This window comes from Thalassophryne amazonica, chromosome 2 (genome assembly GCF_902500255.1).
Source record: "Thalassophryne amazonica chromosome 2, fThaAma1.1, whole genome shotgun sequence".
Taxonomy (NCBI): Eukaryota; Metazoa; Chordata; class Actinopteri; order Batrachoidiformes; family Batrachoididae; genus Thalassophryne; species Thalassophryne amazonica.
The window spans coordinates 139,266,359-139,410,537 of NC_047104.1; the positions used below are offsets into that span (position 1 = coordinate 139,266,359).

The 144,179-nt window shown below is 41.5% G+C and overlaps 3 protein-coding genes across 4 annotated transcripts; 1 reads left to right on the forward strand and 2 right to left on the reverse strand.

The window, feature by feature from the left end:
• Positions 1 to 209: 209 nt before the first annotated feature.
• zgc:113276 (uncharacterized protein LOC553748 homolog) lies at positions 210 to 35,928 on the reverse strand. The gene is made up of 10 exons (XM_034163746.1): positions 35,898 to 35,928; positions 32,556 to 32,751; positions 26,076 to 26,266; positions 25,776 to 25,988; positions 18,849 to 19,212; positions 6,798 to 6,919; positions 6,458 to 6,697; positions 2,288 to 2,449; positions 599 to 688; positions 210 to 495 (listed from the first exon to the last, which is right to left on the reverse strand). Exons 1-10 carry the CDS (start codon positions 35,901 to 35,903, stop codon positions 325 to 327), a joined length of 1,755 nt encoding a protein of 584 aa, XP_034019637.1. The 5' UTR covers positions 35,904 to 35,928; the 3' UTR covers positions 210 to 324.
• Positions 35,929 to 44,633: 8,705 nt separating this feature from the next.
• On the forward strand, positions 44,634 to 75,366 carry il1fma (interleukin-1 family member A). The gene is made up of 7 exons (XM_034194593.1): positions 44,634 to 44,758; positions 44,863 to 44,981; positions 47,403 to 47,499; positions 60,584 to 60,926; positions 68,304 to 68,429; positions 68,635 to 68,771; positions 74,549 to 75,366. Exons 1-7 carry the CDS (start codon positions 44,747 to 44,749, stop codon positions 74,774 to 74,776), a joined length of 1,062 nt encoding a protein of 353 aa, XP_034050484.1. The 5' UTR covers positions 44,634 to 44,746; the 3' UTR covers positions 74,777 to 75,366.
• A 5,392-nt stretch (positions 75,367 to 80,758) lies between these two features.
• Positions 80,759 to 129,073, reverse strand: ace2 (angiotensin I converting enzyme 2). 2 transcript variants are annotated; one of them, XM_034194602.1, is made up of 19 exons: positions 128,615 to 129,073; positions 128,377 to 128,535; positions 128,086 to 128,170; positions 123,791 to 123,934; positions 120,601 to 120,716; positions 120,365 to 120,470; positions 118,452 to 118,549; positions 117,275 to 117,447; positions 110,922 to 111,148; positions 101,434 to 101,578; positions 101,173 to 101,271; positions 100,551 to 100,673; positions 99,780 to 99,953; positions 99,332 to 99,336; positions 94,453 to 94,511; positions 94,262 to 94,359; positions 94,040 to 94,156; positions 81,293 to 81,487; positions 80,759 to 81,180 (listed from the first exon to the last, which is right to left on the reverse strand). In XM_034194602.1, the coding sequence occupies exons 1-19, from the start codon at positions 128,801 to 128,803 to the stop codon at positions 81,078 to 81,080; spliced, it is 2,415 nt and encodes an 804-aa protein (XP_034050493.1). In that variant the 5' UTR covers positions 128,804 to 129,073; the 3' UTR covers positions 80,759 to 81,077. The 2 variants fall into 2 exon arrangements, with proteins under 2 accessions (XP_034050493.1, XP_034050500.1); XM_034194609.1 differs by lacking the exon at positions 99,332 to 99,336 and having other exon boundaries at positions 99,775 to 99,953; positions 128,615 to 128,803.
• Positions 129,074 to 144,179: the final 15,106 nt, after the last annotated feature.

Sequence of the window (144,179 nt, forward strand, 5' to 3'; positions counted from 1 at the left end):
ACCATCAAAATGGATAGAAGAATAACCAGAATGGCAAAGGCTCACCCATTGATCAGCTCCGGGATGATCAAAGACAGTCTGGAATTACCTGTAAGTGCTGTAACAGTTAGAAGATGCCTGTGTGAAGTTAATTTATTTGCAAGAATCCCCCACAAACTCCCTCTGTTACAACTGGTACCTTGTTTCCCATGTAACAATAAGAAATATACTCAAAACCTGGATTAATCTTTTTAGTCACATAGCACTACTATTATTCTGAACACTACTGTATGTTATAGTTTCGATATATGAAGCAGGTCTTTACGTGTTCATTTATTGATCCACTCATAGCCACAACAGGCCTTTCATCTGCTGAATGTACTCTTCAGTTTTACGTCTCTTGATGCACAGCGCAGTCGCATCATTATTTTGCTGTTTGTGCCAGCGAATGATGTCTTGTGCAATTCGCACGCTTGCTGCCTGTCCACCAGCCAGGTTCACTGCGTGAGGTCCAACCTGAGTTTGTGAAAGTGGGAGAACACAAGATACCAGTGGAGTGAACGTGTTTCTGCAGAATCTTGTTAAAACCAAAACTCGAAAATTTTATAGAGCAACTTACCCGAAGAGCCGTATACTGCCCCATCAGATACAGGGGGCACCCTGGTGCCCACTGTAGACTTTCTGATATGCATGGCCAACCATCTATCACCTTCGTAAAGAACAAGGAGTCAGACCATAAGCATTAGACATTGTCTTATTTACAGCAGTGTTCAGAATAATAGTAGTGCTATGTGACTAAAAAGATTAATCCAGGTTTTGAGTATATTTCGTATGGTTACATGGGGAACAAGGTACCAGTAGATTCAGTAGATTCTCACAAATCCAACAAGACCAAGCATTCATGATATGCACACTCTTAAGGCTATGAAACTGGGCTATTAGTAAAAAAAATAAGTAGAAAAGGGGGTGTTCACAATAATAGTAGTGTGGCATTCAGTCAGTGAGTTCATCAATTTTGTGGAACAAACAGGTGTGAATCAGGTGTCCCCTATTTAAGGATGAAGCCAGCACCTGTTGAACATGCTTTTCTCTTTGAAAGCCTGAGGAAAATGGGACGTTCAAGACATTGTTCAGAAGAACAGCGTAGTTTGGTTAAAAAGTTGATTGGAGAGGGGAAAACTTATAAGCAGGTGCAAAAAATTATAGGCTGTTCATCTACAATGATCTCCAATGCTTTAAAATGGACAAAAAACCCAGAGACGTGTGGAAGAAAACAGGAAACAACCATCAAAATGGATAGAAGAATAACCAGAATGGCAAAGGCTCACCCACTGATCAGCTCCAGGATGATCAAAGACAGTCTGGAGTTACCTGTAAGTGCTGTGACAGTTAGAAGACGCCTGTGTGAAGCTAATTTATTTGCAAGAATCCCCCGCAAAGTCCCTCTGTTAAATAAAAGACATGTGCAGAAGAGGTTACAATTTGCCAAAGAACACATCAACTGGCCTAAAGAGAAATGGAGGAATACTTTGTGGACTGATGAGAGTAAAATTGTTCTTTTTGGGTCCAAGGGCCACAGACAGTTTGTGAGACAACCCCCAAACTCTGAATTCAAGCCACAGTTCACAGTGAAGACAGTGAAGCATGGTGGTGCAAGCATCATGATATGGGCATGTTTCTCCTACTATGGTGTTGGACCTATATATCACATACCAGGTATCATGGATCAGTTTCGATATGTCAAAATACTTGAAGAGGTCATGTTACCTTATGCTGAAGAGGACATGCCCTTTAAATGGGTGTTTCAACAAGACAATAACCTCAAGCACACTAGTAAATGAGCAAAATCTTGGTTCCAAACCAACAAAATCAATGCCTTGCAGATGTGAAGAAATCATGAAAAACTGTGGTTATACAACTAAATACTAGTTTAGTGATTCACAGGATTGCTAAAAAAGCAGTTTGAACATAATAGTTTTGAGTTTGTAGCGTCAACAGCAGATGCTACTATTATTGTGAACACCCCCTTTTCTACTTTTTTTTTACTAATAGCCCAATTTCATAGCCTTAAGAGTGTGCATATCATGAATGCTTGGTCTTGTTGGATTTGCGAGAATCTACTGAATCTACTGGTACCTTGTTTCCCATGTAACAATAAGAAATATACTCAAAACCTGGATTAATCTTTTTAGTCACATAGCACTAGTATTATTCTGAACACTACTGTATGTTCTTGTGAAGTGAAAACTCAGGACTTTAAATTGTAGGCAGTAGACTTCACAAATATTATATTTCTACTCCAGCTGACCTGAATTGGGAACTTTTTCATTACACCAGAAAGCAGTGGGTCTTGAATGGCATCTAGTTTGCACCCAGTTGCCAGCCAGATCATATCCCCAATCCAGTGGTCCCCATTGCTGAGAGAAAGCTTCCAGAGCTGAGTCCTGTAGCACCAAGTAGCTTCATTCACCTAACAGGTACACAAAAACTAATTAGAATTCAATTACTTGCTTCACATTGAATTACATGTCATATTACGGCGCAAGCTCCCAAACAGGAAGTGCCAAATTTTGAGTTCACAGTGAAACAGGAAATGTCAAATGCTGAATACTTCCTGATTTGACAATAGAAGATATCTTGTGGGATCTCACAGGAATTCAGTGGTAAGTTGACACTTACCACTGCCAAAGGAAGTGCCAAATTTTGAGCCCACAGCGAAACAGGAAATGTCGTTGTTTTTGCGCTGTTTATGTTTATCCTCTGTAAGGTTTTTGTGCAACTTTTTTGTTTGTCTCAAATTTAAAAAAAAAAAAATTTAAAAAGAGAACGAGGAGGTCTCGCATGAATAGAGATCTCGTGGGAGTTCAGTGCACAGTGGACACTGAAGCAGGAAATGCTAAATGTTGAGGTGACATTGAATCTGGGAACACTAAAATAAGAGGCACATTGACAGCACGTGAGTTTTATAGCCATGCTAATGCTGCCCAGACACATTTATTGAAAATAAAGTGTGAAGGACCTAAATGAGATGGTGAGGACTTTCCAGGTATCAATCAGTCAATCAAGTTTTATTTCTAAAGTGCATTACAGCAACCAAAGTTGATCAAAGTGCTGCACACAGTTAAAAACAACCATAAGATAAAACATATACATCTAAGGGCCCTGTCCCACTGGCGTTTAGGAGGATTTGCGTATGGATTGTGCACAAAATTGGCCCATATTCACCAAACATCCACAATATCTGTGAAACATGCCTGTATGAGTCGGCTGTCATCTGCAGAGGCACGCATGTCCACAGCCAGGATTTTTGAGCTGTTCAAAAATCTGGATGCGGACAACATCCGCCTTACATACTCCATACATACTCAATTCATACACAATACATACTCACTCTGTGTGCTGTATATCTACTGTTAACCGCTGATATCCACAACTGACGGGGATTTGCGGCTTGACAGCGGACCGGGACAGTGTGTAAAACGGATATATTGCGTGCCCATCATGTCCACATCACAAACTAAAATATGTTGTAGCGAATGCATACAGATTGGCCACGAATAAAGCGTTTTTATTACATCTGTGAATGCACAACAAACACGTCACGTAAACCCAAAGTGTAGCAGAAAGCGACATACCTGCCAGTCAGCAGTGATGTCGGTAACGCATTACTTAGTAACGCGTTACTCTAATCTGACCACTTTTTTTAGTAACGAGTAATCTAACGCGTTAATCTTTCCAAATCAGTAATCAGATTAAAGTTACTTCTCCATGTCACTGTGCGTTACTATTATTTTTCATTGTGGGTCCATAGCAGCATTAAACTTGGTCCGTGGGCAGGAGGTCGGGGTTCGACTGAACTGCCCACTTTCAGCGAGTTGTGAGCTTTTCATCCACGGTTTTTTGCAGCTGCTCGACTCGTCCTCACCTCTTAAAGCGTGGTGATCAGCACACCTGCACTAAGCTTTACAAAGACATGTTTATACTTTTTTTCCTCCTTTATTTAGAATTCTGAGCTGAGCCGCTCTGTATCTGGTCGTTAAAAACAGCTGATCCTCCGCGACACGTCAACAACTAACACTATTTTCCACTCAAATGCAACTAAACTCTTTCTGAGGACCTCATGATGTCTAGGACCTGCCACGGCAAAGGCATGATCACCCCATTGTCTCTACCTCGACCTTGGAACCACCAGCAGGTGTTGGTCTGAAGAGCGCAAGGCTCTGCTGGGCTGGTGAGGGGTCAAAATGTCACTGAGGTAAGTCAGTGCAAGGTAATGGATTGAACTAAAGATGAACAACAAGAGTTTAAATTGTATTCGGAACTGAACCTGGAGCCAATGGAGGGAGTAAAGAACTGGTGTGATATGGTTGTATTTGCGAGTGCTGGTGAGGAGGCGAGCAGCCGCATTCTGCACCAGTTGCAGACGGTAAAGAGAGGCTTGACTAAGTCCAGTGTATAGAGCATTACAGTAATCCAAACGTGAGCTGATAAAAGCATGGATGGTTTTCTCAAAATCTCTGCAGTTTAGTAAAGGTTTGACCATGGCTAAGTGTCTGAGTTGGAGAAAGCTTGCTCTAACCACGGAGTCAATTTGTTTATTAAATCTGAGTCAAAAATCACACCCAGATTCCTGACAGTGTGGTTGGGCTGTGAGCCAAAATAAGTGATGTTTTTAACTGAATTTACATGGCTGGAAGATCCAAAGAGGAGACACAAATAAAGAAAAACACTCAAAATGGTGGGGGGTTAAGAGGGCCATAGTTGGGGGGGGGGGGGGGGGGGGGGTCTGCTGAAGGTTTTTAGCCATGCTAATGCTCCCCAGAAACAAAGAGCCTACATGACATGGTGAGATGGTGGAGAGCTTTGCTCGTTCATGTCCGCGACATATACATATTATTTCACTGTAAATTATCACAGGGCTCACTTTTCCACTTCTCTCCTCACTTTTAGCTCATATTACATCACCAGCTATTCAACCACTGCAACATGTTATCACATTTTTATGTCAAAACACAACTTATTGATCTACGGAAAAATACATCAGGCCAGTTTGTGTTGCTGTCACATTGTTTTGATCACTTCGTTCCATATGTTTCTCAAGTTCTGTTTTGACCACTTTATTTTGCATCAATCATGTTGTGTTTTTATCCTAATCCAGATCACCCATGGCTTTGAACGGGGGCGTTCTTGTTCTGAGGCGGGAGCACTACCAGCATGCAACGGTGCTCTTACTGAAAACAAAGGCAGGCTTTAAAATAAGTGTATATTACCTTAAAAATATTTTGTGTAGGTAGTCAAACTTACCAGTTTTCCCTTAGTTCTCTGTCCATTTTTGTTAATTCTCACTCAGGTGTTGCTTAGATTCACTTTAGCTCACCACCTGTGTTTGCACTCCCTGATGTTTTTTGCAGTTGTTCTTGTCACTTCCCAGTTGTGTCATATTCACGACATCTCTTATCACTGTGTTTCATCATTGTGTACACTATATTAGTTCCTAATTTCCATTGGTTTTGTTTGTTTGTTTGTTTCAGTTCTACTATGTTCCTGAAATTTGCCCTAGCCTCTAAAACTTCCATTCCTTCATGACATTTTACCAGTTTTTCAACTACATTGGGTAAAATAAATTGCTGAATTTACTGAGTTGTTTCTTGAGGTTTTTATGCCTGAATATTTGGGTTCTAGTTCCACAGCCATTAACACACCCACAGTGTAATCACATTGTTTTGAAGGAGCATGTCAACAGTGAGAGCCTCCTAGTTGTGAGAGGGCATAAAGGTCATTTCACCCTCATGTGGTCGTCTTGCAGTTCTTTTCTCTTGGCAAAGTGATGTACTGAAACATATGTATACGGTAAACTTTCAATGAGCAAACGCAATCAGTTGCCTGTTCTCTTAGTTGCTTGAATTTCATCAGTAATTACTGTTCTTGGCCTCACACTTTCCAATCCTCCACCTTCTCTTTGTCTCTTTGCATCATCTCTTACACACACTTATTCTCTGTATCTCACTTTGCGCTTCATTCACAAACAACACGTACACACACGAGCTTAAATCGTGCATAGGAATGTTTGATGCACAGAGTTTTGAGTTGTTGTTGTGCTGTGGTTATCATTACGGCGCACAAGTGTGTTACAGCGCAAAAAAATAATTTATTTCAAGTTTTGCATCAAGAGTCTACAAGATTTGAAAATTTTATATCACTGTGAAAAATGTTTGTATCTTTGCCAAATGAGCAAACAATTAAAAAAAATATATATACATATATATATATGTGCAACTCACTTAGAAACATGTTAAAAAACTGTGGAATGTATTTAGATTAGATTAGATAGAACATTATTAATCCCTTGGGAAGACAGGGAAATTGAGGTTCCAGCAGCATTGTATAGCAGCATACAGGGTAAGAAGCACACAGAGGATTAAAAAGTGTAATTAAAAAAAAATATATTTGTACATTTGTACATGTATTTGTACTTTACCTGAGAGCATGTCTTAATGTCCACGTGTCCACTCAGTATAAATGGTTGGAGTTGAGTGTAGGCCTCTGGGGTGACTGCCCCTCCTTTCCTTGCTTGGCGAACCATAGCCAGTCGTTTATGAAGACTCCTTTCATTGTAGAACTGTCGCAGGTAGGCTTGGCCATCCATCTTTATACCATGCTCCAAATGGGCGTACCGACCCACTAGGCTCTCCACATCACCCATATCAAACTGTTTTAGCTACAGAAGAAGCAAAGAAGACGGATACATGTGTTGGAGAGAAATCAGGTCCAGTGTGTATCTGGTATTGCTTGCATGTACTTAAAAATGGTCAATGTACCTGGAGATGCTTTCGCATGACCCATGTCACATGACTGGCACCTTGCTGCAGGGCAATTGAGATGACATGAGCGCTGGTCAGACCCCCACCAACTACCATGACACGTTGCCCTGAATTACATACTACACACAATGGGCACACAGAACAAATACAGCACAAAATTAATCCAGTTGTGGAAAGTGAATGAATTAAGTCTGTTTATGAGGGGATGGCAAAACATGTTCATTAACAGTTATAATTCCAGTGAAGGATCGCGGAGAGACTGCAGCCAACGCCGGGGGGCCTTTTATGGATATTTTAGTGTTTGGTACCATACACCTGTTGATCACTGTCAATGTGCTCGTGTGGCACAGTGACCTAAATTTTAAAATTTAAATGAAAAGATAATATTCATTATCTGATTTTACTGCTCTTCAAAAATAAAAATATTACATTTTTTACATTATAATACTTATAATGATGTCATATCTGCAGTTTATGACTTCCTTGAGCTCCAGGATAAGACGTTGTGTGACAGCGTTATTAAGATCACCAACGCTGTGCAAAATGCGAACATTGTCGTTCATTATTGGTGATGGAGGAAAAGATGGCGCCAGCGTGTACTGGCAGTCGTCTACCTGCTCTGCGTTTTCTGTTGGTTATTGCTGTATTGTTATCTATTCCAGGGCCGTATATAGGAATGTGAAAGGGGGGGGTTCAAATCCTTGAGTTGGGGGTCCAGTGGGCTGCAGGGCCCCTGGTGGGGTCAAGGGACAACGCCCTTGTGGGGGGCTCAGGGGGGCGAAGCCCCCCGAAGCAGAAGCTTTTTGAGGATTTCGAGGGGTAAAAAGCTACATAAATTTCATTTGAAACCCAAATGTATCATTTTAGTAAATACATTTTTATATACAAATAGTCCTTGCTTGGGATTGGCCTTAAGAACCACTCAGGAAGAACCAAGATAACATTAATGCAAACTTCATACCTGCCTGTCGGTTGCGAATGACACAACCGACAGGCATGAAAAAACTCACGCATGTGCACGAAGGTTCAAGCTTGGCTGATGCAAGCGCACATGATTCAAATCCATATAGTTTTTGCAAAAAATAAAAAGGTCAGATAGTTTTCTAACAGACCTCGTATTTAGCGGTATTAATATTCGCATTTACATTATGAATATGTACGTATATGTACGTTATGTATTAAAATAGTGGTATTTAATTTGGCGACCTAGTTTAACTCGCGAAATTCGCATAATAAATCCCACGCGAATATTTGCACCTTTACAGTATTTGCAACAGGAAGGAGAAGCTCCCTTTATTTCTCAGCTTATACATACAAACATGTTTTTACAAACCAGACAAATGTAATTGTGTGTCTACATGGGTATTTACAAGCCTACTAATCTGTTTGATATCAGAGGAGGTGTTGTGTGGCTGGGGGGGCCTGGCTGCCTTTTGTTTCTGTTTTCTGTCCTGTCTTTTGTTTTTCCTTCCAGGTGGCTTGCATTTGGGACTGAGTGGCTGTGTAGCTGAGTTTATCAGGACCTCACCCTGATCACCTGAGGCTGATCACCTGCGGCTCATCAGGACTCACAGCTGTGGTGCATCTACATGGATTGGAACATGGTGGCATTTAAGACTGGAGTACACAGTGTGTATTTGCCAGAGACTCGACCTTGTGACCAGACGGGTGAGATCGTCGTCTCGGGAGCCATCTCATCATCAGTGGATGCAGAGAATGTCCAGGTTTGATGCACGGTCTGTGAAAGAGGAGGGGGTGAGGTCTCACACTCGTCAGCACACTTCCTGAGGTACGTTAGATTTTGTGACTAACATTTATACAGTCAGTAAATGTGGTGTCCCTCACACCTTAGTATATTGAGCTGTATGTTGGTCGTGTAATCAGCTTCCACTGCAGTGGAGTTTTGTGAACTGGATGTTCCATGCCTGCAGGGTGGGAAGCTGATTAGTAATTAAGCCAGGAAGTGTTTGCTGTTTGTGCACCTTTGAGCGTTCTCTCTGTGTGTTGAGTGTGGACTCACATAATGATTCCTTCTTTCACAGACTCGGTTTGTTGCGGCCACCTGGGGGGTGTCGGCGGGGTCCTTGGGTCCGAATTGGTTCTGGCTCCGGACCGTTGGCGCTGCTGGGAGCGCACCGCAAAACCACCACGCCAGACCGCGCACTTTTATATTTTTTCACAGCACTGTTATGTTCATTAAACTCTGTTATCCTTTGTACCGTGCTCTGCTTATTTTATACTGGGTCCTTCAAACGCTGGTCGGTTCTCCGGGCTGCGTCCGACACATAACAGGAGGATAGGGACCAGGGAGCAAAAATTCTCAACCCCCATGGGAAAAGTTTATCTAGCAGTTTCCCCTTTCATCACTTAAGGGATTACTCTGGCAGAGGAAATTGAAACTTGAGGGTGTGTGATAATAGCTGTGTAACAGTTAGTGCTTGTTGCTTATTATCAATGAAAAGAAAATACATAACGTTGATATCCAGATCAGAAAAAAATCAGCAGAAAAAAGTCAGCAGAATTCTCGGGGGGGGGGGGGGTCGGTTGAACCCCCTGAACCCCCTCTATATACGGGCATGTATTCTGTGTGAAAGCATCACTGGATTGCTAGTGTATGATCACCAGGCACTCATTGATCTCAAACTTTGTCACGAGCTGGTTTTAAATAACAGTTTTGGGGACCAAACATCCAGACTCCCTCCTCCTTTGAGCTCTGTACCTGCTTACCTGCTGCGCTCACCTGTCTTCACGCAGAGGAAGCGACCCAGCACCTCCGTGTTGATAACCATTTGTAAAATCCAGGTGGCTTTTGATGGCTTTCAGTGGAGTGAGTATATGAGAAATTGTTTAACAGCTGGACATGTTCAAACTTGTCCTTAAGGCTTCCAACAGAGGTGTTTTTCCTGTGGCGGAGCGTCGCAGCGGCTGCGAGCCAACGCTGCAATCCGTCCGCACATCTTTCATTAAAAAAATCTCCTTTAACAGTGGAATATCCGGATAAAATGCTGAAACCGACTTCTTCTGAAACTACTCTGTTCTCTCACGACGTCCTGATCAATAGAGCCTGAAATGTGGAGGTTTTCAGCTTGAAACAGGCTGACGATGGCGCCTGAGAGCGCTGCGCGACGTCTCGCACCGTGGGAAGTCCTTAAAGCGACAGTATCACCTCAAAATCTCTCATCAGCCGTTAAAATTTTCACCGAAAACCAGCTTAATTTTTTGAACCGTGTCCACTTCGAAGTGCCTCACAGGTTTAGAAAAAATTTTGATCAAACAAAGCGCCAGTCTCTCAGCAACTTCTCAGACAAAGGAATTTCGACGAGGGGCTGGACGACTCCTCCCACAAGGAGTGCTCACAGGCGAATGACGTCACCGACAGGTGTGGAAAAACTCACGCATGCGCACGAGGGTTCAAGCATGTCTGACGTAAAAACATATGAATGAAATCCATATAGTTTTTGAAAAAAATAAAAAGGACCTATACTTTATTGACAGACCTCGTAGGCAGAACGCCAGCTCACAAAAGAGTGATATTTCAGTCAATATTGGACGAACACAAAGTTAAAATTTGGGTGACTGCGTGAAAGTGGATGTGTGTTTAAAGCCATGGAAGATAATAACTCCAGTGGAGCAGCTAAGAGCAGGAGCTGTGCGGCAAAACAGGTGGAAAGTGCGCAAAAGACCAATTTTGAAGACATAACACAAGTTAAAAGTTGTATCATGGTGACTTGTAAGCTGCGGAAGAAATAAAGAAATATATATATCTTGAAAATGATCCACAGGTGTATATAATAAAACGGCCACCTCATTCTGTATGCAGAATGGCACCACGCGCAAAAGAGCGCTTTTGCAGAAATAAACGGACGAACACAAAGTCAGAAGTGGATTCACTTGTAAAAATGATTGTGTTTAAAGCCAGGGAAAAAATAAAGCCAGCAAGCCACGGATGGAAAGGAAGCCACTTAGAAAGAGCAGAGAGACGGCTGTCCATGAAAGGACAACAGCAGCGCGCGCGCAAAAGAGCGCTTTTGCAGAAATAAACGGACGAACACAAAGTTGAAGTGGATTCACGTTGTAAAAATGATAGTGCTTAAAGCCAGGGAAAAAATAAAGCCAGGAAGCCACGGGTGGAAAGGAAGCCACTTAGAAAGAGCAGAGAGACGGCTGTCCATGAAAGGACAACAGCAGCGCGCGCGCAAAAGAGCGCTTTTGCAGAAATAAATGGACAAACTTAAAGTTTTGTGTGTTTAAAGCTGCCAAAAAAAAAAAAAAAAAGCCAGAGAGCCGCGGAGCCAGCGAGGAGCACAGAGGCGGCTCTCCAGGAACCCGTGGTTCGGGTCTAGCTGGTCTGGTGCATTATCAATCAATCAATCAATTTTATTTATATAGCGCCAAATCACAACAAACAGTTGCCCCAAGGCGCTTTATATTGTAAGGCAAGGCCATACAATAATTACGTAAAAACCCCAACAGTCAAAACGACCCTCTGTGAGCAAGCACTTGGCGACAGTGGGAAGGAAAAACTCCCTTTTAACAGGAAGAAACCTCCAGCAGAACCAGGCTCAGGGAGGGGCAGTCTTCTGCTGGGACTGGTTGGGGCTGAGGGAGAGAACCAGGAAAAAGACATGCTGTGGAGGGGAGCAGAGATCAATCACTAATGATTAAATGCAGAGTGGTGCATACAGAGCAAAAAGAGAAAGAAACACTCAGTGCATCATGGGAACCCCCCAGCAGTCTAAGTCTATAGCAGCATAACTAAGGGATGGTTCAGGGTCACCTGATCCAGCCCTAACTATAAGCTTTAGCAAAAAGGAAAGAAAGGAGCTGGTTCCACAGGAGAGGAGCCTGAAAGCTGAAGGCTCTGCCTCCCATTCTACTCTTACAAACCCTAGGAACTACAAGTAAGCCTGCAGTCTGAGAGCGAAGCGCTCTATTGGGGTCAAATGGTACTATGAGGTCCCTAAGATAAGATGGGACCTGATTATTCAAAACCTTATAAGTAAGAAGAAGAATTTTAAATTCTATTCTAGAATTAACAGGAAGCCAATGAAGAGAGGACAATATGGGTGAGATATGCTCTCTCCTTCTAGTCCCCGTTAGTACTGTAGCTGCAGCATTTTGAATTAACTGAAGGCTTTTCAGGGAACTTTTAGGACAACCTGATAATAATGAATTACAATAGTCCAGCCTAGAGGAAATAAATGCATGAATTAGTTTTTCAGCATCACTCTGAGACAAGACATTTCTAATTTTAAAGATATTGCGTAAATGCAAAAAAGCAGTCCTACATATTTGTTTAATATGCGCATTGAATGACATATCCTGATCAAAAATGACTCCAAGATTTCTCACAGTATTACTAGAGGTCAGGGTAATGCCATCCAGAGTAAGGATCTGGTTAGACACCATGTTTCTAAGATTTGTGGGGCCAAGTACAATAACTTCAGTTTTATCTGAGTTTAAAAGCAGGAAATTAGAGGTCATCCATGTCTTTATGTCTGTAAGACAATCCTGCAGTTTAGCTAATTGGTGTGTGTCCTCTGGCTTCATGGATAGATAAAGCTGGGTATCATCTGCGTAACAATGAAAATTTAAGCAATGCCGTCTAATAATACTGCCTAAGGGAAGCATGTATAAAGTGAATAAAATTGGTCCTACCACAGACCCTTGTGGAACTCCATAATTAACCTTAATCTGTGAAGAACATTCCCCATTTACATGAACAAATTGTAATCTATTAGATAAATATGATTCAAACCACCGTAGCGCAGTGCCTTTAATCCCTATGGCATGCTATAATCTCTGTAATAAAATTTTATGGTCAACAGCATCAAAAGCAGCACTGAGGTCTAACAGAACAAGCACAGAGATGAGTCCACTGTCTGAGGCCATAAGAAGATCATTTGTAACCTTCACTAATGCTGTTTCTGTACTATGATGAATTCTAAAACCTGACTGAAACTCTTCAAATAGACCATTCCTCTGCAGATGATCAGTTAGCTGTTTTACAGCTACCCTTTCAAGAATTTTTGAGAGAAAAGGAAGGTTGGAGATTGGCCTATAATTAGCTAAGATAGCTGGGTCAAGTGATGGCTTTTTAAGTAATGGTTTAATTACTGCCACCTTAAAAGCCTGTGGTACATAGCCAAGTAATAAAGATAGATTGATCATATTTAAGATCGAAGTATTAAATAATGGTAGGGCTTCCTTGAGCAGCCTGGTAGGAATGGGGTCTAATAGACATGTTGATGGTTTGGATGAAGTAACTAATGAAAATAACTCAGACAGAACAATCGGAGAGAAAGAGTCTAACCAAATACCGGCATCACTGAAAGCAGCCAAAGATAACGATATGTCTTTGGGATGGTTATGAGTAATTTTTTCTCTAATAGTTAAAATTTTATTAGCAAAGAAAGTCATGAAGTCACTACTAGTTAAAGTTAAAGGAATACTCAGCTCAATAGAGCTCTGACTCTTTGTCAGCCTGGCTACAGTGCTGAAAAGAAACCTGGGGTTGTTCTTATTTTCTTCAATTAGTGATGAGTAGTAAGATGTCCTAGCTTTATGGAGGGCTTTTTTATAGAGCAACAGACTCTTTTTCCAGGCTAAGTGAAGATCTTCTAAATTACTGAGACGTCATTTCCTCTCCAACTTACGGGTTATCTGCATTAAGCTGCAAGTTTGTGAGTTATACCACGGAGTCAGGCACTTCTGATTTAAAGCTCTCTTTTTCTGAGGAGCTACAGCATCCAAAGTTGTCTTCAATGAGGATGTAAAACTACTGACGAGATACTCTATCTCACTTACAGAGTTTAGGTAGCTACTCTGCACTGTGTTGTATATGGCATTAGAAGGAATCATATGCTTAAACCTAGTTGCAGTGCTTTCTGAAAGACTTCTAGTGTAATGAAACTTATTCCCCACTGCTGGGTAGTCCATCAGAGTAAATGTAAATGTTATTAAGAAATGATCAGACAGAAGGGAGTTTTCAGGGAATACTGTTAAGTCTTCAATTTCCATACCATAAGTCAGAACAAGATCTAAGATATGATTAAAGTGGTGGGTGGACTCATTTACATTTTGAGCAAAGCCAATTGAGTCTAATAATAGATTAAATGCAGTGTTGAGGCTGTCATTCTCAGCATCTGTGCGGATGTTAAAATCGCCCACTATAATTATCTTATCTGAGCTAAGCACTAAGTCAGACAAAAGGTCTGAAAATTCACAGAGAAACTCACAGTAATGACCAGGTGGACGATAGATAATAACAAATAAAACTGGTTTTTGGAACTTCCAATTTGGATGGACAAGACTAAGAGTCAAGCTTTCAAATGAATTAAAGCTCTGTCTGGGTTTTTGATTAATTAATAAGCTGGAATGAAAGATTGCTGCTAATCCTCCACCTCGGCCCCTGCTACGAGCATTCTGGCAGTTAGTGTGACTCGGGGGTGTTGACTCATTTAAACTAACATATTCATCCTGCTGTAACCAGGTTTCTGTAAGGCAGAATAAATCAATATGTTGATCAATTATTATATCATTTACTAACAGGGACTTAGAAGAGAGAGACCTAATGTTTAATAGACCACATTTAACTGTTTTAGTCTGTGGTGCAGTTGAAGGTGCTATATTATTTTTTCTTTTAGAATTTTTATGCTTAAATAGATTTTTGCTGGTTGTTGGTGGTCTGGGAGCAGGCACCGTCTCTACGGGGATGGGGTAATGAGGGGATGGCAGGGGAGAGAAGCTGCAGAGAGGTGTGTAAGACTACAACTCTGCTTCCTGGTCCCAACCCTGGATAGGCACGGTTTGGAGGATTTAAGAAAATTGGCCAGATTTCTAGAAATGAGAGCTGCTCCATCCAAAGTGGGATGGATGCCGTCTCTCATAACAAGACCAGGTTTTCCCCAGAAGCTTTGCCAATTATCTATGAAGCTCACCTCATTTTTTGGACACCACTCAGACAGCCAGCAATTCAAGGAGAACATGCAGCTAAACATGTCACTCCCAGAGAAAACTACAGAGTCCGACATTGTTTTTGCAAAGTTACACACCGATTCAATGTTAATTTTAGTGACCTCCGATTGGCGTAACCGGGTGTCATTACTGCCGACGTGAATTACAATCTTACCAAATTTACGCTTGGCCTTAGCCAGCAGTTTCAAATTTCCTTCAGTGTCGCCTGCTCTGGCCCCTGGAAGACAATTGACTATGGTTGCTGGTGTCGCTAACTTCACATTTCTCAAAACAGAGTCACCAATAACCAGAGTTTGATCCTCGGCGGGTGTGTCGTCGAGTGCGGAAAAACGGTTAGAAATGTGAACTGGTTGGCGGTGTACACGGGGCTTCTGTTTAGAACTACGCTTCCTCCTCACAGTCACCCAGTCGGCCTGCTTTCCCGGCTGCTCGGGATCTGCCAGAGGGAAACTAACGGCGGCTAAGCTGCCTTGGTCTGCACCGACTACAGGGGCCTGGCTAGCTGTAGAATTTTCCACGGTGCGGAGCCGAGTCTCCAATTCGCCCAGCCTGGCCTCCAAAGGTACGAATAAGCTACACTTATTACAAGTACCATTACTGCTAAAGGAGGCCGAGGAATAACTAAACATTTCACACCCAGAGCAGAAAGGATTTTGGCGCCCTCCGGCCGCTGTGCTGCTGCTCCTCGCGGGTCTGTGAAAGTGTGTCATTACGCCTTGGCTTGTTGAATGCTAGATCGCTAGCTAACAAAACGTTTTATTGAAGACTTCTTTACATCGCGTAAACTGGATATAATGCTGCTCACAGAGACCTGGCTCCAAGTCGGTGAGTCTCCACCTTTCTCCTAGCTTTTACCCCCCTGCATGTGTTTTCTGATGCTTTTCATGAAATGTATAGAAACGACTCAGATAACGCAACTCCCGATGAACTCCTTTCTTATTTTAATGGTGCGTGCACAAAGGCTTGGGACTCTGTGGCTCCTTTGCGGCTGAAGCACCTAAAGCCCACGGCACAGCCTTGGTTAAACGAGCGCACTCGTGAACTCAGGCGCTCTTAGGCGTGCTGAGCGACAAAAGATAATCTTCACGTTTCCTTGCAAATACTGAGGGACAGACTGTCTGAGTATCAGAGAGCAGTTAAAGCTGCTAAAACTAGATTCATGTCAGATCTTGTGTCCTCAAACTGTCATAAACCTCAGGTGCTTTTTAACACTGAATTCGCTCATTAATCCTCGTGCGAGCAATATTGCTGTGCCCTTTTTGAGCCGAGGTGCTGCAAGCGGCAGATGACACAGGCCGGTGTCAGCCTTTGTGAAGATTTTCTCTCTTATTTCAGAGATAAAATCTCTGATCTTAGATCATCTCCTGTATCTGAGGTGGAGTCAGCAGATCCATCCGTGTGTCATGCTGTTTTTGATTGTTTTAATCTTGTATTTATTTGTGAGCTGACTAAAATTGTTAATCATCTTAAGTCTTCTTCCTGTACTTTGGACATTGTTCCAGGTCATTTGTTTAAAGATGATTGTCAGTGTATTGGTCCATACATTGCTGAACTTGTGAACGCTTCTCTATCAAGTGGCTGTTTTCCGTCAGCTCTTAAACATGCTGTAGTCCAGCCGCTCATCAAAAAGAACAATCTTGACCCAAATGTGTTGTCCAACTATAGACCGATCTCTAAATTGCCATTTGTGTCTAAAGTCTTAGAGAAAGCTGTCTATGACCAGTTGGCTTTTCTGGATCTTAATGAAATAGGGGAGAAGTTTCAATCTGGTTTTAAATTAAGACACAGCACTGAAACAGCCCTTTTAAAAGTTTTTAATGACCTTCTTTTAACTGTTGATGCAGGGAATTCTGCTGTTCTTCTGCTTTTAGATTTATCTGCAGCCTTTGACACAGTGGACCACAGTGTCCTTGTGACTCGCCTCGAGACGCACATAGCTATTAAGGGTTCAGCACTACATTGGTTTCGGTCCTATCTTTCCAACAGAAGTTTTTCTGTTAATGTAGGATAGTACTCTTCCTCTGTGTCTCCTCTTAAATATGGCGTGCCCCAGGGCTCAATTTTAGTACCGCTTCTCTTTGCTTTGTACATGATCCCTCTTGGGTCTGTTTTTAAATAGCACAAAGTTTGTTTTCATTGTTTTGCAGACGACATTCAGATTTACCTTCCTGTAATTTCCTGTGATACCCAGGATGCTGTAAAAATACTACAGGACTGTCTGAATGATGTACAAGTCTGGATGAGAGCTGATTTTCTGAATCTTAATAAAAATAAAACTGAGATTTTAGTGTTCGGGCAAAGTAACCCTCTACAAGGACAAGACTGTTGGGAAAGTGTAGTGACACGGACCCACAACAGGGGGCGTAAATGACCGGACAATGGAAGGAGTCAAATTATAACACTTTACTGTTGTGAATGTCACAACCAAACACAGCAGATTCAGAATGTGCAACAGTCAATTAATAAAGGTGTCGTGTGGGCAAGCTCGACGATAGGAGACGCCGTCTGGAAACGAACCGGAACCACACGATTTCCACCGCCACCTGAACCCGAGGAATACTGGAGCCGCCAAGTCCCGGAGTCCCCAGGTGGCCACCTTCCCGGCGTGTCGGATCTGGTACTGCTGGCAGAAAGCAAAAGACAGTCAAAGGGTGGGTGTGTGAACACCCAGTAACAATGGTGGGAATGCCACCTCCACCTCTCACTAAACACGTTGCAGCGGTCTCAGATGAAAAGGAGCGCCGTCTTGCACAGCCTCCGCAAAAACGACTGGTTCTCCTGCAAACACTCACAATAACAGATTTATAAATCACAAAAGGCTGAGAGTATTACCTCCAGATGAAGATGATATCTCGGCAGTTTGGTGGAGGTGTCTTCCTGCTTTTATACCAGATGTGATGATTAGTGACAGCTGTCACGGATGATGGGTGACAGCTGTCACCATGGCTTGTTCCTGAGGCGGCAGCGCCCTCTCGTGCCTGAAGCCCACACTTCAGGCAGGGCGCCTTCTGGTGGTGGGCCAGCAGTACCTCCTCTTCAGCGGCCCACACAACAAAGACAGTGTTATTGGTCCTCTGTCCACTTTTTGCCGCCCTTTTGTAAAAAATCTAGGGGTGATAGTTGACCCAGTGTTCAGATTTGATAAGCACATCAGCTCTGTTATCAGGGCCAGCTTTTTTCAGCTGAGGACTCTTTCCAAGATTAAATCTTATTTTACTCTAGCTGATTTTGAAAGAGCTATCCATGCATTTATAACATCATGTCTGGATTATTGTAATGCTCTCTACATGGGCTGGACCAGCGCTCCCTGCAGCGCCTGCAGAGTGTACAGAATGCTGCAGCCCACCTTTTAACTAAAATAAAGAAGCATGAGCACATCACCCCTGTGCTCTGCACCTTACACTGGCTCCCTGTCAGTTTTCGTGTTAAATATAAAGTTTTGCTGATTGTTTTAAGTATCTGCACTGTATAGGCCCAATGTATCTGAGTGAGCTCTTGCAGCCGTACACTCCACATAGGGCTCTGAAGTCAGCTGACCAACTTCTCCTGGCTGTTCCTAAAGCCAGGCTTAAATCTAGAGGTGATAGAGCCTTTTCTGTCGCAGCACCACGACTCTGGAACGATCTTCTGCTGACTGTCAGGTCCTCAGAGTAAGTGGGACAGTTTAAATCCAGACTGAAAACCCATCTCTTCTCCCTGGCTTTCAACACTGGCTAAGTGGTATATGCTTTGCTCTGTATTTTTAGATTTTTTATTTATTTTTATTCTTTTCCTTTGTTAATATTTTACACTTTTGTATTACTATTATTGTGAAGCACTTTGGTCAGCTGCAGCTCTGTTTTAAATGTGCTATATAAATAAATTTGAATTGAATTGAATTGAAGAAACTGCAGCGACACAGGAAAAAGTGGGTGGACTTAAAATGGGGATTATGTTGAAAATAAAGCATTACATGAATTCAGTTGTGGTTTCTTCTTGGTTGGGCTCAAAATCTTTCAAGATGTGGACCTGTAAAGGGTGTCTCTCTAACATTTATTATTTTTGAAAGGATTCATAAGAAATGTGACTTACCATGTGCAGGGGAAGTCTCTTTCTGCTTCTGGCAAGCTTTTTCTGCAAGAATTCTCTGAGCAGTTGGCAGATGGTGCATGAGGTGCACAGTGTGCTGGAGTCGCTCTTCTGGGTAACTCTCTCCAATGTTTGTCACCCAGGTGGGGATGTTTGCCATTTGAGCACGAGTCGGACCTGTCGCCAGTATAACCTGGCGAGCTTTTAGGATGGTTCCTTCCTGAAGTTGGACTTGAAAATGTTCCACTTTGGTGCTCACTCCATTCTCCTCTGTCTCTCTTACAGCCTGATCCTCTGCTTCAGTCACAGGAATGATGTTCTCCACAGTCCCCTTTATGATTACTTTGTCCAAGCTGTATCTGTTCACCTGCATGTTCAGATTCATCAACTCAAACAAGTTGGTGAGCGCGATACAATCAGTACATCATGCTGTTAGTGAAGTTCACCAGTCATCAGATTTGGAGCTCTCTGATTTGACCTGCAGCATTTGTTAAAAGATCATGCAGATTTTCCAAAGGCTGTACACGTTAGAGGTGGGCGATATCGGGAATTTTGGTATTGATCCGATACCAAGTAAATACAGGCCCAGTATCGTCGCTATCGATACTGATTCCAATACTTTTTCATATTTAAGCTTCATACGTAGATTCAAAGGATCCAAAAGACCTAGGATAGAATTTTGCTAAACATCGTACGTGACAGCAAAATACTTTATTATCACAATCAACATTTTTGTTGGGCGGGCCAGGCTGAGCCTACCTGCATGGCTGTTGGCTGGCGCCGCTGAGCCACGTGACGGTGCAACAACAAAAGACTGGGGGGGGTGCGCTGCTCCGTGTTGTGTGACACAGCGCAGCGCTGCTCTTACAGACAGAGAGTAGACTTTGATGAATCTGCGTCCGCAGCAATCAGTGCGTGCGGGAAAGAAAAAAAGCTTGAGTATTGATCTTTTTACATGAGGATCGTTCAATATCAATACCAGTGTTGGTATCGATATTATCAATATTAGGATCAATCCGCCCACCTCTAGTACACGTGTTTGTTAGTTCCTCAGTGTCAGTGTGGAAGCAAAGCAGCACCAATTCCAAAAGCATTCATTGATAATGGAACACTGTCTATTTCCAGCCGCAAAAAAATGCCACCAAATCATCATAGTCCCAAAGACCATATCATAAATGGTGAAGGAGTCCTGGCACAAAGTCCAGCCAAACCTAAACCGCTACATAATATGGACATTTAGACAGAAGAATAGTAGGCATATCTTCAACTTTCTACACTATTTGTAGCCCCAAATAAAAACAAAAATAAATTGACTTCTATATTAGACTTTTCTTTGACTAAATTTTATTTTAAATAAAACTGCAATAGACTGGTGTCCTGTCCTGGGTGTATACTGGGTGTCCAATGACAGCTCAGATAGGCTCCAGATTCCCCTATGATGATGTTAAAACAATAATAAAAAAAAATTATTGAGTTTTGTTAATTTAGCTGAAATCAATATCTATTTGTGGCACATACTTAAAATATTTAAGTTCCAATAAAATGTTGCTTTCAAGTACATAAACTTAAAAACATTAAGGTTCACAGTTATTTTTTTTTTTTATTTTTTTTTTTAGTTCTGCCAACTTTTGCCAAGTTTACAGTGTAGCTGGGACATAATTCTGCACCACATTATGACACAATACAATATCGCCCTCCAGAGTTGGTGCTCTTCATGAACCCAATAAATAAATAGAAATCAGGTAGTACTGTGTTTTGATATTACTGTGTACAATATGACCAGTCCAGTGTAGAACACAGAACTTTAACAATGACATCATATTCCTACATTTTATACAAAACTGCCAAACAACTTCCTGAGAGTAGAACGCAAAATCCATTCATCTAGGTACAGGAACGGACCATAATCAGTGTCTCAGGAATAAAATGCCAACTACCTACATCAGACGTCACAAACTGATTCCACAAAGGGCCAAGACAGTGCAGGTTTTCTTTGCAACCACCCACTCCACCAGATGATTTCACTGATTAACTGATTCCAGCTACTCAGCGTGATGTTGATCAGTTGGTGGGAAACTTGCCTTGTGTGTAAAATGTAGTTTTGGCTGAGTGTCTCACCCCACTTCCATCCTCAGCATTGGACATTCAGACGCCGCTCGATGTGGCCGCAATCTGTGTCTGTTGTTTTGAGCATTTTATTCCAAATACCTGGAATAATAGGGCTTGTTGTGTCCTCATTAATGTCCTCATTAGGGATGTCCCGATCAGGTTTTTTTGGCTCCGATCTGATTCCGAGTCATCTGATTTTGAGCATCTGCCGATAACGAGTCCCGATCCGATACTTAAAAAACTGAATGAACAATGAACAAATGCTAAATATATAATATTTTCATTTTAATCACCTTATTTTATTATTTATCACTTAAACAGTGCACTTCTCCTTGAGGTAGCTTGAACAATCAAGTAATAATCTACAGACTTAAAAAATTTACAAATTTCCATGTTATTTTATTTGTCTAAAAATAAATGTCCGAGGTTCCTCATGTTAAACAAGATATTATCTAATCTGAAATAACAGGTGAGTTTAATTTACAGATGAAAGGTTTCTAAAGAACCATTTATTGATTTAGCTATTTTAATTCCAAGTGTTCTAAACTTTTTTTAACAGTAATCAGAAATTTTGAGGTAAAAAAACAACAACAAACATTTCCAAGGATTTTTCTTCAGAAAACTGCTGTATAAATGAGCAGTCCTGTGACACGTTTCTGTTTTGTACAGATCAGTGGTTTCTGCCACTAGTCTTCCATGTTTTGGACCGACACGTCGTTCCTATTGGACAGCGCGAAGCTACGTCACAGCTCAGAGTGTCGAAAGTTGGATTGGGTTGAACTTATGATTTTTCTTTTGTTCAATTAAAAAAAAAAAGATTGGGTTGAACTTCAGCCTGCCGATAAGCGGCAATGCGCGCTCCCGTCAGAAGCGTCGCTTTTGACACGACGCTTCTGACACCTCTAAAAAGCAACACGTCTCATTGAAAATAATGTTTTTTAGACCAATTCCTGCAAGGCCATACAATAATTATGTAAAACCCCAACGGTCAAAACGACCCCCTGTGAGCAAGCACTTGGCTACAGTGGGAAGGAAAAACTCCCTTTTAACAGGAAGAAACCTCCAGCAGAACCAGGCTCAGGGAGGGGCAGTCTTCTGCTGGGACTGGTTGAGGCTGAGGGAGAGAACCAGGAAAAAGACATGCTGTGGAGGGGAGCAGAGATCGATCACTAATGATTAAATGCAGAGTGGTGCATACAGAGCAAAAAGAGAAAGAAACAGTGCATCATGGGAGTTTGTGAGTTATACCACGGAGTCAGACACTTCTGATTTAAAGCTCTCTTTTTCAGAGGAGCTACAGCATCCAAAGTTCTTCTTCTGAAAGTTCTCTGTTCTCTGACGACTTACTGCGTCAACAGAGCCTGAAATGTGGAAGTTTTCAACTTGAAACGGCGAGACGCTGCCGCCTCGAAGCGCAGATCGCCGTCAGGCGCCGTGGACTGTCCTTAAAGCGACACTACCAGACCAAAATCTCTCATCAGCCGTTAAAATTTTTACCGAAAACCAGCTGAATTTATTGAATGGTGTCCACTCAGTTGTGCCTTACAGTTTTGAAAAAATTTTTATCAAACAAAGCAACAGTCTCTGAGCCATTCCTAAACAATGAAAAAAATCGACGAGCGGGTGGACGACTCCTCACTCAAAGACTGCCCACAGGCGAATGACGTAACCGACAGGCGTGAAAAAACTCTCGCATGCCCACGAGGGTTCAAGCATGTCTGATGTAATCACACGTGATTCAAATCCATATGGTTTTTGAAAAAAATAATAAGGTCGGATACTTTTCTAATAGACCTCGTATATCAAATTCCTGATCGGGATGCAACGTGAGATTTCAAGCAAGTCTGAAACCACATGATCAGCCCGATTTCCGATCACGTGATCGGATCGGGACATCCCTAGTCCTAATGCATCATCTGAGACATCCCTCATGCAATGTTTACGCAGAGTGAAATTCTTGTCTTGTTTAATGTTGTATGCTAATGACGGTAGCACTTTTAGTGGCTGTCCACAGCTTGATCCATTAGGTCCCGTTAATGCACAATTACTGAGAAAATAAGCGGCTCATAACTTTTAGTGACCACACCAAAGCAAATGAGAACTACCACACAGTCCACAAAAATATGATTTTACAAACACAATGACCAAGGTCAACCTTTTAGCTCAGCTGGTTTGGACCATAGATTGAATGGCTGGCCAAACCCTGCACAACATCACTCATAGGTTTTCTATAGAGACCCAGAACAGCCAATATGAAGCCCATATCTGGGCATCGCCACCTTGGCAGCAGTGGCAGAGCTCATCCTGCCTACCTCGGAGCAGCCCAGTGTTATTGTGATCTAGGAGAATGTTAATTTCTACAGAGCCACTCTGATCTGGGACTGCTCCACCAACCACAATAACTTAATTGATGACCCTAGGTGTGAGCCAAAGAGTCTGTCTATACCAGAGGTCTCAAACCGGTTCCAGAAAGGGCCGAGAGGGTGCAGGTTTTCTGTGAAACCACCCACTCCAGCAGGTCATTTCACTGATTAACTGATTTCCCCTGCTCAAAGTGATGTTAATCAGTGAAATGACCTGCTGGAGTGGGTGGTTTCACAGAAAACCTGCACCCTCTCGGCCCTTTCTGGAACCGGTTTGAGACCTCTGGTCTATACTGTATGTGTCGGCCCAGTGATAGACTAGCGACCTGTCCAGAGTGTACCCCACTTTTTGCTCAATGACTGCTGTGATAGGTTCCAGCCCTCCACCCCCTTAATTGGAATAAATGGGTTTGGAAAATGAGTGAATGAATTCATTTGCCTAGAACACATTACAAGCACATTAAAGTCAACTCAGTAGACATGCTTGACAATTTAACAGCTCTGCCATGCATAAAAAACACCTTCAAGCCACCCGGCCTGGAGGAAGCCCGGGGCCCTCATCTGGAGCCAGGCCCGGATGTAGGGCCTGTCAGCGAGCGCATGGTGGCTGGGCTTGCCATGGAGCCCAGTCGGTCACAGCCTGAAAAAGCAACATGGACCTTACATCTCCACCCTGTGGGCTAACCACCCGCAGGTGGAATCGCTGGTGTTGGATGTGCTGTCCTTTGGGTGGCAGTGAAAGTCGAGGGCCTCAACTGACCAGACCCATGCGGCAGGGGCGAGCGCTGGGGGTGTGGAACGTCACCTTGCTGTGGGGGAAGGAGTTGGAGCTTGTGCGGGAGGCAGAGGCGTCAAATCCGGCTTCAGAAAGTAAAAACCCTCCCATGTGTTGCTTCTACCTGTGCACCTAAAACAGGTGATCTCAATAAATAGCTCATCCACCTGCCTAAAGAGCTGAACTAATTACAATCAGCTGGTTTATTGGGAAGATGGAACAAATATGCGGCTGGACTTTTACTTTCTGAAGCTCATGGACAGGATATCGAGGCATAGTTGGGGGGAGGAGGGTTTCTGGTTTGGTGGGCTCAGGGTCTCATCACTGCTTTTTGCAGATGATGTGGTCCTGTTGGCTTCATCGGCCGGTGACCTTCAACACTCACTGGATCTGTTCACAGCCGAGTGTGAAGCGGCTGGGATGAGGATCAGCACAATAAATCTGAGGCCATGGTTCTCAGCAGGAAACGGATGGATTGCCTACTCTGGGTAGGGAATACGGCCCCAAGTGAAGGAGTTCAAGTACCTTGGGGTCTTGTTCACGAGTGAGGGGACAATAGAGCGTGAGAATGGCCAGAGAATCAGTGCTGCAGGGGCGGTATTGCATTCGCTCTTCCGTACTGTTGTGACAAAAAGGGAGCTGAGCCAAAAGGTGAAGCTCTCGATCTATGGGTCAATCTTCGTTCCTACTCTCACCTATGGTCATGAGTGTTGGGTCATGACCGAAAGAACTAGATCACAGGCACAAGTGGTCCAAATGGGCTTCCTTAGGAGGGTGGCTGGTGTCTCCCTTAGAGATAGGGTGAGATGTTCGGTCATCCGTGTGGAGCTTGGAGTAGAGTCGCTGCTCCTTCACGTTGAAAGGAGCCAGTTGAGGTGGTTCGGGCATCTGGTAAGGACGCCTCCTGGGCGCCTCCCAAGGGAGGTGTTCTAGGCACGTCCATCTGGGAGGAGACCTCGGGGAAGACCCAGGACTAGGTGGAGAGATTATATCTCCACACTTGCCTGGGAATACCTCGGGATCCCCCAGTAAGAGGTGGTCAATGTGGCACGGGAAAGGGAAGTCTGGGGTCCCCTGCTGGAGCTGTTGCCCCCGCGACCCAGACCCGGAAAAGCGGTTGAAGATGAGTGATGAGTGAGTAAGCACTGCAGGTGTGCTTGCTGCTGGATCAGCACTGCGTGATTGGAAACAGAAAAACTGACAAGCACGATTGATGATCTGTGCACGATACAGATCAGGACATTACTAGAAATTAAACCATTATTTTCTGATTGTTTCAAAGCTGTTAGATTCTAAATCTCATAACACGGTCATATAGCCACAAAACCCAGCAGAAAGAATATGAATTTGGCAAAGAAAGAAAAAGACAGCAAGGGAGAAGTTTGAGTGACGTACACGCAGTAAAATTATTCATGACTGTGACGCGAGTGCAAAACGTTAAGGCAGCCCCAATGCTAACTTCTGAAAGTTAAAACAAAAAAATATTTTTTTACAGTATCAACCATGAAAGTCTCAAAAAAAAAAAAAAATCACATTTAAACAAACCAAGATGCTTTTTAAAAAGGATTGGTAATGCACAATTACCCAAACTTGTGTCCTGTAATTTGTTGATAGAACACATTATGCAGCACTGACGCCATGATGCAGAACACTGAAATCCACAGCAGGGAGTGTATGTCCAACCTGATCCTTAAAGAAATCCACGCTTAGTTTTGTTCCTGGCAGACTGAAGGATGAGTTCTTCTTCAGAGTTGAAGTGTTTAGACGTTTTCGTTCTTTCTTGCCAAGCCTCATGTCATTAAAAAATGCGTTGTCGTCCAGAATATAAACCTGGTCTGAAAGGCTGTGAAGCTCTGCCGAGCGATTGTACTTCCGTACAAACTCCTGCAGCGCATTCTGTCAGGAAACATGACAAAAATATGAGTGACAGCTTTTACTCTCCAAGCTTCAGTTTGCATTTCTGATGCAACAGTTTGCGTTCACCTGGTTGTGAGGGTCTGTGTGCACAAGGGTGTGTGAGCGGAGATGAGGGATGTGGAGAGCGGTGAACTGGCTCTCCCACAGAGCGATCCACTCCCCGTACGAATCAACCACTCTGAGAACCAGTGGTGGGCAAAGGTCCTGTTGTCTTGGCCCTGATACATGGACCAAAAAAAAATAAAAAATACAAATCCCTGTTGAATGCTGTTTCTGAACCCTCTATTCAGCAACAAGTGACTCAACTTGATAACATTTGTACCAGACCATGATTCATCGAGGTGGAGCAAAGCTGATTACTTTTTTTAGCCACAGATATTTCAAATGTTCTGTGTTGCTTGTCATCATAATATCAGAGCACCACATTCAAGACTAATACAATAACATGCTTTTGGAGGGCAGTATGCATTTTTCTGAGTCCCTCCGTCCATGCCCAGTCACCCAAAATGACAGCCCTGGGCGAATAGCTGTTGCATTGGAATAGCTTCCGTATTGGAAGTCTCACAGGACATGTTGTGGCATGTCCAGCTGTTACACAATTTCTCGGATACTCACTCGACTGAAAAGCCATCGAAAGCCGTCTGAATCTTCCGAATGGTTTCCAACACAGAGGTGTTTGTTTTGTTGCGCGCGATGAGCAGCTCCGTGCCGACACGCGAAATACTCCGCATGTCTTTCATTACAAAATCTCCTGTAACAGTGGAATGTGCCGTAAAAGTGCTATGTCCAGCTCTCTTGCCATTTCTATGGTAGTCACACGATGTCCTGGATCAACACAGCGTTTAGTTTGGAAATGATCTGGTCGTTCCAGCCTGTCAGTGGCCGCTCAGTGCGCCGCGCGCCCTTCACCGCTGTGGGCCATCTTTAAAAAGGTTTTAACACTCCTTAATCCATGTGACGCCGACAGAATCTTCACTGAAATCCATCTGAATCTTTCGAATGGTTTCCAACTGGCTGTCTCTAACAGTTTCTGAAAAAAAATTTCATGGAGCAAAGCGGCAGCCTCTCACCCATTTCACTGACAATAAAAATCCGACGAGGGGGGTGGACCAGTGCCCACTCAAAGCCTGCCCACAGGCGAATGACGCAACCGACAGGCGTGAAAAAACTCACGCATGCGCACGAAGGTTCAAGCTTGGCTGATGCAAGCGCACATGATTCAAATCCATATAGTTTTTGAAAAAAATAAAAAGGTCCGTTACTTTTCGGACAGACCTCGTATAATGTGTGAAATTCCAAGTGTTCCGATACTTTTGGAGGGCACAGTATCCTAACCTTATGATGAGTGCAAAATGAGTGTGGTGTTATTACTGTTTTGTTTAAGAATGTTTAATTTTCACTGTTGCTGCACTTTGTGTGAAATTATAGTCATATCGTATATCATATTGATATGAAAATATTGTGATTTGGCCATATTGTACAGCCCTACTATCAACTAGGTGAAAACTTTGAATATTAAATTACATCAACATTAAAAAAAATGCTTAAAGTGGCAGGGGGTTAAGAGGGTGGCTCTAATGGGGGGGGGGGGGGTCTGGGGGAGGAGCTCCCCCCCCAGAAGCTGAAAGGTTTTAGCCATGATCATACTCAAGTGAAGCATTTACTCAAAATAAAAGTGTGAAGGACCTAAATGACACGGTGAGATGCTGAAGAGCTTTACTCATCATGTCCATGACATATATATATTATTATTATAATACATGAAACCAGTTGGCATGTGTGGTGTGGTGCTACATGCATGTGCAAAGGCGAGCAGCCACCAAACACCATAACCGAGTCATTTCAGTACCAAATTAAAGAGGTTGACCTCTCTGTCAATGAGTTAATGATTAACCAATTTCACAGTTTAGAAGAAGAAGAAGTGCCTTTATCATCATTTATCATACATACATTTGTCTTCTGCTTTTGACCCACAATTCAGCTGTAAAAATAAGCGATGCCCTCACGCTTCCTTCAGCTTAACGATGAACAACTTAAATAAGGACTCAAGAGCAGGCATAACATGGAGCAGACAATATCTATATAGAGGTTGGCAACAGAATTTTCAAACAAACAATAGGGATACCTATGGGAACAGATTGTGCTCCACTTTTAGTTAACCTTTTCCTTTTTTATTATGAATACAAATGTATGAAAGATAAACTTACAAACTAATAGCAAGTCAGCAAAAACCATTAATAATACCTTCCGTTACATTGATGACCTACTTACTTTAAATAACCCTAATTTTGAGAATGATATTAAAAATATTTATCCATCAGAATTAGAACTAAAAAAGACTACAGAAAACAATAAAAAAAAACTCTCATACTTAGATATAGAGTTGAGCATTATAGATAGACAGTTTAGAACAGCTGTTTTTGACAAATGGGATGATTTTAACTTTCATATTGTTAAATTTCCTTGTATGAGTAGTAACATACACTGTAAAAAAACATTTTTTTGCTTTTAGTTCCTTTAACTTATTTTTTTGATTCAGGTCAACTAAATTTTGCCAAAAAGTTGAAACAACTAAAAATGTTAAGTTTTGATCCATTCAACGAGTGAAATAGTACAGTCAACTCAGAAATATGTGATTGGCCAACTTGTCCAATAAGTTGGCAGGTTTCGCACATGCTCAGAACACTGCCCCTGCACAGTCCCCTTTGTCAACCCGTGCCTGCATCCACTCCATGCGTCCGCTGCCGTAAACCAGCATTGCAAATTTTCTTTGCCTCATGGTGGATTAAAGGAGAGAATTTTATCTCTTCACTCTGCAGAACTACACCATCAACAAATGGAATCCTTTTGAACGCATAATACAACATACACATTGTGTTCTGCTACACTTCAGACCACTGACTCCATGGAGGCACCAGCAGTGATAAAAGGAGTGGATGTTGGCCTACTGATCATCACAGAGCAAAATGCGGACAGCCCAGAACATTGTGGATGTTGCAGTAATCCTGGAGGAGCGCATTGTTTTCAATCAATCAATTCAATCAATTTTATTTATATAGCACCAAATCACAACAAACAGTTGCCCCAAGGCGCTTTATATTATAAGGCAAGGCCATATAATAATTACGTAAAAACCCCAACGGTCAAAACGACCCCCTGTGAGCAAGCACTTGGCGACAGTGGGAAGGAAAAACTCCCTTTTAACAGGAAGAAACCTCCAGCAGAACCAGGCTCAGGGAGGGGCAGTCTTCTGCTGGGACTGGTTGGGGCTGAGGGAGAGAACCAGGAAAAACACATGCTGTGTAGGGGAGCAGAGATCAATCACTAATGATTAAATGCAGAGTGGTGCATACAGAGCAAAAAGAGAAAGAAACACTCAGTGCATCATGGGAACCCCCCAGCAGTCTAAATCTATAGCAGCATAACTAAGGGATGGTTCAGGGTCACCTGATCCAGCCCTAACTATAAGCTTTAGCAAAAAGGAAAGTTTTAAGCCTAATCTTAAAAGTAGAGAGGGTGTCTGTCTCCCTGATCTGAATTGGGAGCTGGTTCCAGAGGAGAGGAGCCTGAAAGCTGAAGGCTCTGCCTCCCATTCTACTCTTACAAACCCTAGGAACTACAAGTAAGCCTGCAGTCTGAGAGCGAAGCGGTCTATTGGGGTGATATGGTACTATGAGGTCCCTAAGATAAGATGGGACCTGATTATTCAAAACCTTATAAGTAAGAAGAAGAATTTTAAATTCTATTCTATAATTAACAGGAAGCCAGTGAAGAGAGGCCAATATGGGTGAGATATGCTCTCTCCTTCTAGTCCCCGTTAGTACTCTAGCTGCTGCATTTTGAATTAACTGAAGGCTTTTCAGGGAACTTTTAGGACAACCTGATAATAATGAATTACAATAGTCCAGCCTAGAGGAAATAAATGCATGAATTAGTTTTTCAGCATCACTCTGAGACAAGACCTTTCTGATTTTAAAGATATTGCATAAATGCAAAAAAGCAGTCCTAAATATTTGTTTAATATGCGCTTTGAATGACATATCCTGATCAAAAATGACTCCAAGATTTCTCACAGTATTACTAGAGGTCAGGGTAATGCCATCCAGAGTAAGGATCTGGTTAGACACCATGTTTCTAAGATTTGTGGGGCCAAGTACAATAACTTCAGTTTTATCTGAGTTTAAAAGCAGGAAATTAGAGGTCATCCATGTCTTTATGTCTGTAAGATGTTCCTGCAGTTTAGCTAATTGGTGTGTGTCCTCTGGCTTCATGGATAGATAAAGCTGGGTATCATCTGCGTAACAATGAAAATTTAAGCAATGCCGTCTAATAATACTGCCTAAGGGAAGCATGTATAAAGTGAATAAAATTGGTCCTAGCACAGAACCTTGTTGAACTCCATAATTAACCTTAGTCTGTGAAGAAGATTCCCCATTTACATGAACAAATTGTAATCTATTAGATAAATATGATTCAAACCACCGCAGCGCAATGCCTTTAATACTATGGCATGCTATAATCTCTGTAATAAAATTTTATGGTCAACAGTATCAAAAGCAGCACTGAGGTCTAACAGAACAAGCACAGAGATGAGTCCACTGTCTGAGGCCATATTAGCGGGTAAGTGGGTTTTGCGCGAGTTGCGAGATGTACCAAACGGCTTTACGATGCTGATTGGACTACTTTACTGTGTCAACATTGATTATCCTAAGGGACTGAAGTACACCTTCGAGGTCATTCAGAAGGTAATCATGGACATTGGGGGAAGCACCTGCTCTGCTCGGGCTCATGGACTGCACAACAAATTGCTTCAGCACACATTGTAGAGATGTTCTGCCCTGTCATTTGTATTCTAACACTATTTGTTGAATGTTTTCAGTGTCCTGTTTACACATATGACACACACAGATGTTCTGCACAACAAAGTAGCCACCTATTTCCATATTAGTTAAGCCATACCTGTTTCCAGTACATTTTCAAAGAATTACAAGGAATGTGAAAGAAAACTTTTAGTTTTGTGCAAAGTTTTGTTTTATGCTGGAGTTACAGGCACACACACAGCCTCAGTAACTGTACATGCAGACAGGGTTCGTAATGAGCAGCAAGAGCAGTTGGCTGCCATTCATTCTCAATGGACGATGACATCATAGGGCGTCGGGCACCAAGGTGCGCTATAATGCCAGTGTCCATTTAGAATGAATGGCAGTCAAGTGCTCTTACTGCTTGTGATGGTCCTTCTCTGTGTATCCCCAACCCACACACTGACACGTGGTAAGAGACAGTCTGTCGTTTTGTTCTGTTTTAGTTATGTTAATGATTTAAAAAGATGTTTTAAGAATAACTTGAAATGAATGTTTACTGAATAAATTGTTTCAGAAATTGATTGGTTTTACTTTATGCTCTACTTGGTAGCCTATTGTTTTCAAACAAAGTAGTTGAAGATGGCCTTTCTCAACACAGGATTTGTGTCAGATTCGAACCCTGACAGCTGCAGTTAAGAGTAAGCCTTTGATACATGCTGTAAAAAAAAAACAAAAAGAAAAAATCCCAAGTTGACTTAAAATAATTTGTAACCTCGCTGCCTTAAAATTTGGATTAAGGCTAGCAAATTATTTCAGGTAATTTCAACTCACAACTAAATTGAAATTACTTGATATACCTTGTGAGCCTGATTTAAAAGTGAGCTGAGATTACCTGAGTATCGCTGCTGATGGAACATAAGTACACTCAACAAAAATATAAACGCAACACTTTTGGTTTTGCTCCCATTTTGTATGAGATGAACTCAAAGATCTAAAACTTTTTCCACATACACAATATCACCATTTCCCTCAAATATTGTTCACAAACCAGTCTAAATCTGTGATAGTGAGCACTTCTCCTTTGCTGAGATAATCCATCCCACCTCACAGGTGTGCCATATCAAGATGCTGATTAGACACCATGATTAGTGCACAGGTGTGCCTTAGACTGAAGATTTTTTAATAGACATCAAGAAATAATATCTAAGTTTGGGTTCCCATCAAAAAACATGTAGAAGATGGAATTTCTTCTACCTAGATTATCTAACCATAACCTAACAAATAGGGTAAACCTTAGATAAAACCTATAACATATTATATCTGAGCCATTGTTTATATAGTTATACTGCTACAATTATAACTTAGCCTATTAGCTATTAATTATCTAATAGGCTGCCTCATCCTCATTCACCACATATTATATATATATATATATATATATATATATATATATATATATATATATATATATATATATATATATATATATATATATATATATATATATGTTCTTTTCATGTCACACAGACATGAAAAGAACATGCAAAGTCCAAACAGAAAGGAACTGGGCATGACTGGAATCAAACCCTTGACATTCGTGCTGTGAGGCAACTAACCATGGATCCATCATGCCATAGCTTTGCTAAACTGTACATCACAGTAGTGACTGGCTGTTCATGAGTAGTGCATGACAGCATGGATAAAGTGAACCAATGAGTTGTGCGTGTGTATGTGTGTAGCTTACCAGTTATTGGTCTTCTGTCCTTCTTAGTGCTGCAGGGTATCTTGTTGAATGTTTCAGGGGTTTGCTGAGGCTTTAGAGGGAGCATGTCCGGACAGGATGGGGACTGGCCGGACTCATGGTCAGGATTGGACAGTAAGCTAGCAAGGGTCAAGGCATGAGGCCCTCCTCCTATTATTAAGACATCAAACATTTCTGTCTGAAACACAGAGAAATGTGATATTTTACTTCAAACAAGAAACACTGTCCTTAAAGGCCACCTGGACACTGTGGTGATTATAGTGTGGGCACAGTTCAACTGATCATTCATTCTCTATTCCTCCTTACTCCAGTGACGGGTCACAGGGGGGCTGGAACCTACCCCAACAGTCATAGGGCATGAGGTGGGGTACATCCTGGACAGGAGGACACATATAGAGAGTGGTCTAGGACATAGCTGAGACATGTTTGCACATCATTGAGGAGGATAACTCAAAATGTTCTCGACTAATATGTGTTATGTGTCGACGCGGGTTGAGGAGCGGACCTGCATCTGATGGAACCCAGCGCTAAAATAACCAGAAAGCGGTTCCAATAACAAAACAATTTATTTTTCCACCCTTTGGTGCATAACAACGTGTACAAACAAAAGCTGCGTCAGTCTGGCGGAGTGAAGGATGGCACGCTCTCCAGCGCCCAAAAGGATCGAAGCCCGGCGCTTCTGGACCCACGTTTACCGCCAAACACCCCCCAGGTGGACACGACGAACCGACTCTCTGCGAAGGATAGAAAAGGTGAGGTAAGTCAGCAGCTACAACTGATATCCTTCAAAAGGCACACACTATCAGCAACACATTCAGGTCTGTATTTAAGCTTTATGTAAATGAGCAGCTTCTCACAGCAGGTGGAGGATCATCAGTCCGCATGCCACGGCAGTGAGAAGCGAGCTGCACAATTCTCATCAAAGTTCAAATATACTGCGTAACAAAATACCAAGTTACTATTAACAATTAGTCAAACAATGAATCACCTCTGATGTGTGCTGACAGCATGTGTCCCTCACCCTTCCTCCTTCACAGGCACGATGTGTCAAACCCAGGCGCGGTCCTCAGCGTCTCACAAACGAACATCACAAGGTCGAGTTCCCGGCAATTCTGCTTGAATCACACATGACTTAAATGCAGAACGCCATCTCATTATCTGCTTCAGCTGAAAGTCTTTAAGCTTGCACGTGAGCACCATCCACAGGTGCTGCACATCATGTTGATGAGGGTGAAGGACTCTTCTGCCAGCACCTTCTCCACAGACAATAAATCAGTTTGCATACCACCTGGAGAGAAAAGAAAAGAACACCAAAACGTCCAGCCACACCCCCCCAACACACAACAAATATGACCCCAATGAACAACTTGGGATATGTGCCAAAATCTTCCCCCCCGGAGGTAAGATATCCAGAGGGGAAGCTATACTGTTACACGGGGACAAACAGCCCAAAAATGACCACACCCTTTAAAATGACCACGACCTTTTTCATTCTGCATGTTACTTCAAATACAGCTGTATTTTCTAAACTGCAGCAGCTACTGTTGTGTGGGCCGCTGAAGAGGAGGTACTGCTGGCCCACTACCACCAGAGGGCGCCCTGCTTGGAGTGCGGGCTCCAAGCACGAGAGGGCGCCAGACCCAGAGGAAGTGACAGCTGTCACTCATTACTCCAGCTGTCACTCATCTACACCACCATATAAGCCGGACTGCAACTCCACCTCCCCGCCGAGAAATCGACTACCAGAACCAAGGTAATTTCTCTGCTGACTTTAAACTGTGACTTACGTCTGTTTGCAGCCGTATTCCTGTGAAGACCCAGAAGAGGGACAAACAGGAGCTGCACGAGTGTGTGTGATTTGGAGGTGGAGGTGCTCCCACCTAACGGTATCTGGACTATGTATTACTGAGTGTGCGGACTCACACTCACACATCATATTTCTGCTTTCTGCCAGCAGTACCAGGGTCGACAGTCGAAGACAGAGGCCACCTGGGGACTCGGGACTTGGCGGCTCCGGTGTTCTTCAGGCCGTTGGTGGTGGAAGCCGTGTGGGACGCGGCTTCTCTCTCGTCGGGCGTCTTCTATCTTCGAGCCTGCCCACACTTCACCTGGTGTTTATTGACTGTGAGATTAAGACACGTTTCGTTGTGTAATATCACAACATTAAATTGTTACCTTTTGGCTTACTCTTTGTCCGTTCATTTGCGCCCCCTGTTGTGGGTCCGTGCTACGACACCTTCACAACAGCTACTATAGATTTTCCAGTGTACTCAATATGTTCAGAATGACCAGTACATGTTTGGGAGGCTCATAGAAGAGTGCAAAATTTCCATTTTGATATTTTAAGAGAAAATGGATAAAATAAGTGGGTGAATTTATTACCGTATCGAAAGAAAATGAACTTTTGCCAAATATAATGAAATTTTATTTTCAGTCACACTGTTACCAATGGAATATTGATTTAAATTGAAAAATACAAAACACAATTTGTTTCTTTAGCAGACAGCAGTATCAAGAGATCTTAAATGTTGTAAAGATTATCAGGGAAATTTCCCAACAACCAACAGCCAGGAAAGTTTAAGTTACTAAATATGTGACAATTCCGGACTCCATGTAGGTCCATGAGGCCCTCCCTCAGCCCCCCCAATAATTCTGCCAATAATGTGAATAGCAATTGACATATTTGTGGATCTCAACTGCAGTTTTGCGCTGAGAATGTCTCAATATTGCGTAACTGAGCAAAGTGATGAATGTGTGTGTTCGGTGATCCACCAATGCTGAATTACCCTTCACAAATATAATTTTCAGTTTTGCAAATAAACATTTATTTGTAAAAACCCACACACAAGTTACAAATCAGAAATTTGTGTTTGTGGATCACAAAGCAGGTGTACAAATCAAAGGATATTTGTAAATCACCCTCTGTGCATTTGTAAGTATTAATGAGACAACTTTAACTCCATTTAACTTCATGCATTCATTTTCTATACCTGCTTACTCCACTGAAGTGTCATGGGGGGAGCTGGAGCCCATCCCGAGTCGTAGTAACAATAATAATATAATAATAATTTATTTATACAGCACTTTGAAGTCCAGAAATTTTCAAAGTGCTTTGCATAATAAAATATCCATCCAATCATTTTCAAAACTCACTTACTCCAATTAAGGGTCACGGGGTGGGGGGTGGCTGAAGTCTATCCCAGCAGTCATAGGGCATGAGGCAGGGTACATCCTGGACAGCACACCAGTCCATCACAGGACCACACATAGACAAACAAACACATTTACACCCATCGTTAATTTAAAATTTCCAATCCACCTAACCTGCATGTTGTGGATGTGGGAGGAAGTCGGAGCATCCGAAGGGAACCCACGCAAACACGGGGAGAGCACACAAACTCCACACAGAAAGGCTCCAAGTCAGAATCGAACCCACGACCTTCTTTCTGTGAGGCAACAGTGCTAACCACTAATCCACCATGCTGTAAAAAATATCAAAACAGAATAATAAGAGTATAGATTATAATTCTGCACACAAAAACAAGCTGATGATGCTTCGAAAGCTGATGAAAGGTTTCTGTTACAGCAAAAGATTATTCACACCACTTTTCTTAGCAGTCAAACATCATAATGTGCATCAAACATGCTGATACAAATACACACAAAATGTATGGCAGTACCGGAGTGTCAGCGGTCCCCTTAGTGCAGCCTGTGTGTCACTGTGAAAGCCTCGTCTGTACGGCAACAGATCTGAACTTTTGACATGAGCCTCTCATGTAACTGAATCCACAGATATATCTGGACTTTACTGGCACACAAGGGGAAGCTTGAAATAGCGTTTGGTCTGTGTTTCAGGGGAGACTGTGTGCACTTTTACACAGTGACGACGAGGCACATCCTATAAACAAATACCAAAGGCATTGTGTTTCCACAGTCATTCAATCATAGTTACCATTCAAACTATATATATATACTGAGCTTTTATGCAGGTACCCTCTAGTATGGAGTAAGTGAACATAAATCCCCTCCAGGTTTTTAACACAATAACTCAAAAATAATAAATGCTATCAGTTTGTAAATCATCAAAATAAAATGGCATTAAAATCATTCAAATTTAGTGAACTTTGACGTACCAGACCAATTTCTTAAAATGCGTTTATTTTTTGTTGTCGATGTATATGTAATATCCCATTGACATTTCTGCCATCTGCTGGACGGTTAGTGAATGTGAGATCAATCAAGGATCGTGAACAGATGTAGTTTTCAGTGAGAGGTGGTTCCCACACAAAAAATGTAGTAAATCAGCTAAATAAATTAAAATAAAACTCAAATAAGTCATAATGCCCCAGAACCCAGTGGAAAGGATGTTGAATGCATTTAATGCCCCCCCCCCCCCCCCCCACACACACACAGACACACACAATGAAAACAGAGATGATCAAACAAGGAGTGCAGCCCTCAATATTAACACAGACAACACAGATCCCCTATAACGTTGCCCGAATTGGACACGTTCAATTTTTATTTGTAAAGTGATCAAACTATGTATTTTTTCATGTTTTTGTGTAGGCTCTCAGTTGTCCAGGTGGTTTCCATAGTAGAGAAGCTTGAATCTTCGACTGGACTGGGTTGCTTGACGCGAGGACGTTTCACTTCAAATCGCAGAAGCTTCCTCAGCTAAAATTCTTGCTCTGGTGGTCTGACTTCTGTCTTTACTCTTGCAGAGAAGAATAATCAAGAAGTCACGAAAGCTGGAGTTTTAAACCTAGCCAGACCCCTCCTACCGAGAGGCAGACTGCTATAGGCTAGTGACTAAACAACAGCTCTAATTAGCACCCTCCTAATGACAGGGCAGCTGTCCCTCCTAATGATGGGATGGACCCTCTCATGATGGCTCCCTTGACGAGGGAAAACTCCAGCTTTTGTGACTTCTTGATCATTCTTCTCTACAAGAGTCAAGACAGAAATCAGACCACCAGAGCAAGAATTTTAGCTGAGGAAGCTTCTGCGATTTGAAGCGAAACGTCCTAATGTCAAGCAACTGTTGTGTGGGCCGCCAGAAGAGGATGTACTGCTGGCCCACCACCAAAGGGCGCCCTGCCTGAAGTGCGGGCTTCAGGCACGAGAGGGCGCTGCCGCCACGGACACAGCCGGGAGTGACAGCTGTCACTCATTAATTCCTGACAGCTGTCACACATTCTTCATCATCGCACTCCATAAAAACCAGACGTCATCTCCACCTCATCGCCGAGTTATCATACTTCATTGGAGGTAATACTCTCAGCCTTTTTGTGAGATTTATAAATCTGTTATTGTGAGTGTTTGCAGGAGAACCGGTCGTTTTTGCGGAGGCTGTGCAAGACGGCGCTCCTTTTCATCTGAGACCGCTGCAACATATTGAGTGAGAGGTGGAGGTGGCATTCCCACCGCTGTTGTTACTGGGTGTACACACACCCACACTTGACTGTCTTTGTTCTTCGCCAGCAGTACCAGATCCGACAGTCGGGGACGGTGATCACCTGGGAATTCGGGACTTGGCGGCTCCAGTATTCACCAGGTTCTGTGGGGACGGAAATCGTGTGGTTCCGGCTCTTCTCAGGACAGACGTCTTCTATCCTCGAGCCTGCCCACACGTCACCTTTGTAATTTGACTGTAATTATATTCTGAGATTGTCTGTATGTTCGTTGTGCACGTTTCACAACATTAAATTGTTACCTTTTGGCTCATCTATTGACCGTTCATTTGCGCCCCCTGTTGTGGGTCCGTGTCACTACACTTTCTCAACAGCAACCCAGTCCAGTCGAAGATTCAAGCTTCTCTACTATTTTTTTTGTGTTGTTAAGAATTTCGGAGGTTTCCTGGCTGATCAACATCCGCATGGTCTGCCTTCTACTTATTGATAAACCATGCAGGTGAGCCACATATTATTTGCAAAGTTTTCGTACGCATGATTTTTATGTAACTTTGACTTATTTTTCAAATAACTGCATTCATTTTGATGCAGTCACAGTGAAATTGTCAGTCAGTGGAGGGGCAGCACGTTACCCTCTTGATGAATAGATGAAAAATGTGATCAAATCCGATAAAAATCAGCCCGATAAAGCTGTTTATTGTTAAGACACTTAATTCACTTAAAAAAAAAGTGCGTGTCCTATCGCTCCAGGGGATCAACACACTGTGTTGTGTATTTAAAAAAAAAATACACAAACACACTGCTTCACTTTAAATACACAATAAAGCCCCCGTCACACATAACAAGAATTTGTTGGAGCCATGCCCGACACGTCAAATATTGCCATAATCCGACTCAGTTGGGAGAAAAAGAGGCGTGGCCAGCAGTGTCAGAGCGCAAGCAGACTGCCTCATCCACACCTGTCAGATTGCATCCAGAGTGTATGTAGAAGACACAGACTGCTGTCAGATGACCATAAAAGGTGCTGCAGACTGCCCGATCTCCAAATGTCTAGATGGCAAACACATACCAGAGCACTGTGTTCCTCACATGCACGTGCGCCTGTGTGTGTAGTGTGTGTGAGCAGAGCGCACACGCATGGCGTAAAATTATCACTCAGCCCCATGTGTGTATGTGTGTGGGTGTGTGTGTGGTGGGGGGGGGGAAGTATGCATAACACTGCATGGGTCACTAAGTGTGCATGGGGGGCACATGCACGCGTGTACCACTAGACAGCTTTGCTCAAAGTTTGTTTGGGCTATGCAGTCCCCTACTTCAGACAGAGCCTTCCAGGGAACTTTCTTTTTTTTTTTGCCCACTTCAGCAGCACACCACAAGTCTGGGTACCGCAATGGTTGGATTATCACATGGGATTAATATTTTTCTTTTGGGTGAGAGGATTCACTGCAGGCTGCTGTCCGGCTTCATGAATGAATGAATGAATGAATGAGTTTATTTGGCACACAATTCAACAGCAAAAACAAAAAAACTCATAACAAAGCAACTTTACAAAAGTCCTGCATGGCCGAAAGGCTGAGGGCAGAAGCAGAGCTTATAAATACCCGCCCCTTATACTAAAAAATAAACATATACACACAAACAAAATTTCATAAATACATATCTACACAATCTCACACACACACACACACACACACACACACACACACACACACACACACACACACACACACACACACATACATACACATGTATGTATGTGTATGCACATATATACATACACATACATACATACGCAGATATATACACGTATACATACCTGCATGTACATACATACATACGCACACACGATGACAATACCAAAAAGAAAAAATGAGCAAACTTTGTCAATGAACTCAAATTTACAAAATATAATCAGACAATACTGGCACACAACACACAAACCCGAAACAAACAAACAAAATTACAAAACAAAATTAAATAAAACAAAATTAATATGCCTTTTCCAGCTCAGTTTATCATCAATAACAACACCCAGAAATTTTGTATCAGTTACCATTTAAATTTCGATATCATTTAATAATAAATTTCTGCAGGAAATCCTGGACTTGTTTCCAAATATAATACACTTTGTCTTACCAAAGTGGAGCGATAATTTGTTTGAATCAAACCATTGTTTAAAATTCTGTAGTTCCTTCTCCATCATGTCCAAGATCTGTCCCAAATGATCCCCACTACAAAACACAGTCGTATCATCAGCAAACAAAATAAACTGACAGACTTGGAAACCAAACATATGTCATTAATATACAGAAGATATATACAAGTAATTTTCATGAGTTCAGATTTTGCCCCACCAATATGTACACACTGATATCTATTGTATAAATAGCTAACTATCCAATCATATGCCAATCCCCTGATACCATACCTCTGTAGTTTGTCCAGTAGCACAGTGTGGTCTATAGTATCAAATGCTTTCGGTAAATCAAAAAAATTCCAATAGTATATTGCTTATTTTCAATTGCATTTGTAATCTGTTCAACAAAATCAATTACAGCCAGTGAAGTAGTGCGATTTTTTTCTAAAACCATATTGCTGTTCAATAAGTATGTGATGTTTAGTTATGAAATCATATAACCTCTTTAAAAATACCTTTTCCAAAATTTTGGAAAATTGTGGCAGGAGTGAGATTGGTCTATAATTTGAGAAGACATGTTTGTCTCCAGATTTAAACAGCAGTATCACTTTAGCCAATTTCATTCTGAAAGGAAATTTCCCAGTCATTAGTGACAGGTTACAAGTATACATAAAAGGGTCTAACAATACAATAATAATATTTTTAATCAAAGACATATCAAAACTATCACTATCAATTGATCTTTTCCCCTTGAGGTTATGAACAATGTCAATTATTTCCTATTCATCAGTTTCTTTAATGAACATTGAATCCTGAATTTTATTAATTGTTTTACAGTAATCCAAAGAACACAGTCCAGAAGACAATCGAATCACCTAAATTTTTACCCACATTTACAAAGCAGTCATTAAAATTATCTGCTTTAGCTTTATTTTCCTTAACAACTGTACCAGTACTTGTGTAAAAAAGGGCAGGATATTCTTTAACACCTTTTCTCTTATTTATGACTTCATTTAAAATGTTCCAAGTACCCTTAATGTTTGTTTTATTTTTTCCAATAAATCACTATAATATTGTCTTTTACAAGATTGCATAATATTAGTTAGCTTATTTTTATATGTCTTATATTTTTTCTCAGCATCAAATGTTCTTAGTTTTAAGAATTGCTTGTACAGAAAATTTTTCTTTTTACATGCATTTTGCAGTCCCTTAGTAATCCACGGTTTGTCAACATTTTGCTTATTTCCAACATTTGATACCAAAGGGCAATGTTTATCATATAAATTAGAGATAATAGAAATGAATGACTCATAGGATTGATCAATATCCTCAATGTAAATGTCACTCCAGTTGTGATCCCTTAAGTCCATTCTAAGATTTTCCAAAGTCTCCTCTGTTATTTTCCTCTTGAAATTTTTACTTTCAGTATGGTCAATTTTGTCAATTAAAGAATTCAAAACTACAAAAACCGGCAAATGATTACGGATATCACTAATAAGTAATCCCCATCTAAATTCCCCACGGTAGCATTTGTAAGTATATTGTCAATAAGTGTCGCTGTGTTCGCAGTTATCCCAGTTGGATGAGTAATTACTGGATACATTCCCAAACAAAACACAGAATTTAGAAATTCAGTTATATGCATTTGACCATGAGGATTTAAAAAGTCAATGTTGAAGTCTCCACAAACAAATACAGACTTATTTTTAATACTGTTGTACATCTCAATCAACTTTCCCACAAAAATCTTTATGTTTGATCCTGGTGCTCTGTAAACACAACTTACAATTATGCAAACATGGGGAGAACATGCAAACTCCACACAGAAAGGCCACGGGAATTGAACCCACCACCTTCTCGCTGTGAGGCAACAGTGCTAACCACTAAGCCACTGTGCTGCCCCCTACCAAGTATTATTTACTTTAATTTTTTTGCATCCACAACATCCCCTAGGACCTGTCTTTTAGGTGATCCAAACTTTTGCATTTTTGACCTTGTACAACTGAGAAATAAATCATAATGTATGGGTATGTGATTTTGGTGAAATAGGCTCTAGGGCTTAACTGTTTTTGTAACCTAATAGCACCTCTGGAGTGACTTATAAGACATTTAGCGGACTTTAGTGTGGTGACATTATAGGTTGGTAGATAGCTGCAAACCATTAAATTTGTGTGTAAATTTAACCTCTTTGTCATCTATTATGTAAAAGCTAGCGAGAAATAAACACTGATAATACTGTTGTAACTTGCTAACACCTCTGGAGTAATTTACAAGAGATTTCGTGCACGTCAGTGTGCATGCTAACTTCCGCTAAATCAAAGCTAACTCCCGCTGTTGTCAAAAGCTCAGAAACGTAAATTTGTTTGTATTGTTTATGACTGATTGACTGACTGATAGACAGAGGGGCATTATTAAGACAATAGGGGCTTAATAATTAATGAAAATACCAATAAATGTAAGACACACACATACATGCACACACACACACACACACACACACACACACACATATATATATATATATATACATCTAGAGTAGTGTTCAGAATAATAGTAGTGCTATGTGACTAAAAAGATTAATCCAGGTTTTGAGTATATTTCTTTTTGTTACATGGGAAACAAGGTACCAGTAGATTCAGTAGATTCTCACAAATCCAACAAGACCAAGCATTCATGATATGCACACTCTTAAGGCTATGAAATTAAGCTATTAGTAAAAAAGTTTGTAAAAAAAGTAGAAAAGGGGGTGTTCACAATAATAATAGCATCTGCTGTTGACGCTACAAACTCAAAACTATTATGTTCAAACTGCTTTTTTAGCAATCCTGTGAATCACTAAACTAGTATTTAGTTGTATAACCACAGTTTTTCATGATTTCTTCACATCTGCGAGGCATTAATTTTGTTGGTTTGGAACCAAGATTTTGCTCATTTACTAGTGTGCTTGGGGTCATTGTCTTGTTGAAACACCCATTTCAAGGGCATGTCCTCTTCAGCATAAGGCAACACGACCTCTTCAAGTATTTTGACATATCTAAACTGATCCATGATACCTGGTATGCGATATATAGGTCCAACACCATAGTAGGAGAAACATGCCCATATCATGATGCTTGCACCACCATGCTTCACTGTCTTCACTGTGAACTGTGGCTTGAATTCAGAGTTTGGTCGTCTCACAAACTGTCTGCCCTTGGACCCAAAAAGAACAATTTTACTCTCATCAGTCCACAAAATATTCCTCCATTTCTCTTTAGGCCAGTTGATGTGTTCTTTGGCAAATTGTAACCTCTTCTGCACATGTCTTTTATTTAACAGAGGGACTTTGCGGGGGATTCTTGCAAATAAATTAGCTTCACACAGGCGTCTCTAACTGTCACAGCACTTACAGGTAACTCCAGACTGTCTTTGATCATCCTGGAGCTGATCAATGGGTGAGCCTTTGCCATTCTGGTTATTCTTCTATCCATTTTGATGATTGTTTTCCATTTTCTTCCACGCGTCTGTTTTTTTTTTTTTTTTTTGTCCATTTTAAAGCATTGGAGATCATAGATGAACAGCCTATAATGTTTTGCACCTGCTTATAGGTTTTCCCCTCTCCAATCAACTTTTTAATCAAACTACGCTGTTCTTCTGAACAATGTCTTGAACGTCCCATTTTCCTCAGGCTTTCAAAGAGAAAAGCATGTTCAACAGGTGCTGGCTTCATCCTTAAATAGGGGACACCTGATTCACACCTGTTTGTTCCACAAAATTGACGAACTCACTGACTGAATGCCACACTACTATTAATGTGAACACCCCCTTTTCTACTTTTTTTACTAATGGCCCAATAGTTTTGAGTTTGTAGCGTCAACAGCAGATGCTATTATTATTGTGAACACCCCCTTTTCTACTTTTTTTACTAACTTTTTTACTAATAGCTTAATTTCATAGCCTTAAGAGTGTGCATATCATGAATGCTTGGTCTTGTTGGATTTGTGAGAATCTACTGAATCTACTGGTACCTTGTTTCCCATGTAACAATAAGAAATATACTCAAAACCTGGATTCATCTTTTTAGTCACATAGCACTACTATTATTCTGAACACTACTGTATATATAAAATGAACTATCTTTTTTGTTTTGTTTTCAGGACAAAACTGTCGTAGGCCCTGTCATGAACTGACTTCCTGTGCAGGGTGTACCCCTGTCTCGCCCATTGACTGCTGTGCTGGGCTCCAACCCCCGTGACTCTTAATTGGAATAAATGAGTGTAGAAAAATGAATGAATGAATGAATGCCTTTTGGGTAAAAAGATAGCAGAAGTTTGCACATTTGTTAGTTTCTTACAGCAACAGAGGAGCTGTATTCACAGGGAAGAGAAACTTTTTTACACACACACACACACACACACACACACACACACACACACACACACACACACACACACACACACACACACCTTCAAATTTACTTGTTTTATTCAGTTCCTCTTCTGATATTAGTTCCTCATCCATTGTCCTCAGTCTTAGTTCCTCGTGTGGATGTGAAAGAGAAGCACAGAAACTCTGGAAGCTTAAAAGACCGCCACTCGCAGATATCGCCTGCAGTCAGAGGGATCGTGGATGCTGACATCACCATGGAGCTAAAGGTGAGCAGCTCAGGCGTTCTTCAATACTCCGCGTGCTTCCTGTGAGATAACTCTGTCTTGACTAATGATGACAGAAAATGTCTTGATTCTTTCCCCGATGGCAGGATTCCGTGATCAGGGGGAGTGTGATAATCGCTCACCGAATCCATGATGGAAAGCATAAGTATGAAGTGGAAAATGTTATCAAATTCCAAAAACGAAAGGGGGAAAAACTATTTGTCAGGTAGGAACAGACTGATACATTGTCATACTTTGGGTTTTGTTTCCCCTGTAAATCAGTAACGTCTGTAACGTGATTTAATACAGCTTGATGTTCTTACAAATTGTAGAAGACCTCCTGAAAATATTGATTTGTAAAGATGAATTTCACTATGTATTGTACATTGACAATAAAGGCTCTTCTTACACTGTGAATATAAAATCCAAAAGTTCCATATATATATATCAGAAGTGAACAATTGGTAGTCATTATGACTTGAGAGTGGTGACTTCGTCCCACCTCTGATTGATTATATATATATATATATATATATATATATATATATATATATATATATATATATATATATATATATATATATATATATATATATATGAATGTAAACATATGAATAAAGTACAGTTTGTAAACATTATGGGCAGTGATTGTGAACACTGGGGGCACAGAAGCCAGTGCTGTTAAGGTGCTAAAGGCAGGTTAACGTCGGTGAACTTTGAACGGAGGTTTTGACACGGTCACGGTGCGTGCATATTGATAATGCTGATTTGACATATACTGATGTTTCCAGGAATCTTGCTGGTGTATTTTCGAATCCCCTTCTCCAAAAACTCAAGAGCACCCAATGACCACTGATGTTAATATTTTCATCGCCCCATTTCCATTTTCTTTTTCTAGATCTTTATCGTTGGGGAGTTTTTCAAAGAGGTGTTTCTTTCTGTGGGGACAAACATGCCATTGAACACACAGGTTCTCTCCTCCTTGTCTTTCACTATATCTGGTCTTTTGGCCTTGATGTCTTTGTGAGTTTGGACTGGCAGAGTGTAGTGGTGCCTTTGTTTTTGGTAACTGTCGACGGCATGTGTTTCTTAGGGCCCTGTCCCACTGGGGAGAGAATTAATTGCGCATGAATTGAGTATACAAATTGCGGGCGTTCGTTGTCGTCCGCAACAAAATGGCCAAAAATGACAAATGTCCCAGTATGAATTACGGATATATTAACAATATATAGTGAATGTATGATGAACAATCACGGTTGTATAATGCATGTAGTGAGGAAACTGATCCAACACATTCAGATTATCACGGCAGTATTACGGGTGTATTATGAATGCATCGCGTACGTGTTGCGCGTGCATGGCATCTGCATTGTGGTCATAAAATAAGCGCACTCGGGCCGTCTGGCATCACTGTTCACACCAACAATACAGGCTCTGGAGCATTTACTGGACTTGGACAAGTTGATCACAGAGTGTTGTCATGCTAGGGTTAACTGTTCATGAGTTTGGGGATGTAATAAAAACGCTTTATTCGTGGCCAATTTGTATGCATTCGCTACAACTTATTTTAGTTTGTGATGTGGACATGATGGGCACGATATATATCTGTTTTACACACTGTCCCGGTCCGCTGCCAAGCCGCAAATCCCCGTCAGTTGCAGATATCAGCGGTTAACGGCAGATATACAGCGCATAGAGTGAGTATGTATTGTGTACGAATTGAGTATGTATGGAGTATGTAAGGCGGATGTTGTCTGCATCCAGATTTTTGAACAGCTCAAAAATCCTGGCTGCGGACATGCGTGCCTCTGTGGATGATCACGGACGTGTTCGGATGACGGCCGACTCATACAGGCATGTTACATGGATATTGCGGATGTTTGGCGAATATGGGCCAATTTTGTGCGCAATCCATACGCAGATCCTTCTAAACGCCAGTGGGACAGGGTCCTTAATGTTTGTCTTGCAGTTTGAGGTCATAGTGCTTTACACAGTGTAGATATGCTGCTGCCTTGTTGTGCCTTTGTATATACTCTATTTGGGCAGGTTTTGGGCATCCTGACACAAGGTGCTCAACTGTCTCTTTTATGATGATTGCAATTTTTTTTTACAGGAAATATTTAACTAAAACAGGTACATTTTCAATTTTCGTGGTCTCAGGAAGACTCAGGACATAATGTTGACCATCAATTACAGGAAATGTAATTTCACCATGGGCTCATAAAATATAAAATGACTGAATGTGTTACTGCTTAAAGCATTTAATCTCTTTAAACTTAAATCAGATATCATACAGTGAAAGAGACTTCTCTGTGTAAAATAAGCTTTCGAGGGTTAGCTATGACTGTCACTCTCATGAATAATTAATGAGGCTGATGGGAAGACTGGTTTCCTCAAACCTTCATAAAATAGCAATTAACTCATTTTTGAATAATTCATGAACACCATGCAATGATTCACCACACACAATATCTCAATTTTCTGGAATAACACATAAATGAGAACAAAAAATTTTGGAAAGAAAATTCTTAATTAAAACCCATTCATTCATCATCCGCTCCTTTTCTTTGTGTGTATATATTTGTGTGTTTTTTGTTTCTGCCATCAAGCTTAGCATGATATATTTTGTGTCTTTTTTTGGGCACAGGAAAGGTGACAAATTGGTGGAGATCAATAATGTTGATCTGAAAGATGTGCCACCAGAGGATTTGGTGCAAAGGCTGGCTGATGGCAACCCCAAACTGGTGAGGTCCCCCCCCCACCCACACACACAGTCATCTGCATTACAACACTTTCATTCACAATGTTTTGACGTCTGGGACATGTCTTAAGTGTATGAAGTGAAAAACACTTCAGCAGAATTTTAATTTAATTTAATTCAGTTCAGTTTATTTTCATTTATATAGTCCAAAGTTGCCTCAAGGTGCTTCACACTAGTAAGGTCTATCCTTACCAACCCCAAAAGTAAGGACACAGGTGACAGTGGTAAGGAAAAACTCCCTCTGAGGAAGAAACCTCAAGCAGACCAGACTCAAAGGGGTGACCCTCTGCTTGGGCCATGCTACAGACACAATTGACAAAATAATTTACAGAATGAATATACAGGAAAATTTTGCCATGCACAGGATGGGAGAGTTGCAGAAGAAGACACCACACTCATCTCTGGATGGAGCTGCACCTCAAACAAAAAGAAAAAACAGAATCAGGCATCAGAAAGACAACAAATACACTATAACTTATTAGCATTAGGCAACAAGAAAAACAGAAGAAATACTAAAGACATCACCGGCCACTAGCCCTAAGCTTCACTAAAGGACCCAGATTTTAGATAAAGTTGAGGCCGTGGCACGCTCCGTGTCCTAATAAAATGAATTTAAAGGGTAAAAAGCATAGAAACATACTATGCCAGCACACTCTAAAACATTGCTGCTGCGTTTAGTTATGTCCACTTGCTACCTCTCTTTAACATAAAGAGCTCTTACAAAATATTGTATGTTGAACTCAACTTTACAACTCAAGTCAACTTGTAACAGTGCCTGATTCTTGGGCCAACTGTGAAGGAAATTATTAATCTGTCATTAACTTCTGGATCTGTTCCTAAATGTTTCAAATCTGCAGTGATTAAACCATTATTTAGGAAGTCTAGTCTCGACCTGAGTGTATTGAAAAATTATAGGCCAATATCAAATCTGTCAAATCTGTCATTTTGCTCTAAAATTCTGGAAAAAGTGGCTTCACTGCAGCTTGTGGACCACCTGAGAATAATCTCTTTGAGCCATTGCAGTCTGTTTTTAGGAAATATCATTCCACAGAGACAGCGCTCACTGAAGTAGTCAATGACCTTCTGCAAGCAATGAACTTGGACATCACTATGGTTTTGGTCTTATTAGATCTTAGTGCTGCGTTTGATACCATGGATCATCATATTTTACCCGACAGGCTGGAGAATTATTTTGGGATTATTGGAAATGTTCTTGCATGATTGACGTCATACTTGTTCAGTCGATCTCAATATGTCTGGCACAATAACACTACCCCTAACCTTAGGACATGAAATTGAGGGTTCCACAGATATCCATACAAGGTCCCCTGCTTTTCTCCCTACATCTTGCACCCCTTGGGCATATTCTGTGGCGTTTTTGGATTGCCTGTCATTGCTATGCTGATGACACTCAATTGTACATGCCGATAAATGTTGGTAATCTCATTCATATAAAATCCCTAAAGGATTGCCTTACATCAGTGAGAAGCTGGATGTCTAGTAATTTCCTGCTTTTGAACTCTGAAAAGATTGAAATGATGGTTCTTGGTCCAGAGAGATATCGGCATTGGTTTGACCAGCTAGCGCTTAGTTTAGGTTTGTGTGTTATGCGTCATATGGTCAAAGTGAGGAACCTTGGGGAAATTTTTGATCCTACGCTGTCCGTTGACCTCCACATTAAAGACATCATGAGGACTGCTTTCTTCCACCTGCGAAATATAGTGAAGATTCGTTCTATCCTGTCTATGCCTGATGCTGAGACTCTGATACATGCATTTGTTTTTTATAGATTGGATTATTGCAATATTTTATTTTCTGGGTTGCCATAGTCTAAAATCAGGGGTCTCCAAATGGTTCTGCTAGAATCTTGACACGAAGCAGAAGGTTTAACCACATTACTCCCATTTTTGTGTCTCTTCACTGGCTTCCTGTCTCTGCAAGATCAGATTTTAAGGTGCTGCTACTGGCCTATAAAATTGTTCATGGACTGGCACCGCCCTACTTTCCTGATCTACTTAAGCCCTATGTACCGGACTGGGCTTTGCATTCACAGGAAGCAGGATTGCTTTGTGTCCCTCGGGTGAACAAAAAGTCTGCGGGAAATAGCGCCTTCTCCTATTGTGCCTCGGTCCTCTGGAATGATCTCCCTGCATTAGTGAGGCAGTTGGACTCTGTTGAGACTTTTAAATCGTGACAGAAGATGCATTTTTTTTTCTATTTTATATGACTGACATATTGTTTACTATGCTTTTTTCCCCGTCCGCATATATAGTAATTGGTAAGTGCCACACTGGCAGAACCATTTATGAATATTAATACACATATATGCAATTTATTCTTGCAAGACAGAAGGTATGTAGTGCATGAGTGAACGTGGTGTGTGTGTGTGTGTGTGTGTGTGTGTGTGTGTGTGTGTGTGTGTGTGTGTGTGTGTGTGTGTGTGTGTGTGTGTGTGTGTGTGTGTGTGACTCCCATCCACCCTTCCCATGCAGCCTTCAACATCCTACTCAAAGCCAACCGACAACTTCTATCAGGAAGGGCCAACCACCAAAACAACACTAAGACAGACAAGAATGAACAAGTGGTGAAAGCAATAACTGTGAAGTGAGACACCGAGGAGACAGGGCCTCAACCATACAACCTACCAGGACAAACAATCACACATGAACAAACAATGACAGCAACAGTCTGTTGTCTAATTAGTGAGCATCCATACCCTAATTTAGGACACCAGAGTGTTAGTCCGCTTGAAAGCACCCAAAACCATATTGTGGTGACGGCCACAAACATGCAACCATCCACACACAGAGACCCAGATGACAGCTAAATATTTGCTCACTACTTTGGCTGGTGTGTTGGGCCAAGCCTAAAGTACAGAACCTTACCATATCACATGGACCACTCCAGCACGTCAAAGCCATACGGCCGGCTGTGAGCGACAATGGCAATGGGCCCAGGACACGGGGCCCCAGGAGAAACCAGGAGAAAAGGGCAGCGGAACGGCATAGGGGCCAGGAAGGGCAGCCCCCAGAACCACCAGGGCAGACGATGAACCAACACGGGAGCAGCCATGCGGTGCCGGAACGCACCCCTGACACCACCCAACACGTAGGTATGGGGAGCAGCCTCATAACCAAGTGAAGCACACAGGGCACCGGCAGAGCCCACCAATTAGGGGGACCCCAGAACCACACCATCAGGGCCAGGGCCCCCGAAGGCAGGAGCGAGCAGTGGCAAGGACGGGGGGCAAAGGAGCCACTGCAACTGAATTCAAAACAGGGGCAAGGACCACCAAGCCATACGAGGGCGGGGCCTGGCACCCAGACAAGAGGCAAGGCCCAACCCCCGGGGCCAGGAAGCACAAGGCCCCCACGACACCCAAGCTCCCCCCAGCGCAGCCAGCAGGACCCTTCCAAACTCCCTCCAGCCCCAACCCACCCCCCACCCCTGGCCCCACCACAAAAACCAACGCCCAAGACTAGGAGACCGCCCAAGCGAGAGCGGGGCACCATCCCACGGAGACCACGACCCCCAACCACCCAGCAGCCATCGCCCCCTAGCGCATCCCCCGGGCCCCTCTGTCACCACCCCCACCCTCCAACGGTCCGCAGTACCCTGGGCCCCACAGCCCCAGAGTAGGGCCCGGGGACCACGGCAGAACCAGCCTTTGTATTTTTTATCTTTATTATGCTTTTAATCTTTTAATCATGTTCTTTGATCTTTTGATTTCATTGCTGAGTTGTTTTCTGTGAAGTGCCTTGAGGTGACACTGTTGTGATTTGTAATTTATTTATTTTAAATTTTATATTTATTTCTTGTCATGTGAGTATTGAGAAGTTATTTTGGAAATAAAGAGAACCGCACTGAGAAATTCTGAATTATTGTTCATTTCGGGAGGAGGGGCACCACAAAGCATTTGTGCTTAGGGCACTCAAATGGTTAGCACCGGCCCTGGTAGCATGGCAATCGGCCTGTGGCACTGTAACAGTGTAGCGTGACGTGGCATGGACACAATCGGCCTGTAGCACTGCTGAGGTGTTGTGGAAGCTCAGTTTGCTTTGATAGCTCATCTGTGTTCTTGGGTCTGGTATAGTACAGTAATTCCATCATTAGCAAAGCAGTTCCTAGTAGTTTTGTCACTCTGGGCAGGTGCCAAGTCCTTCTGCAAAAGCATGTAGTGCTCTAAAATCTTCTGGTAAGTGGCTGCATTGACTCTGAACTTGATAAAACACAGTGGGCCAACACCAGCAGACGGCACGGCATCTCAGATCATCACTGACTGTAGAATCTTCACCTGGACTACAAGCAGCTTTGATTCTATGCCTTTCCACTCTTCCAGACTCTGGGACCTTTATTTCCAAACGAAATGCAAAATTGCCTTTTTTGTGAAAAAAGGACTTTGTACCACTGAGCAACAGTCTCGTTCTTTTTCTCTTTAGCCCATTTAAGACACTTCTGATATTGTCTCTGGTATAGGAGTGAGTGGACACTAGGAATGTGACACTTGTAGCCCATTTTCTGGACATGTCTATGTGGGCTGGCTCTTGAGGCACCGACTCCAGCCTCAGTCCACTCTTTGTGTAACTCCTAAAATTTCTTAAATCAGCTTTGGTTGATAATCTTCTCGAGGCTGCGGTCATCCCTGTACTCACAGCACAAACAGATGTTTCTACCCAGAGGACATTAACTGACATCTGCTCTTCACTGCATTGCAAACAAACACAATAAAACATGAAAATATAGCTAGCAGGATATGGACAAGGATAGTGTGACAGAGGTGAGATGGGCAGGATGAATGACAGATGGATGCAAAGTGGAGATGGGCTTACATCAAGGATCAGCTCTGAGTCCTTTCTTGTTTGCAGTTGTGATGGACAAGATCAGACAGGAGTTTCCATAGACTTGGATGTTTGCAGATGACATTGTGATCTGTAGTGAAAGTAGAGGTTGAGACTAGCTTGGAAAGGTGAAGAGAATTCGAATGAAAGTAAGTTGGAGCAAGCTGGAGTACATATAATAATAATCATCATCATCATAATAACAACTTTATTCCAGACTAATGAGTACATAGATACATGATATGTACATAGGTCCATATCTGGGCAGTTACAAAATTATACAGAGAGGTTCGTATGTAACATCTGTAAGCAGTGGGTCCTAATCCCAGACCTATATTTTAAGATGGTGTCAAGAATAGCACATATGATGGGATTCACAGACTTGTCTAAACGCTGCATTAACTGATATACCAAATTCCTGATCGCAGCCTGACAAGACTGTATGTCAAAGACTGTGCAGAAGGTACATATACTTTCATATTTGGAGAATCCAATGAATAATTTAAAAATCTTATCATAGGATACATACAGTTTGTTTATAGATAATTTCTCATAGTTCTACCAAAGTTGACCTGTGTACATAGGACAGCAGTATGAACAAAACAAGGTTAATTTAAATCAAATCAAATCAAATCAATTTTATTTATATAGCGCCAAATCACAACAAACAGTTGCCCCAAGGCGCTTTATATTGTAAGGCAAAGCCATACAATAATTATGGAAACATTATTTAAAAATTTAACATCAAGATTACACCAGGGGAGGTGATGGTCTAGTGGTTAAACGTTGGGCTTGAGAGGATCCTCAGTTCTAATCCCAGCCTGACCTGAAAATCACTAAGGACCCTTCAAACTGATGAACTTTATTGTTTTTGTACAAATATTTGCTCATTTTGAAATGGATGCCTGCAACACATTTCAACAAAGTTGGGACGGGGCAACAAAAGACTGGGAAAGTTAATGAATGCTCAAAGAACACCTAATTGCAAACAGGTGAGTGTCATGATTGGGTATAAAAGGAGCATCCCCAAAAGGCTCAGCCGTTCACAAGCAAAGATGGGGTGAGGATCACCACATTTTTTATTTGATGTGTTTATTTAGCACAAAATAACTTATACAAAATAATGTATATACATAAAACAACAAAACAGAAAGGGAGAGAGAAAAAAATACAATATAAGTAATGTGCAAGGGAGTGGTGGAAGCCAAAAGGCTTATAAAGAATCAACTCCCAAACAAAGCAAACATAACAGAATACAACAGAATTACACCATTTTTTCCAGATTAAAACAAATCATTGTAAATACTCCTGCAGGATCTTTGCTTTTAGTTCACTCTTATATGTATATAAGGTGATAGATGGATTCACAAGATGTACATTATCATTCCAAGATTTAACACCATGACATCTGATGTGATGCTGATAACGAGACACTCTATGCAAAGGTAAATGCAAATGTGCAGCCTGCCTGGTCAGTTAATTATGAATTTGATGGTTATGCACAAAATAATATTTAATGATGGAAGGCCACTTAATATCATAGAGAGCTCTGAAAACAAATGTACAAGTCAAGAAAATATTTCTATGGAAAATATTTAAGAGCTGCAATTAAAAAAACAGAGGTGCACTTGGAGCACACGGTTTCGAACGAGTAGCTATTCAAGCAAATTTTTTCTGTAGAAGAAATATTTTGTTTATATAAGTTGCAAAGGTACTTCCCCATACAATATTACAATAACTTAAATATGAAAAAACTAAACTATAATATAATGTTAAAAGACATTTGTGATGTATTAAATATCTTATTTTGCTTATGATTCCTATTGACTTGGTTATTTTTTACAAAGATGATCAATATGTTCTCTCCAAGTCAGTTTCTCATCTATCCACACACCCAAAAAACATATAGATGAGACCCTAGATCTTATTTCATTATTAATGCAAATTTTCATTACACCATGATTACATTTTTTATTGCCAGCAAATAACGTAAAATTAGACTTTTTTATATTTAACAATAATCTATTGGCTTTGAACCAGGTTGAATAATTACAAAGATCATCATTTAAAGTACTAACCAAGCTATCAATATCTTTGCTGGAAAGAAAGAGTAGTATCATCAGCAAACAAAGGGAATGTAGTAGTAGAAAAGTAGTAAATGTAAAATCATTAATATATATTATGAACAATAACGGTCCCAGAATTGAACCTTGAGGTACTCCACACTCTATTCAATTGATATCCCAGTCCAGGTTTATAGAGAAATATACTGATACTGTTTTCTTTCAGATAAATTACTAAGCCATGTGTGTACAGTTGCCTTAAATCCATATTTGTTTAATTTTGAAAGCAAAATTTCATGATGTACTGTATCAAATGCTTTTGAAAGATTTAAAAACACACCAATACCAAAGTCATTATTTTCCAAAGCTAAATGAATTCTATCCAATAATTCGATCAAAGCCACATAAGTTGAATGATTTTTCTGAAAACCATATTGATATTTATATAAAATTGAGTTCTTAAGTAAATGATTATTTAATCTTTTATAAACAAGTTTCTCCAAGATCTTTGAAAACATGGCAAGACTGAGAGAGGATGATAATTTGAAAAAGATACAGAATCACCTTTTTTAAACAGAGGTATGATTTTAGCTATCTTTAAATCAGAAGGTACTATGCCCATTTTCAAAGACAAAGAAAAAATGTGTAAGTGGTTCAGAAATTTCACATATAACATATTTAACAACAGATGTACTTATTCCATCATGGCCAGCTGCAGATGGACGCAGACCAGCAATGATTTCACAAACCTCATTAGAATTTGTGGGTTCAAATTCAGCCATAGAAGGAAATGAACCTTCAACAGGATTTCTAATTGTGGAGTCAATTTTTTTTTTTTTTTTGCAAGAGAAGCACCAACATTTGAAAATAAATAATTAAACTTGCAAGCGATATCAAAATGATCAGAGTAACTTCTAGATCCATCTGAAAAAGTTGACGGATATTTTGATAAACATGTTTTCTTTTTAAGTAATTCATTGATTATTCTCCAGGTCCCTTTAATATTGTTTATTGATTTTTGAAAATTGTCACTGAAGTATTTCTTCTTTGCAACCCTAACAAGAGTAGTGTATTTGTTTTTATAGATTTTATAACTTGATAAATTTAAAGGTGAAGGAGATGATAAATATTTTTATACAACTTGTTTTTTTATAAGGATTTTTGTAGTCCCTTAGAAAACCATGGGTTTTGCTTTCTGAACGTATCACCAGATAATTTAATGATTGGAAATGATTTTTCATAAGCTTCATTAAATATTTGCATGAAGACCTGATAGGCTAAATTGGGATCTGTTTCCATATATATTTTTTCAAAGGAAAGGATATGTTCTCAATTAGTTTCTTAAATTTAATTTTATTAGTACAAGTAGTATTGAAATTTCTATAGTAAGTAGTAGACTTCTTATTTGGCATATTACAATTTTCCAGTTCCACAATTTGAAATATTGGAAAATGATCTGAAATATCTGTAAACAATATTCCAGATTTCATTGGATAATTTAAGTTATTAAATAAAATATTATCTATTAATGTAGCAGAATATTCTGTAACTCTTGTCGGTTTGGTAATTAAGGGAAAAAAGTCATTTGCATGAAGATTATTTAAAAAAAAATCATTCGTTGCACAATGAGTTTCCCTATTGAACAAATTTATATTAAAGTCACCAAGAATTTGACAGATTTTATCCTATCTTAATGAATTCCAGAATATTTGAAAAATACTGAAATTGTTTAAATTTACAACATCTGTATTTGGTGGCCTATAAATGCAACCAATGATAAGATTTTTTTGTTCTACTATCAGATAATATTTCTATGAAAATTGATTGTAAATCAGATTCACTTGAGTTCATAAGAAGAAGAAACTCCTCCAGACCTTTGTTGTCTAACAAAGTGAGTAGAGTTATAAAGTGGTAATTCATACAAGCCAGTGTCTTTGCACTGCTCAGTCATCCATGATTCTGTAAGGGCAATTACAGAAAACTCATGATTCAAAGAGGATATAAAATGTGTCAATTTCTCATAATTTTTAGGAAGACTACGAATATTTAAATGTTTCATAAGTGTTAGGATAAGATTGTAGAAGATGTTTGAATTTGAGTTCGTCATAATAATCACATGAATTAGAGTTATTTGCATTAGAAAAAAAATCATCAGGATCAGCTTGTAATCTATGAGTAACATCATCTTGATCAAGTTCAAATAGATTGAATAACAAACTCTCATTAACAGCAAAACCATCATAATTATCAAGAAGATGTCTTTCAAACTCTTCATCATTAAGTGAAGAGAATGGGAACATTAAGGAACAACTTTCACAGAACCATGTACAATCTATTTTCTTAATTCTGTCAAAAAAGTGCACATTTAGGAAGAAATACATTTTTACAAAAAGAACAACCAATAAGCTGCAAACCTAATAGCTTCTGACATTTTATGCATTTGTTATCAATATTCATGGAGTGGATGGACAACGAATTCCAAAATCATATAGAACTAATAAATCAAAAAAACAAAAACAAAAACAAAACAAAAAAATAAACAAATAAAATAAATAAAAAATAATGCAAAAAATAATGCATGTCAAACCTTTATTGGCTGTGTTGGTCGATGGGTGATAAGTTTGTCAGATCTTAAATATGCAATATCACCTTGTTGTCTTGCCTCTTTCATTGTGAGAATCAGCTCCGTGTTTTTGTCTCACAGATTCAGAGAAGTCTTCATTAATATACAGTAGTGTTCAGAATAATAGTAGTGCTATGTGACTAAAAAGATGAATCCAGGTTTTGAGTATATTTCTTATTGTTACATGGGAAACAAGGTACCAGTAGATTCAGTAGATTCTCACAAATCCAACAAGACCAAGCATTCATGATATGCACACTCTTAAGGCTATGAAACTAGGCTATTAGTAAAAAAGTTAGTAAAAAAAAGTAGAAAAGGGGGTGTTCACAATAATAGTAGCATCTGCTGTTGATGCTACAAACTCAAAACTATTATGTTCAAACTGCTTTTTTAGCAATCCTGTGAATCACTAAACTAGTTGTATAACCACAGTTTTTCATGATTTCTTCACATCTGCGAGGCATTAATTTTGTTGGTTTGGAACCAAGATTTTGCTGGTTTACTAGTGTGCTTGGGGTCATTGTCTTGTTGAAACACCCATTTCAAGGGCATGTCCTCTTCAGCATAAAGCAACATGACCTCTTCAAGTATTTTGACATATCCAAACTGATCCATGATACCTGGTATGTGATATATAGGTCCAACACCATAGTAGGAGAAACATGCCCATATCATGATGCTTGCACCACCATGCTTCACTGTCTTCACTGTAAACTGTGGCTTGAATTCAGAGTTTGTGGGTCGTCTCACAAACTGTCTGTGGCCCTTGGACCCAAAAAGAACAATTTTACGCTCAGTCCACAAAATATTCCTCCATTTCTCTTTAGGTCAGTTGATGTGTTCTTTGGCAAATTGTAACCTCTTCTGCACGTCTTTTATTTAACAAAGGGACTTTGCGGGGGATTCTTGCAAATAAATTAGCTTCACACAGGCGTCTCTAACTGTCACAGCACTTACAGGTAACTCCAGACTGTCTTTGATCATCCTGGAGTTGATCAATGGGTGAGCCTTTGCCATTCTGGTTATTCTTCTATCAATTTGATGGTTGTTTTCCGTTTTCTTCCACACATCTGTTTTTTTTTTTTTTGTTTGTTTTTGTTTTTGTCCATTTTAAAGCATTGGAGATCATTGTAGATGAACAGCCTATAATTTTTTGCACCTCCATATAAGTTTTCCCCTCTCCAATCAACTTTTTAATGAAACTACGCTGTTCTTCTGAACAATGTCTTGAACGTCCCATTTTCCTCAGGCTTTCAAAGAGAAAAGCATGTTCAACAGGTGCTGGCTTCATCCTTACATAGGGGACACCTGATTCACACCTGTTTGTTCCACAAAATTGACGAACTCACTGACTGAATGCCACACTACTATTATTGTGAACACCCCCTTTTCTACTTTTTTTTTACTAATAGCCCAATTTCATAGCCTTAAGAGTGTGCATATCATGAATGCTTGGTCTTGTTGGATTTGTGAGAATCTACTGAATCTACTGGTACCTTGTTTCCCATGTAACAATAAGAAATATACTCAAAACCTGGATTAATCTTTTTAGTCACATAGCACTACTGTTATTCTGAACACTACTGTAAATGCTTGATCCCTTTAGAAGCTTTGCCTTTTCCAACACAGCCATATGATCCTTATGCCTCAAAAATGTTACCACAGTTGGTCTAGGTTTATCACCTTGGCCAGGTTTATTACCACTACGATGCACATGCTCCATTTCAAAATGCCTTGGGTCTAGTTTAAGTTTTTCAGAGATGAACTTCCTTATCTTGTCCTCAGAGTCACACCATTTCTCATGGTCAAACTCCTGAATTCCATCAAACACCAAATTATTCCGTTGAGACTGGTTCTCCAGGTAATCAAATTTGCTAACCACATTGTTGTATGTGGAATCAAAAACAGACATGTCTTTTCTTATTTCTTTACACTTACTTGACAGCTCATCAGAAATTAATTTGACATCAACCTCCTCAGTATGTTGAAGGCTTACTTTAAGGTCACACAGATGTTTAATGACACTTTGTCAACAACTGCATGAAAAAATAGTCCAGCAGTTTAAGAACAATGTTTCTCAATGTTCAATTGCAAGGAATTTAGGGATTCCATTATCTACAGTCCATAAAATAATCAGAAGATTCAGAGAACTGGAGAACTTTCTACACGTAAGCGGCAAGGCCAAAAACCAACATTGAATGCCCGTGACCTTCGATCCCTCAGGGAGCACTGCATTAAAAACCAACATCACTGTGTAAAGGATCTTACCACGTGAGCTCAGGAACACTTCAGAAAACCAGTGTCAGTTAACACAGTTCGTCACTACATCGACAAGTGCAAGATAAAACTCTACCATGGAAAGCGAAAGCCATACATCAACAACATCCAGAAACACCGCCACCTTCTCTGGGTCTGAGCTCATTTGAAATGGACAGATGCAAAGTGGAAAAGTGTGCTGTGGTCTGATGAGTCCACATTTCAAATTGTTTTTGGAAATCATGGACGTGGTGTCCTCCAGACAAAAGAGGAAAAACACCATCCAGATTGTTACCAGCGCAAAGTTCAAAAGCCAGCATCTGTGATGGTATGGGGGTGTGTTACTGCCCATGGCATGGGCAACTTACACATCTGTGATGGCACCATCAATGCTGAAAGGTACATGCAGGTTTCGGAGCAACACATGCTGCCATGCAAGCAACGTCTTTTTCAGGGACGTCCCTGCTTGTTTCAGCAAGACAGTGTCAAGCCACATTCTGCATGTGTTACAACAGCGTGGCTTCATAGTAAAAGAGTGCGGGTACTAGACTGGCCTGACTGCAGTCCAGACCTGTCGCCCATTGAAAATGTGGGGCATATAATGAAGCGCAAAATACAACAACCGAGACCCCGGACTGTTGAACAACTGAAGTCGTACATCAAGCAAGAATGGGAAAGAATCCCACCTACAAAGCTTCAACAATTTGTGTCCTCAGTTCCCAAATGCTTATTGAGTGTTGTCAGAAGGAAAGGTGATGTAACACAGTGGTAAACATACCACTGTCCCAGCTTTTCTGAAACGTGTTGCAGGCATCCATTTCAAAATGCGCAAATATTTGCACAAAAACAAAGTTTTATCAGTTTGAACATTAAATATCTTGTCTTTGTGCTGTATTCAGTTGAATATAGGTTGAAGAGGATTTACAAATCATTGTATTCTGTTTTTATTTACACTTCACACAATGCCCCAGCTTCATTGAAATTGGAGTTGTAGTATGGATTATTTAAGGACAAAAGAACACCAGGATGCTGACAGTACTTGCGGTTTCGTTTCGTGCTTGAACAGTTATGATAGAGTTGTGTCTCTTTAATATCACCAGACAGATAAAGGTTAGACAGATAGATGCATGCTGCAGGATGTAACAGGGGTTAAAAATAATAAAGAAATTGGGGGGGGGGGGGGGGGGGGGCATTTTTATACACAGACATTGAGAGATACTGTGTAATGTCAGTACTCAACAGGACTCTGACTGCTTTTCATCCATTCGTATCCACTCTCGCCTGCAGACAATTCACAAGTCCATCAGGATGACAGTGAACAAAGCTGAGCTGTGTCCTGGGAACCTATTGCATCCCATTGCCAAGGAGTCTGCAACTTTCAGTTTCAAATGGGAAATGAGAAGAGAGGAAGACTTGGATGACAATGAGATAAAGACAGAAGACATCTGCCAAGTGGAAGATGAGCAAAAGGATGGGCAGGATGTGCTGATGGTCACAATGAAGAAAACCAGCATCTCTGTGGTGGCAGGGAGAGGATGCAGTACGGGGAGCTCCTGTCAAGGATGTGAGGAGGAAGGATGCACCTTAAAAGATGTTGTCTTTGTGACAGAATCCAGCACTGTGACAATTGGTAAGACTATGTGCCACTAAGTACTTCACATGTGCCAGGTATCAGCCTCTAATGAGTCACAACTGACCTGTCATTTGAGGCCCAGCCAGCCTCGAATGGCTTGTGTCGCCGCATATGATCCACATCAAACCACATATGATCCATTTAGCACCATGTAATGTGACGTTGGTCTACGTTTCTGCATAGGTTTGGTCCAACCCTCCACCCCTCCCACACTTGGTCCCATGAAAGGGTGGGTTTTCAGTTCACAGCATCTATTCAAGATGTCACATTTTTTAAAGTGGAGATAGATGTTATGGGTACTCCAGACGAGGTTAGTGCTGGGCTGGCTATCGTGCCCATTAGCATCAGCCTAGAAATGCTGACTGTGGAGGATGCTTTTCAGACTGTGGTTAGGTGGAGGAAGTCACATAGAGCGTGGTGCCCGGTTGTGATACCCTGATCACACTCGCCTCTGTGAACCAGTTTTCTCCCTTGGATATGCTTGACTTGAGTTCTTTGAGCCCACAGGTGACTTCCACTCCTTTCTCCAGGCCAAAACGGCAGGCTTTAGTGATAGGGGATTCTGTCACCTGCAAAGTCAGGTTACAGACGCCAGCTGACATTAAATGTATTCCTGGGGCCAGGGCTCCCAACACTTCCTTCCATCTTAGGGTGCTGACGCTGCAGAAGGGTAGACAGACAAAGGAACATGATACAAGATACAGTCACAAAAGTATTTACGTCGGCACCAATGATGTCAGGATGAAGTACTCATAGGTCACAAAAATGGACATAGAGAAGACTTGTGATCTTGCAAGAAAGATGTGTTGGAATCAATTAATAGTCTCTGCTCCCCTCCCCTCCCGGGGTAATGATGAGGCGTTTAGCAGGCTGACATTAAATAGGTGGATGGTGCAATTTTGTAGACAGCAAGGCTTTAGTTTTATTGATAACCGGCCTTTGTACTGCGGCTGCCGTGGCTTGCTTGCTGATGCCGGACAGTCTTCACCCTACTGGGGAAGGCACCACCATCTTGTCTGTGAACACAGATAGAGCTCTACAGGGAGGTAAAATTAGGATTTTACAGCAGGCCAAGGAGCAGGTGATTAGAGACCCTGCAAGGCTTATGACAAATGTAGACAGGGCAAATTCTCTATCAATTTGATTAGAGTGCACACACTATACACCTGAAAAGTTTCTCTACCCTACAACATTCCAAAAACTTTCCTAGTATTCTAAATCTCAAAGATACTGTTTTCATTATCGGATTATCTTTTTAGATAACTTTAAATGGACTGCATTTATATAGCGCTTTTCCATCTGCATCAGACGCTCAAACCACTTTACAATTATGCCTCACATTCACCCCGATGTCAGGGTGCTGCCATACAAGGCGCTCACTACACACTGGGAGCAATAGGGGATTAAAGGCCTTGCCCAAGGGCCCTTAGTGATTTTCCAGTCAGGTGGGGATTTGAACCCATGATCTTCTGGTCTCAAACCCAACACCTTAACCACTAGACCATCACCTCCCCTTTAAAACTTTAAAAACCATTATCGGACCAATTATCTTCCGATTAATTTTTGTCCGTTAACTTTTAGACTGATAAACAAAGTAAACAAAGCTGAACAGCGACAAGCATTTTTAAAATATAAAATCAGTTCATCTGTTAAAGGCTTTGTAACAGATGGACAGTTATACCCTCTGCTAACAGAAGAGAGCTGCTTCTATGAAAAGCGTCTCTATCCTCTGTAGACAAAGGAGAAATGGCCAAAAAAAAAAAAATCATTTCCTTTAACACCATACCGATATGCTGGCAATATCACCTAAGTCATCCAGAGGCATACATGTTTAATTTATGGTTCAAAGGAGCTCGGTCACTCAGGAGGAGCTCGGAGTCGAGCCGCTGCTCCTCCACATCAAAAGGAGTCAGTTGAGGTGGCTCTGGCATCTTTTCCGGATGCCCCCTGGACGCCTCGCTGGAGAGGTGTTCTGGGCACGTCCCATTGGGAGGAGGCCCCGGGGAAGACCCAGGACATGCTGGAGGGACTACATCTCTCGGCTAGCTTGGGAACGCCTTGGGGTTCCCCCAGAGGAGCTGGGGGAGGTGTGTGTGGATCGGGAGGTCTGGGCGGCTTTGCTTGAGCTGCTGCCCCCGTGACTCGACTCCGGATAAAGCAGAAGAAAATGGATGGATGGATGGATGGAGGGTTCAAATTTTAACCAGACTAATTTTGGACAAGTTATTTAAAATTGCTGTCATGTCTGAAGTGTTATAAAGTGAGAATATCAGATATATGTTTTAGTTTTAAAGTAATGTGCTAATTTTTAAGGTTTTGTGAGCACATGCTGTGCCCAACAGTGCATTATGGTTAGGATGATGTAATCTCAGTACGATCACGACAGGACAATTGCATTTCAGACACGCTGTTCAGGCTCCACAGACAACAGCATTAAACTCTAGTGCCTAAAACTCTCGTCAATATATTCTCTGGGTTTATAGACATTGTTATTGTATTTGCGTTTGTTATATTCTAAGCATTTTAAATGTAGCAGACTGGGATTATCTGGAATTTTGTTTTCAATGCCTCTACTGCCATCTACTGGCCAGTAGTTGTTCATGGCAGTATTTGCCCTAAGTACTAAGCGTCTGGGCACCAAATCAGGTTTTTGGCTTTGCAAATGGCTTTTTCTTTTTTACAAATGAAGTTTAAAAACAAAACAGCAGCAAAAAAAAAACAAAAAAACATTACAAGACAGCTCTGCAGTGTTTGCACAGGCACAGTGCGACCGGTTAGATGCTTGTAGCTTTTCAGCAGGATACCCTCACGACGGCCGACCAGAATAATATCAAACAGGTTTGATTTTCATTCGACCATACGATCGGCGATCAGGAGGTGGTCCTGAGATGTTAAACGCAGCTTGTTACTCCATGTACACTACACGATGCAGGATGCGCGATTAACCTGAAACTCGGCCCAAAAAATTCCTGCATAGAAAATCATCTCACACAGTGTAAAGCACGTTTTACAACATCATAAAACGTGCGCACACTCTCCACATGCAAAACATTTTGCGATGACACTTCCAGGGCTCCGTAAAAATGCCTGTTTTTACAAATAAATAAAGGAATATTTTACAAAAGCACATTTATCTGTAAACACCAAAACACGACAGACGTCACATTAACGTGTTGGTTTACATAATGAATGACTGAACCAAACAATATTTAGCAGAGGCACTTTTACCCAGAATCCTTTGTGATCTGTCTGTGTTTGGTTTACAAAACCTCAGAATTAGTGCATTATTCAACATTAAAAGATATATGCTATATTTTAACTTTGTACAAATGTCAGAATTGACATTAATGGAGTTATTCTACCGGTATTAATGTTATTTATAAATCAAAACAATAAGTCAGCATGACTTTATTTTTCAAGACCTCCGCCTGACCGGAGCATTGTGATTGATAGAGAGTTGGCTTTATGGCTGCTCTCAGAGTGCCTCTGTGGTGGGAGCTCTGTAGTAAACAAGCACTTCCAGCAGGGGCAGAATGTTCAAAGACAAAAGTGTGGTCTCTGTTTGGGTCTGTTACTTTTAATATTACTAGAAGCTATTGTGGCATTAAAACTTAAATTATTTTTATTATTAGTAGTAAATGTACCAGAGACAATATTGGAATTTATCGGTTATTTGTAACTTCCGATACATTTTGGGGTGGTTTATTGTTTTATCTTTATCGAAGATAACTTTTCAGTTATCTGATTATCTGTTATCGAAGTTAATTTTTTGGTTATCTGTGCCCACCACTGGTGGCCATCTTGAATATGCAAATTAGAGCACCCTGTACCATTCATAGGGCATTTAAATGATTCATTTGAGAAATATGGTAAATTAATAATTCATTTGTGGCCTTGGGTCCACCTGAAAAGAAATTTTCATATTGAAAAAGGAGAATATCTTGATTTTATGCTAATTAGGTCAAATATGCAAATTAGCTCATTAAATATGCGAGATAAATATGGCCCAGGTCTTATTCAATTCTATGGAAAAAAATGGTCTAGAAACAATTGAGAAATCTTTGGGAGGCACTCTAATCAAATCGATAGAGAATTTGCCCTGTCTAATGTATAGACATTCATAGATAATAGGCAAAGCTTCTGGGGAAAACCTGGTCTTGTTAGGAGAGACGGCATCCATCCCACTTTGGATGGAGCAGCTCTCATTTCTAGAAATCTGGCCAATTTTCTTAAATCCTCCAAACCGTGACTATCCAGGGTTGGGACCAGGAAGCAGAGTTGTAGTCTTACACACCTCTCTGCAGCTTCTCTCCCCTGCCATCCCCTCATTACCCCATCCCCGCAGAGACGGTGCCTGCTCCCAGACCACCAATAACCAGTAAAAATCTATTTAAGCATAAAAATTCAAAAAGAAAAAATATAGCACCTTCAACTGCACCACAGACTAAAACAGTTAAATGTGGTCTATTAAACATTAGGTCTCTCTCTTCTAAGTCCCTGTTAGTAAATGATATAATAACTGATCAACATATTGATTTATTCTGCCTTACAGAAACCTGGTTACAGCAGGATGAATATGTTAGTTTAAATGAGTCAACACCACCGAGTCACACTAACTGCCAGAATGCTCGTAGCACGGGCCGAGGCGGAGGATTAGCAGCAATCTTCCATTCCAGCTTATTAATTAATCAAAAACCCAGACAGAGCTTTAATTCATTTGAAAGCTTGACTCTTAGTCTTGTCCATCCAAATTGTAAGTCCCAAAAACCAGTTTTATTTCTTATTATCTATCGTCCACCTGGTCGTTACTGTGAGTTTCTCTGTGAATTTTCAGACCTTTTGTCTGACTTAGTGCTTAGCTCAGATAAGATAATTATAGTGGGCGATTTTAACATCCACACAGATGCTGAGAATGACAGCCTCAGCACTGCATTTAATCTATTATTAGACTCAATTGGCTTTGCTCAAAATGTAAATGAGTCCACCCACCACTTTAATCATATCTTAGATCTTGTTCTGACTTATGGTATGGAAATTGAAGACTTAACAGTATTCCCTGAAAACTCCCTTCTGTCTGATCATTTCTTAATAACATTTACTCTGATGGACTACCCAGCAGTGGGGAATAAGTTTCATTACACTAGAAGTATTTCAGAAAGCACTGTAACTAGGTTTAAGGATATGATTCCTTCTTTATGTTCTCTAATGCCATATACCAACACAGTGCAGAGTAGCTACCTAAACTCTGAAAGTGAGATAGAGTATCTCGTCAATAGTTTTACATCCTCATTGAAGACAACTTTGGATGCTGTAGCTCCTCTGAAAGAGAGCTTTAAATCAGAAGTGCCTGACTCCGTGGTATAACTCACAAACTCGCAGCTTAAAGCAGATAACCCGTAAGTTGGAGAGGAAATGGCGTCTCACTAATTTAGAAGATCTTCACTTAGCCTGGAAAAAGAGTCTGTTGCTCTATAAAAAAAGCCCTCCGTAAAGCTAGGACATCTTACTACTCATCACTAATTGAAGAAAATAAGAACAACCCCAGGTTTCTTTTCAGCACTGTAGCCAGGCTGACAAAGAGTCAGAGCTCTATTGAGCCGAGTATTCCTTTAACTTTAACTAGTAATGACTTCATGACTTTCTTTGCTAATAAAATTTTAACTATTACAGAAAAAATGACTCATAACCATCCCAAAGACGTATCGTTATCTTTGGCTGCTTTCAGTGATGCCGGTATTTGGTTAGACTCTCTTTCCGATTGTTCTGTCTGAGTTATTTTCATTAGTTACTTCCTCCAAACCATCAACATGTCTATAGACAGTGGACTCATCTCTGTGCTTGTTCTGTTAGACCTCAGTGCTGCTTTTGATACTGTTGACCATAAAATTTGATTACAGAGATTAGAGCATGCCATAGGTATTAAAGGCACTGCGCTGCGGTGGTTTGAATCATATTTATCTAATAGATTACAATTTGTTCATGTAAATGGGGAATCTTCTTCACAGACTAAGGTTAATTATGGAGTTCCACAAGGTTCTGTGCTAGGACCAATTTTATTCACTTTATACATGTTTCCCTTAGGCAGTATTATTAATCAAATCAAATCAATTTTATTTATATAGTGCCAAATCACAACAAACAGTTGCCCCAAGGTGCTTTATATTGTAAGGCAAGGCCATACAATAATTACATAAAACCCCAACGGTCAAAACGACCCCCTGTGAGCAAGCACTTGGCGACAGTGGGAAGGAAAAACTCCCTTTTAACAGGAAGAAACCTCCAGCAGAACCAGGCTCAGGGAGGGGCAGTCTTCTGCTGGGACTGGTTGGGGCTGAGGGAGAGAACCAGGAAAAAGACATGTTGTGTAGGGGAGCAGAAGCAAAAGTAGAGAGGGTGTCTGTCTCCCTGATCCGAATTGGGAGCTGGTTCCACAGGAGAGGAGCCTGAAAGCTGAAGACTCTGCCTCCCATTCTACTCTTACAAACCCTAGGAACTACAAGTAAGCCTGCAGTCTGAGAGCGAAGCGCTCTATTGGGGTGATATGGTACTACGAGGTCCCTAAGATAAGATGGGACCTGATTATTCAAAACCTTATAAGTAAGAAGAAGAATTTTAAATTCTATTCTAGAATTAACAGGAAGCCAATGAAGAGAGGCCAATATGGGTGAGATATGCTCTCTCCATCTAGTCCCTGTTAGTACTCTAGCTGCAGCATTTTGAATTAGTTATGCTGCTATAGACTTAGACTGCTGGGGGGTTCCCATGATGCACTGAGTGTTTCTTTCTCTTTTTGCTCTGTATGCACCTCTCTGCATTTAATCATTAGTGATCGATCTCTGCTCCCCTCCACAGCATGTCTTTTTCCTGGTTCTCTCCCTCAGCCCTAACCAGTCCCAGCAGAAGACTGCCCCTCCCTGAGCCTGGTTCTGCTGGAGGTTTCTTCCTGTTAAAAGGGAGTTTTTCCTTCCCACTGTAGCCAAGTGCTTGCTCACAGGGGGTCGTTTTGACCGTTGGGGTTTTACATAATTATTGTATGGCCTTGCCTTACAATATAAAGCACCTTGGGGCAACTGTTTGTTGTGATTTGGCGCTATATAAAAAAATTGATTGATTGATTTTAGTCACTTTAAGGGAGATCAGGCCTCAGGCACAGAGATCAGGCCAGGCTGGGTAGTGTACACTGGTGCTGCACGTCACTTCATCCACCACACTACACAAACTACCCTGGATAATAATCACCAGTGTGTGCATATACAGAGAGAGTGATGAGAGAAAAAGAGAGATCCGTGACATTTTTCCCCTCTCTGTACTGAGCAAAGAGAATAGAAAAATGGGTTTTAAAATGTCCTTTGTTTTATTTTCTTTTATTTTCAGTGCCAAGACAAAGTTGCACCTTCAGACAATTAAATGAACTCAACATTTGGCTCAAGCATACAGCATCTAGCAACTACATGAAAAGCTGCTGCAACCAGAAGAGGCTGTATATTTCACCAAATCCAGGTTTGTTAGACTACGGCAGAATGCTGCAACATGGTAACAGCACAGCAACATCATGGTGACAACAACATGGCAAAACTTGCAACAAGAGGAAAATGTTTGCAACATCAGCATTTCATTTGGGTGTTATTTTGTTAAGTTGTTTGTTCATCACTATAAAGGTTCACAAGAAAAAAGCTCTTATACGTTTGATTTCCTGTGTGTGTAGCACAAATAACCCTGTATAAGTACAAAGAAGTCCCGAACGCACCTTTCAGAGGGGTACCTGTAGTCCTGAACTTTACCGGGTCCGACTGCTTTCTCAGGTGCTTCAAGACAGATGACGGAGTTCACCTACAAACAGAGGTACTGTGAGTGAGTGAGTTACAAGGTACTGAGAGAAAACACTGAAACACTGTTAAGGCTCTGAGTTTTAATTTGTAGTTTGTAAAAACTCACTGCTGGCCCGCCCCTCTTCTTCCGCTCTCCATGTACATTTGTTTTCAATGAAGCCAGAGAACACAAGCTGTGGAACCATGTCAAGAAAGTGACAATACACAGAAATACATAGAGAACAGAGAGTTTCTCAATAAACTTACAAGTGCAGCAGCAAGAAGGTCAGATCTGCATCCATTTGCACACTTCCTTATCTTGCAGCTCTCGCTGTTCCAAGAAAGCCACAAGGGTCACCCGTGTCTGACCCCTCTCAGTCACTTGCTCTTTTTCTCTTCTTCGCTTCCTCTGAAAGCATTTTTTGTTGTTGTTGTTTTTTGTTTTTTTTTTTGCTTTTTCACCAGCTTTGCCGTGACGATAAACATGTAAGAAATAAAGCCTTCTTTGACTTGTTCTTATAGCTGCTAGCTGGCCCTTGTCTCGATAGAGGGGGTGTTCAAGTCCAGACGTAAAGTGGATATGACACCTAAAAAAATTAGGTAAAACTGATATAAATATCAAAAATATACATACAGTATAGTAAGTTGAAAGTGGTTTTAATCATTATCACTGAGAAATAAAGTTTGTACAGCTTCTCAAAAGTGTGTTTCTTGGAAAGCGCGCTGGCAGCGTTCCATCAGCGGTCACAGGAACAGATAGACCTCAGCATGGACAGTGACAAGATCAAGAACTTTTCTGACTCCTCTTCAAGTGTGGATTGTTTCTGTGAGGAAATCGAGACTGACTCGGATCCTGAGGATGTTGCAGCAGTGATTAGACCCTACAGATTGGAGCCGTATCTTTCGGACGAACAGTCAAACCAGGAGCATTCTGCCAGCAAAAGTAATGCCGACGGTGTTTATGGCGGAGCCGAAGCAGAGGCAAGAGATGTGCCAATTCTGATGGATTTTGAAAGGCTGCAGAATATGGAATGGTAAGGGAGGCTTTGATTTTTGTTGCTGCTGTTTCTAACACTATAATTATAGCATTTTCGATTCTAGCGTCTGTTTACCACCTTTGTTATTGTTCCGGAGCCGTGATAGTGTAGCTACTACTTGCGGACCACCGTCATTACCTTTGGGTTTTTGCCGTTTTTGAGTGCCTGGCATTGCATTCATTTGTGTTTAGTGACGTTATTTTCACGAAAGAAAAGGAAATAAATGGTGAAAGTTTCAAAAAAGATCACTGAAAACAACAGTGAACATGCCGCCACCGTGTTTACTGCGTATTGCACTAATATTTTTACAAGTTCCTTGACCATTTCAAGATTATTGTGAACATATTATTTGAAGTTGACATTTTAGGTGTTCCTGTGAGCGGTGCGAGAACATGGAGACAGTAGAGGAAAGTGTCTGCTATTGGGAGCAAATACGGGTGTGCGAGCGGAGGGAGCAGCAGCCTGACATTTCGTGCATCACACAACACCGCGGCTTTTGATCAATCTGCCTGGACTTGAAAAGGCTAAAACCTTTAGCCCTTGTGTTTGTGCAATATGCTGCGACACACTGGTCAAGCATATCGACAAACAAGTCCCTGAGAGCTGTGTTTAATCAAAGTTTCTGCTGCTTAAAAAAGTGTAAACAACGGCTGCCAGGTGCGCAAGCCGATACGGTCTACACGCAGTGACGTATTTCAGGTTTGGTGCTCAGCGGGAAGCTGGTCACGGGGCGTGCACATTTTTCAGTGGCGGGACGTTCAAATGTTGTATATAACGGGAGAACCGCATCCATTTTCCCAAAATGCTTAGGTTGACCGAATTATATAACCTTTGTTACATGTAATAAGACTATCTTGTCTTTAAGTGTCATATCCACTTTAAGATGCACTTATTTTTCCGTTCATATGGCTAGCATACAGGCATAGTATAGTTGTACACTTTTTACTCTTTTAATTCATTTTATTAGGAAATGGAACTTGCCGCGGCCTCAACTTTACCTAAATTTTGGGTCTTTTAGTGAAGCTTAGGGCTAGTGGTCTGCGATCACCTTAGTATTTCCTGTTTTTCTTGTTGTTTAATGCTGACAAATTATACTGTATTTCTTGTCTTTCTGATGCCTGATTCTGTTTTTTTTCTCTCTGTTTAAGGTGCAGCTCCATCCAGAGATGAGTGTGGTATTTGTGCTGGAGACCCTCCTGTCCTGTGCAACAACGGCATTTCCTGTATAGTCGTTTTGTGAATTGTTCTGTAATTTATGTCTGTAGCATGACCCAAGCAGAGGGTCACCCCTTTGATTCTGGTCTGCTTGAGGTTTCTTCCTCAGAGGGAGTTTTTCCTCACCACTGTTGCTCTGGGGGATAGTAAGGTTAGACCTTACTTGTGTGAAGCGCCTTGAGGCACCTCTGTTGTGATTTGGTGCTATATGAATGAAAATAAATTGAAAAATTGAAAATTGTGAAGTAGTTTGTGTTTCTCACGAGACTCTCATTCAAAGAACACTGGGTCAGCATCCCTGACGTTGCAAGGCTGGTTTTAAGGTACAAGACGACTATGATGCAAAATAAAGTCTTTGTTTTACACTATGAACATAAGAACCCTGAGAACATAACCAAAAATGGCAGAACTAATCAGGAATATCAAAATTCACAACATATCTGTGTTGGCAATTCAGGAGCATTTGATTGTACATGGTAAACCAGTTGTATATCACAGGATGGTTGCCCTCTTTCTGGTGACTTTGACACCATCGCACAATATACAGCAGGTAGTTGGAGGAGTGGTCATTGCTGTGAACCATAGATCCAAGAAAGCCCTGAACAGAGTCAAGTCCTTCTCACCGAGGGTCCTCATGGCTTCATTTCAAGGAAACCCAGGTCCATCAGTGATCTCTGCATACTGTACAACCAGTAATGCAACAGATGAGGAACTTGGGTAGAGTCAGTAACAGCATGTTTGAGCAAATTCATTAATGCTCAAGAAGAAACAATCAAAGGGTCTTAAAACCAATGCCCAACAAGAAGAAAAAAGAGCAATATTCAGACCATCCCATGGTCCAAAAGGCTATAGCAAAGAAATAAAAGTTACTTTTTGCCAATGTAGTATATTTTGTGACAGAAACAGTACTAAAGAAGCTACACACGCATGTCAAAAAGAAAGAGCAACTGTTCAGTGTGTATATTGAAGTGATAGAGGAGGATCTGGCTCAGAAGATCTCTGAAATAGAAAGATACCACACCAGTCAGCAGTAAACACAGATCTGGAACTTCATAAATTGAATTAAAGGCATCACCGCCAAACCAAATCAAGGGTGAAAGTACACAATAGACTTGATGCATGGCATAGACATTTCAGGGAGCTCCCAGGCAATCCACCAAGTATCAAAGACAAAAATATCAAGCCAATCTTCAGAAACCTACATATCAACAACAGGTCATTCTCACCAGAGGAATTCCAGGCAGATGTTGAGTCACTCAAACCTATTAAGAGTTCTGGGGATGACGGTATAACCTGGACTTTTTAAATATGTCCCCATCCCCTATCTTCAACAGAGCCCACATGCACCGAGATACACCAGACCAGTGGACATTCATGAACATTGTGCCTATCCCCAAAAGCAGAGATCTCACGTCCACTGACAACTACAGAGGAATCAGTCTCAGCTCAGTAGTTGCAAAGGTACAACAGCATGGTCAACCAGCTGTTGACCTCTTGAGCCGAATCAATCAAAATGGATTCCAACAGATAAAGACAGGAGTTATCACTTTCACAGATTTTAAGAAATCTTTTAGTCTGCGTAGGAAAGACTATGAAGATCGTCAGGGCCTGTGGACTCCCACCCTGGATTGCCCAGTCAGTAAGTGACATCTCCACCAACATGACTGCAAAAGGCTTATCTCCTGAAAGAGAAACAGTTACCGTCCTCACTGGTGTTTTACAGGGAGTATCACTGTCTCCGTACCTATTTTTTATTGCCCTTGACTTCAGATTGCACCAGGCAATATCAGAAAAAAGGAACCGTTTGGTTTTATCATCAACCCCCACAATAGCTGAGAAGTAAGACTGTTGTCCAGAAAGAACTCAGTTTTCCTGATGATTTTGACCTTCTCTCTGACAGTGTGCAACAAGCTCAGGAACTGCTTCTCTGTGTGGAGGAAGAATGAAACAAAAAACTCGGTTGTAGACTCTCAACCATTTTGTGCTGTCATGTATCTTGACTGGGACCTCAGTGGAGACAACCACAACAAAACACGTTGTTGAACAGATTTTAATGTTCTAAACAGTATTTTGTTAAAATCAGAGCAACTGTACAGCAGCTGGTGGCAGAATGGAATAGTGAGTACATGGAAAAATGTCCAAAACTAGCTCAGTAAGCCTGAGAGAGGGAAACACCAAATACTAGAACAAAGCCACGCAGATTTCAATCACTAGATTATAAATCAAGATCTGCTCCATGTTACTGTGATTGTAACATTATTGTTAGATTACTTCAATCAATCAATCAATTTTTTTTTTATATAGCGCCAAATCACAACAAACAGTTGCCCCAAGGCGCTTTATATTGTAAGGCAAGGCCATACAATAATTATGTAAAACCCCAACGGTCAAAACGACCCCCTGTGAGCAAGCACTTGGCTACAGTGGGAAGGAAAAACTCCCTTTTAACAGGAAGAAACCTCCAGCAGAACCAGGCTCAGGGAGGGACAGTCTTCTGCTGGGACTGGTTGGGGCTGAGGGAGAGAACCAGGAAAAAGACATGCTGTGGAGGGGAGCAGAGATCGATCACTAATGATTAAATGCAGAGTGGTGCATACAGAGCAAAAAGAGAAGGAAACAGTGCATCATGGGAACCCCCCAGCAGTCTACGTCTATAGCAGCATAACTAAGGGATGGTTCAGGGTCAATTCTCTAATGGTTAAAATTTTGTTAGCAAAGAAAGTCATGAAGTCATTACTAGTTAAAGTTAATGGAATACTCAGCTCAATAGAGCTCTGACTCTTTGTCAGCCTGGCTACAGTGCTGAAAAGAAACCTGGGGTTGTTCTTATTTTCTTCAATTAGTGATGAGTAGAAAGATGTCCTAGCTTTACGGAGGGCTTTTTTTTATAGAGCAACAGACTCTTTTTCCAGGCTAAGTGAAGATCTTCTAAATTAGTGAGACGCCATTTCCTCTCCAACTTACGGGTTATCTGCTTTAAGCTACGAGTTTGTGAGTTATACCACGGAGTCAGGCACTTCTGATGTAAAGCTCTCTTTTTCAGAGGAGCTACAGCATCCAAAGTTGTCCTCAATGAGGATGTAAAACTATTGACGAGATACTCTATCTCACTTACAGAGTTTAGGTAGCTACTCTGCACTGTGTTGGTATATGGCATTAGAGAACATAAAGAAGGAATCATATCCTTAAACCTAGTTACAGCGCTTTCTGAAAGACTTCTAGTGTAATGAAACTTATTCCCCACTGCTGGGTAGTCCATCAGAGTAAATGTTATTAAGAAATGATCAGACAGAAGGGAGTTTTCAGGGAATACTGTTAAGTCTTCAATTTCCATACCATAAGGCAGAACAAGATCTAAGATATGATTAAAGTGGTGGGTGGACTCATTTACATTTTGAGCAAAGCCAATTGAGTCTAATAATAGATTAAATGCAGTGTTGAGGCTGTCATTCTCAGCATCTGTGTGGATGTTAAAATCGCCCACTATAATTATCTTATCTGATTACTTGTACTGTCACTTGTGTTTGATGTTTGCTGATCTCCGTGTTTGTCATTGTAGACCTATGAAAAGCAGAAGCTGAAAGAAATCAGTAAGACGGACAAGGAAGTGCTCTCATTCCTCTTCTACATGAGATCTGACAGGTCCAACCAGAGGACATTTGAGTCCGCGCTGTACCTCGGCTGGTTCATCAAAATAGTCAACTCAGACATCGTAGAATCAGGAGCAATTGGCGAACAGCAAGAAGATGCATTCTTCCATGTCATCATTCTAAAACAAAATTCATGAAGCAGATACAGACCATACTGAGCCGTCGGGTTTTTGTGTTGTAGTCTCCATTTGAGACTGAGCAAACATGATGATTCACCTCGTCCAGTAGCATTATTCTGATATTGCAACAATGTGTAGATATTTGTCATACTCTCTCTTTTGTGTATGTGTGTGTGAGTGAGACTAATAAGGTATATCCTTTTTTATATATTTATTTGGTGTCCTGAAGTGACCTTTCAAGCATGCTCACCTGAAAATCATTTCAAATGTCAATCTGATTGGAAAGTGACAATTTTTCCAAAAAAATGGTGTTCGTTTAATATTTTCTAATGATTGTAATTTACTAATGTTATGAACAAAACTAATTGTTAAATGCATTAATGCAAATGTTTTTGTTTGGTTGGTTTTACATACGCAAATAATTAAGTTCAACTTGCAAATGAAAATAATTTTTGGAACGCATCTCAGACTTATTGGACATAATACTGTTATTTCTACCTGGCTCTTTTTATGTAAAATTCTGCCCCTTACCAAAAACCAAACCATTGTATTCCTCATTTTGAGTTTATTCAAGGTCACGTTAGAAACCAGGCCTGGGACCCCCACACACAGTGTCCATCTTGTGAAAGGCCGCTAAAATGAGTCATACAACACTTTTTATACCTTGTGGGTGTTAACATGGGTGTGGTGTGGTTTAGTCTCATATTTCTAATGTTACTGGCTCTCACCAACAGGGGAGCTCTCCCTGTATCTGAAACTTGGACAGATGATAGAGTAAAACTTAACATATTGCTCAGAACTTCCAAATAACACAAATACTTAATAGCCAACATAAAACAAAGAATTAGCACAGATATTATCTAACAATACTATCAAACTTTTTATGCCTTTTATATTTTGCTTTCAATATGTCTCAGTACAGGCGGCACAGTGGATTAGTGGTTAGCACTGTTGCCCCACAGCAAGAAAGTTGTTCACTATAAACCAGACCTGGGCAAACTGCAGTCCGGGGGCCACATGCGGCCCTTTGCATATCTCTGTCCGGCCCTCATGAGGTCTGTGATTATTATTACATATATTAAAAATGTCAAGCTTGTGTGTTGCAAATCATTAGAGAGGTTTATTTAGGTATATTTAAATATTTACATATTATTACAAGAATAAAAATTACCTTTAAAAGCTATTAAATAGGTAATTTTTTGTAAAATTTGTAATGGCAGACAGCTGAGTTATCGATGGTGTGGCTCTCGGACATAATTCAGGTTCCCTATGTGGCCCCTTGTAAAAATTAATTGCCCACCCCTGCTATAAACTCTTTTCAGTCACCAAGCACAGTCATATGTGAGTTCATTCTGTTGTTTCTGCCTGTTAATGCATTTTCATGTCCGACCGGGTGTTAACATGCCGAGATGCAACGCGTATTAGATCCAGACATTAAAGATCTGTTTCATGTCACCCACGAACCACAGGTGGCAGCAACCACCTGTTTGCGATCATAGACAAATGATCAAAGGCACAGATCAAAGCCTGTTGCCGGAGTCTCGCTGTCCCTCCTTTGTGCACGTAAACCAAGCATTTCCTGTTCACTGTTTACCAACTTGTATAAATGCTGTGAATCTGGAAAATAAAGTTAAGCTTTTCACTTCTAAGCTCACTTAGTGTGTGGACTCATTTTTCTCTCATGCTCACCTTCCGCGGCATTGAGATATGGCATGTTGCCAGCTGCCAGGAGCTTTCTCCAAAGCTCCGCACTGGCAACCCGCAACTTCCACATAGGTACTCCACGACATGAGCCATGAACCTTTACACTGGTGACCCTCGACCTCCACATGGGATCAATTCCCACCTGGGCATTTCTGTGTGGAATTGGCATGTCCAGCCCCTTGGGTTCCTTCCAGGTGATCTGGCTTCCTCCCACTTCCAAAGACATGCAGGGTATGTGAATCAGTGCCTCTAAATTGACTGGAGGTGTGAATGTGTTTATCCAGCTATATTTTCAATTTATTTTCATTTATATAGTGACAAATCACAACAGTTGCCCCAAGGCGCTTCACACAAGTAAGGGCTAACCTTACCAACCCCTAGAGCAAACACACAGGTAACACAAGAGGAAGAAACCTCAAGCAGACCAGACTCAAAGGGGTGACCCTCTGCTTGGGCCATGCAACCAGAAATTACAAAACAATTCACAAAATGAATATACAGGAAGTGTTGTGGGTGCAAAGGACAGGAGGGTTTCAGAAACAGACACTACACCCATCTCTGAAAAGAAAAGAAAAAACAATCAGGCATCAGCAAGACAATAAATACAGTATAATTTGTCAGCATTAAGCAACAAGAAAAACAAAAGAAATACAAAGGTGATTGCCGGCCACTAGCCTTAAGCTTCACTAAAAGACCCAGAATTTAGATAAAGTTGAGGCTGCGGCATGTTCCATTTCCTAATTAAATGAATTTAAAAGAGTAAAAAGCATAGTAACATACTATGCCAGTATGCTAGCCATACGAAAGGGAAAATAAGTGCGTCTTAAGTCTGGACTTGAAAGTCTCAACAGAATCTGTTTTATTGATGCAGGGAGATCATTCCACAGAACAGGGGCACGATAAGAGAAAGCTCTGTGACCCGCAGACTTTTCATTCACCCAAGGGACACAAAGTAGACCTGCACCCTGAGAACGCAGAGCCCAGGCCGGTACGTAGGGTTTAATTAGGGCAGCTAAGTAGGGAGGTGCCAGTCCGTTAACAATTTTATAGTCTTGTAGCAGAACCTTAAAATCTGATCTCACAGGGACATGTGAGATATGTGAGGTGTGTCCCTGTCAGGGTGTGTAACCTGCATCATGCCCTATGATTGCTGGGATAGGCTGGGACAGGCCCCTTGATTGCAGTAAGCAGGTATAGAAAATGAATGTCTCAGTATATTCTACAGGTCTTAAATCAGTTATGGCCAAAGAAGTTGTATTTCTCTCCACATGATGTTGACGTTTCAGACTGTTCCCTTTGTGGATAATTTATTTCTTTACTTCCTGTGTAGTTGATTGTCTACATTTTTTCAATATGTGTGTAGCTCTGGGTTTATTCATGTATGCAAAAAGAGAAATGATCTGTAAACATGAAATCATGTTCATGTCATACCAGCAACATTAAATAATTGACACCTTTTTCTGGACTATGTGTGATGGAGATGCACTAGGAGCTTTATCAAGAACAACTTAGCGATTTTCTTGTCAGGGACTTGAACTTATGAGCTTCTGATCTCTAAAGTTTAAGCCACCATTTTCCGGTGGTAAGAGGTAAAATAATGCGGCAACACGAATAACCTGCACAACTGTTTGGTGAGCTAACCCAGACAGCAAATGGATTTGGGCCGGATGTAGTCCAACATCTGGTACCATTCTAGAAAACAGATCCAGTCCAGACACTTTTTGCACTCTGGCCCAGATCCGGCACAGCTCCACTTTTACAGTTCTGGAACAGTTCTGGACCAGATCTGAACCTTTAATTCTTACATTTAGAATAAACTGCCAATCCAACCTTTTTTTCTTGGAAAATGCTGCAGGCCTTAAATGTAGGAATGGATATATATTAACAGAAAATTAATAAAAATAAAGCTGACCACACAAAACATGAAATATGTTGGTTTCATACAGTCTGCTCTGCAGTTACAGAAATAGAAGTCAAAGTAAATGTCAGGATCATTACGTGTCCACCAACACATTTTGAAAAACTACGACCATAGGCAATGAATTATTTATGTTTTGTGTCTTTTAGTTTTTTTTTTTAAATCTGGATTTAGGCAATAAGTGCCTCCCTGTATTACCACAGATTAACTGTTCCTGTTGCGATATCTTCTGAAATAAAACTGCAGAACACAAAGTAATCTAAGAATGGGGAGAAGATCAAATCAAATTTGGTGTATTGCCTAAAAACTACAAAGGAAAAAATGGGAGTGGTACAGGAGTGGGAGTCATTCTGAATGGGAGCGGGATGGGAGTCATTTTACCAGGAATGAGATGGGACAGGAATTTATTTTATTTTTTACCCTTTGCCTGGGATTGGGATGGGACAGGAATTTTTCTGTGGAAGCAGGATGGACACACTTACCGCGTGAGAGCCACTGACATGCTGCCCAGTGCACACGCAAAGCTCGAGCAGCACTGGTGCATCCTTTGCAGGCGCAAGGATTTGCACGCAAATGTTGTGCGTTCCTCTCACGGATGTTCAGCACCACTGGCTTGGCTAAAATGACCACACGTTTTCGCACACAGTACTCAAGATTTCCCTTTTTATAGGCTTTGAAGGATTACTTCAAAACCAGTGGTGGGCACAGCTAAAAAAAAAAGTAAACTTTTATAACGCTAAACCAATAAACCACTAAAAATTTAGCGGAAGCTACAGCTAACCGCTAACTTTTAGTATTGACTCCGGTACACTGTCAGCTACTGACAAGCCAGTTTTGAGTTTAAGCACTGCATGTTTCTGAGTAAAATCAAAGGCATCACAAACCCAACAAACAACAAGCCAGAGCTTCAGTCTTTGTGCACCCTGCCCACTGCTGTAAGGAAGTGTCATTTACATTTTACATTCAACATGCAGTGGTCCACATGTGTGGCAGAAGACATCAAAAGCAATGCAGTTTTGACTTATGGTTTATTTATAAACCAAACTAATTCCGGACAGTGTATCAATATTAATGTCAACTCTGTCATTTTTACAAAGTGAAAAATATCACACATATCTTTTAGTTTTAAAGTAATGCACTAATTCTGAAGGTTTGAGCATTAAATCAAATCAAATCAATTTTATTTATATAGCGCCAAATCACAACAAACAGTTGCCCCAAGGCGCTTTATATTGTAAGGCAAAAGCCATACAATAATTACAGAAAAACCCCAACGGTCAAAACGACCCCCTGTGTATTTGTAAATATGCAATTTTTTTCATTTGTAAAAAAAAAGGCACTTGCAAAACTGAAAATTCTGTTTAAGTGTGATTCAGTGCAACAAATAGCGTTCTATGTATTCTGGGTCAAAATGCATAGAACACTGTCATCTAGTGGATGGGACTGTGAATAGCGGCCAAGGTATGTCCTCCTGACTACCAGGAAGGTAGTCAGGAGGATATACCTGGTAGTCAAGAGGATATGTGACATTTGATGGTGGGGTAATTGTGTCTCAACAGCCAGAATGATGTTTCAAATTTTAATTTGTGTGTTGGTAGTTTTAACAAAAAATGTTAGGGTTATTGATTAAGACTTCTAAAAGGAAGGATTTTAATGCTGAATAGATGTTTAAAATGGTTATGGTGAAAATACATTGAAAACTGGTTTACAAGTGAATGTTTATTCATCATCTATAAATAGACGTTTCATTGCCAGGTTTTAAATGATAAATATAGACATGCCTTGCTAGCTAGGCTTCAAAATTATAATTTACTCATTATACAGGTTGAAAAACACCACTATTAAAAGTCATGACTAAAAACGGTCTAAATCCAAATAGATGTTGAAAATCTTTCACATTTCAACCATTTTTGAACATATTTTCATTCAATGGCGGGCATAGACATTGTTTGATCGTCTTTTCAACATCAAATGCTCACTGGGTGGCCTAAGGGAGGTAGACTGAGACTAAGGCTTAGTACACAAACTCTAGCCAAACACAAATAGGTGGTGCACCATGGGGACAAACTAGACAAGTTAGACCTTACTGTAGTCCAAAGCCTAAAATTTAGTCCATCCATTTGAAGTGGTTTAGCCTGTTAATCCTGGTCTGAGGCCAAGATGTCAGCAATGGTTCTGCTTCAAGACATAAACAATAGGTCATGCTTATGTTGACGAGAGGGTTTTTCAAGCACGTCAGGGTTCCACCAGTCCTTCAAATCCATATTTTTGGCCAAATTTCATTGAGGAAAGAAAATAAATACAATATAAATATGGTAAAGCTGAAACTGCTGTTTGACATACAATTTAAACAAAATGACAAAACAGTACAACAAAAATGTGACCATCAGTCTTTTATAGAGAGTGATACGTAAAGGACAAAAATATAACTTTTGAATTCAAGTATCTAAATTATCAACAAAAACTTTAAAAAAGACATTTTTAATAAATGTGGACGAAATTTGACAAAATGCAGTTCTGATAAATGTACACATAGTAGAGTTATGGAAATATTGGGTAAGGGAAGCAAAAAGAAATAAAAATGAATTAAATGCCATGTAGCAAGACACTGTACAGGTGTTGAACACTGATTACAAGTATCCTGTACAGTCAGCTGGTAGAACACGTTCTTTTTGTCCTTGTGAGGCTGCAGTGAGCTCAGAATCCGGTGTGTTCCTCATCACTCTCATCAAAAGATTTGTTCACCTGTCCATCAATATGTGTATCATAGGGGTTCTCTGTGCGTGTCGCTGCAGACATTCTGCAGACATACCACAAATACAGAACTGTTGCCACATCTCACAAAGTCACACTGTTGGTGTTCAAATGTTGTGATGTGATATCAATAACAAAATCCTTGACTTCATACTCACTTCTTACGCTCTCTGATGCCTGAAACGATGAGGTAGGTCCCCGTTAGCACCACAACTCCCATGACGATCCCGAAGACCACCAGCCACACCTTTACAGGCTGCTCCACAGGAGGGGCCAGCGTCACTGGGATACCCACAAACTCCAGGGTATAGTCATCTAGTTGGAAGGCATCGTTGATTCGATCACGGGATAACCTGGGATCAATATCAACACGAGGTTTTTAGTGCTCGCTGAAGCAAAACACCCCCACCTCTGTCCTATAAATGATAATGTTTATTGTAAGAATAATGGTAACATTTCTGCTCTGAAACTGAAACCTGATTTGCACCCAGGTGCAAAGTATAATGACTCATTTTTGTCTGGATTTCCACTTCCAAGTTGAGCTATACTATGAATTTCCAACACTGCCCTCACAGTAAAGGTGCCCTGACACTTGCATGACTTTGATCCGTGCACTTGCACGCACATCGCCATGGCGATCCCATCCGCTGTGTTCCCAGCTGGACGCTGCGCTTTGTTCCACTGGCTGCCGTGCATTGTGCGCTGGACGCTGCCTATTTAAAATAATTATTTTGTAGCGGATTAATCATTTTCTGTCTGAGTTAGCTGTTGAAAATACCTCTAATCACTTCCTGAATCACAGAGGAGCGCTCCAGCTGCTGCTTTTCTCGCACGCATATTCGCCCTATTGACGTTTCAAATCCCGCAAAACCTCGGAGAGTTCGCCGCGTTGCGAGATCTTAGTAACATTGAGAACTGCATTGAGATGCTCTGATCATGCTGCACTTTAACCGCTGCACACGGACAACAGAATTAACATTGCAACATAAAACTATTTTTATATTGTGCCTAAAACTCTCATGAATATATTCTCTGGGTTTGTAGATGTTGTTATTGCATTTGTTTTATGTAAAATAGAATAGAATCACAGGCTGTCTCTCTGTTATTTTCAATGGGAGCTGCTGTGAGCTTCGCTCGCTTCCTGATCATGTCGTTCTGGTTTGCTCTTTAACGTCTTGATTATTGTTCTTTACAACACTGTTTGTCCTCTTTGTTCCAGACTAATATATATAATATGTCTGAAATTCGGTGTGCGTTTATTAAATTCCACGCAGATTAAGTGTAACAGACACGGATTATTTATTATACAGTGGTCCCTCGTTTATCACGGGAGTTACGTTCTAAAAATAACCCGCGATAAGTGAAATCCGTGAAGTAGTCAGCGCTATTTTTTGCAATTATTATAGATGTTTTAAGGCTGTAAACCCCTCACTACACACTTTATACACTTTTCTCAAACAGGCATTAACATTTTCTCACTTTTCTCTCCTGTGTAAACACTCTTTTTTCTTCTGGGCGAGAAGATTATAAACACACACGCAGAACACAATGCGCGTGCTCTCCCTTCACTCACTGCCTCCGAAAGTACGGATGCGGGACCCACAAAGAATCCAAGTCCTCTCTCGGTGGCCACGGAGCTCTGCAGCTGCGGTCAACATCCGCATCAAAACAGCGAGCATAGTCTCTGGACCTGTTGCCAGATTTGGCACAGCTCCGCACAGCAGAGAGGGAGGCGGTGTGAGTGGCCCGCTGCTGCGTTTACCGAGCCCGCAGACTCAGTAAGCGCATCGGTGCAGTGAGAGCAATCGCGGTGATGCCGACCGGTGCCGCGACCGGTCCGCCTGATAAGGACACAGAACACAATGCGCTGTTAAAAAAAAAAGCATGCAAAATTGCACAAAAAATAAAAAAAATCGGCGAAACTGCAAGGCCGTGAAAGGTGAACCGCGTTACAGCGAGGGACCACTGTAATTGTTTTAGCAAGTTTTCAGGGTATCATGCAGCAGTCTCTTATTAACGTGATGAAAAGCATTTAAAAAATTACATTTTTGTAGTATAATATTCATTTACAACTGTCATGGTGTTGATTCTCTATATGTTGTTTGACTGCAGCGACTCTCTGGCACGCAAGGGATTATGGGATACGTCAATAGGGCGAATTGTAACAAAAATTGTTGTAATACGAGCAATGAGACATCTCAAGAATTTCAAGCTATTTTCTTGTTGTCAGTTTCCTGCATTTAATATAACATTGGTAAATATAAGAATGTCAAGATTTCAGTTATCTCAGCTGTTCCACACACTCCAGACAGGTCAAAATTTGCATGGACGCTGCTTATTTGCTACCATCAACAGTTTACATATTTAGGTTACAAAATGTCACACACTTCAAGCCTCACAGTATTTTGCCATTTTGACCCTTTCTGAGTGACAAATCTCTCACTCAGAATGACAAGCAGAACAAATGATACTTACAGGATCCAAGTTACAGCAAATACTTAATGTACTTTTGGAAGAATGAGCCCTTTTTTCTTGCAGATTTAAACCAAAACTGTTCAAAATGCAGGGGAGCACAGTGGTTCAGTGGTTAGCACTGTTGCCTCACAGCAAGAAGGCCATGGCATCAATTCCCTCCTGTGGCCTTTCTATGTGGAGTTTGCATGTTCTACCTGAGTTTGCGTGGGTTTCCTCCGGGTGCTCCGGCTTCCTCCCACATCTAAAGACATGCATGTTATGTGAACTGAAAACTTTAAAGTATCTGTAGTTGTATGTGTGGGTGTGAATGTGTTTGTTTGTCTATATGTGGCCCTGGGACAGACTGGCATCCTGTTCAGGGTGAACCCTGCCTCACACCCTATGACTGCTGGGATAGGCTCCAGCCCCCGTGTCCCTCAATTGGAGTAAGCGGTTGAAGGTGTGTGTGTGTGTGTTTTCAGAATGCTGGCATCCATTAAGGGAAAACCCCTCAATGTTATGACATGAAAGTGATGCTGGGGTCATGTAGTTTTGTTTGCATTCTGTTGCAAAAGCAAATTCCCCAGAAATCACGTGGTATTGACAGATAACAACAACAAACCAATTTTCACTTTTGTGCTTCAAAGGAAGAAAAGAAAAGAGAAACAACACAGGAAATTGACTATAAGGGGGGAAGGAAAGTCAAGGATCACCATGTCCGATAGATTATACAGAGGCAAGTTATTGTATTCTCTATCCTTAGCAAAAAATTTTCCTGTTGCATGCCACTGGTTTGACTTGACTTTTTTCTTTTGGAAAACCAATGGCATGGTTCAACAAACAAAAACAAAGTTACTAAAACCATAGGCCAATGACATGGTGTATTCATTACTAATAATCCAGACACTCACCATTTTCAAATTATGCAGTATTTTAAGTAGCATGCAATACTCTCCTCAACGTATACACTCTACTCTCCACTTACATAACCACACACTACACTCTTTCCCATCTATTTATTAATGATTCCATCCCATTTTAATTTTGTTGGCTGTTTGTTGATGCTGACAAAGGACATATGATCAGTGATTGAGTGGTTGTGACTTTGATGCAGTCACTGACCAAGTCCTATTATTAGGCAAGAATTATGATTTCCTTTCGAGCATCTTCACACATAGTGCAAAGTTTGGACGAAGTGCACACTTAACGCGCATGATGCAGGAATTGTGTGCAAACCGTGTAATGTCATCCCTGCCTCTAACGCCTTGTACACCTGTTGCTACAACTATTTGCGCACATAAGCTCTTAAAAGACAAAGTGTGCACTGTGTGAACTGAACGCACCCTCTCGCAGCAGGTGCCGGCCAAATTCCAGGTGACACGCACGAACATCTAACACCGCTCGCATGGCACTTAGAAAATGTGTGTCCAGTCGCACTCTTGGCACGATAACAGACTGCAGACAATCACTTTCGTACTCGCAGAGAAATTTGTCTAAGTCCCAAACAAGTGTGGCTTTGGTGTGTGCGCTGAGATGACAGGAGGTGTGTCCTCCCACTGAAGCACCTGTGGAAATCTGTGGATCTGGACATTCCGGCTGGACACCATGTACTGTGTTTGGATGGACATGGACAAACAACTGCTCACTGTGACACACGTGTGTCTGTCTGCAGTTATCAAGTGGCAATAAATAAAAACATATCACCTTCACAACGTGCTGCAGCGAGCACGCGCGCGCACAGCGCACACATGGACAGGCTGCTCCCAGGTTGAAACAGACAGTCAGATCAGAACACGCAGAAACACGCTTGACAAATGCGGTGTTTTTATATCGTGTGTGATTTTAATTTTTTTTTGTAATACTTCCATGTCCTTCCTGATATGAGGCAGATTCCCACAGCTTTCAAAGAACAGCTCCGTAGCTCAGTGGTAAAGTCGCTGACTGGTAAACAGAGCTTTTGAAAGGCATGAGTTCGTGTCGGGGTGGTGGTGGTGTATTGTTTCTTTTTTTATTATTCCACATAAGCAGTGGATGTGGTCCCACAGGTACCGACTGGGATTGAATTTTTTTTTTATTTATTCCACATAAGCAGTGCTTTATAAATGCTGTGTTTTTATATGGTGTGGGATTTTAATTTTTTTGTAATACTTCCATGTTGAATGAGTGAATGAGAGATTTATTGTCATTGTCATTACAAATGCAACAACGAAATTATGTTTACACTCCAATTACCTCAGACAAAATACAACAATTAATCCACAATTATTACTTGTTTACCGTAATAATGACATCAAAATTAAAGACAACACATATACATTTGACATTGTTTATGTGCTCTAAATTGAAACAGTCCGTCATCTGAATTGAGACAAAGTGGATGAAGGCCGCTGCAAACATGAGTTGCACCGCCAGCAGCTTGGGGGGAGTGGCGTGAGCGGGGGCTGGGATGGGGGAGGTGCTTACAGTCAGTCAGTTCTTTTTCTGTCCGTGTGGGAGTTAGAGAAGATAAGGGGCAGCCGAAAGTTCACCAAGGCCGTAGACATTCTTCTGGAGGAAAACAACGGGGCATTTTGTCCTTCAGAGGATGATAAGCCTGCCATGTTTGTGGTTGAGGTGTGAAAAACACTTTTACAGTCTCACATGAACAAACCAGATCCCAAATTATGAATATTTCCAGATCTCTGAAATCTTCCTCTGCAAGGTGCGCATTTGCTCCGAGATGCCATCCAATTTGCGTCCGAGTTTAAGAGTTAGCACAGTCTGAGAATGCATCGCCTTGCCCAACTCATTAATCATGACGGACAGGTGAGGGGTCGTGGTTCTGGTGACAGCCGTCTTGCCAATTTTCCGGAAGGTCAGTCTCTGTCAGGTAAGTCAGTCTCTGTCTCCATGCAGTCCAGCACTCAGACTATCTTTGTATAGGCTGTCTATGATGTGCAGTAACCTTTTGGGGATCTTATGAATTCTCAGGATGTCCCAGCGAGCAGCCCGATCAACTTATATATCCTTTATCCTTTAACCAGGTAAAGTCTCACTGAAACTAAACGAAACTAATGTCATGTACAAGAGAGAGCTGACCAAGAAAGCAGCATAAAAATATTTACAACAATCATAATACAAATAAAACACCGCTATTGTACACTGTAAAATAATTAAATATCCAGTAACTATACAATAAATTATCAAACTTAATAAGAGAATGGGCACAGTCTTAAATGTGATGAAAACTGATTTGATTTTCACAGATCTGGCAACTTGCTTCTGACGGATTGTTTGTTGCTGTGACGCCACTCTGAACTTCACATGGTTGTATACGCTTCTTTTATTTCTGTTTAGCACTCTTCTGGTTATTAATTGTATCTACTCTGAACGTTATTGAACAACAGTCCTGTTGTGAATCGCTAGCAGTTAGCATTCGCTAGCAGTTAGCTTTCGCTATCTAGGTCGACCCCTCCCCTCTCCGTTGTTACTTTTTATAGCTGTTCTTTTTTTACCCCTTTTAATGCTTCTGTTCGTTTTTCAGTTGAATTGCTGTGAATTTTAAGTAATTATTTTACTCCTGTGTAAAATCTTAGGAGCGGCTAGCATTTTCGCTAGCGGTTAGCTTGCATTAGCTATTTCAGACCCCGACATCATTTTTTCATTTCATTTTTTTACACTCCTGTTAGTTAATGAACGGTTTAGTGTATTTTATAGCTGCTGCTTTTTTTTTTTTTACCTGTTTAATGCTTCTGTTAGTTTTTAGTGTAACTGCTGTGAATTTTAATAAATTTATTTGTGTCTGTGTGAGCCTTAAGAGTGGTTAGCTTATCCATTATTGGTTAGCTCGTGTTTGTTTGGCTACATTCTTGAATTTCTTAGTGCACAAAGTACACTACTAATTCTACTTTACACCCTCCGTAAATCCTGCGTGATATTGGAAGAAGGGTGGCTCTCTTAGAGAGCCATGTCCATAAGTTAGAGCAGCTTCTTAGCTCAGTGGAGTTAGATGTTATGGGCACTCCAGATGAGCTTAGTGTTGGGCCGGCTAGTGAGTCCATTAGCATCAGCTTAGAAACGCCGACTGTGGAGGATGGCTTTCGGACTGTGGCTAGGCGGAGGAAGCCCTGTAGGGCTTGGTGCCCGGTTGTGGCACCCCGATCACACTCGCCAGTGCGAACTGTGAATCGGTTCTCCCCCTTGGATTTGCCAGATGTGAATTCTCTGAGCCCACAAGTGACTTCCACTCCTGTCTCCAGGCCAAAACACCAGACTTTAGTGATAGGGGATTCTATCACCCGCAACGGCAGGTTACAGACGCCGGCTGACGTTAAATGTATTCCTGGGGCCAGAGCTCCCGACATTGCATCTCATCTTAGGGTGTTGACGCTGCAGAAGGGAAGACAGACGAAGGAACATGACATGAGATATAGTCACATAGTTATTCACATTGGCACCAATGATATCAGGATGAAGCACTCAGAGGTCACAAAAATGGACATAGAGAGGACTTGTGGCCTTGCCAGAAAGATGTGTCAGCATTGATTAATAGTCTCTGGTCTCCTCCCCTCCCGGGGTACTGATGAGGCGTTAAGCAGGCTGACATCATTAAATAGGTGGCTGGCGCAGTTTTGTAGACAGCAAGGCTTTAGCTTTATTGATAACTGGCCTTCGTTCTGGGGCTGCTGTGGCTTGCTGATGCCGGACGGCCTCCACCCTACTGGGAAAGGCGCCGCCATCTTGTCTGTGAACATAGATAGAGCTCTACAGGGAGGGTAACATTAGGAATCTACAGCAGGCCACGGAGCAGGTGATTAGAGACCCTGCAAGGCTTATGACAACTGTGTGTGTGGAATCCATTAGCTTAGCGGGGAATTTAGTGCAGAAAATCCACTATTGTGATAGTGCAGTTTATTTGCCAGGGAGGGAATTTCAACAAGTTGAGACTGTGGCCTGCTTCTGTAGTCATGTCCATAAAAATCATAGAGGGATTTGCTTTCCAAACTTAATACCCATTACTATATTGGATGATGTTGAAATTGAGGATGGCCCAGTGGTTGTTCCAGCAATAGCAAAGATTTCGTGTCTGCTACCTACAACGTGCGTGAAATGTCTTAAACCTAAACCTACTTCTAGGCATCTTTTATATGCTACTCTGGAACCACTCCTATACCCAAACAGTTCAACTGTCAACCACACTGAGGTCCTTAGACTGGGTCTCATTAACATAAGATCACTGTCCTCAAAATCATTGTTGATCAATGATCTAATTATTGATCATCACTTAGATATGATTGGGCTATGTGAAACCTGGCTTAAACCTACAGCTGTCCTCCCCTTAAATGAGGCCTGCCCACCAGCTTATACATTCAGTCACGTCCCTCGTGATGTGAAGCAAGGCGGGGGTGTTGCTCTTATTTATAAATCTAGGTTTAGCTTATTAGCTGTTGGGGGTTACAAATATCACTTGTTTGAGCATCTGATTCTCCACTCTGCTCAGGATATTACATATTGCCAAGGTCAGAAGAATAAAAATCAGTCGTATTACATTGTCACTGTATATAGGCCTCCTCCTGGGATTACTGGGAGTGCATGGCTGACGTCATACTTGACCAGTCGTTCTCACTGTGTTTTGTACAGTAACACTACCTCTAACCTTAGTGACATGAAATTTGGGGTTTCACAGAGGTCTGTCTTAGGCCCCCTGCTTTTCTCCCTTTATATAGGACCCCTTGGGCACATATTGCGGCGTTTTGGGATTACCTTTCACTGCTGTGCAGACGATACTTAGTTATACATGCCGATAACTGCTGGTAATCCCGTTCACATAAAATCCTTAGAAGATTGCCTTGCAGCAGTGAGAAGTTGGATGTCTAGAAACTTCCTACTTTTAAACTCTGATAAGACTGAAATGATGGTTCTTGGTCCAGTGAGACATCGGCATCAATTTGAGCCGTTAACGCTCAGCCTAGGCTCGTGTGTCATACATCACACTGACAAAGTGAGGAACCTTGGGGTAATTTTTGATCCTTCGTTGTCCTTTGGCCTCCACATTAGAAATATTACTAGGACTGCTTTCTTCCACCTGCGAAATATAGCGAAGATTCGTCCCATCCTGTCTATGGCTGATGCTGAGACCCTGATCCATGCATTTATCTCTTCTAGATTGGACTACTGCAATGTTCTATTTTCTGGTTTACTGCAGTCTAGCATTAGGGGTCTCCAACTGGTTCAAAATGCTGCAGCCAGACTTTTGACACGAAGCAGAAAGTTCGACCACATTACACCCATTTTGGCATCCCTTCACTGGCTTCCTGTCCCAGTGAGATCAGATTTTAAGGTTCTGCTACTAACCTATAAAATTATTCAATGGACTGGCACCTCCCTACCTAGTTGACCTAATTAAACCTTACGTACCGGCCCGGGCTTTACATTCTCAGGGTGCAGGACTACTTTGTGTCCCTAAGGTGAATAACAAGTCTGCGGGTCACAGAGCTTTCTCTTATCGTGCCCCTGTTCTGTGGAATGATCTTGCTGCGTCAATAAAACAGTCAGATTCTGTGGAGATTTTCAAGTCCAGACTTAAGACGCACTTATTTTCCCTTTCATATGGCTAGCATACTGGTACAGTTTTGTTTTACGCTTTTTACTCTTTTAATTCATTTATTAGTAATTGGAGCGGGCTGCGGCCTCAACTTTACCTAAATTTTGGGTCTTTTAGTGATGTTTAGGGCTAGTGGCCGGCGATGACCTTAGTATTTCTCTGTTTTTCTTGTTGTTTAATGCTGGCAAATTCTAAAGTATTTTTTTATTTTTTGTCTTTCTGATCCCTGATTCGTTTTTTTCTCTCTGTTTAAGGTGCAGCTCCATCCAGAGATGGGAGTTGTGTTCATGTTGGCGAGCCTCCTGTCCTGTGTGCCAATAGCATTTCTTGTATATTCGTCCGTGAATTGTTCTGTAATTTATGTTTGTAGCATGGCCCAAGCAGAGGGTCACCCCTTTGAGTCTGGTCTGCTTGAGGTTTCTTCCTCAGAGGGAGTTTTTCCTTACCACTGTTGCTCTGGGGGTTGGTAAGGTTAGACTTTACCTGTGTGCAGTGCAATTGAAATTGAAATTGAATTGAAAAATTGAAAAAACATTTAAACTGATCAAGAGTGTTATTTTCACTGATTAACCCAATAAAGATAATACTTGAAGTTTGAAGTATAAACAGCACATAAATAAGGTCCTAATCAGACTATGTCAGACTATCGAGGTGTGTTGTAGACATGTATACACCTTCATCAGACTATGATGTCCTATTGGAGTTTTAACAGCATTGTGTACGGTATTGGGCAAATACTATGGTCATGAGTCATTAATCAGACTATGTTCCATAGCTTGTAAATGGGAATATGAGTGGAATATTCTGTAAACAACTCAGGTAAACACTACTACCAAAATTGGTCTTATTTAGAACCAGCACATTACCTGTGGGGATCCACTGGCTCCATATTGGGTAGTATTTATAAAAGAGGTAGCTGACATTTTTTTTTTGTTCACTGTTGTTACATAATATTCGTAATTTCTCCAAAAATATTACTCCTATCAACATTCCGTTTTTGGTGGCATTTATCCTTGACCAAGAATACATAAGCATACCAAACAGGAAATGTCAGCTCTCCTCAGTATGTCTGTGATCGAAGTTATACACACGCATGTATGCATACACGTACACAGAGGCCACCTGGCTTTTAATATAGAGACGATTTATCGCCCCCTGCTGGAATGGCATGCGAGTCCAGAATTTAATTATTAACGTCCATTGTTCACTGTTGTTACCTAATGGCCCTACTTTCTCCTAAAATATTTGTCCTGTCAATTTTCTGTTTTCGCAGCATTCATCCTTGACCCAAATCAGACTCAGACTTACTTTTATTGTCACTCGACCCTTACAGGCAGAATGAAATGCAGTTTCTCCAGGTCGTGGTGTAGTTAACTGGGACAGTTTTTTCAACCTAACCTATTGTATAAACTTTTGCAATATAACTTTTGCAATGTACATTATGTGCACCCCTGTGGCCATAGAATATATATACAAGGCACAGGGTCGGCAACAGCAGCAGCGTTAGAGTATTAAGAAAGTGACAATGTGCATGTAGTGCAATGTTCACAGCTTGGTGGTGGATGTTGAACTGTTCAACAGTCTGACAGCATTCGGGTAGAAGCTGTTTTTCAGTCTGGACGTTTTTGCCTGGATGCTGCACAGCCTCCTTCCAGAGGGAAGGGGTGTGAACAGACTGTGCACAGGGTGGGTGGAGTCTCGGAGGATGCAGGTGGCTTTGTCTCTACATCTGGAGATGTAGATGTTCCCAATGGGTGGTAAGCTACATCCGATGGTCCTCTGTGCAGACTTCACCACCCGCTGCAGCGCTTTCTTCTCCGCCACTGTGCAGCCACCATACCACACACAGGGAGGCAGCAGGACAGGACACTCTCCACTGCACAACTATAGAAGGCCCTGAGGACCTCGGTGTTCTGTCCGGCCCCTCCCAATTTCCTCAAAAACTAGAGACGTTGGTGGGGTTTCTTGATGACAGCTGTGATGTTGGTGTGCCAGGTGAGAGTGTTGGAGAGGTGGACTCCAAGATACCTGATGGAGGAGACAATCTCCACCGCTGCTCGGTTGATGTAGAGGGGGGAGGGGATGGTGGGGGGTGACCTGCGGAAGTCAACAACTATCTCCTTGGTCTTCTGGGTGTTGAGGATGAGGTTGTTGTCTCTGCACCACAGTGTCAGGTTCTAAGCTAATGAGGCCGATCACTGCTGTATCGCCTGCAAACTTAACAAGATTATTCTTGTGCTGGGCTCTGCAGTCAAAGGTCATCAATGTGTACAGCAGTGGACTGAGCACAGAACCCTGGGGTGAGCCAGTGTTCAGGATGATGGTGGAGGATGAGGTGGTGTTGATCCTGACACTCTGTGGCCTCTCAGTCAGGAAGTCCAGGATCCAGTTGCATAGTGCTGAGGGGGCTCCTAGTTCAGCCAGCCTGGAAACCAGTTTCTGCAGGATGATGAACGCAGAAGTTAAGTCCAGGAGCAGCAGCCTCACATAGGAGTCCTTGTTCTCTGTGTGGGAGAGGGCCAGATGCACCACGGTGGAGATGGCATCAGCTGTGGACCGGTTTTGCCTGTACGCATACTGGTGCTCATCTCCAGTCACAATTGATGGTCTACTTCAGGTGCCTCATCACCAGTCTCTCAAAGCACTTTGTGGTGATGGGGGTGAGTGCAACTGGCCTGTAGTCGTTGAGGCAGGATGGTGCAGAGGTCTTTGGCACAGAGATAATCCTTGATGTCTTGAGGCACGGCGGAACTCTGGCTTGGGACAGAGAGGTGTTGAATATATCTGCCAGAACCTCAGACAGCTGGTGTGCACAGTCTTTAAGGACCCTCCCTGGTATTCCGTCAGGGCCCGGGGCCTTTCCGGGGTTGATCCTCTGCCGCACGTTCCTCACCTCAGCTGTAGTGATGTTGCTGACTGGGGGGTCTTTGGTGGAGGGAGAGACTCGGGAGGGGGTGGTGGTGTTGGACACCTCAAAACGCGCATAAAAGGCATTCAGAGTGTCCGGGAGTGCTGGGTCTGCAGAGCAGTGTGCTACATTGTTTTTTGTAGTCCGTGATGCATTTGATGCCCCTCCACATGCTCCGCGGGTCGTTAGATTGGAGGTGGCCTTGAACTTTGAGGGCATATGTGGACTTAGCTCTTTTATGTAAGCATACCAAAATGTCAGCTCTCCCCAGTTTGTCCGTGATCGCCGTCATACACACGAATGCATGCATACACGTACACAGAGGCCTCTTGGCTTTTGATAGATAGATAGATAGATAGATAGATAGATAGATAGATAGATAGATAGATAGATAGATAGAGTCAATAATCAGATTCCTGCTGTCCATATGAACATAGTTACAGACTGACTCTGGTGTTATTTACGGTGAGGGGCCACAGCACTTCCAAATTAAGACAACACTAGCAAATACAGAAAAAATTTACAAAAAAAAAAACTTGCAACAATTCAACAACGGGTAATTGTATGCAAATTGAAAGACAAATATAACCTACAACATATGTAACAGTTTAATTTCATAGTGTGTCTGCTGCAAATCCAAACACACATACACACAAAAACACTTGGCAAAGCAAGTTCAAGTCCTCCGGGCAAAACCTGCTGTTTGTGATGCGAATACTTTCACCGTGTTGTTACTACTTTGGTTGAGCATGTGACCATATGTCACACTGGATAAAAACATCTGCCAGATGTATGAATATATGATCCTGCACACTCAAGAAATCAACACTTACTATATCATCAGCAAATTTCATAACATGATCATTTTCCTGTGAGAAAAGAGATCCATGGTCCCACACATAATGTGAGGTGTGTTTTGGTGCCAAAATGCATCTGCCACCTTGTGGAGCCTGGTCTCACCTTATAGCAGCCTCCAAGTCTCCCTTTGAGACGAAACTGGAAGAATTCGCCGGATATGTAACCATCATGTAGAAAGATATTCTGGGAGTCTTATCGTAAATCACAACATTTTCTGAACTGTAAACAGAAATAAATTCTAGTAATGTCACATAAATGAATACTGAAGCACAAAACATGTCACATATTTGTTTTTCCTCTCAGGTTGAAGCATGTGATACAGACCTGAAGGGAATAGTCAGGTTCTTTTGACTGTAGTACTGCCTCATAGCATAAGCAATGTTGGTCTTGAAAAGGTAGAACTCGTTATCATTCCAGGGATACTGAAACACATTTTACTGAGTCAATATTCATCATGTATCATATATAGACTGGGTATTCCATAATATAGTTATATAATGTTTAATAATACTCACAGCATCTGCTCCCATGGCAGCCTTCAAACTTATCCTCACTTTAATGGCATGTGGTGAATCTAGAGAATTTAAAAATGAATAAATCAATGTGGTATAGTAGGAAGAAGCATATGATTATTCAATCCTGCCCCTCGTCCTTTCTAAGTCATTTTCTTAATCATCAGTTGAGTGATTGCTTCATTTAATAATCAAGTCAGGGAGCATACACAGGTGACACGTTGCCACATCCACTACACAGACCCATCATGAGACATGGAAGGCAACCAGAAGGCAGACAACTGGACCATGCCCACTTCTAATGATGCATTTTTTTATATGTATATATAATTTTACCTCTGTACACCACCACATGGAGTTGAAGTGAAATAATCAAGATGTGCCTGTAGTGCAGACTCAGGTTTAAAAATATATGCATATCAATTTAGGAATAACAGACATTTGTACATATACAGTGGCTTGTAAAAGTATTCATACCCCTTGGTATTTCACTCATTTTAATTTATTTATGTCTTTCAAATATAAAAAGTAAAACGGGCTTCTCAATATAAACATTTCTAAAATTATCGTCCTTAAACTCAAAGTCAAACCAAATCTCTACAAGTTGATATAAATTAATTAAAAATATAAAAGCCAAGATGATGGGTTGCATAAGTAATCAGCCCCTTTGGTATAATACCTGTAAATAACCAGTTTTCTAGTCAGTTTTCTTCAGACAAGTCAGGGGATGGATACATGAACATTTCAAGTCACTGGATATGTCTTGGACTTTATTCACACCAATTATGAAGAAATACAAACAATATGGCACTCTACGAGTGCCATATGGTATGTGTGGAGTATCTCTGTGGAGTAGACAGTTCTCAAAAACTGTGACTGTGCAAGAAGAAGAAAAGTGAGGAAAGCCACCAAGACACCCAGAAGAAGGTATATGTTTCTGTGGCTGTGATTGAAGAAATTGTGCACAGTGCATGTTTTGCATTTTGTATCACCAGTTATACAGCTTCATTATGAAATGGTACAGAGGAGGGGTTTTCTTTAAAAGAAAAACTGAAAGTTCAGCTACAATTTGTCAGAAGGTACATCTGAAATGCAAGCCTAGATTTGATGTTTTGGTGAAAGAGAATCCTTCCTGCTCCACTTCATCATGAAGCTGAAAACGGGATACAAAACGCAAAACATGCACTGTGCACAATTTCTCCAATCACAGCCACAGAAGCCAATAATTTCTTCTGGGTGTCTTGGTGGCTTTCCTCACTCTTCTCCTTTTGCAGACTCACTCAGTTTTTGAGAACTGTCTACTAAACACAGATTTACCATAGAGTGCCAAACTGTTTGTATTTCTTCATAACTGACATATTCAGTGACTTGAAAATGTTGATGTATCCATCCCCTGACTTGTATGAAGAAACTGGACATAAAACTAATTATTTACAGGTATTATACCAAAGGCGTCCATTACTTATCCAAGCCATCATCTTGCCTTTTTAGAGTTTTAATTTATATTAGGTTGTAGAGATTTCTTTGCGTTTGAGTTTAAGGAAGATAATTTTAGAAAATTTTATATTGAGAAGCCTGATTTACTTTTTGTGTTTGAAATGGCATAAATAAATTAAAATATGTGAAGTATCAAAGGGCCGAATACTATTGCAAGCCCCTGTAGAGAGCCTCCATTTGTAGAGTTCATCAGACACTGAACAAATACGTGAGCACCGCTCTGGTAGAGCACAATTCCACAAATTTTTACCTTGGAAAAATTTTCAAGGTCAAAGTGCTGTTAGAAGTGGCTTTTCATAAGTTAAAATAAAATACAAAATAGATCAAAAGGGCTTTTGATGTTAAATATCCGCTAAATCGACAATACAGATCAGATGCAGCTCAAATTTAGTATATTCATTGAGAGTGACAGTTTGCGCCTCATTGTCACAAATGAGAGTGATTGAGACACTTTTAATTGAGATATAATGCAAAATGTACATCAAATGTGACACACTCGATGGCATGAAGAGGTAGGACACAAATGCAGGATTCAAAAATCAGCATTACAGAGTTTAATGAAAATTCAGTAAGGTATGTCTTCTATAATACATTCCAATTCTAAAGTAGAACTCTACTAGTGTGTACTAAGGTATAGCTAAAAAAAAGAAGAGTAGAATAGAAGAGTAGAGTAGAATAGTAGAGCCACTTAGGTGCCTGGTCTTGAGAACCAGTGATGGCAGGTTGAACAAAAAGTACAGGTACACAAAAAGGTAGGAACAGTAGTCAAAGCATTAGACAGAGACAGGAACCAAAAAACAGGCAGACAGGTTGGTATACAGATAAGTAAAAACAGGATGAGACTACTCAGATGACAAACACTTGTAGAGGGAAAAAACAAAAGCGCAACAATCTCATAACTGGAACTAGAAGATGAAAAGGGAGTGACTTATATAGGAGGAGTGATAATGAGGAAATGCAGGACAGGTGTGTGAGGAAGGTTTAGGAACGGGAAGTGGCACGCAGGAAGAGAGGACAGGAGAGACATGCCCAACACCAAGCACCCAACACCAGACAAGAGAAATCCTTCACCAAAACCCAAGCACAAAAAGTAACAGAGAAAATATACAACACACACTAAGCCCCACAGACCCAATCATGACAAAATGGGGTTTTCAATATTAAATTAAAATGCCCACAAAATCTACAATCCTGGTCAGATCTGGATCAAACTTTGTCAGGTGATAGTGAGTACCACTGTGCACCTCACATTCAAATATGAGAGTGATTGGGGCATGTTTGATTAAGATATAATGTAAAATATACATTAAATGAGGTTTTCAATGTTAAATTTAAATGGGGACAAAGTCTGTAATCTGGATCAAACTTTGTCAGTTGAGAAACTATACCATCCTATTGTACCATCATTTCATATCCTACAAATATGAAAGAAATTTGACCTTTTTTTGAGAGTTATGAATTTTTGAAAATCCATCCAATGTTAAGATAGACTTTTTCCAATTCTCCAAGATTTTTTCTGACTTTGCCCTTTGACCTATGTCCTTGAAAACTGAATCAGTCTTTGCCTATTGGGATATGAATCTTCAGTAACAATTTCATAAGGATATATGAAAAATTGTGGGCTCCAGGCTGTTCACAAACAGACAAACAAACAGGGGTAAATCCTCCAACTTCATTGGCATTGGTAATAATGATTATTGTTAATACAAATATGGTCACCTTTACATCCAGTTTTCTTTCAACAAGTCAGGGGATGGATACATGAACATATATGTATGTGCAGTGTAGCTTTGCACTGGGCGGCAAAATGCAGTCATTGGATCAAACAGCATTTTGACTAATGGCATATAACATACCAAATGATTTCATGTGTCCTGTGTATTGTGTGTATTGCTGCACAATAGCAGATTGAAAAAAAATGGTGACATAATTTTAGAATTTCAAATGTAAAATGTGTGCAGCCCAGAGTCAGTGCAGCCTTTAGGTGCAGTTATTGGCTTAGAAATGTAAAGTAATCTTTCCCACAGTCAAACTATATGTCCTATCAAGAAATAAATACATTTTTGATGGCATACAGATCTGATGGCTGCTAGGCAACATGTAGATTGAATTGTCAATTGCATTACCATTCCTACCCATTAATCACAACAGACTGCACCTTAAAGACAAAATTATATTGCACACATCACTGATTAATTATATACTCCTCATTAAAACTCTTGCATTTCACTATTCATTTTATAATCATTGCTTATTTATGCTTTTAGTTGTATATCTTGCTGTTAAAATAGATTTCATAGTTAAAATCATGAGAATTCATTGTATTGTGGTCTGCTTAGGTTCAGTGGTAGGTATGTGAGTGCCATCTACTGGACAGTTTACATCATGATGTAGGTCTGTGATTTGAAGTGATAAAACAGATATTTTGTTTTGGACTTTTAGCTTGACAGACATCAGAATAGGTAAATTAGGCCAATAGCTGCAATAATCATTCTGCATAAAACGAGATCTGTGCTCAGTTAGTGTGGTCTGGCCTTCTTCTGCTCTGATTGGGTGATTACAGCTCAGATTTAGTGGCTGTGAAAACCATAATACAGAGATCACAAGCTTTTAATGTTAATGCACATCTTTTTACACAGATACACATTATTAAAAAAATAATAGCTTTTTTGTTTTTGCACATTTTACAACAAAATGTTGCAAAAAAGTGCTGCTTTTTTACATTTTGCAAACAAAATGATGCTTTTTTATGCAGTTTCCAAAAAACAACTTTTTTTTTTTTTTTTTAATTGGCCAAATGTGATTGAGATGGAGTTCCATGGCGCAGACAGGTCATGATTACAACATGTCACATCCTGTTGTGTTGTAACAGGTGACATGAACATGAAATTCATTTTTAAGATTGAATAACATCAGATAAGTATGTCCACACTTAATTTTTGTAATTAACTTAATTACTTTTCTCCCATTTGAAAAACACATTTTTTCATTTCAGTATAATCCTATCCTGCATGCAGTCTACCCTATTGCACCATGACAAATGTACAATGTGATATGTCAAAAACAATAGTAAGTATGATAAAACATGTATCATTTCTCTAATCTGTTGTCTAAAGGCTGTGGCACAAGCACTGTTAGATTTGGCAACAAATGAAACTTCTACTTTAGCTGCTATTTCCCATACAGGGTTCAAGCAGCCTGCATATATAATGTACTGCATCTGCTGAGAATCTGTATCAGCAAATACCACCTGGAAAAAAACAAAAAAACAACGGTACTCAACAAATATTGTCTCCATTTGAAATACATACATAGGCCCTGTACTGAACCCAAAATATTTTTAAAACTCAGGTTTTACAGGATTTTATGTATAATGTAGGGGTACTGGCACGTTTGCATTTCTTTACCCGTTGTTGTCGAGTGACATGTCCTTCAAAATAGGACCAAAGCTGGTCAGTATTTAAATGCATACGTGGGAAATGATTAGAATATTCAGGTGAAGCATGGTTGTCCCCTTGGCCTTCTCCAGCCAAAGGGGTCCTCAACACTCAATTTTTAGACCATGAAGCACAGAGGAAAGATCACAGCATCATCCACAAAGTCAAGGTCAAACCTTTCCTTGCCACGAAAAGCACCTAAGTCACTGGTTTCCACAACTCTACCCAACACCCAATCCATGTAAGCATTGAACAGTGTCGGAGCCAGGACGCACCCCTGAACACTGACAGATCCTTACAGCATGTCCAAAGTAGAATTAGTTGTAAGTGTTGATGCATTTTAAAGGAGAATCACTTTGAAAATAGTGTTAATTTTTCATGTTTTACTTACAATAGTCTATTGATGGCTCCCAGCCTACAGTCCGCTTGTGTTTACTGTTCTCTGTTTTCAGCCATACATGGAGTTTATCAAAATAATCCAGTAGTGGTTTGGCATTCATCCTCACCTCCCCAGACACTTTTTCCAAAGCCAGGGTCCAGGGTTTAGACCTGCCTAGCTCCAGCATTTCCCTAACAAAATGACATAGTTAATCTTCTTGATTAAACAAGTAACGTCCACACTGACTGTAGTGTCTCAATATGAAATTCAAAACTTGATATGGATGCAAGACGTGTTCCTTTTCATAGGGACTCCAGAATAAGGTTAAAACAAAACAGGCACTTCAAAGGAGTTTAAAACGCTGGGTTTTGAGTTAGACATCACAAATTTGCAGTACAGACAAAAGGCTTCGAAAGGTTTTGGCACCACCCCCAACCACATATTCTATCGATTCTTTAATAATGGGTTTATGTCTCCATTCTGATATGTTCTTCCCTCAGATCTTACCACACACTGGACACATGTTTCTGTGGTTGATGGCTTAACTCTAACGTGAGGGACGGAGCGCACACGTCTATGAAATATTACACTGGCACAACAAAGTTACTTTTGGGATTGATCTGCTTTGTCAAAGTTCACCACAAACTAATCAATTCATCCGTTTGTACAGTATTAAGACCCGAGCTGTATCACTATAGTACAGTGAAATCTTCAACGACAAACCACATTTGCTTCACCGTATCTCTATGAGATATAGCCATTAAAGAAGATAAAGTTGAAATGCGTACCTTAACTTTTTGCCTGCTTCTGTAGAACCATTAATACTACATGTAGACAAGGTGCCATTATGGAGTGCGGCATCACACAGCGCTTTTTGGAACTGGAACTGGTAGATGGTTCTGGTGAAGTACCTTTAAATGCACAAGTGAACAGTGTACAGGCACACACACATACACATATACACACACACAGAATAGAACTGTGACTGTAATTTTCAAGATGGACACTATTTTCACATCTTCTGTCGTGCTCCTTTTCTTTAGTGTAAGACTTGTGGAACTCGTGACAAATGTATATACGTACGTTTCAAATATAACTGAGAAAATCACTTAAAACATGCAAACTTTCCAAAAGTGCATGAACCGCCATAAAGCAAGACATCTGCGGATGATTGGTTGTACTGTTTAGATTTTCTTGGCAAATTATTCCAAGCAAACAAACCTACAGAGGTGAAAGATGTTGTGAATTTTCCATCATTAATACACATTTTAGACTTAAACTATATCAAATTTTACCCAGACCAAAAAAAAAAAAAATCCTCAAACCTTTGTGCGGTTACTGTTTTATTTCCATTTTATGATCATTGTCAGCAGCAATTAGTAATTAGTAGCAGTGCAGAGATTGCATTACCTGATGAAAGAATAGTCACCAGACACATGGAAGAGAGCAGGTGGGTCACAGTAGGTCTCGTCTCTTGGTAGTGGCTCCACCACCCCGACCAGCTCCCTCCTGTTATGTCACAGTTACAGGTCAGCAGTGGTTCTGCACATAGTGACCACAGGATGTCACTGATGTCACAGAACATTAACCACCCTAATGCTTAGCAAGATTCCTGCTCTTGATTTCGTGACATTGATTGTATGAGTTCTTTTAATCATAAACTCTGCGTACTTCATCTCCCACCAACGTTTCATCCATTGGTCCTTGGTGATTTCCCCATAAAACACTTGCCACCTCCATTCCTCCAGCATGTAGGTGAAAGGCAGCGTGGCCACAATGGTTAACGCTTGCTTCAGCAAGAAGTTGATCTCCGTATCTGCACTCAGACAAAGACAAAGACACCATGTGTTACCCTGCGTGACATCACACACACACACACACACACACACACACACACACACACACACACACACACACACACACACACACACACACACACACACACACACACACACACACACACACACACACACACAGAGAGAGAGCTTCAACTTCTGGGATATTGATCTTTGCTGTAAATCAGATTAACAACAGGTGCACTACAGGGGCAACAATGAGATGACACCCAAAACAGGAAGGGTTTTAGAGGTGGAGGCAACTGACAGTTTTTCATTTGGCTGGGGTCATTGGGCCTCATGTATCAACGTTGCGTACAGCGATATTTGAGCGTATATGGGGTGTACGCCAAAACGGCTGCGCTACTTGGCATTTATCAATGTGGTCGTTGGCGTACGCTGCGCTGAAAATATACACCAGGTCGAGAGGTGGCGTAAATTATACACCAAAATGAACCAGCGCTGGAATCCACATAAAAATGAAGATGATCAACATGATAAACAGTGCCATTATACAAATCAATGCGTATGTTACATAAATAACACTTTCCTGATTATACTACATAATAATCAATACAAATCCCACCTTTGCGGGATTGTTATGGAGCACGATCCGTGGCGCCTTTTTTTCCAGACTTCGAGCCTGGAGCCAGAGCAGCGCTGAGCTTAACTTCATGTGGTATGATCGTTTTAGACAATGAAATTGATAATAACAACTGTAGTTTCGTCATTCCCTTAATTCGCCCGTGCTGCAACCAGGTTTTGTCATCTCCATTCGGTTGTCACAATAAAATAAATACAGAAATACATTTAAAAAATAAAGAAATCTGACAGATTAGGCGTGCCTTATTAACTGAGCGAGCAAATATCCACATGTCAAGAATTATTGACATGTGAAAAGAGAATACAGTGGTCCCTCGCTATAACGCCGTTCACCTGTCGTGGCCTCGGAGTCTCGCAGAGTATTTAGTCCAATTTTGCATGCCTTTTTTTTTACAGTGTTCTGTGTTCTGCGTATCTGTTTATAAGAATCTTGTTGCCCAGAAGGGAAAAGAGCGCCAACAACTACTCATAACTGTGTTTGTCACACGGAAACAAACACCTGCTGCAGCCAGGTGTGAGTGGGAAAAGGCGCAGCGCCAGGATGCAGAGGCCCGATCTGTGAAATACTGGTGAGTCACTATTAATAATTTCTTATGTGTCCGACCTCGTTCGTTGATCGTTAAAATTAATTTGTTAGTTCTAAATGCCATCATAATTATTTATAGGAAAACGTTCTATTTTTATTTCTCAAACAAATGTCTGGGCCTGAAAACAGTTTGGTATTATTTTCCTACTAAGGTTTGAACTTTGAGAGTGTTTACACACGAGAGAAAAGTGAGAAAATGTTCATGCCTGATTGAGAAAGTATATACACTGTGTAGTGAGGGGTTTTACAGCTTTGAAATGTCTATAATAATTGTAAAAAATAATGGTGACTACGTCGCGGTTTCACGTATTACGGGCTATTTTTTAGAACGTAACTCCTGCAATTAATGAGGGACCACTGTAACACTTTATTGATTATATACTACAAAACAATTGATACGACAGCCGCTTTTGACACTCTATTGGCATGCGTCGTGATTGGTGGAGTTCTTTTTCATTGCCGTCTTCCTGGCTTCCATGTCGTAAAATGAGGGTGTGTCTGAAGCGGAGTCTGAATATTTATGGGCGTGTTTATTATAATTACAATCGTTTCCACCCGCCGCATTTATCAAGATCACGTCAGGCGTACTGTTGTGTGTGGGCCGCTGAAGAGGAGGTACTGCTGGCCCATCACCACCAGAGGGCGCCCTGCCTGGAGTGCGGGCTCCAGGCACCAGAGGGCACCGCCGCCTGATGAGAGCAGCCAGGGTGACAGCTGTCACCCATTACCGGACACAGCTGACTTCACTCAGTACGGAGGTATATCAGCAGGACAGCGTCTCCACCTCAGTGCCGAGATATCGCCTTGAGTTAAGGTAATCACCTCAGCAGCATATTCTGTGACAATATCTGATAACCCTTTCAGGACAGCAGACTACTGAAGGCCAAGTGTTTGGATAAGTACTCACCTTTCCTGCTTAAGTGTGACAAGAGGTGGAGGCGGCTTTGCCCCTCTCCGTCTACTGGGTGCGGTCGCATCCTACCTGTGTGTTTGTGCTCTTTTCCGCCAGCAGTACCGGATCCGACGAGCGAAGGCAGTGGCCACCTGGGAATTCGGGACTTGGCGGTTCCAGTACTTCTGGGTTTCGGTGGCAGAGGAGATCTGGGTGGTTCCGGTTCAACTAGGACGGACGTCTCCTACCTTCGAGCCTGCCCACACGACACCAGCAGATTTCGGCTTACGCCTCCAAATTGTTAATTGTTGTATTAGTTGTGTTCTTCTCACAACAGTAAAACTAATTCTTTACTTCTCTCCATTGTCCGTTCATTGCGCCCCCTGTTGTGGGTCCGTGTTCCAACACTTTCACAACAGGATATCTCGGCCAGCGTCATGGACCCCGAGGGGCGTCAACCGGCTGTTGAACGGCCAATGGAAGACCAAGGCGCGGCGGAGGCTTCGGGAGGGGTAATCGGTGAGTTGCAGCGGATCCTCACCGCCTTCACCTCTCGGATCGATTTAGTGACCGAGCAGTACGTTCTCCTAAACCGCAGGGTGGAGGCTCTCGCCGCACAAGTGGAGGCGCGCCCTTCGGGCGCCGCTGCGGCTTTCCCTCCCGAGGACCCTGCGCGTGAAAGTGACGTTCCACTGGTCGTTCAACGGTCCCTTCCTCCGTCCCCAGAAGCATACATAAGCCCTCCAGAGCCGTACGGAGGCTGTGTGGAGACGTGCGCGGACTTTCTGATGCAGTGTTCGCTCGTCTTCGCACAGCGTCCCGTGATGTACGCGACTGATGCTAGCAAAGTAGCTTATGTGATAAATCTGCTTCGCGGGGAGGCACGCGCTTGGGCTACAGCGCTCTGGGAGCAGCACTCGCGGCTCCTTCATACATACGATGGGTTTGTACGGGAGCTCAGAACGGTGTTCGATCATCCCAACAGAGGAGAGTCCGCTTCAACCGCACTACTGTCCATACGACAGGGGCGTCGGAGCGCAGCTGCCTATGCAGTCGCCTTCCGCATCGCGGCGGCGAGATCCGGCTGGAATAGCACTGCCCTCCGCGCTGCCTTTGTAAACGGACTGTCACTGGTCCTAAAAGAGCACCTGGTGGCCAAGGACGAACCGCGGGATTTAGATGGGCTCATCGATCTAGTCATACGACTCGACAACCGGTTAGAAGAACGCCGCCGGGAACGAGGCGAAGGGCGTGGCCAGGCACGCGTCGTCCCTCTCCCTTCCGGGTCCAATCGAGCTCCGCCCTCCCCACGCTCCTCTGTTCCTGCGCTCCGTGGGGTCACAGCTCCCCCTACTGACGAAGCTAGGGACACGAGTAGGGCAACATTTAGGGCACCAGATGCACAGAGGAGATGGACCCACGGAGCATGTCTTGTTTGTGGTTCAATAGAGCACCATGTGAGAGACTGCCCCGAGCGGTCAAACGCCAAACGCCCGCCCTTAGAGACTGGGCCAGGGGTGGGCCAAAACATTCACGTGGGACACACCCACATTGCTACACGACTCCCAGTCACAATCCTGTATGAGGATTCAACCCTGAAGGCCCCAGCACTGGTGGACACGGGCTCTGAGGGGAATCTGCTTGACAGCAGATGGGCCAGGGAGATAGGGCTCCCTCTGGTGGCCCTTACCTCGCCTGTGCAGGTTCGAGCACTAGATGGCTCCCTACTCCCACCAATCACACACAAGACACCTCCAGTAACTCTGGTGGTGTCAGGTAACCACCGGGAGGTGATCGAGTTCTTCGTGACTCAGGCCACCTCCCGTGTGGTTTTAGGGTTTCCATGGATGCTTAAGCACAATCCCCGGATTGATTGGCCGTCCGGGGTAGTGGTGCAGTGGAGCGAAACCTGCCATCGGGAGTGTCTCGGTTCCTCGGTTCCTCCCGGCTCCCAAGCTAAGGAGGAGGTCCGAGTCCCGCCCAATCTGAAGGCGGTGCCAGCGGAGTACCATGACCTCGCTGACGTGTTCAGCAAGGATCTGGCTCTCACGCTTCCTCCCCACCGCCCGTACGATTGTGCCATTGATTTGGTTCCAGGCAGTGAGTTCCCGTCCAGTAGGCTGTACAACCTCTCACGGCCGGAACGCGAATCAATGGAGACCTACATCCGGGACTCATTAGCCGCCGGGTTGATCCGGAATTCCACCTCACCGATGGGCGCAGGTTTCTTTTTTGTGGGTAAAAAAGATGGCGGACTTCGTCCATGCATTGATTACAGGGGGTTGAACGAGATCACGGTTCGCAACCGATACCCGTTGCCCTTGTTGGATTCAGTGTTCACCCCCTTGCATGGAGCCAAGATTTTCACCAAGCTGGATCTTAGGAATGCGTATCATTTGGTTCGGATTCGGAAGGGAGACGAATGGAAGACGGCATTTAACACCCCCTTAGGTCATTTTGAGTACCTGGTCATGCCGTTCGGTCTCACTAATGCTCCCGCGACCTTCCAAGCGTTGGTAAACGATGTCTTGCGGGACTTCCTGCACCGGTTCGTCTTCGTATATCTAGACGATATACTCATCTTTTCCCCGGATCCTGAGACTCATGTCCGGCATGTCCGTCAGGTCCTGCAGCGGTTGTTGGAGAACCGTCTGTTTGTGAAGGGCGAGAAGTGTGAGTTCCACCGCACTTCTTTGTCCTTCCTGGGGTTTATCATCTCCTCTAACTCCGTCGCCCCGGACCCGGCCAAGGTTGCGGCGGTGAGAGATTGGCCCCAACCCACAAGCCGTAGGAAGCTGCAACAGTTCCTCGGCTTTGCTAATTTCTATAGGAGGTTCATTAAGGGCTACAGTCAGGTAGTTAGCCCCCTGACAGCCCTGACCTCTCCAAAAGTTCCCTTCACCTGGTCGGACCGGTGCGAGGCCGCGTTCAAGGAGTTGAAATGGCGCTTCTCGTCTGCACCAGTTCTGGTGCAGCCCGATCCTAGCCGCCAGTTAGTGGTTGAAGTGGATGCCTCGGACTCAGGGATAGGAGCGGTGCTCTCCCAGAGCGGGAAGACCGATAAGGTCCTTCACCCGTGTGCCTATTTCTCTCGCAGGTTGACCCCCGCTGAACGGAATTATGACGTCGGCAATCGGGAACTCCTTGCTGTGAAAGAGGCCCTCGAAGAGTGGAGACATCTGTTGGAGGGAACAGCCGTGCCATTCACGGTTTTCACTGACCATCGGAACCTGGAGTACATCAGGACCGCTAAGCGTCTGAACCCCAGGCAAGCCCGCTGGTCACTGTTCTTTGGCCGTTTTGACTTCCGGATTACCTACCGCCCCGGGACCAAGAATCAAAGATCGGACGCATTGTCCCGGGTGCACGAGGATGAAGTCAAAACGGAACCGTCGGATCCCCCGGATCCCATCATCCCGGAGTCCGCTATCGTGGCCGCCCTCACCTGGGACGTGGAGAAGACCGTCCGGGAGGCCCTGACCCGTGTCCCGGACCCCGGAAACGGACCAAAGGACAAACTATACGTCCCACCAGAGGCTAGGGCTGCAGTCCTGGACTTCTGTCACGGTTCTAAGCTCTCCTGTCACCCAGGGGTGCGAAGGACCGTGACAGTCGTCCGGCAACGCTTCTGGTGGGCATCCCTGGAGGCCGACGTCCGGGACTACATCCAGGCCTGTACCACCTGCGCCAGGGGCAAGGCTGACCACAAGAAGACCTCAGGGCAGTTACAGCCACTGCCCGTGCCTCATCGCCCCTGGTCCCACATCGGCCTGGACTTCGTCACGGGTCTCCCACCGTCCCAGGGAAACACCGTCGTCTTCACGATAGTGGACCGTTTCTCCAAGGCGGCCCACTTCGTGGCCCTCCCGAAGCTTCCAACGGCCCAGGAGACAGCGGACCTCCTGGTCCACCATGTCGTCCGTCTGCATGGCATCCCATCAGACATCGTCTCCGATCGCGGTCCCCAGTTCACCTCACACGTCTGGAGGAGTTTTTGCCGGGAACTGGGGGCCACGGTCAGCCTCTCGTCTGGGTATCACCCCCAGACCAACGGGCAAGCAGAGCGGGCGAATCAGGAATTGGAGCAGACACTACGCTGTGTGACAGCCGCGCACCCGACGGCCTGGAGTACCCACCTGGCCTGGATCGAGTACGCACACAACAGCCAAGTGTCATCTGCCACCGGCCTCTCCCCGTTTGAGGTGTGCTTGGGGTATCAGCCCCCCTTGTTTCCGGTGGTCGAGGGGGAGGTCGGTGTGCCCTCGGTCCAGGCCCACCTACGGAAGTGCCGTCGGGTGTGGCGTGCCGCCCGCTCTGCTTTGTTGATGGCCCGGACGAGGGCGAAGAAACATGCAGACCGGCGGCGGGCCCCGGCTCCCACGTATCGTCCTGGGCAGGAAGTGTGGTTGTCCACCAAGGACATTCCCCTTCAAGTGGACTCCCCCAAGCTCCAAGAACGATACATCGGCCCCTTCAAGATCCTCAAAGTCATCAATCCCGCCGCAGTGAAGCTTCAGCTTCCGGCCTCGCTGCGGATTCACCCAGTGTTCCACGTCTCCCGGATAAAGCCCCATCACACCTCACCCCTCTGCACCCCGGGTCCGGCACCGCCTCCTGCCCGGATCATCGACGGGGAACCGGCTTGGACCGTGCGCCGGCTCCTCGATGTCCGTCGAATGGGCCGGGGTCTTCAGTACCTGGTGGACTGGGAGGGGTACGGCCCCGAGGAACGCTCCTGGGTGAAGAGGAGCTTCATCCTGGACCCGGCCCTCCTGGCCGACTTTTACCGTCGCCATCCGGGCAAGCCCGGTCGTGCGCCAGGAGGCGCCCGTTGAGGGGGGGGTCCTGTTGTGTGTGGGCCGCTGAAGAGGAGGTACTGCTGGCCCATCACCACCAGAGGGCGCCCTGCCTGGAGTGCGGGCTCCAGGCACCAGAGGGCGCCGCCGCCTGATGAGAGCAGCCAGGGTGACAGCTGTCACCCATTACCGGACACAGCTGACTTCACTCAGTACGGAGGTATATCAGCAGGACAGCGTCTCCACCTCAGTGCCGAGATATCGCCTTGAGTTAAGGTAATCACCTCAGCAGCATATTCTGTGACAATATCTGATAACCCTTTCAGGACAGCAGACTACTGAAGGCCAAGTGTTTGGATAAGTACTCACCTTTCCTGCTTAAGTGTGACAAGAGGTGGAGGCGGCTTTGCCCCTCTCCGTCTACTGGGTGCGGTCGCATCCTACCTGTGTGTTTGTGCTCTTTTCCGCCAGCAGTACCGGATCCGACGAGCGAAGGCAGTGGCCACCTGGGAATTCGGGACTTGGCGGTTCCAGTACTTCTGGGTTTCGGTGGCAGAGGAGATCTGGGTGGTTCCGGTTCAACTAGGACGGACGTCTCCTACCTTCGAGCCTGCCCACACGACACCAGCAGATTTCGGCTTACGCCTCCAAATTGTTAATTGTTGTATTAGTTGTGTTCTTCTCACAACAGTAAAACTAATTCTTTACTTCTCTCCATTGTCCGTTCATTGCGCCCCCTGTTGTGGGTCCGTGTTCCAACACTTTCACAACACGTACGCCAGAAATGGGCAGGTGTGCACTGCTTGATACATGTTACGGCGACTTTGGTGTATTTCAAGTTTACGCCGTAAATTTACGCCACAAGTGCGCAACATTGATACATGAGGCCCAATGTCACTACCTGGACCCTACTGCAGTTGCATAGGTCCACCGCCTCCAGGATGGTACATCAATACATTCCATTGTCAGAAGGTTTGCTGTGTTTCTCGGCACAGTCTCAAGAACATTTAGGAGATTCCAGGAGACAAGCAGTTACTCTTGGAGAGCTGAACAGGGTCATAGAAGGTCCTTAATACCATCAGCAGGACCGGTAACTGCTCCCTTGTGCAAGCAGGAACAGGATGAGCACTGCCAGAGCCCTGCAAAAAGACCTCCAGGAGGCCACCGGTGTGAATGTCTCTCACCAAATAATCAGAAGCAGACTTTATGAGGGTGGCCTGAGGGCCTGACATCATGTTGTGGACTCTGTGCTCACTGACCAGCACTGCACAGCTCAATTTGCCATAGAATGCCAGATTTGGTAGATCAACCTCTGGCACCCTTTGCTTTTCACAGATGAGAGCGGGTTTAACCTCAGCACGTGACAGACATGAAAGGGTCTGGAGACACTGTGGAGAACATTATGCTGCCTGCAACATCATTCAGCATGACTGGCTTGGTGGTGGGTCAGTGATGGCCTGGGGAGGCATGTCCCTAGAAGGATGCACAGACCAGACAACAGCACCCTGACTGAAATTAGGTATCAGGGAGAAATCCTTGGATCCATTGTGAGAGCCTACACTGGTGCAGTGGGTCCTAGGTTCCTCTTGGTGAATGAAAATGCCCAGCCTCATGTGGCAAGAATATGCCGGCAGTTTGTGGAGAATAAAAGAATTTATATTTTTTGGCGGGCCCCCACGCTCACTTGACCTAAATCCAACACCTTTGGGACAAGATGTTTCAATCCATCCCATGCTGCCAGGTTGCACCCCAGACTGTCCAGGAGCTACGTCATGCCCTGGTCCAGATCTGGGAGGAGACCCCCCAGAACACAATCTGTGGTCTCATGCACCGATGTTGTCAGGCACGTGGGGTCCATACAAACTACTAAGTACCGTTTTGAGTTGCTGCAATGAAATTTTGGCAAAATGGACAAGCCTGCTGCATCATTTTTTCACGTTGATTTTTTTTTTTTTAATTTGTCACTATTGATGTCCTGGCTGAGCCACCATCTTTTCTTTCTGTTTGCTATAAAACTTTTTGCATGCATATATACACACGGGATCAACTGATTTTAAAAGAGATATAGCACAATTTGTCAACCTTTGCACTTTTGAAATGCTGACATCAACTTTGAAGTTTCTGACATTGTTTCAGCGTTTAAAATCATCCTGGGCCATGACACAAAATGACACGGTGCATTCAGGATTTCCCTTTTTCACATAAATTTCCAAAAGCTCAATGCCACTGAAACCCTTCCACACACTCAGTTTATTTCCTCTATCCCAGCATTCCAAATACACCCGATTACTATGAAGATGTTTTTTTTCTGGCTTTTTTCATGGACTCACACTGTAAGGCTTTTCAAAAACCTTTAGACAAACAAGGCTTCTCTGTTTCTGTAATGATTATGTTAAGTTACACAGTCATGAGTTTACTGTGGAGGTGTTATTTTCTGTCAGTCATACCACTATCGTAAATAAAGTCTTCAGGTAGGAGTCCTAGGCCCTGCAGATGTTTGGGTGTCGCAGCAGAGAGGGACATAATTTCTCCAACAGCTTCATGGAAACCCTCATTTGCGCCGTCCCTCAGGAGATATGACAGGTTTCGATATGCCATCTGGTACTGGCTGTGACCCATCTCATGATGAACTGTTAGGAAATCATCCATGTTGACCTTGGTGCACATCTTGATTCTGGTGATATCACAGGAGCGCACATGTCAGCAGTTACACCGCGCTGATACGGAGATACACAAAGCCATACCAGATTATTGTATCTATAAACAGCACACTGCAGTAACATATTACTGATGAGTCACACTTCTTTATCAACAGGCTTTTGTTAATGAAAACTGAGTTGGCATACACTAAAAAAAATGACTTATTGTATGAACTCAGTTCAATTATGTGCAGGATTTCCATCTTATAAATAAATATATGTCGCCCCAACTCAAATAAAGCACATCCATGCAAGATAATTCAGTTTATATTAGTTGGGACTACATATATTTATTACATGAAAATCCAATCCAATTAATCAGTTTTTTAAATTCTTAAAAATGCTTTTTTAAGCATTTTTCTTTTTTTTTCTTTTTTGCTTTTCAGCTGACCCCCCAATTACAGCCCTCTTAACCCCCTTTTTTAAAATGTAGATGTAAATTAATATTCAAAGTTTTCAGCTAGTTGACAGTTGGGCTGTACAATATGGCCAAATTATCATATCTCAATATTGTCATATAAATTGTCATGTAAATGTCACTTATATACATTCTGTCCATATTACTGAGCCGCTTAGGTGGGTAGGGAGAGTTCCCATGGGATAAAAAAAGCTTTTCAACCTACCATACCTGGTTCTCAAGACCAGGCACCTAAGTGGCTCTACTCTCTTTTTTCTTTTCTTTTTTTTTTTTTTTTTAGATATTTAGGTGTACCTTAGTAAACACTAGTAGAGTTCCACCTTAGATTTGGAATGTATAATAGAAGATATACCTTATTGCATTTTCAGATCAATATGATAAACAATATGACTATGATTTGACACAAAGTGCAGCAACAGTGAAAATTAAACATTCTTAAACAAAACAGTAATAATACCACACTCATTTTGCCCTCCAAAAGTACTGGAACACCTGGAATTTCACACATTTTAATTTGTTTATGCCATTTTAAATACAATAAATAAAAAAAGAATTAAAATTTCTAAAATTATCTTCCTCAAACTCAAACTGAAAGCAAATCTATAAAACTTGATAAAACCTGTAAATAATGAACAGTTTTATTGCCAGTTTTCTTTAGACAAGTCAGGGGATGGAAACATGAACATTTCCAAGTCACTGAATATGTCCTGGACTTTATTTACATCAATTATGAAGAAATACAAAAGTTGTTTTCACCAAAACATCAAATCTAGGCTTTCATCTCAAATGTACTTTCTGTCAAATTGTAGCTGAACTTTCAGGTGTACTTTTTAAGAAAATCCTCCTCTACACAACTTCATCAATTTTTAATTAATTTATATCAAGTTGTAGAGATTTGCTTTCAGTTTGAGTTAAGGAAGATAATTTTTGAAAAAAAAAAAAGTATTTGAAATGGAATAAACAAATTAAAATGTGTGAAATACCAAGTATTCCAATACTTTTGAGGGCAACTGAGAAACACTGAGGAGCAGCATCTTACATCTCATATATAATGCAGCAGATAAGAGAATATTTTGAGTGGAATCCTACAAATGGTGATACAAGCATCACATTTGGCACAAATAATCCATAGACATTAACGCTTTTAAAAAAAACTGATTGGTCACTTGAATTTTCAATAGGCAGCCAGGTAGGGGTCAATTGAAGAATTACACAGGGGTCAAAATCAGGGGTGGGCAACTTGTTGCAGAAATGGCCAAGAGGATGCAGGTTTTCTTTGCAGCCACTGACTCCACCAGGTGATTTCATTGATTAATATCACTTTGAGCAGATGGAATCAGTTAATCAGTGAAATCACCTGGTGGAGTCAGTGGCTGCAAAGAAAACCTGCACCCTCATGGGCATTTCTGGAACAAGTTGCCCACCACTGGTCTAAATTAATAGATGCTCCAATCATATAGAAAACTACACCAAATGATTTGCCTGATCATAAAGATTCCAAAAAAGGTATAGTTTGGACAATCTGTGACTGAATGTTATGGAGTTATGAGGTAAAAGCAGCAAGAATGGTGACAAAGATCAGTTTCAGTTTGTACAGGGGTGAAAAGTTAAAGTTGCTCCATTAATTTTGCTCCAGCTGTATTTGTGCTGAATCTGATGCTTGCATCACCATTTGAAGGATTGTTTCAGTTATCTGCTGCAGTTATAAGCAAACAGAGCATGAACCAGCTGCTGTCTGTTAGCTTAAACATGTGTACATAAAGCAACCCGAATTAAAGGAGAAATGCTGCTTTTAACAACCTGGACCTCATTTCTGGCATAAAATACGGTTGTTTACTCACCAATATAAGTTTGGTGTGATTAGAAGTCCATAGTTCAAATGACGTGTTCAGTTCAAATCTGAAACAAACATTTTTCTTCTTCTACTAAGGTGGATTAGAACTTTTTGTGGTACACAGCACAAACTACTGGACAGGAGGAACCTAGCAGTCAATGTGACTCAGTAATTTGAAAATGCAGGTCTTTCAACCAGAAGTGTGGTGCCATGACATGTCAATCATCTGTGTCCAATCAGATTTCAGGGGAGTCCAGTGAAACCACGGCCTCCGCTCTAGCCCCACCCATGCCAGGAAGTGTTTGACATTTGAACATTTCCTGTTTCACTGTGACTGATAAATTGGCACTTCCTGTTTGAGTGTGAGCTTGTCACTGAGTTCCCGTGAGATTCCATCTGTCGTTCCAGGAAGTGTTTGATTAATATGAGTGGAGCGTCGTGCAGTGGCGTGAAGCTCCACTCATATTATTATTACCATGTCATTATTTTTGTTAAAATTAATATTATTGCAGTTCTAAAAGCACTTTTTTTTTTTTTTGCTTTTTTGCTATATTCTGTAGACATCACAAAACTTTAATGTGCTTGTTAAGAAGGGTGCATAAGAACAGCAAGGCTTTTTCAAATTCACTTATCATGGCGGAGTGTTAGATATTTGTACATGTAGTCAAAATATAATTTGTATACAGGTGAGCCCCGTTAACTCGCACAAGTTGGGGTCCACAAAATCGGATCGCAAATTATCTGAAACCGCAAGTTAATGAAGTTGATCAAAAAACTTCAAATCAGCGTATGTTGCCATATTACAATAGTTTCAACCATTTGATGTGTGATTCCTTCCTGGGTGGTGATGATTTCTTCATCTGGAGTGGGTCTGGGATTTTTATCTTCCTCCTCCGGCTGCTGCAGGTCAGCGGTAAGGGCGGACAATTCTGTGCAGACGATTCCTGATGATTCAAAGTTTTTGGATGCAACTCTTTAGATTCTTACTGTCGGTTCAGATTGAGCCGGAATTTGCACACACACCTGCCACACATGGGCGCGTGTGTGGTGGGTGAGTGTATACATTTCAGCCCAATCTGAACCAGCAGTAAAAATCTAAAGAGTCACATCCAAAAACTTTGAATCACCAGGATTCGTTTGCACAGAATCGTCCGTCCTTACCGCTGACCTGCAGCAGCCCAAAGAGGAGGAAGAAATCATCGTCCAAAATCGCCTGTACTGATGATCCCTCTCAAAAACAGTCAAATGAAATTAACTTTTATAGGTAGTCAAAATTTTTTTGGGTCCACACCATGACTGTGAGTAAAGCTGAATAACGGGGCTCACTTGTATTTTGAACATAACTGCACAACATTACAATTGTTTGACACTGGTAACGCTGCCCTAGCAAGAAACATGATAAAAGATATTACTTAAAAAAGTGACATATCATCCTTTAAAAATAATTCAGTCAGTTAAAAACTCAAGTCACCCATTGTTTGTAGCAAATGATTATGCAGTTAACATTGGCAGAAATGGCTTTGATCGTTGAAGGATCCACTCTTTCACATGTCTGAAAATTAAATAAATAAGTGTTTCAAACCAGCCTCAAGAGTTCTGCTGAAAGAACTAATACACAGCATTTCCAAAACACACAGGGACAAACTCCACACGTCCGCACTGCAGCTTCAATTATAAGGAGGAGCTAAAGGTTGTGAGTTAGCTGAACTTTCTGCCAAAATATGAATGGATTGATGATTTATGATATGAGAGCATGAAGCAGCTGAATGCAGCTGATTCTGCAAAATGCAAAGAAGCAGATGAGCAAATATGATTTCAGCTCTCGGTCTGAGCTGTGAAAGAAACTGAATTTGTTATTGTTAGACCTCTATTAAACCTAAAACGCAAGAGGTTTTACTGAAACCTCACATTCAATGTCTTTAGTGCGTTTCAGATTATTTCTAGCAGACACACCTCTAAAGAATCCAGGGATAATTACCAGCACCAATGGACTCGATGACCCAGTAGAAGATATATTTCTTCTGCTATTAGACAGAGCAGCTGAATGCCAAATGGAGTCAAACCACAACTCAAATGAACACAGTCAGATGTAAGAGGTTGCAAAACACATTTCAAAGAGACAGACCAACAACCCTCAAGTAGATAAATGATTGATAAACTTTTATCTTTATCACCATGAAGAAATGACTCAGAAATGAATCAACATACTTGCCTGACAAGTTAACAGTTATGTGTTCATTACAATAAGATAACTGTACTCTGTCCTGAGACTTGTTCTCAAACACAATTTAAATGACAGACCTCATAACATGTTATTGCCTCCACTAGGACGACAATATATTTTAACCTTTATCAGTTTGTTTGTAGAATTAATCAAAACATTATCAGTTGTTTTTTGAAGAAACATAGTAAATAGAACAGGTAAAAAAGTTGAGTGTAACATGGTATAGAAACCGTAATATTTGGGGGGGGGGGTAAATCTGCAAAGATATGAGTATAGTTTAAACTGCAGAACCGCAGAACCCAGGAGAGGTCACTTTCTGAACGTGATAATTTGTGAGCATGTTTTCCTTTAATTGATTCCTCAAATTACTATTGTAAAATGAGTGCACACTATACTAAAATGAGAGCACAATGTAGTAAAATGAGTGTACTATTTAGCTAAATGAGCGCACACTGTAGTAAAACAAGCGCACAATTTAGCAAAATGAGAGCACAATGTAGTAAAATGAGCGCACAATGTGGTAAAATAAGTGCACAATATAGTAAAACGAGCGCACAATTTAGCTAAATGAGCCTATAATGTGGTAAAACAATTGCAAAATTTAGCAAAATGAGAGCGCAATGTAGTAAAACGAGCGCACAATTTAGCTAAATGAGCCTATAATGTGGTAAAACAAGCACACAATTTAGCAAAATGACTGCACAATGTAGTAAAACAAGCACACAATTTAGCTAAATGAGCCTATAATGTGGTAAAACAAGCACACAATTTAGCAAAATGAGTGCACAATGTGGTAAAACAAGTGCACAATTTAGCAAAATGAGAGCACAATGTAGTAAAACGAGCGCACAATTTAGCTAAATGAGCCTATAATGTGGTAAAACAATTGCACAATTTAGCAAAATGAGTGCACAATGTAGTAAAACGAGCGCACAATTTAGCTAAATTAGCCTATAATGTGGTAAAACAAGCACACAATTTAGCAAAATGAGCGCACACTGTAGTAAAACAAGCACACAATTTAGCAAAATGAGCGCACAATGTGGTAACACAAGCACACAATTATGCAAAATGAGAGCACACTGTAGTAAAACAAGCACACAATTTAGCAAAATGAGCGCACAATGTAGTAAAATGAGCACACACAGTGGCATAACCACAACCAGACTAAACCAGCACAGAAAACATTGTGAATATCCAAGTAATCCATAAATTGGTTATACTAAAGTGTTCCAACACTTTTGAATGCATGGAGATAGGCCTTCAAGAGTTACCACATTTTTAGATGGTGGTTGGGGCCTTGCCAGAGGTATTTATTCAGGCATCTGTCTGGATTATTAAGAAATCAATTGGCCTCAGAAGAAAATATTTATTGATGTACATACTATATGTGACTACTATAAGCACAGTGGATAGCACTAGCAAGAAGGTTGTGGGATTGCTTCCTGCCCTTACTGTGTGGAGTTTGCATGCTCTCCCCGTAACTGAATAAATAAATATGGACTCAAACAGCTCAGTTGTTGCTGCTCATATTAAATGTGTTCATGTACCAAAACTACAATACCAGACTAGTTATTTCCTATTTGTACTATAAATGTATGAAGACGTGCACAGGTTGATGCTACCTGAAGTCTTCTCTGTTCCCCATGTCCCATGCTGTGGGGTGACAGACCACCTTACGTCCATCATCGGGCTTCACCAGCATTGAATTATTCAAGAAGTTATCAAACATCTTATACAGGCCCACCGACATGAAAAACCTCTCTGCTTCTTCAAAAAAACGATGTGTGGTCCAGCCCTATAAATTCAAGTTGGCATGTAGTTAGTTTCAGTCCTAGTGTATTATTTGAAAGATTTGCTTAACAGTTTCATTCTCATACTTGGATGTGCTTTAAAAACTGCTAAAACACATTTCACTCCTTGACGATTTAGCCAGCATACGCTGGCATATGCTGGCGTACATCTAATAAGTTATGGGTAAGTTTTGTATAAGTTAATACCACATTGAAGTGAGCCGATATACGTCATAGTACGAAGAGGTTGTCGAAAGATTTTGGGCATGCACAATATTTTTGACGTATGCCAGCGTATGACTCACACATCTCGCATACGAGACATAAGTTGCAGGCAAGTTATGCACACACGTTACTTGTAAGTGACTCATAGAAGAGATGAACAAAGGAGAAGGACCTGGGTGAGAACATGGATTTGGAAGTGACAGAAGTTTGGCATGTATGACCAGCTCATGGTGGAACTACGTAATGAGGACCACACAGTACCACGTCAGTTACCGAAGCCAATGGATGAAGCCCGAGAGGCGTTGGAGCCTGCATTGTCTCCAAATGTAGGTGATCGTGGATCCTCCTTACCACCATAGCCTCAGCCAGGAGAGTTCTTGACAGCAGAAGTTTGTTTTGGCATGACGGCGATGTCAATCCTTCATCGAGCAGCAGCCATTTACAAGGCTACGACACGTGATCGCCACATGCTCGTCAGTGATACACTGATCCACACTTTGCGTAAGTGGAAGTATTGTTGGGCGTAAGTTGCATATGTCGGAAACACAATATGCAGTTGTTGGTGTAAATTCATCAAAACATAAGTTAAGAATATGACATGTATACATCCAACTGCTTATGAATATGCTATGTATTTATCCAACAGCGAAAAAATTAAATTCAGAGTATGTCAGTATTTTTAATGCGGTTGGCATACACTGGCGAAATCGTCAAAGTGTGACAGGGCCCTAAAGTGTAGTTTGGGACTAGATTTAAGAATAGGGTGGAGTAAAATGTAATATACCTGTTCTACCATAGTTTGACTGACATCAATATTTGGTTTGTCAGGGTAGGGGATCATCAGTGGGTACAGGTTGGTCCAGAATCTTCCCCACATATCACCTGAACACAACAGCACAAAAGTGAAAAGCAGGTCACTTTGAAGTCCACCAAAATGCATACAATGCCGCCATCTACTGGATGGCAGTGTAAGTGTAAATAGGATCCAACTGTCATACGGTTGCCATTCGGTGTGCTCCTGTATCAGACTTAAACAGAATTTTCAGTTTTGCAAATGCCTTTTTTTGTAGAAATGAAAAAAAATTAGATATTTACAAATACAGATTTATTTGTAAAAACCAAAACACACGTTACAGTAACTTGTGTGTGTGTTTTTTCACAACCAACCAGTGATGTGGAGGCTCAATTTCCCATCATGCCTTTGGACATCTGTGAGTTTTAATGTTCAAACATTCAGAATTAGTGCATTACTTTAAAACTAAAAGATATTTGTGATATTTTCAGTTTGTAAAAATTACAGTTAATGTTAATATCAATAAACCATCCGGAATTAGTTTGGTTTTAATATCAAACCTTAAGTCAAACCTGTGTTTCTGTTTATGCCTTTGGCCCACATCAGAGGTTCTGTATGATGCAAATGAAAATGACTGTTCCTCACAGCAATGGACAGGGTGCACAATGACAGTAACTCAGACTCATTGTTTGTGTTTGGTTTGTGATCGCCGTTGATTCTACTCAAAGGTATCAGCGGTGCTTAAACTCAAAACTGGCTTGTTAGTAGCTGACAGTGTACTGGAGTCAATACTAAAAGTTAGCAGTTATCAGTGAGCTGTAGCTTCTGCTAAATGTTTTAGCGGTTTATCGTTATAAAAGTTAACTTTTCAGTTAGCAGATTAGCAGTTACTGAAGCTAAGTTTTTGGTTAGCTGTGCCCACCACGGCTTACCAATGACTTAAAATGGTCGTTGATGGGAACTTTGTATAACAACCCGCAATTACACTTTGTATTTTATTTTCAACTCTATTGTGTTTTGAATGTTTGTAAACTTTTTGTTGCACTTTGTGTGATCCCTGTTATTGTTAGAATGGCCTGAGCAGTTGGTCACCCCTTTGAGTCTGGTCTGCTTGAGGTCTCTTCCTCAAAAATACGACAGAGGGAGTTATTCCGTAACACTGCTGCCCAATGTGCTTGCTCAGGGGAGTTGGTGAGGTTAGACTTTGCCCATGTGAAGCACCTTGGAGTGACTTATGTTGTGATTTTCCACTATATAATTAAAATAAATTGAATTAAACTGAATTGAGGTTGCAGCAGTTGATGGTCAGCATTTTTTTAACCGATGCAGCAAGAAGACGCCTTGGTAGCAATGGCCTTTTGAAGAATTAGATACATACGCAGATGCTTACTATTAAAGGCTTACATAAACTCCTATCGGTCACATGAACTTTAAACTGAATTTAGAGGTGGCTGTGGAACAATCTTGGTGTTTTACACTGTAAGACTGTCAGATAAGTCTATCATTAACACTTTCAAAATAGTTAATTTAATACTACCCAGGTTATATGTGCGAACCACTATTTCTGTATTAATTTATACTCTGACTTTGATTCAATACATTTACTGTGTACTGCATGCATTGATACTCAACATCAAAATCAACATAGTGAATTAAAAGTTCATTTTACTATATTTCGTATATAACTGACATCGGGCATGTGAGGCATTTGATGTGCAAAGCTCTTTGAGTGTCTGATGCAGATGGAAAAGTGCTATATAAATGCAGTCCATCTACCATTTAACTGGTCAACAAAGTCTGATTTTAAAAAAATTACTCCTTTGGTACAGCACAATTTGGACTCGAATATTGTTTTTAATACACTATAACTGAATATAAACCACATGATTTCTCAACAAACATACCAAGCAGGTGGGCTGGCAGAGGTCCTTTAGGGTCAATAAGGCCTGGGTAGACCTCCATAAGCTTGGCCCTCACATAGGCATGCAACTGTTTGTAGAGAGGCAGCGTCTATAGAAAACAACAATACTGTTGTCAGAAACATTTACATTTATTTATTCTCATATCATCCACCTCCAGCATACTCTGAAGTATGGGACATTCCTGACTAACAGACTAACATGAATGACATCATACGTACGTCTCTGTATAGTGAACGGACGTCTTCCATCAGCTGAGCCCTGGTGTAACTGTAACGACCGTCCTTCTCAATAGTCTCATAATTATATCTCCAGTATGCACCATAGTCTTCAAAACCTGGTGATAGGTGATATACAAGTACAAGTAATCAAAATCTCAAAGTTTCTGTATTTTTTGGGTCGATCTGTATGCCAGAATGTTGTGTGATCACTATCTGCCTGTTTTGTTCAGCCCAGTCTAATACTATTTTGAACCCTACCCCTTTTCCTAACCCTAACCAGAACTCCCCCAGACTCCCCGTGTCACCCTGCATTCCGTGCTCCCATCACAAAGTGAATTTGTGATTCCGTCATGGGGGCTTTTCGTTCGTGTCGGTTTCACAAACCATAGATTAATTTACATTTTGTGACGCCATCACGAAATGGCATGAGATTGGGTTGTTGTGTCCTATCAGATATTAAAGGATTATTACTAGAACGCAAGGTCTGTACGAAAAAATATCAGGCCAAGATCTTGACAGTACGAACCAAGCTTCTGATTGTGGATCGTTAATCTTTAAACCTCAACAAAAATGTTTTGCTCTTGTCACAGTTTTTGTCTGTCCATATGTGTATATGTTTTGCTTTGATCCTATTATGTAACACAATTTTTGTTCCTGGCTTCTAAGTGTTATATTTCAACTGCTTATGTCTAAAGTCTATGGAAAAATGACTACATTCAGCACAAACTTTGATTTTATTTTTTTTTTACGTTCTAGAAAGTTCTAAAAGTTTCTTGAAATTTCTAGATAATTCTGGAAACTTCTAGAAAATTCTGGACAGTTCTAGCAGTTAAAGAATATTCTAGAAGACTACTCAGTAGTAGTGAAGGCAAATCGAGAATATTCTTGAAAACAAATTTCAAAATATCATTGTCCTGATCACAGAAGCAAAGTTTCTGTGGAATAACAGCTATTTTCTATTTATTTAAGGCATAACAGGTTAGGAAAACACACTGTGTACCCAGGAACAAAAAAATAAATAAAAATTTGTTACATAGTGTTATCAGTATCACAGAAATCAGACTTAAGGGTTGGATCATGACCTTTGACTTTAAAGCCTTTTTGTGTTGTGGTAATTTGCCTCTTGACATTAAAAATCCAAATTATTTGATGCTTTTGAGGCTCATCTGAAAACATTGATGTTTTTCTTTGCTTATAATTAGCTTTGGTTTTGCCTCATTTTGTTAGTGTGCCTTGTATGTTTGTATTTGGTGTTAGATTTCAATTTTTTCCTATCCATATTTAAAATTTTATAGTCATCTTTTAATCTTATGTACATTTAAATGTTTTGCCTTAAAGTGTTCTGTAAATAAAATTATTAATAATAACATTATTATTATTATAACTAAAATTATCTACTGCTTGCTGTAATTAGGAGCAGCGGAATCAGGATCAAAAATCAAAGCTCAAAGATGAAGATCCAAAGCAGGAGCAGCTCACTGACCCTTATCAAAGGGATAAAGAGTTGAAAATCAAAAGCCAAATCAAGAGCACAGGACTCAGGATCAAAGAATAAAACCACAATTCTCCCCTTGATCATTGATCAAACTGATCGAGATCAAACCTCAAAGACATGATCCAAAGAATCAAAGAGCAAGATCTGCCCAAGTCACTGTCCATATAGTTACGGACCTGACTGTACTGTCACATTATCTGACTCTTATCTGACCTTGTACATCATGACATGCTAGTAATAGTTGTCTGATTATCAGTGATTATATTATCACTGATTCCATCTAAATCCTGTTCTTTCCCAGTTCATTATCTTGACTAAATATACTCAACAAAAATATAAATGCAACACTTTTGGTTTTGCTTCCATTTTGTATGAGATGAACTCAAAGATCTAAAACTTTTTCCACATACACAATATCACCATTTCCCTCAAATATTGTTCACAAACCAGTCGAAATCTGTGATAGTGAGCACTTCTCCTTTGCTGAGATAATCCATCCCACCTCACAGGTGTGCCATATCAAGATGCTGATTAGACACCATGATTAGTGCACAGGTGTGCCTTAGACTGTCCACAATAAAAGGCCACTCTGAAAGGTGCAGTTTTGTTTTATTGGGGGGGGATACCAGTCAGTATCTGGTGTGACCACCATTTGCCTCATGCAGTGCAACACATCTCCTTCGCATCATCCGTGAAGAGAACACCTCTCAAACGTGCCAAACGCCAGCGAATGTGAGCATTTGCCCACTCACGTCGGTTACGACGACGAACGGGAGTCAGGTTGAGACCCCGATGAGGACGACGAGCATGCAGATGAGCTTCCCTGAGATGGTTTCTGACAGTTTGTACAGAAATTCTTTGGTTATGCAAACCGATTGTTCCAGCAGCTGTCCGAGTGGCTGGTCTCAGACGATCTTGGAGGTGAACATGCTGGATGTGGAGTTCCTGGGCTGGTGTGGTTACACGTGGTCTGCAGTTGTGAGGCTGGTTGGATGTACTGCCAAATTCTCTGAAACGACTTTGGAGACGGCTTATGGTAGAGACATGAACATTCAATACACGAGCAACAGCTCTGGTTGACATTCCTGCTGTCAGCATGCCAATTGCACGCTCCCTCAAATCTTGCGACATCTGTGGCATTGTGCTGTGTGATAAAACTGCACCTTTCAGAGTGGCCTTTTATTGTGGGCAGTCTAAGGCACACCTGTGCCCTAATCATGGTGTCTAATCAGCATCTTGGTATGATACACCTGTGAGGTGGGATGGATTATCTCAGCAAAGGAGAAGTGCTCACTATCACAGATTTAGACTGGTTTGTGAACAATATTTGAGGGAAATGGTGATATTGTGTATGTGGAAAAAGTTTTAGATCTTTGAGTTCATCTCATACAAAATGGGAGCAAAACCAAAAGTGTTGCGTTTATATTTTTGTTGAGTGTAATTGCTGTTGATGAAATAAAACTTGTTCTCTGAATAATGTACTTTAGTGGATGCTGTCTGCCTCTTCAGGTGGACAAGCTTATGCAAAACAGATAAGACCACCACCTTCTCGGACACTCATCAGTGTTTGCATCGAGACTGAACAAAGTCAATTTTCATTTGCAATCTCTCTAAAAAAATACATGCATATAAGCGTCATGCTAATAACACTGTAAACACAAGTGGTCCATTTTACAGTAGCTTGTGATTTGTTACCGTTCAGCTTTGCTGCTTCGTTGTTCAGAACCACGTAGTCCTCGTACAGAGGTCTCATCTTCTTCCCCACCTTTGTCCTCCAGCCCTCCCACACGTGCAAACGCTCATTGTAATTTATACTTGTGGCCATTATATTTTCCAGCCCTGTGCACATGAACAAACAGAGGCAAGTATGTCAGTATGTCAGTGAAACTCTCTTGTTCTCCTCTACAGCAGCCTGTTGAAGACTTGGCAGGAAAAAATAAATCTAGCAATATCTATCTATCTATCTATCTATCTATCTATATATATATATATATATATATATAGATTTGATTGAGACTGGCATGTTGTTTTTCTTTGCGGATAATCAAGCACCAGCTGTTTTATGTAGTGAAAACCCTTGAACATTAAAGTAAATTGATCAACTGTGGTCAAGTTCAATCTTCATTTTAGGTTCAGAAGATGACTGAAAATCCCTTAATAATCCCATTATCACTACAGAATGTGTAAGAAGATTGGTAAGTCAGACTACAATTTGAGTGTTTGTCTGTTTGTTCCCTTACTCCTTTCAGATCTTTTGCACAATTTCCATCAAACTTGTTATGTGGTTGAAGGTCAACCCTGGAATTGCCCTTAAATGGTTAGTTTTGGTAAAAGTCAAGGGTGCTGGAGTCAAAGATCACCAGACTTGGCACATAGATGTACCGTACAATTCGCCGTTTACTTCTCCCCCTGTGTTGCTTGCCTCTGAGGCATTACAAGTCGACTACTAATGAGGGCCACGTTTATAAGACACAGCCCCTCATTCACACTGGAATTGGAATCACTATGGGATCACACGAAAAAGAAAGGCTTTAATTCTTAAAAATCAATATTTATAGGATAAAGACAAAAACATTTGAGCCTTATATTCACAATCTATAGTACGTAGTCGAAAGCGTATAATGAAAGTGTAATTGGGGCGTCTCCAAATGCACTTTGCACAGTGTGTAATCTGAGTGCAAATTAAGGCACCGGGCACAAACGGGGTGTATTTAGTCAATTAATATTCTGCTGCCACAGAGGCAAAGCAGTGGGTGTGGGAGGAGTTCAGAGTAACCATGTAGAAGGACTTTCAGTCGGTACCACGGTGCTATTGACGGACCGCAAGGTGCCTCAGGACAGGAAAATGGGGCTGTCTACAATAAGGATGGGACTCTGTTGACCTCAACTTAGGAGGTAATTGGGCGCTGGAAGGAACACTGTGAGGAACTTCTGCATCAGACTGGAGCGCCCTCTGTAGTAGGGGCAGAGTTGGAAGCTGATGGAGGATCATCATCAATTTCCCTGGTGGACGTTACTGAGGTAGTCAAACAACTCCGCAGTGGCAAGGCCTTGGGGGTTGATGAGATCCGTCCAAAAATACTGAAGGCTCTGGGTGTGGAAGGACTGTCTTGGATGAGACGTCTCTTCAACATTGCCTAAAGGCAGAGCCGGCCAAAGGCATACAGCTTCCCCTAAAATGTCAAAAAATAAGTGATCAAATATATACTGTTGTGTGTACATGTCATTGACTAAATATGCGCTACAACACGCTCAACTTTTGTTCAGAATCAGCTTCTTATCACTGGTAACGACACAGCTTTCCTCTCACTCAAACCCGCAGCTGGACGCTGTGTGGACACTCCACAGACTTCAATAGCGTCACAAAGCATGCAGCGAAACGAGACGAGTCATTGGATAAATTCTGGGCTTTGTCCCGCCCATCGGACGCTCAGCGTCTCTGTGGGTCTATGGGGCAGTGGGCTGGCCTCGGCTGGCCCGGACGCTCAGCTTCTGCATGATGACTGGATGATCTGTCTGAGGCTGAATCCCTTTTTGATTGACAGCAAAATGAGCGAATCAGCGATCTTTTGGTGTAAACATCCGTGGGAGCATTTTCATTCTGTTCTGGCGGCATTTTCTTTGTTTAAAAACGACTAGCGACAAATTGAGCTTCTATTTCTGGTGTGTTTTTTTTGTGGCTGCTTGTGTTTGGAGACTGACTTCTATCACTCTTTCTGACTTCTATCGCAGTTTCTGTCCCTACCGAGCAGCGGGTGCTGCTGAGCTCCTCCACCGTCACAAAGCACTCAAAGGCGGACAAACGTCACACTAGCCTCGCGCCAGTCCCAGCTAGCGAGCTAGCTAGGTAGCAAGCTGCACATAATGGCAGACAATTTGAATGTTGTGGACCGGATTTTGGCGAAGCCATTTGATAGTCTTCCTTACGAAGAAAAACTTAGAGTTAAACAGCAGGGCAGATCAACTCCTCAGATTAATTTGGTGCAAAAGGTGGGGAAACGTAGCTCAGCTCTCAATGGTTTGCAGGCCAAAGTTAAAGCAATAGCCCCCAGTACAATGTTTGTGCATTGCTATGCACACAGACTGAATCTGGTTCTGTCTCAGGGGGCTAAATGCTTATCTGAGTGCAGAATATTTTTTGCATCACTCTCTGGGTTTGCCACATTTTTCTCAAATTCCACAAAGAGGATGTCTTTTCTTGAGTCTGCAGGCTGCTCAAGGTTACCCAGAAATGCTCCTACTCGATGGAATTTCACATCACGGATAGTGAGCACTGGGGCAAACAATTATGATGCTCTCCTGCAAACTTTTGAGATGATCATTGCAGATAAGTCCATGGATGATGACACATTAGACTGTGCCAAAGGCCTTCTGATGAAACTGGAGGATTTTGAGTTTGTGTTCATGTTGTACACATATGAACAAATATTCTCTGAGACTGATGTGGTGTTTGACATTGTCCAGCAGAGAGCTATGGATGTTCTGTACTGTTCTGTACTGTTGTGGATTTCTATGTTCATTTGGAGATTATTTAATTTCTATTATTCTATTAGATTATTCTATTTTGTATTTGGATATTGAACATTTTGCACACCATTGCACATCTGAAAGAAATTAATCTGTTTAACGTGTTTACTATAAATGCAGTCTCCTGCCTGCTGATGTTACTTTCAAATAGTTAAATTAATGAGCCATACTTATACATCACTCTGTATGTAGAAGTTAATTAAAACATATTCATGAGTTTGCTACCCCTTTAAGGTTAAAAAAAAGAATGACACCTGTATGATGTAAGATAATTACAAATAATGCTAATGATTGTGGGTACGTTACACACATAACAGTGTAGCCTATGGAATAATGAGGCATCTGGTGCTGAGGTGATGGTAGGGGGGCCCCCAAATGAAATTCTGCTTAAGGCCCCATAAAGGCTTGGTCCGGCCCTGCCTAAAGGTACCATGTACATGGTACCAGTAGTTAATTAGAAAGCATGTAGAGTATGGATTTTGTCTTCCTATAATAAGCTAGCAGGGTGAACTTTAGATAGAAACCTAAAACATATTACATCATAGCTTCTGTTTCTATAATAACATAACCATATTTATAGCTTAGCCTACTAGCTATAATTTAGTTTTACAACAAGTCTACAGAATAGGTAGGTGTATACTGCAGTCTTCTCCTGTATGAACATTTAGGTTTCAGGAGCTAACTCCTATAATATTATGTAGTAACTATATTTATTGTATATGTTGTTTACTACCCTGATTGTGTAAATGTCACTTATATACATGCTGTCCATATTCTTGAGCCGCTTGGGTGGGTAGGGAGAGTTCACATGGGATAAAAAAGCTTTTCAACCGACCATCCCTGGTTCTCAAGACCAGGCACCTAGGTGGCTCTACTCTTCTTTTTTAGATATACTTTAGTATACACTAGTAGAGTTCTACCTTAGATTTGGAATGTATAATATAAGATATACCTTACTGAATTTTCATGTGTACTGCGTTTGATGTCTTTTGCCATGCCTCTGTTTGTGTCTAAAATTAGAAGCACCTGCTTGCAGCAAAATGCATGCTGCAAGCTGTTTGGTATGGTTTTATACTTTGGGTCAAGGATGAATGCTGCCAAACAGAACGTTGATAGGACTAATATTTTTGGAGAAGCTATGGATAGTAGATTATATAATGCTTTACATATATGTACACATATGTTGTTTTAATTTAGTGTTTGTTTGTTTTTGTTGTCTGATTCTACTGTTTGCACCACTAGCCAGTTTCGTTGGACTCTGTATCATTAAAGATATGGTCAAATTTATTTTACAGTAGGTTTTACTACAAATTTTACACTCCTAATTAGTAGTAATGATTCTTCACAAAGTATTAAATTATTCCATTCCATTGATTCAAATACCTGGCTAAACCACCTCAAACCATAATTTAATAATCCAAGCAGCATAAAAAAAATGCTGCCATAACCATGCTACAGAGTACCTGGCTCAAGAGTATGGCAGTCGTCCTGGAGGCAAACTGTTGCTGTGCTGTAGATTGTACTCATCTCACCCAAGACATTTCTCAGCTGCAAGTACAATGACACACACACACACACACACACACACACACACACACACACACACACGGTTATTCTTAATTAAAAGGATTCACTTAAATGATGTCCTGCAGAAGATGGAAGGTTATTTATTTATTTATTTATTTCTGTCTTTTTGTAAACAAAAAGTATACTTTGAAACATTACAGATCTGCAATCAGATAGAACTGTCATACGTGTGCAGCCTTGTCCTCAGACAGAGCTCCAGAGCCTTTGTTCTGCAGAGCAATGAGCTGTAGTTTGATTTGTGGGTTGGTGATCTGGTCAATGTTATAATTTTGGGACTCTTCAGATTTGTTATTGTAGAATTCCGCCCACATTTGAGACTCTTTAGACTGTAGAGGAAGGGAGATGACAGCAAATAAGAAATCTGTCATTTACATTGCATTGTTGCCAAGTTGTTCGGCTGCTTACCAGGTTGTCTGACGTCTCCTTGGTGATGTTGGTGTTGTAAGCCCATGATGCCAGTGAATAATTGTACGCACGAAGTGTGGCTTCTTCATCGAAGGATTTCAGAAACTCTTCTGCCTTGTTCTCCACATCTGACTGAGCATCAACACCAAATGACAAAACCAACAACACTACAAGAATCCCAGCAGGCATGTTACTGCTTTGGCTGCGTTCACACACAAACACACAAGGAAGGACGCTGTGATCTGTTGTACAGTTTCAGTCACTGCCTGCTCAGCCTTGGCCTTTGGACAGAGCCATAACTGATAGTGGATTTGACTTTTTCTTTGGAGATAGGATGTTTCAGACAGAGCCCTGAACTCCGATGGGCTGTAATACACTGAGGGAGGTGTCAGTTTTTACCTGTCACACATTTTTTAACCTTTATTCAACCAGGTTAGTCCATTAAGATTGAGGCCTCTTTTGCAAGAGAGACCTGGGCAATTATACAACCCCAATTCCAGTGAAGTTGGGACGTTGTGTAAAATGTAAATAAAAACAGAATACAATGATTTGCAAATCCTCTTCAACCTATATTCAATTGAATACACCACAAAGACAAGATATTTAATGTTCAAACTGATCAACTTTATTGTTTTTGTGCAAATATTTGCTCATTTTGAAATGGATGCCTGCAGAACATTTCAAAAAAGCTGGGACAGTGGTATGTTTACCACTGTGTTACATCACCTTTCCTTCTAACAACACTCAATAAGGGTTTGGGAACTGAGGACACTAATTGTTGTAGCTTTGTAGGTGGAATTCTTTCCCATTCTTGCTTGATGTACAACTTCAGTTCGGAGTCTCTGTTGTCATATTTTGCGCTTCATTATGCTGCCACACATTTTCAATGGGCGACAGGTCTGGACTGCAGGCAGGCCGGTCTAGTACCTGCACTCTTTTATTCCGAAGCCACACTGTTGTAACATGTGCAGAACGTGGCTTGGCATTGTCTTGCTGAAACAAGCAGGGACGTCCCTGAAAAAGACGTTGCTTGGACGGCTGCATGTGTTGCTCCAAAACCTGGATGTACCTTTCAGCATTGATGGTGCCATCACAGATGTGTAAGTTGCCCATGTCATGGGCACTAACACACCCCCATACCATCACAGTTGCTGGCTTTTGAACTTTGCGCTGGTAACAATCTGGATGGTCTTTTTCCTCTTTTGTCCAGAGGACACGACGTCCATGATTTCCAAAAACAATTTGAAATGTGGTTCATCAGACCACAGCACACTTTTCCACTTTGCGTCTGTCCATTTTAAATGAGCTCGGGCCCAGAGAAGGCAGCAGCGTTTCTGGATGTTGTTGATGTATGGCTTTCGCTTTGCATGGTAGAGTTTTAACTTGCACTTATACATGTAGTGACGAACTGTGTTAACTGACAATAGTTTTCTGAAGTGCTCCTACGCCCACGCGGTAAGATCCTTTACACAATGATATCAGTTTTTAATGCAGTGCCGCCTGAGGGATCTAAGGTCAAGGGTATTCAATGTTGGTTTTCGGCCTTACTGCTTACATGTAGAAAGTTCTCCAGATTCTGTGAATCTTCTGATTATATTATGGACTGTAGATGATGGAAGCCCTAAATTCCTTGCAATTGAATGTTGAGAAACATTGTTTTTAAACTGTTGGACTATTTTTTCACAAAGCTGTTCACAAAGTGGTGATCCTCCCCCATATTTGCTTGTGAACGGCTGCGCCTTTTGGGTATGCTCCTTTTATACCAGGCTTGGGGAGTAATGGAATACATGTAACGGCGTTACGTAATTAGAATACAAAAAAAAGGTAACTGTATTCCGCTACAGTTACAGAAAAAAAGACGTATTCAGATTACAGGTATATTTAGTAAAAATGGGGATTAGTTTGCAGGATTACAATTTTAATGCATTTTATGATATTATCTGTATATAATTTTTTTTTTTTCTTTGAAACGAAAATGGACAGCGACATGACGTCTCCTAACCGGGCAAAATATTGATGAAGTACCCGGATGTTAATGCATTTTCAATGGAGATTCGCGACTGGATACACTCAGAAAAATGCTCGCAAAATACGTGTTAAAATGCCATTTTGACCTGGATACCGAGCCAGTAAAATTAAATTACATTAAATTATGTCAGGAAAGTATTAAACTTACTCTGACACACACACACATTCCAAATATTAGTGTTGAAAGTTACACGGATCTGCGCTGTTCAAGCTGCTGAGCTGACGCGTCCTGCTGCAGCTGCTGTTCTACGCGGCTCCTAAAACCATTACAATACATATATATATATATATATATATATATATATATATATAATTTTTACACAATTATCCTTTATTGACCGAGTCTCATTCATGAAGCCAGTGGTGTGGGTGCACATCTCTATGTGTGGGTGTGACTGTGAGCGGCACAGCGCGGGTCATTATAATCACATTATTTTAAGGTGCAAATTAAACAAAAAATCCCCCGTCTTGTCGAACAATTTTAATCACTAACGACAAGTATTTTAACTAGACATTGGTCTAGCAGTGGAAAATATCAACGAGACATAAGTGAAGAGTTAATGGTGCGTGTCATCGGGCGACACAGGTACGGCAGGAGACATACAGCTGTTTATCATCCAAATATCACGGACAAAGTGACAAGAAGAACCAAAACCAGTTACTTATGGAAGGAAATATTGTCTTCCTTGTTCCTCCGTTTGTGGCTTTGCCAACATGCGCAGCTTTCCGGTATATTCCACCTGTTTCTTGAACTTCTATGCACGCAAATCACTAAGTTGCCCGGAATTAAAATGGCGATCACGCCTCCTTACTGACAGTATTTACTTAATGGTTTTCATTATGCTGTTGTTCTTATTTTGAAAGTTCAATAAGTGGACTGATATGTTAAACATGGTGTGAATGCCATGTGAAAGACTAAAGTAAGATCATTTTATGTTTACTGAACAAGTAGTAGACTTTTTTGTTTGTTTTGTATATTGTTCTCCAAGCCACTTTTAATTACAAATTCATCCGCACACCACCTGAGTTTTCATTATCCTTCATTTGTTTGGCATTTTTTGTTGAAAATTTAGCAGGTGAACACTGGGTGTGTTTAAAACAATATTGTGGGTGCTCTTAATTCATAATGTGAAGTAAAACAGAGCATGCCATGTAAAAGAAACAGTTTTATTTTTGCTTAATAAACTGTACTATGTGGTCAAGACTATATTTAGTTTCTTTTGTCTGTATTAGCATATTTGATATTGGAGTAATCCAGAAGTAATTGAAAGTAATCAAATTACATTAATATTATGGTACTTGGATTACGTTACTGACTACATTTTTCAACAGGTAACTAGTAACTGTATCGGAATACATTTTTAAAGTAACCCTCCTAACCCTGATCATGACACCCACAATTAGTGTCCTCAGTTCCCAAAAGCTTATTGAGTATTGTTAGAAGGAAAGGTGATGTAACACAGTGGTAAACATACCACTGTCCCAGCTTTTTTGAAACGTGTTGCAGTCATCCATTTCAAAATGAGCAAATATTTGCACAAAAACAATAACGTTGATCAGTCTGAACATTAAATATCTTGTCTTTGTGGTGTATTCAATTGAATATAGGTTGAAGAGGATTTACAAATCATTGTATTCTGTTTTTATTTACATTTCACACAATGTCCCAACTTCATTGGAATTGGGGCTGTAAAATTTCCAATTCTCCTAAACCTGCATGTCTTTAAATGTGGGAGGAAACCGAATGAATACTTTCCGGATGTACTGTTTCATTAATTTGCGCATTTTATAATTTCATTTCATTTGTAGAGCACTAAACAACAACAAAGCTGCCTCAAGATGCTTCAATGAGTAAGGTCTAAACATACCAACCCCCTAGACCAGACCTGGGCAAACTGCGGTCCGAGGGCCACATGCGGCTCTTTGCATGTCTCTGTCTGGCCCTCATGAGGTCTGTGATTATTATTACATATATTAAAAATGTCAAGCTTGTGTGTTGCAAATCATTAGAGCGGTTTATTTAGGTATATTTAAATATTTACATATTACAGTAATGAAAATTACCTATAAAAGTTATTAAATAGGTAATTTTTTGTAAAATTTGTAATGGGAGACAGCTGAGTTATCGATGGTGTGGCTCTCGGACATAATTCAGGTTCCCTTTGTTTTGCCCCTTGTAAAAATTAATTGCCCACCCCTGCCCTAGACCAAGCACACAGGCAACAGTGGTAAGGAAACACTCCCTCAGATGATATTGAGGAAGAAACATCAAGCAGACCAGACTCAAAGGGGTGACCCTCTGCTTAGGCCATTCTAACAGTTACATTTTGGGTTGTATTGTGTGGCTAATTCTCCAGACATGACATATGTGGGCCAGTATTTGTCTCAAGTGAAATTAGCCTGTGAAGTAATTATGGATGCCAATGGTGTTAGCATTTGTAGCAGTGATTGGTGGCTTCTTGACATTACTTTGTTAATCCACAATTACTGATTGTCTGTGATCAGGTTTCATTTGCCCTGCCCGGATCATACACCGTGTTCCTCACTCACGTTTCCATCTTTATCCAATTTAGTTCATTTTGGAATAAAGCTGTAACATAACAAAATGTAGAAAAGGTGACGCACTGTGAATACTTTTCAAAAGCACTGTATGTTGTTGTCCTTCGACTGCTCCTGTTTTTGTTCGGGGTCGCCACAACGGATACAGCCAGATCCGCATTGGTATTTGAGACAAGTTTTACGCCAGATGCCCTTCCTGACGCAACTCCAGTGTAACCCAGAGAAACACACAGCCTGTATGTATTGAAAGTAGAATTCCTAAAATTTTAACTCTGAAATATCTGACAAGAAATATTGGACTTTTCACGATATTCAAATGTTTTGAGATGCACCTGTATGCTGACAGTGTTTTTGTACCATACATGGTATCACAGTTGACAGGCACAAAAAGCTTTGACATTTTTTGGGATGTGTATCAAACAGTCTCAAAGCCCTGACAAGACAGAGGAGGGGAAAAGGGATCCAAAGAAAGGAGGCGCTCTAAAGCCAAACAAGTGGAACGATTTATTGTCTGTGGAGGAAAACAAAGCCAAACTATTTCAATTCCTCTCTCTTCAAGTGGAAAACATACCAATCACTCCTGACAAAGAAGTCTATGTGACAAAAGGTAAGACTGTCCTCTGATCTCCTGCGGGCTGTGATGTGTGCTGAGGCTGGGTTCTAATGTGACCCCAAATGCAGAGAACTAGAACAGAATAGAACTTTCTCACTGTGAACACAATGAAACTTCATCTCTTCAGCACCAAATCATCAAGAAAGACAACATATCATAAAAAAGGACAACATATCACATCCAACCAAGCAGGACTAAAAACATATATACGCAACAGATGATAAATATGTGCTGATGTAGACTCACATAAAATGCGTTATTTGAAAAAAGTGCTGATGTACCTTAGAGTGCATGAAGGTTTTGCACACTTGACCGCTTGCGGGTAAAAGCTATTTGGCAGTCTGTGTTATGATTTGAGGCCAGGATCTGAACAAAGGCTGAGATTTCCCAAATGCAGAGCAGTCATGACAAAAGGTTGAATTTTCAAAGAATACCAGGTTTAATGCTGGACTGGTGGCAAGATACAAAAACAGTGGAGGAGCAGGAACAACCAAAATACAAAGTTCACCCACTCAGGTTGTGGGGAGATCCAGGGCGTGAGGAGACAAAGCAAAACTTAAGTTGACAATCTTCCAGGGAGTGCAAAAACCAGAACTGAGTACTTACAAAAAGGGAGCAGTGGAGAACACAGGACATCAGAAAAGGTGAGCAGTCACTTTAACAACAGAATGATAAGTAGCATGCTGCATGGACAAAGACGAAAAGCAGAACAGGAATCGGCTACAACAGGAAAACAACTACAATGGACCAGCATGGGACATGAACACAGGTGAGGTTAAATACAGAGTCTGATGAGTGAATTAATTCCAGCTAGAAACTCAGAAGAAGTGTGAAGACTAATTTAAGACACTAGATGGCGGCAGAGAATGCACCAGGAACAACACAGAGGAAGGAGGGATAATATGCACACATACACAGCAAGACAGAAGAGGAGACAAAGACAAGAAGTGAGGACTAAGCGCCCGAGGAAATCATGTATAACTGCATTCACACACACAGACGTACACATCCAAACAGATAAGGGCCAGCATGCGTGTCAATGTGGACTAGGAGAGGGGCGTGCCAGGACACATGCGCATGTAGCTGAGCACACTAACCAGACGTGCACATGCACCTACACACACACCTGACTCCAACTCCTTCATCCAAATGACAAACCCACAGATTCACAAAGCCAGAAGTCATGGACAGAGCAAATACAACAGAAACTTGGACACTGACCATTCAGAAGACAGGACAGACAGACAAGGAAGAAGACAAAATACAAGACCTCAAAAACAACCCGAAGGGACCCTAACAGGACCCCCCCCAAGAGAGCCCAAAAACAACCCCCCCCCCCCCCAAAAAAAAAAAAAACAGACTACAAGACAAAGACCAGGGGACATGGAACAACCACGGGAAAACCAAACACAGAGCACAAGAACAACCCCAACCCCAAAAAACCCCACAATGGGCGGGAGGCGGGCGGAGGACAGGAAGGACCCCCCCAAACCAGGGCGCACCCGACTGGAAACCTGAAAACGGGAACACATTAGGAAATGGAGAACCCAGAAACCGACCCCCGAAGAAAGTGGGAGTCGACACTATGGGAGGAAAGCCCCCAAACCAGGGGGCGCCAGCCTGGAGACCTGGAAACAGAGACACATTAGGGACTACAGAATCTATAACCCGACCACCATGGAAAGCGGGGGTCGGCGGCCGCCGAAAGTCCCTCTGAAAACAGGAAGGCCAACCTAAGTTCCCCGAACAGAAGGGAGGCAGGCTGGAGTTCAGAGGAGAGAAGATGGGCCGGTGGTCATTGAGAGGAGAGCCAGAAGGCCGGCTGATGCTCTGAGTTGAGTAGGGAGGCCTGGACTTTGGCCGGCAAGAGTCCGACAGTGTGAACGGAGACCGGCTTGTAGGCCGGCTAAAAGTCATGGTCGAGGTCGAAGATGACCCATGCGATCCACCTGGATGCACGGTAGAGACTGACGACGACCCGTGCGATCCACCTGGATGCACGGTAGAGACTGACGACGACCCGTGCGATCCACCTGGATGCACGGTAGAGACTGACGACGACCCGTGCGATCCTCCTGGATGCACGGTAGAGACTGATGACAAACCGTGCGATCCTCCTGGATCCACGGTGGAGACTGACGACAAACCGTGCGATCCTCCTGGATCCACTGTAGAAACTGACATTGACTCAGGAGTGTGTCTACTTCTTTCTAATCTATTTAGAGGTAAGGTGCTTTCTGAAGGAGCACAAACACTCAGTTCATTCTTGACATCACCCTCGATCCCTAAACCGACACCAAAACCCAAACTTTCAGGATGGGGGAAGGCTCCTCTCTGAGTCCTTTAGCAGATGACATACCTTCCCTTGATAGAGATGGGCAAAAGTTTGTTTCAGGATAATGAGGTGTCATCAGAACTATGAATACTTTGTTAATTATTGTCACCAGTATCCATGCACAGACCCTCACACGTCAAAACTGCACTGCTACAATCAAAATTTAGAGGAGTCAAAATGGAATTTGACCGTTCCTCTCTGATCGAAAAGCTTAAGCGTGTGTCTAAGCTACATTGCTTCACTCTGGATTCTACGTGGATTGGAACTCTTGAGTCTCCATCAGGGTGAGTAGCAACATGTGGACTACGAGAGGAACTAGGATCTGCTGCTCCTCGAAAAGCATCAGACGTATTGGTGTGAGCCTGTTTGTCTAAGCAGGGATCTTGGTTGGTATTCTGCAAGGAACAAAGTTCAGAGAGAGCGCCACTACTGTCCTCATTATTGTCAGTAGTGCTAATTAGTTTACAGTCACCCGCCTCACAGTCACTGCACTCCTGTTCTGAGGATACAACGTCCGTTTGCCCCAAAACGACCTTCTCTGATGTGAGGGCTTGTTGCTCTGGGGTGATGCAGATCACATGGGTGGAGCGATCAAGGGCACACCCTGAAGAGGACGTGGCTTGCTCCTCTGTGACGCATCATGGGCGGGCATGGGATTCCCCTCGGTGACGTCCATCGGGCTGATGTGGAGGCATCCCACCGCTATTTCTGAACAGCAGGACTCACGGGCTGACCTGTAAAAAGAATCACAGCTGTTAGTCGAACCCCCTCCCACCCCAGAGCCAAGAGAAGGCTCCACCAGCTGGGTCTTCTTGACACGGCCTCTCTTCTTCCTTGCAGCCCCACTCGCCGGTGGTGGAGGCGGAACCACCCTTTCAGGAACGGAATCCTGTGTGGGAGTGTGGGTCAAGGGAGAGGCAGAAGAGTCCAAGATGGCGCTGTGTACAGCAGTATCAAGGGTGCAGACCTCATCCTTCATAGCGACTGGATCCGTAATCACAGCAGGGGACTGGAGGAGCGTCAACAGTGACTGCATGGTGCCATGGAGGGAGCCCAGAGCCGGGTTGGCCACAGTCCATCCGTGCCGCACGTGGGTATGACCAAGGTGGGGGTGCAGGAGGAGAGTGCCTCCTGCTGACGACTGGGAGACTCCCGGCTGTCACTTCTGACACTGTCTTTAATTTGACTGAAAATTGGAGTGTGTCCAGAAAACCTACTGGGTCACGTGCCCAAGCAGGTGCCTCTTGGCGTTCGAAAAGCTTTTCAACGGATGAGAGTTCTGGGAACATTTTTAAAGTCCATGCATGGTTTCTGACCACCTTATGTGCTCTGTCCAGCCATTCCTTCTTATCTCTCTTTTTATGATAGCCATGAAAAGTATTGAAACAAATATTAAATTGTTCTCCAAATGTTACAAAAACTGACTGGCTTGGATAACTGCCTGCTGGGGAAAAGTTTGGCGGGTCCATTCTGTTATGATTTGAGGCCAGGATCTGAACAAAGGCTGAGATTTCCCAAATACAGAGCAATCACGACAAAAGGTTGAATTTTCAAAGAATACCAGGTTTAATGCTGGACTGGTGGCAAGATACAAAAACAGTGGAGGAGCAGGAACAACCAAAATACAAAGTTCACCCACTCAGGTTGTGGGGAGATCCAGGCCCACATCCACACAGATGAGGGCAGTGGTGTCAAAAGTACACACATTTGTTACTTAAGCAGAAGTATAGATACTGCAGTTTAAAAAACACTCTGGTAAAAGTTGAAGTATCAACTTGACCTCTTTACTCAAGTAAAAGTGAAAAAGTCTGTGCTCCAAAACCTACTTAAAGTATAAAAGTATAAAGTAACCTTTAAAAAAAAAAAAAAAAAAAAAAAAAAAAAAAAAAAGGTAGATGCCACTATATGAATTGAAAGCTTAATTTAAAATCTGATTCGTTCTACATGTGGCCCAAGACCCAAAACCCAAAATTACCCCCCAACACCACCTGCACGAAAATGTTTCAATTCTAGAAGCTCTGAAATGCAATCTGGGACTATTCCAGACAATAAACTGCAGTGAGTGCAGCATCCATTTAGTGAAGGAAAAAAACAACAAGAACAACAACAACAAAAACACAACTTTTCCTTATTCAAATTCATTCCAGTAGTATTCTGCTCTTACAAAGATGCAGCAGTTTTCTAGTTTGGCAGATAGTTCTGGAGAAAATCACTGAAGAAATTAACACATTGAAAATATGGTTTGACCGAAACAAACTGTCATTAAATAAGACAGGGATGAAGTGGAGGTGTAAGAGTCACTAGGTGTTCACAGGAAACACTTATTTATGTATGTATTTATTTATGTATGTTCATTGTTAGTTGCTTTTATATTTTCTGTTGTGTTTCTATTCAGGTTCTTTTTCCCTCTTTCTCTAAAATTATATATAATAATCATTAGATTATTGATATATAAACAAAAATAAATTTAAGAAATATTACAATTTGAAAACAAATGCACCCGAACGTGATGAGAGCTGCAATTGCTTAATGCTAACTTTTAACATTGAAAACGCCATAGACATGCTAACGCGTTAGCGTCGCTCCCGTTTTTAAGTTATAAAATACATCTATCAGCTGTTTCAGAGGACCATAACAGGTCGGTTTAACGTAGAAAAGGTAAATAATACTCACAGAAGTATGCTCTTTTGGATTTTAGCGGGGGAAAATTAAGCGAAAGAAAGAATAAACGAAGCAATAGGTCAAAGCATTCAATCTGCGAACCACTGCTTCGATTGGTTCACGGTTCAAAGCAAAGCCGTGCTGCAGAAAAGTTGATTACAGGCGCACATGACGTGAAATATATATATATATATATATATATATATATATATATATATATATATATATATATATATATATATATATATATATATATATATATAAACATTAAACTGAAGCCAAGAGTAACGAGGGTGTTTGTTTTAAAAATGTAAGGAATAGAAAGTACAGATACTTGTGTGAAAATGTAATGAGTAGAAGTCAGAAGTAGGCAGAAAAATAAGTAAAGGAGTAAAGTATAGATACCTAAAAAGTGTACTTAAGTACAGTAACGAAGTATTTGTACTTCGTTACTTGACACCTCTGGATGAGGGCCAGCATGCATGTCAATGTGGACTAGGAGGGGGGCGTGCCAGGACACATGCGCATGTAGCTGAGCACACTAACCAGACGTGCACATGCATCTACACACACACACACACACACACACACACACACACCTGACTCCAACTCCTTCATCCAAATGACAAACCCACAGATTCACAAAGACAGAAGTCATGGACAGAGCAAATACAACAGAAACTTGGACACTGACCATTCAGAAGACAGGACAGACAGACAAGGAAGAAGACAAAATACAAGACCTCAAAAACAACCCGAAGGGACCCTAACAGTCTGTTGGTGTGTGCACCTAGTGCCCTGGTTCTCCTTCTAGAAGGGACGGGGTTGAACAGTTGGTGTCCAGGGTATGTGGGAGATTCAGCTGGCTTTCCCTTTTTGAAGGGTTCAAGTCCAAGTTATTATTGTAACACCGGGGACAGACAGCAGAGATACGAACCACACCAATGTGACTCTCCCGGTCCCATGCATTCATGAAGAAGCTCATACGCCTCTTCTTCTTCTTCATGTGGCAGATGCAGCCATCAATGGAACCAAGAAGGTGATGGTGTGAACTGTTGACTCTAATTTGTCATCTTGGCAGTGGATGTCTTTACTACAGCTGGTAGTCGTTTCTGTTATATAGCCATTCAACAGGTGGTTGCTGCACTGGGCCCTTCTACTAGTTCTACACTGCCAGCATTTAATTTTTTCACTGGCTCTGATCCAACTTCTTCATTCTGTGGTCGTGGTAAAAAGACTGCCTGGGATACATCACATGTATATCCAGACCTTACAGAGGCTTTCCATGAAATGCTACAGATGTAACAAGAGTTGCGTGATCTTTCCTTGTCTCAGTTGGAACATTTTGTTATGTTTATCTACTATAGATCAAGTGCATGCGTAGATGTCAATGAGGGAAGGAAACATCTTTTCACCCAGTGGTCAAGATCAATGGAAGACATCTGCCTACACAAGGTGCTTTGAGGCAACATATCAAAAGACCAATGTACCAGTCTAACATATGGAACCTTGCCTTGGTTCCTAGACCACATTTTCCCAGCGCTTCAGACTGGGGATGGATTGACACAGATGCCGGGTGGCAGCCACTTTGGACAACACTCCCTGAGGCATCACAGGCTTGCTATGACCTTGTGCACTGTGGTTGCAAAAAGGGTTGGACTGGGCACATTAAATGGAAAAGACAGCATTAAAGTGCACAACACGGCAGTAAATGTTCTAGTGATTGCAGTGCCTAAAACTGTTCTGTTGATACAATTGTTGTAACCCCTAGGTCAAGGCCTTTACAACAACTTTCACTGTACTATAATCACTTTATAATGCTCATTATGTAGCCTGTTCAACTTTATACTAGTTACATTGCATTGGGAGTCTTCCACTGGAGTTCAACTTGGGAGTTTCTGATGAGTTCCAGTTTGGAGATTTGGATGAGTTCAAGTAGGTCTACATTTTTTGCAATGTCCATGTTTACATAGAAGTGTTTGTTAAAATCTAAAGAAGCTGTAAATTTTGTATTTAGATTTGCCCAAATGACTGTTCTCCATGATGTTGACCTCTAAGAGTGATATCCACATTATAAATGAGTTTATCATGTCCAGAAACATGGGAATACACATCTGATTTACATTTCTATCACATTTAGAACTTAAGATACATATAGTTCTGATTCTGTTGCATAGAAATTTCATATCCTGGTCAATGACCTCTATTTAACCCCATAGGTCAAACTGAGAATGCCCCCACATCTTAAATGAAAGACTGTGTCATCAAGAACAAACCCTGAAAAAGTTTCATGTTTCTTTCATTTTGTGCACAGTTCTTCTGATATTAAGAGCTTAATAGCCCCACTATATGTCTGTGGTTGTGCTTTTGGTTATTTATGACCAATTACAACTAATGTTTGTTTGTTTTAATTCTGTGCAACTTTCGTAATAAACAGCATTCAGGAACAGTAGTCTATGAAGTACAACAAGTTAATTCCAAGGTTTCAAAAGCACAAAATACTGATGCGATCAGAACCTTCGAAATTTCCCTTTACTTTGATAAATCACCAAAACATCACCTATTTGCATGTGCCCTTCAAGAGTTTTGCGCAGTCAGGTGGACACACCTGAAATTGCATATGCATGAATACAAATGTGCTAAATGGATGATACACACTATTTTGCACATTTGACAGATGCTACCCTCATTGTGCACTATTAGTAATTCAGCATGCAAGTGTATTTGTGGGTGCAATGGTGTTTGTGCATGTTTTTACACATGAAAAAGATTAGTGAATCAGGCCCAGTGTTATTTTTATATGAAGACCGTTGGCTGGCAACATGCAGTACTATGCAAAAGTCTGAGGCACTGTAGTGTTTTTAAAGAAAAGTTGATGTTTTTTCTTTTGTACATCTGTAAAAGACAAAATTTGAAACTGAGAAATAGTAATTAATATATATATATATATATATATATATATATATATATATATATATATATATATATATATAGATAGATAGATAGATAGATAGATAGATAGATAGATAGATAGATAGATTTTTTTTAAAGAAACAAACCTTTTCATATAAAAAAGATCTTTGACTTTTTTAGAGTTCAATACATTAAAGACAAAAAAGATGGCATAATAATCAATGAATAATTAATCATTGATTTTGAAAACCAAAAGGTAATGGATAGCCACACAAACTACTTTTTGTCCTTTTAAACACGCTTCAACATTATTTGATATTTACTGGCTTTTTTTTTTTTTTTTTTTTTTACGTCCACCAAGGATGTAAAAAAATCATCTGCGTTTATTTATTTATTTGTCTGTCTGTTAGTAGGATTACATCAAAACTACTACATGGATTTTGACAAAATTTTCACCACAGCTAGATATTAGGACATGGAAGACTCTATTAAAGTTTGGAGGTGATGGAAATTTGGAATCAGATTCTGGATCAAGAGTTCACTTTATATACGCTTTGAAGGATTATGTCAAAAGTAATTCACAGATTATCACCAAATTTGCACCAAAGATAGATATTAGGGCATGGAAGACACCACTGAATTTTGGGGGCGATCCGGATCCGTATTTGCAGATGTCAGAAATCTGTGATTAATTATTTTTGCAGTGTTTTACCCTTTAAGACTGTTAAAAATTAACATACACATATTTAGTGGGTAACAGTTCACTTCCCACCTGGTTCTTTCTGTGGGGAATTTGTGTGTTCTCCCTGTGGGTTCCCGCCGGCTGCTTTCAAAGACATATAAGTTTGTTGAATTGGTGATTTTAAATTGACCGTGAATGTGTTTGTCTACCTGTATGTGTTGGCCTTGGAACAGACTGGTAGCCTGACCAGGATGTACCTCTTGCCCAACTGCTGGGACAGGTTCCAGCCCTGCTGTGACCCTTAACTGGCACAAGCAGAGCTAGAAAATAGATGGCTGGATGGATGGATGGGCGTTTTTGCACAGATTAAACTTGAATTTAAAATTCAAACTTCATCACATTTAGTTTTTCTTCTTGATTTTTCTTAAACAGTCAAAGAAACATGAAGAGCAGATTTATCTGAACCTCTATGCTTTTTATCTGTTGGCAGGTAAGTTGTGAGAACCTGAAGTGGAAGTCAGGCACTGCTGGGCAATAAATGCTGATTCCAATCAGCTGAGGGCAAAGTTTGTTTGTGAAATACTGTAAATTACCAACACCCTTAATTTATTTAGTACTCTGAGTCTGCTTGGTGTTCATCATTACACCGACTACACAACCTCAGAACAGCTAATTCGAATAATCATGGGTTTAATGCGTCAAAAACAGCATTTTAAAAAGTCTCACTCTCAATTCAAATTTGTTTTCAGCTTGTAACAAAGACATAACCACTGCTTTAACTGGCACTGCTGACGTCACTACAGTAGAATAACTGTTGTTGCAATGGAAACCAACACAGACTCAGTTCATATTAACTTAAAGCAACAGTGCCCTCTTGTGGACATATTTGGAAGCATCATTTTCCCATTCACATGATGGTGTTTGGAAATTCTGGAGAATTTGTTCAACATTTTGACTGGAAACGTCATTCTCAAAAATCCAGGCCAACTGACTTTTCAACATAAGGATTTTGGGTAAACTTGAGATAATCATCTCATGTTATTAAAAAAAAAAAAAAAAAACTACTGCCATAGGTTTTAAAAAACTTCTTGTCTGCTAAACAGATCCCAACATGAGTAACAGGTCAAAGAACAACTGAAGATGTTCTGATATGACAACACTTGCTGTTGAACTAAGGCATTTACAAGTACGTCATTACAGCTGGTGTGTGTGCAAAAGAAAGAATAAAGTCAGACAATTGAGACAATTGCACCACTAAAAGGATTCCAGTGCAAAATCAAGTGAAAATTACACATATAAAACTGGGAATCACACTTACATAGGATTTGTATGCAGTGGCGTCACTCCCACTGCTCCTGTGGAGAAACATTTTGATGCTCACACTACTTCACAGTGGTTCACTGATTTTATTTTTTAATGATTCTATATCATAGTTTTCAACAATACCAAATGTAAGTATGCTGTCAAGTCTCACATCATGAAGGAAGGATAGACTGCTGATGTGCATGAAGTTCTTCATCTGAACTATTAACACAATCTGATAAGTTTCTGCACACCTGTGTTGTGTTTTTTGATTATACAGGAGTATGATGTAACCATATTTTTTAAAATGTCTTTTTTTGTTTGTTTCATATGTTTGTGCACACAAACCCTACGTTGTTTGGTGGCATTTTGTGGTTTCATTTTGCACAGCACCTAATGTATTCTAATGTTTCAAAACATGGGTGTTGGAAAGGTTTCCAACTATTCTGAAGCAGTCTTTCAAGTTAGCATC

What these genes read in the sequence shown, in the direction of transcription:
- zgc:113276 (XM_034163746.1), bottom strand. An exon ending in GGACAGAAGACCAATAACTG is followed by an intron (nt 26,267 to 32,555) that starts GTAAGCTACACA and finishes AGCATTCAACAG; the next exon opens with GGATTTGTATTTTTTATTTT. An exon ending in TGAAAAAGTTCCCAATTCAG is followed by an intron (nt 689 to 2,287) that starts GTCAGCTGGAGT and finishes TTCTTTACGAAG; the next exon opens with GTGATAGATGGTTGGCCATG.
- il1fma (XM_034194593.1), top strand. An exon ending in CTGATGGCAACCCCAAACTG is followed by an intron (nt 47,500 to 60,583) that starts GTGAGGTCCCCC and finishes TCTCGCCTGCAG; the next exon opens with ACAATTCACAAGTCCATCAG. An exon ending in ATCCAGCACTGTGACAATTG is followed by an intron (nt 60,927 to 68,303) that starts GTAAGACTATGT and finishes TTTTATTTTCAG; the next exon opens with TGCCAAGACAAAGTTGCACC.
- ace2 (XM_034194602.1), bottom strand. Translation starts at nt 128,803, where the DNA reads ATGCCTGCTGGGATTCTTGTAGTGTTGTTGGTTTTGTCATTTGGTGTT. An exon ending in AGACTTTATTTACGATAGTG is followed by an intron (nt 101,579 to 110,921) that starts GTATGACTGACA and finishes GTCTGAGTGCAG; the next exon opens with ATACGGAGATCAACTTCTTG. An exon ending in CTGCCATGGGAGCAGATGCT is followed by an intron (nt 94,360 to 94,452) that starts GTGAGTATTATT and finishes AATGTGTTTCAG; the next exon opens with TATCCCTGGAATGATAACGA.